A 144179-nucleotide genomic window follows, 5' to 3' on the forward strand; every position below is an offset into this window, starting at 1 on the left:
TCGAAGACTTTAAAAATGGAACAATACATTCGTCAATTCGCTAAAAGAAGAAACGGTAAAAAAGTTCCAACACCAATGCATAGACCCAATGCCGTTGTAAAAGTTTTACAGGAACGTCAGATTAACAAAAACAATAGAAGTCTTAACGACACCCGAAAGAGGAAATACCCAGAAACTCTAGCTAATAACAAATCACTACCTGACTCTACCCGAAAAAATGTATCGCCGCCAAAAGATGCCGGCGAAACCATAAATATTAATAAGATCGAAATATTTAAGATAAAGGCAAGTTTCGAAGAATTATTTCAAATGCTCAATGATATGAAACCGCAGTCGAAAGAACAAAACTACACTGGTAATCATAATAGGGATGAAGTGGTGCACGTTAGTAAAAGAAAAATTATAGACGAAACCGAAGTAGTGGGTAATGTGAGTTACGTTGAACATAGCGATAGGAGCCAAAGCGAAGAATCGAATCGTTCAGATGATAACGTCCTAATTACCAATAAATATCACAAAGCACGAATGACACCAGAGAAACAACAACAGAAAACCGATTCTAACAAAGAAAGTGAATGGGTAAGTTATTAATTATAATCTATACTAATATTCTAAATTCTAAAGTTGTTAATAGTAATTGCTCTTAAATTTATTGAAATTTGGTATGAAGCAATTTTGAACTCCAAGGATGTGTAAAAATAGGTTACTTGGACTTTCTGTAACTTTAAGTTCTATTTATATTAGAATATAATTTCAGGTACCAATTGGAAGTGGGAAAACATTAATACATAAAGATAAATACAGAAAAGTAAATTGGAAATCATACACGATCGCAACGCGTTCACTGTTACTGGCCACATTTCCGAGAAGGTAAATATGCTATGATTTTAATTAGACATTAAATGAGAATAATTTATATGTAATACTATACGATACCCGTGATTTTTTAAAATATATATATTACAACTTTTTTTTTCATTGAATGGTGCAATACATTTCACTAAAGTAAAATACTTCTCTATATGTTAATCATATTGGTAAAAACTAATAATTTTGTCTGTCGAAATCCCATGGTCTTTGATAAGATACGAGAGTCTTAGTATATTGTTTGACAGTAGGTACGCCTGAAGACTATGTCAGCGTAGGCTCTATGCCAGGAAACTTTTTTAGTAATAGTTAGTATAATCATACAATACTTTTGTAATAAATTTTATTTTATTCAGCAGTTAAATAAATAAAATAACAACATAAAATTACGACTTCGATTATTTTAAACTTTCATTTGTTAATAATATAATTGCCCTTTAAGTGGACCCTTTGGTAGGGATTTCCCGTTTGAAGTCCAGGTAGAGATTTGTTGTTAGTTGCGAGTTCCTTGGTATTTAGTTTTATGGGTGTCATTAAGTTCTATAGTTTTTGATAATCTTGGTTTCTAAAAACGCGTTGGGTCTATTCATTGATAAAATGAAAGCTGTACGTCGTCTTCATTGAAATAATTTTCTTATGATACATTTTTATAGTTCATCGTTCATCTTTCATTTGTTTGACACAAATCATATTTTGTTTGTATCCAGATTATTCATAACTGCAAAGAATGACACTCAATTTTATTGCTTTTCCTTCTTTTTGGTTTATTCGGTCAAATTTAAATTACCCAATAATATTTATTTGGAACGCACGCACTAATAACAGTTTCATAATCTGTATATGTTTCTTTCTTGGTGTTGTTTTCTTGGTGGTAGGGCTTTGTGCAAGCCCGTCTGGGTAGGTACCACCCACTCATCAGTTATTCTACCGCCAAACAACAGTACTCAGTATTGTTGTGTTCCGGTCTGAAGGGTGAGTGAGCCAGTGTAACTACAGGCACAAGGGACATAGCATCTTAGTTCCCAAGGTTGGTGGCACATTGACGATGTAAGGAATAGTTAATAATTCTTACAGCGTTAATGTCTATGGGCGATGGTGACCACTTACCATCAGGTGGCCCATATGCTCGTCCGCCAACCTATACCATAAAAAAAAAAAAATGTTTCCATCATTCTTCAAATTAAATATCGAATGTTTTACTTTTAGGATATTAGCAACCCACTCATTAACAGGCAAGCGATCACCGGCTTTCCTTAACAAACCACCAAAAATGTGTCTCGATCCGAAGATAGTTTCGGACATCATCATTGAAATCACATCCAAATTCAAAGTTAAGGAAAATTTAGTCAGGTGTGTAGTATACTTTTGTTTGTCTATGTATAAAAAAAATGTAAAGATTGTCTATGAAATAATAAATTCAAAACTAATATTTTCTAAACTACTAAAAATAGCTCTGAAATTGAATCGTATTATTATTAATTTAACATACAAACATGCAATTGATAAATTTATACTTACTTGATCATAAATAAATGTTTCAGGGGAATAATAACGACGAAATGCGCTGATGAGTGTAAAATGTACAAAATGAGATTAAGAAATAAAAATGTTCAATTAAAGGGACTCAAGGAACAGTCCCAGAGAAAACTCAAGGCGGAATCTAAGAAGGGATAATACCTTGTTAATATGTTTTTATGAATGACCAAAGGATATTTTAATAAGTAGCGTCCGCAGTAACATTAATACGACTAAACTGTAATATTTTTAACGTTTTTTTGCCAATTTTTGGTATTATATTAATATATAAGTTAAGTTAATTTTATTGACTACCATTGTACCATCAATACTCATTATTATTATAGTTTAAATTCAACAATGAATTGTATATTTTTACTAATTTTTAATTTCTAATGTGAAAAAATATCAAATAAAATATTTGTAAATTCTTTGACTTGTTTTTAAATAAAGAACTTAATAAAAAAATTGAACAAATATATTAAGTTACATAATTGTAATAATACAGTATAAATAATTATTTAATTTAAGTATCAGTGAGGTGCTCATCAAATTCCTTGTTGGAAAATGCCAAGTGGTAAGAGAATCAAATCCGTGTTGGTGCTGGCGATGATGGCTCTCATCAGCATCATGTCATCTGGAGTGTATCTCCAGCCACTGAGTTGACCAAGACTTCTTAAATTTGGACAAGTTTCCATCAATAGTTCGACTGTGTCTTGGGTCAAACGAGGCGCGTTGGGAAACCAAATTGTTTCCAAGTTATCGAACCTATACCGTCGAAGCATCCTGAAATTAATATTAAAAAAGCTTACATTATAAAGTATTATCACACTCTTTGACATAGTGCTATTTTTATCGAGATTTATACAAATTAAAAAAAACGGTTGACTACAATAGATAATTCTATATATAAATCATATAAATTTTTAATATTTTATAATTTTTAATAAATTGAAATTATTTCATTATTTATAATAACATAGTTGTCTAGCTGAAGCCATAGACTTTTGTGTAGGCTTTTATCACACCACAATGTTTTCGCATCACTTTAACAACTGGCGAACTGATACAATGAGCGCCGAGATGGTTGAATGGTTATGATGGTATGTGCCCATCTTAACCGACCATTTAAACGCAGGCAAGCACCACAGAATTTTCATGTGCTTAATGTTTATATTTATAATTCATCTCGTGCACAGCGGTGAAGGAAAAAAAATCGTGAGAAAACCTGCATTTGTGTAATTTTTAAATTTTTTTTTAACGAAAATGTGTATCCACAGACCCCATTGAAGCTGGTGGAAATTGCTACGAAACCTTAACCCAGCAGTGGGTTAATTGACGAGCTGTGATATATATATAATAAATGGACCATATATTACATTAAATTAAATATATGGTCTTATTATATTAAGTATATGGTCCATATCGACAAAATTGCATAAACCTTATAATAAGTACTAACTACGAGCTATAAATATATTAATAAACGACGTAGAACTCACCGCGCCATATCTTGGTCGTCTAATTTAATCTCATCTCCAATGATTAACTTTTTAAGTTTCGGACTTCCTGTCATGAGATATTTCAAACACGACGCCGACAAATTGCCCTGTATGATCTCGATATGCTCTAGTTTATTAAAGGGTACTTCTTCCTCGTGCGTCGCAGTCTGAATCGAGTAGAATTCAAGACTTTGTAGATTTTGACATGTTTCCGCTATTCTCGTAAAATTAAACGAACCGAGGGAGCCGGACAGCATAAGTGTCACAATTTTATAACCTATCTTATCGAGTAATTGGTGCAGTTCATGACATTGAAATTTATTTAATTTTATTTTATTTAACGAACTTAAATCTTTAACCATTTGTAGTACCCCTTGATCGGGTTCTTCTAAATAAATTGTTTCTACAATCGGACACAATGCAATTATAGCTTTCATTGTTCTCGTATTGGTTTGATAGTCGTGTATGTATTGTAATTTTGTCTTGAATCCCGGCGGACACTCATTGTTGTGCAAGTAATATAACGCCTTTCCCACGAACGAGTAGCTTCCGAGATTCGTTAGATTTGGTAGTTTACGTATTAAAAGAGCAACGTCCGTGTGATCTATGTTTTCCTCACCGTACATGCCTATATTTACAACCGTTAAACTCTGAGTCAGCTGTGGATTCCCAGTCAGCATAGCGTCGATACCGATCTCTGTGATATCAGTTTCGCCCGATACATCGAGTAACTTTAAAACTTTATTGTTTTCACCTATAAACTTGAGCACTTCGTCATTCGCTATGTAAGGTATATTCAGCGCAGTTAAATTGACCAGGTTTCTTATTATGTCGTACAAAAGCGAGAGCTGTTCGTCTTTTACCCAGACACCTTTTAAATTGAGAGTTGTCAGGTGTCGACCTTGTTCTGCGATCAGTTCAAGAACTTTTCTGTAATAGTTACAGGGAAACATACCCGTGGCTAAGCTCTTTACATTCTCTTTAAGGAGCAGTTTCATCGTATAATATCTGATAGAGGGATCTAAATATTCGGAGCCTAGAATTAAATTGAGAAGATCTTGAAATATATCACTCGTCGCCCCCATACTTTCGAAGTAAGACGACACCATCGCAAACGGTAGGGCTACATCTTCATCGGCGGTCACTTGCGTCAAAGTGTGTATCAATTGTCTAGCTACTAATGATAAAGTTATTTCTTGCAACGGCGCAACGGGACACTTGGGCGACATTATCACTTCACTCTGTTTATTTATCACCTACAATATCACTTTCACTTTTAAATAAAATATCACTACTATTTTAATTATATTATAAGCATTACAGTATAGTGTTTCGACTTTCGATTTTCAGAACAGAAAGAAATGAAAAATTCGTGAAGCTATTTAGCGCACGCGCATCCCGCAGCTGGCAGCGCGCCAACACTATATAATTCAAACTCACACAAACCCTACCTTTATTTATAGAACTTTTATATGCAAAACGTGTTTACAGCTTACACTGTACATAATAGACAATCTAATTTAGTAATATCGAAATACAAATTATACAAGTTATTTATTGAACTCCGCGCAAGTATACTAATATAGATAGCTTTAATTTATGCGAATGTACAATATGTACGGTTGACATAAAAATCTTACTAGAATATTTTTATACCTAAAATTTTTGGATTTTGTTTACTCTTCTTAATCAAAAAAGAAAAACACAAATTCAGATTTTAGTTTATATTGTATTGTGGAATTCATTAATTTACAATTTATGTTTAAAAGACTTTTTTTTATGTCATTTGTTTATTTCACTCAACACAATTCTATTTTAAAGTATAACACTTATCATACTTTATAAATACTAGTAAAATTCACTTCTCTAGAAAATATTTTTATTTTATCATCAGTTAATTTTAGGGGCCTCTGTAAAAATCTTAATTAATGCTCATAGAACTTAAAAAAATAATGATACGTATAAAAAATTACAAGTTACAAACATTCTAACTCTGCTATTTCAAGTTACAGACAACAGAAGTCGAAGTGAAGGCAAGCAAATGAGTAGTAGGTTAAATAAAATAGTTTTATAGTTATATTAGTATAAAAACGATTAAGCTACAACTTTTCGACTATACGGAACCCACAAAGTTTGACCATCAATCATATCTTATTAGGTAGGAATGCCTGAGGAGGGGAGAGGGGATTGCTAGATCTTAGGTATCTTATGTTATTTTTTACATCCATGTCATGTTAGCAAAATTTCATGACTAAGATATTTTTGACATGAACATGAAGAGAAATACTTAAATATTTTGTAATAAAAACATAATAAGAAAGGTAAAATGTTTTGCACTGTCAAACTATTCGCTAGTATAAATGTATAGTACGACACAACTTAGATGTCGCATCGGCAAAATTCGTAAAACTGATCACATCCGAATTGAGTACGCTATCCCAAATTATCAATATTTATTTCTCATGCGAATATGATCTTTGCACAAACGTAATAACTTGTAATATCATATGACCTAATATATTCGTCAATTTGACATCTCGATTTACATGCACTTGCTTTCTCTGACGTGAGAATCTATAGCGACGAATAGCGTCGAATGGCGCGATAGGGAACTATTTATATTGGTTGTGTAAATCGGCAGTAATCGGTTTTATTTTCATTCCATTGCACTTTCCGATGCTACATCTAATTTGTGTCGTACTATATACAGATATTACAAAACTAGACTGCACTTATAATCTATAAGTGAGTTATTAATATTTTTAAAGACATTACTTTAATAGATATTTACAGTCTTTTGATCTACAAATCTAAACTCACATTTAATGTATAATTACAATTTTCTCTTAAAGTGATAAGTGACCAATATTTTAAACTAAAAAAAACAAAGATAGGCTAGGGTGACAATCAATTTTATTTAAAAACGATAAAAACTATAAATGTCAAAACAAACATTTGTAACGTTTTCTGCAGAAATAACAACACCATCTAAATACTCTGTGGTGTATTTTACATGATATCTACAGATAAAAAAATCATCTTGTACCTTAGTTAGTCTATGTCGGAACTGGTAGATTTTTCGCGACGAGAAGTAGTATCTGTTCGGTGCTGAAGCACCAGTTTGCGATATCCTTGGAGACCTTGCACCAGTGCTCGCCGTGGTGCGGTTCCGCGGCCTTGCAGCGAGTCTTGACGTCCTCTTGCTGTTGCTCATTGCCGTGGAGCAGTTCGAATTTGTAGAAGTATGCCCAGGCGTCGCCTAGGTCTGGGTCGATTTTTACCTATTTATAGATTAAGAATAATATTAAAAACGGTAATCAAACTTCATTTAATGTATTATTCATACAATTATTAGCCTTCTTCTACTTGGTGGTAGGGCATTGTGTAAGCCCGTCTCGGGTTAGGTACCACCCACTCATCAGTTACTCTACCGCCAAATAAACTCGTTATTTGGAGGTAAATAACTTTAAGGTCCTTCAAGCCGGAACACAACAATACTGAGTCAGTACTCAGTATTGTAGGTTTGAAATTAATTGTAGGTTTGAAGAGTGAATGAGCCAGTGTAACTACAGGCACAAGGGACATAACATCTTAGTTCCCAAGGTTGGTGGCACATTGACGATGTAAGGAATAGTTAATATTTCCTACAGCTTCATGGTCTATGGGTGATAGTGACCACCTACCATCAGGTGGCCCATATGCTCGTCTGCCAACCTATACCATAAAAAAATAGTAGAAACTGATGATGTTATGGTTATAAATGAAGTGGAAAACTTTAATTCTGACTATACTTTGTAAATTGGACGTTTAAAATCCATACATGACCGAACCGCAGTAAACTAGTATTTGTGACGTCATATTAACGGGTTTATGATTATAATGCGAAGAAGAATATGATATTGTTGCGAAATTACTTCGAACTTAGGACCTTAGAATCTGGAGCCTTATAATAATAATACGACAGCAACTAAATCACCGCGAATGTTATGAATAAATTTTAAACGAGATTAAATCATAAATGAATCACTCGAGTCACGGAAACAAAAATACTATTACATAGCCTTGGGAACTATTCGCGCGTCTACGCATAGAATGTAAACACATACATATTTATAATTCAATATAGATATATTTTCAATTACTATGAAAAACAAAACGAAAGGTGACAAGGGACACCCGGTTGGAACGAAGTTATTTTCGTTATGTATTGTGTATTAAATAACAGATACTGGAAACAAAAATTAACAAAGTTTGAAAATAAATAAATTACAGTAAAAAAATTGTTTTTAAGAACCCTTTCTAAATAAAAAACATAATAAACATAGAAAGAGACAGAGAGAGAGTTAGAAAGAGAGGTAAGAACGACTGGGGAGGCATAACAGTTCAGCAGCAAGTTCCGTTTTAATGGGCTTAAATAAATATATTGCAATACCAAAAATATTTTTAAAAACCCTGTCTAAATAAAAAACACAATAAATATAGAAAGAGACAGAGAGAGATAGAAAGAGAGGCAAGAACGACTGGGGAGGCATAACAGTTCAGCAACTCCATGGACGAGTGGTGTATACGCCGGTTTTTATGGGTCCACCCGCCACTCTGAGGTCCCGGGTTCGATTCCCGGCCGAGTCGATGTAGATTACCATTAGTTTTCTATGTTGTCTTGGGTCTGGGTGTATGTGGTACCAGCGTTACTTCTGATTTCCATAACACAAGTGTTTCAGCTACTTACATTGGGATCAGAGTAATGTATGTGATGTTGTCTCATATTAATAAAAAAAAAAAAAAGTTCCGTTTTAAGAGGCTTATAATAGTTAAGTGACAATACACTCACAGTGCGGTTGAACCACTCGCGGCACTTGTTCAGCTTCCGCTCCGTCCAGAACAGCTGCGACACGGCCAGCAGCACGTGAGCGTCGTGCTCGCACTTCTTCAGCGCGTCAACCTGCACACGCACACACGCACATCTCACTCTACACTCACGCCCACAGCAACGCACTTATCACTTACAGGATGACGTTGCTCGATATGTTTTATACTCTGTTACCGATCTCAACGATCCATTCGTAACTAAATGTTTATTTGTTTTCAACTGGTTAACCGGAGATTAAGCTGTCCAAATAAACAGTAGACTTAAACTTTTGAAATTTATAAATCAGTTTGGATTTACTATGGAGTACATTACACCAGTATAACTCGATTAATAAGCTAATCAGCATGATAAGAATCTATATTACAAAGATTTTGCGTTAGAAGGCAACCTCGATGAACGGTCGACCTAATCGGTTTCTTATTAAAGCTTTTACAAGATGGGAGATAAAATAAGCAATTTATAAAAATAATATATTTGTATGCATGTTTTGTCTCTGTTAATGACGTGACTAGATATATATTAAATACATACAAACAAAACAACATCTGCCGGGTTGTGCAAATAATTGCCAAAAGGTATAGTACGACACAACTTAGATGTCGCATCGGCAAAATTCGTAATACCGATCACATCCGAATTAAGTACGCTATCCCAAATTATCAATATTTATTTCTCACGCGAATATGATCTTTGCACAAACGTAATAACTTGTAATATCATATGACCTAATATATTCGTCAATTTGACACGTCGATTTACATGGACTTGCTTTCTCTGACGCGAGAATCTATAGCGACGAATAGCGTCGAATGGCGCGATAGGGAGCTATTTCTATTGGTTGTGTAAATCGGCAGTAATCGGTTTTATTTTCATTCCATTGCATTTTCCGATGCTACATCTAATTTGTGTCTTACTATACAAAGATAAAAAATAAATAATTGCTTTAGATTGTGACATTATTCCCCATTACGATATAAGACTTCAGTAGTAAAAGTTGTCTATGGTACGTTGGGCACTCACGCTCTTGGTCTTGCGCTGCGGGCGCGCCTCCATGAAGATGGCGTCGGCCCAGAGGCGGCCGGCGGCGGGGCAGTCCTGCAGCGCCTTGGCCAGCAGCGAGCCCGCCACCTCCGCGCACCCCGCGCGCCGCTCCAGACGCACGCTCTCCAGCCTGCGAGCACCATTACCGACACTCTTAAGCTGGCTTCCCACGGCCTGATTTCTCACAGGTCAGACCGCGCCAGGACAGACCGATAGGCCATGGGAACCGTCGCATCTGATGTGGCCTGCGGTGGCCTGATGTAACCCGTTCGACCCATCGGAAGTCGGTAAGTTCAAAGGCGCGGCGCGGCGTGGCACAACGGTGCCTGTCGTGGCCTGTACGGGAGCGTGTGCGTCGGTTGTAATCGTTCATTTCACCTGCGGCCGTGCCTGAGAGTACACGCACATGATGGAATGGACAAACGAGCTGATATTTGAGTTTTTAACTCTTTATGAAAAAGAACCGCCGCTTTGGAATAGTTCGTCGCCTCAACATAAAAATAAAAATGATGTCCATGATGAATGTCAGTCAACAGGCCGACAACTGCCGTTGGAACGCTCAGTACAGGCCGTGACAGGCCTACACAGGTGGGGCAGCGCCTGGTGAGGCCTATCGCCTAGCGGGTCGTGGGAATCCACCTTTAGTAGCTAACCGTACACCATTGCAATAGTCTTGCAATATTTTGCACTACAAACTGTTACCTTCACTTTAATTTTATTACCAAAGTACAGAAAAAAAAAACATAATTTCTGTATAAATATACAGGTTTTTAATAATACTAATATTTCTGTATGTAAAATTTAATTTAATTTCAGAATCGTTTATTTATTTTCAGTCCTCACATACAATTAAATGATAACTTTTAAGACTACTTACTTGATGTACAATTTAATCACATTTACGTAGAATAAAATTATATAAGTAGAATACATACCATAAGTCTGGATTCTTAGGATTTCTAAGTCTCGCTTTCTCTAAAACAGATCTGGCTTTTGTGACGTGTTTTAATTTCTCTTCTAATCTTGACAACAAGATCCACATCGGCACACACGTTGCGCATTTCTTCAACTAAAAATATGGAAAACATATTAAAAAAAGAACCGTGCCTTCCGAACGCCCGTCGGAAGTTAACGTTTGAAATAAGGCAAGCACTTGAGTGAAGTGAGCACGCGAATTAGAGTGAGACAGAAGATGCCTACCGTCTGACAAACCAACTGGCCCGTAACGCGTTACGTAACGAAGCGTTTTATATGAGAAGTTATCACTTCAGAAAGTAAAAATATATTTCAATAATGTTCTTAAGGCATGAACAGGTGAATTCCTCATAAATTCCTACGACCCGCCCCGGCTTCGCACGGATGCAATTCGTCTAATACTAAATATTCTACAGATTTTTTCTTGTTTCTTTACTATATTTGTCCATGTATTATATACAAAAACATCACTCTCGAATAACTCTATCTATTAAAAAAAATCGCATCAAAATCCGTTGCGTAATTTGAACGGTCTGAGCATACATAGGAACAGACGGACGGACATGACAGCGGTAAGCGAATTAGTTTTATACTATGTAATAACATAGCATTGTAGGAATAAATGATATGAAACGCAGGAGATACATTTGCCTGTCCATATTATTTTTTAAACATCATACAAGTCTGTTGTCTATGGCTATTATTGTTTTAAATCATAGATAATATAAACCACTATACTTACGCCCTGGGAATATGTGTTATGCGCGTCTTCGTCTTTCGCCATTTGTTCTTCTATTTGGCCTTTCATCATGTACAGTTTAGCGTAATCACTGAATACTTTTATTGCTTCTTCCAATAGATTCAGAGCAACATCGAGGTTGTTTAATGCCCATTCTAATTTAGCTGATTTTATCATTACCTGTAAATTGTTATTTTTTATTAATATGTTAATATTTACTAACTTCCAGTCGCGGTTTCGCCTATGGGCGAGGGAATGGAACGTAGTCACCTCCAGAAACGTGTTTGCAAAATCTCATGATCGGTTGAGTAGTTGAATCGTAAAAGCGTAACAAATAAATAAACAAATAAACTCATTTTTGCGTTTATAACATTAGTTACAACAACAACAACAACAGCCTGTAAATTCCTACTATTGGGCTAAAGGCTTCCTCTACCTTTGAGGAGAAGGTTTGGAACATATTCCACCACGCTGTTCCAATGCGGGTTGGTGGAATACTCATGTGGCCGAATTTTTATGAAATTTGTCACATGCAGGTTTCCTCATGATGTTTTCCTTCACCGAGCACGAGATGAATTATAAATAAACACAAATTAAGTACATGAATCAGCGGTGCTTGCCTGGGTTAGAACTCGAAATTGTCGGTTAAAATGCACGTGTTCTAACCACTGGGCCATCTCGACTCACATTAGTTAGTTTAATAAATATTTAGAATATAAGTAAAGATACTTTTCAATAGAAGTTTTTGAGGTTATTCCACCATTCTATTTCAATGTGGTTTGATGGATACATTTGGCAGATTTTCTTGGAAATAAGAGTTTTATCAGGATGTTTTCTTTACCGCCGACCACGAGATGAATCATAAATATAAATTAAGAACATAGAAATTCAATGGAGCCAACATGGGGTTTGAACGGGTATCATGTATACATACATACATGGAAATCGTGTATCTTACACGAGTTCTAACCACTAAACTAGCTCTCTTCAATAAAAGTCCAGCAAATGACATTCGAAACTCCACAAATCCATTGACCAAGAATATCTTTATGAAACGTATAATATTTTACCCGTGGAGTAGGAGCAGAGGCCCTAGCCTTGGCCAAGAGACGCCTAGCTCTATCGTATTCCTTGTTCTCACTCTCCAATTTGACAGCAGCGAGCCAAATTTCCTCCGAGTTGGGATTTGCTTGGAAAGCCAGTGAAAGAATACCTCGCGCAGCCGGTACGTCACCTGAAAACATTTCTCATTGTATATCTTTATTCCAATAGAAGTTTCCAATTTCGCTTATGTACAAATTGTATAAACATATAAATACATCTTTTACTATAAACTTGACGATTCAAAAACACTTCATTGTGAAGTTTACTTGAATAAAATTGATTTGTTTTGAGCTTCACAATAGGCTATTTGACTGGTTATTAAAATTCATTTAACATTATTTAGTGGAGGTTAAGGAACCCAGTAAAAGTTGTTTTTTTTATTTCTAGAACATATTTGCCGAAAAATATCATATTAAAAATTCCATATTTAAATAGCGCGCAAAAACGCTACTTGGATAATATGGCGCTGCAATGGGGTCGGTGACGTCACTTTCATGTATTTTAATCTGTGGTACATATAGTAGAAAAGCAAGGTTTACGAGAAAGTGATTCATCATAAGCCGGGCCAATCAGGAGCATTTTGTGTCACGTGACAAACGTTTGAAAAAATGCATTTTTATTTATTGATGAATAAATTTAGTATTATTTTCAAGTTTCGTTAGTAAATAACTATTTTTATACTCATAATATAGACTGATTACACTATAATTCACAATTTATTTTTCGCATTGTCAAATAGCCTATTATTATTAATTACATGGTATTATTCATAACATTTTGATAAAAATTTTTAAAAATCGAATCGTGAATTTAATATTGATAGACTTCTCCATAGAAAATTCCATATATATTATATTCTTTCATCAAGTGTTCATTGCCGGTAAAATGACAAAACTACTTAGAGTAAACACTAGAAGCTGTGATCTCTTAGTAGTTACCCAGATTTTTATTAAATAAAAAAAACTACTCAGTTTCGTACCTGCTAACCATTTGGACTTGGCTCCCATTAACCAAAGTACCTCGCTCTTTGGACAATGAGCCACCGCTCGTTGTAGCAACGCTTCAAGACTAGCCCGAGTCCCGTGCTGCTTTTCCAGATATGCAGCTCTCAGCCATATCGACTTTTTCGACGGGAATACAGAGAGCGCATAGCCGTACACTGCGCGTGCGCATTCATATGCGCCGTCGTTCGCACACTGTAACAAAATAAAACCTTTATTAGTTTATACAACTAAATCCGCAAATCGAGTCGGGTATGGAAAAACAGGAATTAATAAATATAAAATGGAGACAGTTAGAGATTATTTAGTTTAAAAAAAAAAAAAAACACTTTTCAACTTACCGCCTCAGCGTCTTCCATCCAAGTATGCTTTTGATCTTCTGTTTCGATCCCAGTGCCTATTACCGCGCGAATGATTGCCTTAAAAGATGAATTAAAACATAAGTAAATACTTTTTTTCTATAAAAATGGTAAATAGCATAAACTGTTTATTTCTATTTTTACCTGACACGTGTGAACTGCCCCTGATTTCTCAGCTTCCATTGCCTCTTTAAACCAATGCTCGCGGTTAATTTCAACACCATTCGCGCTAAGAGAAGTTATAGCGCGGTCTATGATCTTCTCTACCATGTGAGTGTTGCCTGTACAAAAAAAATTGTAATATTTTTTGTCAACGGTATTTTTCAATAACACACAATAGCCGACCTATAGTAAAGTGGTTGTTCAAAGAGTATTTACTGAAAAATAAAACGATCTAACAAGAAAATACTATTAGATTCTTTATTCTTGTACAGAAAATCTTAGGAGTATTAAAGCTTTTTTAATCTATTCATATCATTTAAAAAAAATTAACCTCAGAAGCTTTATTTTTTTTCCTAAGCATAGATATGCTATTTATGTTTCATACATAAAGAAAAGAAAAAGAAGAAAAAATACTTACCATGAGCTTCTTCCAGCTTGGCAGCTGTAACCCAAATCTGTCTATCCGTGGGTATATTTTCACGAGCCTTATTCAACACCTTCCTTGCATTTTCGTAAGTCTCCAACCTGGCCAATGCTAGCCAGAGCTCTACACTGGTGGGACAACACTCGACAGCTCTCGACAGCAATATTCGTGCATCTTCCGGATTCTCCAATTCGACCGCTGCTTTCCAAAGACGCACAGAGTTGGGTATGTGTTCTAAAGCCTTGCGATATACTCGCCGTTTTGCCTGATAACAAAATTTTATGTGAATGTAACGAACATAATATCAGAGTACAAATCGCTAGCCATAGTTAAGAATTAAAATCTTAATAATCTAAATATGTTATATATGCTACATACACTATATCACACAAATGAAATATTAATTACAATTTGACGTTATTAAGAAATGAATAAACGGAAATTGTACTCAATAAAAAATAATGTACTAATGTCATGTGAAACAGTCATTATGGACGTAGCTGTGCATTGATGTATTTTTTTCAAACTATAAAGATTATTTTTTAAATTGAATTCATCCTCATCCTCCTGCCCATATCCCAATATTATTTGAGATCGGCGCAGCATCTCTTCTCCGTCCATACTTCTCTGTCAGACGTCATCTCACAAGTAACATTCTTTCTAACCATGTCGTCTTTCACACAATCCATCCATCGTTTCCTTGGTCGTCCTCTACCTCTATATCCGTCCACATCCATGCTCAAGGCTTTACTCACAGTATGTTCCTCATTCCTCCGCATTACATGCCCATACCATGATAGCCGCCTTCCACATAACTTCTCAATATTATTTAAATTGAAGTTTTTAATTTTAATAATTTTATCATTGAGGTACAGTTTTACAACAAATGATCAAAGGCCAGCAGTGGCGTAGTTAGGTGAGCAAGGGCCCGGTGCAGAGAAAAATAATTGGGCCCCCACCCCCTCTTTTCCATCCCTCTTTAACAAATAATTACCCTTTAAAAGTATAGATACCAAATAAGAAATTTAAATAAAACTAGTTATACCGGATTTGAATCGCGTATATTAATTATTTTTGGCATCCCGACGTTTCGAGCACTTTACAGCGTTCGTGGTCACGGGTAGACTCAATAAGAAATTTTGTGCACAGGGTCGTGATTTTCTAGCTTCAGAAGCTTAAGGTTTCGTTTAGAGGCCCCCCTGAACTCCGGGGCCCTGGTGCACTGCACCTGGCCTACGATAGCTACGCCACTGACCGCTGCGCTGATTCATGTCCTTAATTTGTCTTTATAATTCACCTCGCGCTCAGCGGTGAAGGAAAACATCTTGAGAAAACCTGCATGTGACAAATTTCATAGAAATTCTGCCACATGTGTATTAGACCAACCCGCATTGGAACGGCGTGGTGGAATATGTTCCGAACCTTCTCCTCAAAGGGAGAGGAGGCCTTTAGCTCAGCTGTGGGAATTTACAGGCTGTTGTTGTTGTAATAAAGGTTAGCAGTACCTTAGTCTCCTGCTCCAAGTCGGCCGCCTTGACCCAGACGCGCACGCTGTGCGGCAGGTTGCGCGCGGCGTGCGCGATGACGGCGCGCGCGGTGTCGGGCGGCTGCAGGCGCGCCGCCTCCAGCCACAGCTCCTCGCTGCCCGGGTTTACTTCGCAGCCCTTCATGATGAGATTACGTGCCGATTGAATTTTACCTGAAATTTTATTTATTTTTATTTAATACATAATTTAAATAAAACTAATTATAACGGATGAATCGCGTATATTAATTATTTTTAAAACATCCCGACGTTTCGAGCACTTTGCAGTCTACGGGTCTACCCGTGACCACGAACACTGCAAAGTGCTCGAAACGTCGGGATGTTTAAAAATAATTAATATACGCGATTCATCCGTTATAATTAGTTTTATTTAAATGTGTAATAATCGCGAAAATTTAAGACAACATTATTTAATACATAATTTTGACGTGACAACGTCTTATAAATTGGTTTGCCGGGTGACACTTCAAGAAACTGCGTTACGCTCCGCTCACGTTATGCGCTCACAATGAGAGCGAGCGAGAGGCACGCGTCCCTTCCAATCGGGCATGGTTAGCCCGCCTAAGAGCGAGAGAGACAGACAATTAGAATTATTTTACCACTCAAAGTCGTTGTCACGTAAGACTTTCGCCCGTATACCGACTTTACAGGCAACCAATTTTTTATTCAACTTTTTATATATGTGCCAGTGTAACTACAGGCACAAGGGACATAACATCTTCCCAAGGTTGGTGGCACATTGACGATGTAATTAATAGTTAATATTTCTTACAGCTTCATTGTCTATGGGTGATGGTGACCACTTACCATCAGGTGACCCATTTGCACGTCCGCCAACCTATAACATAAAAAAAATAAAAAAAAAAGATATATACATATATATATTTGCTTTTGCATTTTTTATAAATCTATTGGATGATGTCTTCCTGCTTGATTTAGGTCATGGCGGTCACTCCTAAAGAACGATAGTCAACTATGCAGAGCATACAATAGTGCATAACTGTGTGTACAAACATTAGTGCACCAGGGACGGCACATCTGTCACGACCGAAAATAATTAAGGCGCAGGACTAACGGCTATACACACAAAAACACAGACATAGAAAATTCTACTAACACAATATTAATAAAAATTTTTGCCCAACCCGGTATTAAATCCAGGATCTGCTACCTTATACGCTAGCCACTTGACCAACAATTTTCTTTATGTAAGTCATCATAATATAAGAACATTCAAACAAAATACCAGTATGATAACTAAATATTTTCTTTTAAAGTCTAATGTTTTATTTGATTTACCTGTGACTTCTTCTAATCTTGCACTAGCTATCCATGCCGGAGGGTGGTTAGGATTAGTCTCTCGCACAGACTTTAAAAGCAGTCTAGCTTTTTTTATATCATTTATATCACCACCATATGTCGGGATCATTGATTGTAAATCTGTGAGATAACCTTTTGGGTCCACGACAGTTTGGCCCGTCACTGAATCAGAAACTTGGGATAGCTTTACTGTCATAAGTGTGTTCCTAGCTTGACCTATTTTCCTGAGATCTAAATCACCTGTGAAATAAAGAACAAGATTAGTGTTTCTGTCACTCATAAATTAATAAAGTATTTTATATAAATAGTTACTATAAATATGAGGCTCATTAGCCAAAAGTGAGGTGAATGATTCCAATAAATTGTAAATAATCTACTTTATACTTTTCTTCAAGAATATCTTGACTACTATATATACTATCATTGATTTTAACTCCAGACACACTATTTTTGGACTCATTGTACAAATCATAAATCTTTACAAAAATTAATTATGAGTTATTCTATCCATTGCTCTGTAAAAAAAGTACTACTGTTTTAAAGTAATATCATATTTATACTGTTTATCTGACTTATTTTTAAATTACATACATATTGATTATATGTATAAATAGGTAAAAATTTAATTGTTACTACCTGAAGGAGTCAACATTCCTGGTGTCATGACACCTGGCATCATAGATGCTAAGCCAGAGCTAGGATCAATTGTAGACGAGGATTCACCACCAAGATTGCGAGACAGTACACTGTCAGGTAGAGGTGTGAATCTCTCAGCTCGGGGATTACGTTGCTTTCTATTTCTTGCATCACCTACTTCTGGTATAGCGGCCCATTCATCTTCGGATACCATTTTCAATTCACGTTTCAGATCTGAGAATTGCTGCTGAATCTTTGGCCTAAAAATTTACCAAACTGATTAAGGCTACAGTAATATGTATATAGCATAATTTTGACATATTATTTTTTGACTGACAAAATAATAACAACATTGCCTATCAAAAAGCATTTATATTAGTTTAATTTCCAATAATTAGTTATAATTATTGGAACTGAAAAATCGACCTGATAGTAAATTCATAGATATAACCCATCTAGATGGGCTTGCAGAAATTCCTACCATTGAGTCCTACTATAGATTTTCAAGTTCATTTGAACTTATCATTTTTATTTATTCTACATGACCTTAATTCCAATGAAATAACATAACTTGAACATACAAGAAAAATAGTAGCAAAAATTATTAGCTAGTAAAATCTTCTTTATACATCATTTAATATGCTGATATATTAGAAGCTTTAATCATACTTTCAATATTTTCTTTTATAGTTACAGTAATAACAACCCAATGTTTCAGTCAAGTAGAGTGGTTGATTGTCATGATAAAATTATAATTAATATAGTTAAGGTTGAATAAATTTATTAAAACTCATTGAGATCAAGGGCCCATTAATGAACAACTATTTATATATTTTCAATAAATAACAAATTCAATAACTTACCTCTCTTGACGATATCTCTCTAAATCTTCTTTAAGACGTTTTTCTCTATATTCCTTTCTTTTCTCATCCATCCTTTTGTCAATCGATTCATAAATAGCATCAGCCTCTGCATCATCTTTGTCATAAGGATCCTACAATAAAAAATAACTATTAACAAAACTACTATCTATTAATGAAGAAAAAAATTGTACTAAAAAATTGGGTTATTTGAAGTACCTTCGAGAATAATGAGCCACTGTATCCTGAAAACTCGTCATAATTGGAGTCATTTAAGTCTTCGTCGTCATCTTCCTCTTCAGTTTTTTTGCGTTTAGCAGCTGGTGGTGCATGGCGATCATCGCTATAATAATAATTTTTTTTAATGTAATTGTTAAAATTAAAAAAACATATTCAAAGATACATAAAAACTACTTACGATATGTCGTTAGCATCTCTCGCTGGACCAATATCAGACCGAGTTGTGAAGCCAGTAGCACTGTAATATAAAATTAACAATTAATTATTGGTCTCTTATACTGTAAGCATTTATAAAATCTATTTTATAAATAGAGAAAGAACATACCCTCTACCGACACCAGCAACATAACCTAAGGGCGCCGGAATCCCTAGGAAATGTTTTTTATTTTTGTTGACAAAAGCTTGAGGCGGCACAGACATATTTCGTACTTTTTGCAAACGTTAACTAAACTAAAATTATTAATTGTGTTTTATACTAAAAAGTCACCAAAGGCACATACACTTATTGTTGATAAATATTATGCTAATCTAATAAATCCATTGAATAAATCTTGCTACATTGATATTGACATTAGGATTAGACACAGACAGTTCTCATTTGACAATTGAAATCTTCACAGAACATTTCAAAATATTTCTCTAATTCCTTTTCAGATTATATATTATATCAATGTTGTAAGTTCCGTTGAATTTATCGATTTTCCTTTTGGATACAATAATGTTATATAAATATTTTTACAATTGAATACATATTTTAAAGGTAAAGACTGAAATATGAATTCTGTAATTTCCTTCTTTAATTTAATTGGTTTCAAATAAATATTGATTACATTATTTCGGAGAGCTTTCTTCTAAAAAACAGAAAAAAGAAAAATAAATCACTAAAAGGTAAAACCATAAAACTAACTAATTATTTAGCGATCTTCCGTAGTTTATTTAGCGTTCTACGTACTATTTAATTGCATTGTCAGTTATTTCATTGCTCTCATTTTTAATTTCTAGTTAATTGTGAGAAATATATGTATCATTGATTTTTCATGAAACTGAGAAACAGTAACTTGAGAACAAAAAGGTTTTTTTTGTAGGGTAGGGTCCGATAGGGTTGATTATACTGACTTTTTTTTGTTGACTTAAGGGAAAAGCAACTGAAAATGCATGTGTATCAATGTACATTCATTTATTGATATTTCATTTAATAAGTACATATAGTATTTTGTTCCATTTGTAAATAGACATTTATAATGCAATAAAAATATAATATACATTTTAGGTAAATAGTTAAATATGCATAAAATATATATTATCTATGTGTATGACAGAAGAAACAGATTGAAGCTAAAGTTTGAATAATGGAATGGTTGCTTAGCAACGGATCATTTAGATTGAATAATAACAACTAAAATTAATTCGAAATAATATAAGACCTTATTATTGATATATTAAAATTAAAAGTCTGCAAGTAATTATCTTTAATAAGATAGTATTATGGCAGAATCAGAGATGCTTTCTCATGAGTTAATTTGTAACGATAACAGTACAAAAGAGTTTTTGTTACACGAGAAAACTTGCGAAGCATATAAGGATAGTGACGAAGAGATTAAAATGATATTTAAGGAAATTAAGAAGCTCTCGGTCTCTAAAAATAAGGATACAGAAATAGGCGAGGATGTTGATGATGTGGACTTAATTTTAAAAAGGGCAGAGGATATTGCCAATGAGACTGAAAATATTTTAAAAAGTAGCCCCGTAGCGACGGCTGTGAATGGTATTCGTCCATATATCGATTCCGGTAACATACCACAAATAAAAGTTACTAAGCCCAGTGATAAAGAAATTCGTATAGGAGAATATAAATCACTTTTTAATGAAAAGGTAAGATTATCAAAATATCTGTATTAAATATACTTAAGTACATTTATTTTAATAAATTAATGTTTTACAATACGTTATTAATAACGATATCACAACTTATGTTAAAATAAATACATCAATAGGATTAATTGTAATATTTAGAGCTTGTGAACTTGACTGGCAAGTACTCTGATTCCAGCCAGTGATTCTCTGGCAACAGGCTCTATGAAGGATGTAGGCAAGATGAAACCGTATCGTCCCGTGTCACTCAGTTCAATTGTGTAAGCGTATTTTATTCCTTGTGCCTTGGCCCAATCATCGGAGCCCCCAGAAGCAGGGTAAAGTAGACCACTTGATGAACCTACTGAGTACTTTGAACCACCTGTCCTCTCAATAGCCTGAAAAAAATAATCACATTTAATGATATTAAAATGTTTATAACTTTTAAAGAAGAAAAAGAAAAGAATAGATTTTATTGACATGTAATGACATATAATAATACTTTGTGGTATTGTTTTACTTACTGCGGCTATGCTTTTTCCTACAACGTCTAAATCTTTGTGATCTGGGGGGACAGCAGTGTCATAGCCCCATGGATAGAGTAGATATTGACCATAACTGTGGTATGTCAAATAAGCCGAGAAATTAGCAGCACTGTTTTTGATGAATTCCTAAAAAAAAAATGTGTTATTTGTTATTGTTAGTTCTAAGAATAATATTCATAATCATATGAGGTATTTCTTTCAATATTGACGCTTCTCAAAATAATAAATACAAACCCTTGCAATGTGATTCATATATGTAAAACATATTTGTTTATTTACTTTTCATAAAATGTTCTTGATGGTGAGAAGACTTTTTTTACACGATTAAATGTATTATACTCACTGAGACAGCTTTGGATTCTGGTTCGGAGAAAGCTCTGGCACCCCGATAGATGTCACTGCAAGGATTACTAGATGCTCCTTTTCCACCCCAGCGATATCTAGAAATTGACAATAAATCATAAAAACATCCGCACATTCCATTATACTCATTGTCATTTGCAACTCAGAATAGGAATGAAATAAAAAAAAAACTGATTCAATAAGTGCTGGCCATTGTTAATATCATTCCAATTTTAATTAAAAAAAATATAACTATCTCCCTCAATATTGAATAAGGTTTTGAGTTGTTAATAGAATTCTAATTTTGAAAATTTCAATAAATAATATTTTTACCCGAAATTTCTGTTGAGGTCAGCGCCGACACATGCTCTTGTTCCAATACTTGGTTTTCTATTTTTCCGCCACAAGCGATCTTTAACATGTGTGTATTCATATCCATCTGGGTTGACGACCGGAAGAATATACCTGAATATCAATTATTGTTAGAAATATAGGTATTTGTGTTTTTTTCCATATGTATTTGCAAGTTAATAGTTTACCAATCAATGTTCCTAATGTCATCGGATTCTTCATCAAAATTCTCAGCAATTTGATTAATTAAATACGTAACGGTCGCTGGACTAATCCATTCACGCGCGTGTATTCCTCCATCAATAAACACTGCCTTGTTTGTCGGTTTACCATCAGATATACGCAACACCTGAAAATTAAAATACTTTTAAATTTATTCATTATCTTTAAAAATGCATCTGCATATATTGTTATAACTTATAAGCGCAACGCTTGCTACTTGAATTATTTATTTATTCTGTGTGCGTTTCAGGATATGTTACACAAACCTTAAGATCTCTTCCTTCATATGACTTCCCGATAGTATTAACGCTGATAATTTTTGGGTATGTTTTGGCTAGGTAGTCCATAAAACCATGAATATCTTCGAGCCTATGATATTGTTTCCACGTCATACGATGACCTGATAAAAAGTATTTGTTATAAAATATATACTTAGAAGTTAGAATGACAATCATTTTATTAGAAAAACATTTTATTAAGACATTTTTGAAACTTGTTTAGTAACTATTTATAGAATCGACATAATTTAGTATTAAATCACTTTCATGATTACATTACGTCTTAAGCATTGAGGTTTAGTTTCGTATTATTCACAATCCGGTCAATGTACTGTTTTATGAATCACGGACTTTTGGTACCATAACATAAACAATATGCATAAAAACGTTAGTCACACAAAAAAGTCGCAGTTCAATTTGAAAAGAACGTGCGACGTTTCCTTTACCCTAAGAAGACGACAAATTTCGAAACTCCCAACACAAGTTAAAACATAAACGTGCAATTTAGCTAATGCCTAAACAACAACGAACCCCAATTCGCATACGGCCAATACTCCATGGGCATTTTTACGGAATTGTAACCCATGTAGGCACCTATCAAACCTAACCGTAGCTGGCTGGCCCTGTAACGCCAAAAATTGTAAGCTCTTGCTGTAACAAAATTACACCAACCCTTGGAATATTGTTGTGGGTTCTGTGCGAAAGGATATTTAATTAAAACTTAATTTAATAACAAACCTCGCCTGTCCTGAAGCTCGATTTCATTCTCATCGAGTGGTGGATTTTCTTCGTTTATTCTCTTTTGCAAGTCGTCAATTAGTACATGAAATGTAATGTTTTCTCTCTTCATGATTCTTGTTACATTTTGTACGGCATTTGATTTTACGAGTACGTCCAAGTACGTCTGGTTTCCGGCCCAAGTAGATATAACTGGCAAATAGGCATTATTTATTATTGTGTTGATGATGTTTAGTATAAAAAAAAGTAATAATGATATATTTTAAGTTTAAGAATGATTAAGAAAATACCAAAATCATATGTTTTTATTTGCATTCATAATTGACCCTATATGTGTATTCCCTGCATTTCAGCGATAAATTTAAAAGTAAATATATGTTTTATAGTTTTTAATACAAGAAGAGTTTTTTCGTGTCAAGACTCTATGATTAAGAAAAACATAAATTTTTCTCACGGTTTCTACGACGCAGTCTTCCTAGAGTTGCTCGAACACCAGTTTTCTCCGTAGAAACTTTCCACACCTGTGCGCCCGAATAGTCTACTTTAGTATCGGCGACCTCAGCCGCTTTCGCAAGTATCGCAATTTCTTCTTCAATTTCATCTCCTAATTCAACCGGAGCTCCTTCTTTCAAATCGGTATTTGACGGTACTTCTGTTGAGATCTCTGTAACTTCCGGTTCATCTTGTGGCTGTTTCACTGAACCACGCTTCGGCCATTCTAAAATTATTTAGGATTATATTTTTTTTTTATTACAAAAGTTATGTTATACATGCTACCATAATATTCGATTATGTGTTAGCTCTCTTATGTTTAGCCTTGTAATAAACGTGAGTAATTATCGTCATAACTGTTATTTACCATAATACGATCCTACTGGTGCGTTGTCCTTTGTTTATTTGTATAAGAGGACGTGCGCACTGAATTCTGAATACATACATTTTACGATAGAAATCTAACTATTGTTTTACATAAATAATTACAATTGTGTGTAAAGTTAAACAAAATCTGCAACAAAATTTAATATTTTTTAATTTATGTCCGTTATGGTCTCATGGTAATAAAGTAGTATTATATTAAATTGATCTTATCGGAATAATGCATGGAATTATAAGAAATGCTGGGTCGTCATGTCTTGATTGATTTATAGCCTACGGTAAGTTCGCTCACTGTTATAGTTCCGTCCATACATCACACGACGCATTTTTAAAAGGACTACGTTGATTAGAATGCGGTCCCTGTTCATAAGTGACACGTTAAAAATACTTTCTCTGCTCGAGCCTTGTTTTCATTGCTACATATTTGTTGCTGGTTCTTCCAGCTCACATTAAATAATTTCTAAAAATTTGATTTGTTTTACATATAAAAATATAATACTTAAAGTAATATGATGTTATAGAATCAATTAGGTTCTTAGAGAAAAAAATAAGGTTTGTAATCCAGATGCAAATACCATACAATAAATAACATTTTTAAATTTATAATTTGCTAATTAAGAATGTCGTAGAGTATAGATGCGTACACATAATTGATTTGTATTGTCTTGTGTTTCTCGATTTGTTTAGCGCTTTTCCGCAAGTCTAAATCTGCGATTTTGCTCACGTCAGTGTCGAAGGTGACTATATGTCCTGTATCCAAATTTTCTTTGTTTCCGGTAATGTTTACTATGCGATCTATGAATGCGGATAAAGAGTAATATTCTAACGTCATACTGCTCTCTACAATTTGTTTTCGAAACCAACAAATAATAATTAATTACGTTTATTAACACTCTAATTTTAACACCATTCTTTAAGAAGAATTGAATTCAAAAAATTACAAAAACGCGATATAAATTAAATAATATATTAATAATATAATAATAATTATAGATAATTTAAATATTACGATATGTAGAGACGTATTCAACACAATAATATTAGATACGATTGGATAAAAGTATTAATAAATAAATATATTACCTTTTCCCGGTTCAAGTTCATTAATAAGCGGTGTACAGAACGTCGATGTGGTGACCGCCAGAAACACGACCGTCCACAACAACATCTTCATGGTTACTGATGTCGACCGTTACTGACCCACGCATAAAACAAACCGCATCTATGCACTTCACGATCTGCTCGCAACTACAGGCCACTTTTAAAAGCTCCTACTCATGCACACGATGTAAATAAATCAATGAATTAACGAAAAATATCGCAAATATTTAAAATACAAAAACAAACAAGACTAAATCAATAGGGATTTGAGAAATATTATCAATAATAACAATACCTAAAGCTTATTCATTGCCCATATATACTTGCTAAACCTTATATAATAAAAAATAACTACTCACCATCCCTTTTAATTTTTTAAGTATTTTATATGAGTCCTATAAGTCAATGTTAGGTAAAACCAATAGTATTGATGTGCATACGAGTTGTTATCCGAAAGATTTTGTGTTGAGTCAGCGATTCGCTGTATTTAACTTCTATTTCAGTGTATATTTTGCATTGTAAACAGAGCGAATTACTATTTATAAGTGAATATATGAATAAATGAATTGCGATTTGAAAAATAATAACGTATTAAGTAACAGATTAGGGTCAGAGAATGTTGTCCAGTGTTTGAATAGTTAATATCACCAAGGCAGTTATATTTATTTTGGAACCAGTATGACAACCTGCTTATAGCAGAGGCGCCATGCCCGGTCATTGCCTCTAAGTTGCAGTTATTTAATAATAAAGACAAACTGTGTTTACTGTAAACATGTTTTCTTCGCTTAGTACCTTTTATAGCGATTAGTTACGATTGGATTCAAGATAGCTTCATTTACAGTTACTCTAATTGTGAAGTCTTTAATGCCCGATCATTCCGATTTGTTTCCTGAAGTCATTGACATTTATAAAAATGAAAATCGATCGATCAACTAGAATTTATTATCTCGTATTATGAATAAATACATGCTTATCTTACTTAATGTTTCTAGAATAACCAAAGTACAAAACAGGGTAATAAGGAGGTAAACGAAATTCGACGTAAGCCAAAGTTGAGGCCTTTCTCTGCTGGCGTCATCGATTCAAAGAAAAAAGAGGCCGCGAAAGTAGCGAAATTTACAACAAATACACCGAAGAAAAATACGAGTTGTAAACACGAATCCTTATTAGAAGAATTAAAGGACACAAATGAAAGAATTAAAAGTTTAGAGTTACTTAATGTACAGCTAACAGATGACAATAAAATATTACGTAAAAAGTTAGACCAGGTAAATGAGGAAAAATACGTAGCTTCATTAAAAGTTACTGAATGTGAAAAATTTGTTCATCGCTTATCAAAAGAATATGAAAATAAAAATTCAGAACTTCAAACTTCTAAGCGAAATGAGACAAATTTAATGACTGAACTAAATAAGGAAAGAAATGAACGAAAAAATATAGCAATACAGCGCGATAAAGATGCTCTCACTATTCAAGATCTTCAAAGACAAGTAAAGGAGATGGAAATGATATTGAAAAGAAAACATCCCGATTCAGTCTCCGCTTTAATAGGTAGACTTTTCATTTTGTGAATTTCCATTTCATTGGTTGTCAATTGAGAGTAAAAGAAATTTTTGGTGCTAATTGATAAACGAGTATACGAGTAAACAAGTTGTCACTTCTCAGTTTCTTTAAAAAAATCTTTAAAGATAATATGCATATGTTCATAATTACTATGAATTGTTATTGATTGATTTGATTTGTGTGTCCGCCATTTTGTATAGATTAAAATTTGATTTACGAGTGTGATTTTTAAAAGACTTTCCTGTTAATAAATTTTGATTGATTTATTTAGTTGCATCAAAAACATCATCAATTGAAGATAATAAGAAGAAATTATTAGAAGAACGTATTTCAAGGTTAGAGCAGGAACTTAAAGACAAGGAGAATCATTTTCAGAGCATACTATTAACTTTACAAGAGAAATTTGGCGACATGAAGCAAAAATATGAAAATCATATCATCGATGTGGAACGGCAGCTGATGGAAGATCGCAAAGTGAATAATGACTTAAAGATTAAAATAAACAAAAGTAATCTAACTGATGCCGCTGTTCAAACAACACCTCGATTTCAACACACGGTCGCTACGCAAACATTCAATAAATCAGATCGAGCTACTTCAGCAGTGAGTCGTTTAACACAAAATTCTGCACTAATATTTAATAAATTAAAAGAGGATAGTTATTTGGTTGCTACGATAAAAGGCCTTCAAGCTGAACTAACTGTCAAACAACGAACTATTTCTAAGATTAATCGAGAAACAGAAGAGCTTAAGAAGAATTTACGAAATTCACAAAAGGAAAAAGAAGGTGATATATTTATTTTTACTTTAAATGCTGTTTTTCTTTATTGAATTTGTCTTATATTATGGTTGTATTTGTTACAGTTTTAATGAACTTGAACCCACAGAAGAAAACATTTTGTAAGCCAGCGAAGTCAGCAGAAAATATATTGGCAAGAGTGAATAGTGAAATGGAATCAGAATTAGGTGAGATTAGGAAGCAGAAAGAAAACTTAATGCAAGAAAGAGCGGGATTATTTGCATCGCTTAAACGCACCAACGAAGATCTGATATTGCTGAAAAAGAAGAGGATTCAAGATGTAAGTTTTCCTCATGTGTTTAATCTATATAAAACAAATGATCGTTTTTGGTTGGATTATATCGTTAGATTTTAATTTCAATTAAAACTCTGTATTGAAATATGTATTTACAAAAAAACATTAATGAACTAACATTATAATGTTGGGTATAAACTAGCTGCAAACAAAATACTGTAGATAGTTTTCGTTGGTTCATAGCAAACAATAAATCGATAATTAATACAGGGATAATTAAAAAAAAGAAACTTGAGAATACTAAAAATATATTTTTTTAATTACTAGTGACACTATATAATAATTAGAATAACAATGAAAGTACGTTTAAAAAACTAAGATTTATGATAATATTTGATAAGATGTTAGTATTAATCTTACTAAAATTGTATACGACCTGATATTATTGGATGAGTGAAATTCGAAGTATCTCATAAATAACTAATCATCTCGTTAATCATCTCGTGAATTGTCCCATTCATAAAACCTGCACGTTTCTAGACGATTCCAGTGACAAGATTGAGACAATACAGTAAAGCAGCATTATATTCGTTGTTAAAGACATTTGCATATTTTGTGATGTTTAGGGATGAATACAACGATTCACGAGTATATTTGTTTTTTATGCTATGTATATATATACTTGCACTTGCATTCTCGCGCTGAACTAATGCGAGAATCTATAGCGACGAATAGCGTCTAATGTCGCGATAGTTAGCTATTTCTATTGGTTGTATAAATTGGCAGTAATCATCAATTAGCAGGTTTTATCAAATTAGCCGATGCGACATCTAAGTTGTGTCGTACTATGTATGGTTACGTAAATTTTATTCTTATTTTTACTCAGTATTCTAAGTAATAAGTAGTTAATCGAGAAAAGATGGTACGACCGTGCCCGTTTTGCTCGAGACTTGGCTGGGGCACTGCCGTGCCCCCAGATTAGCGTTTTGCGTCGAGGTTCATTAATATTATTTTGTCGTTTTTCGCTATTATGATAGCTAATGGCGTTTATCGAAGTGTAAGAATATAAATTTACTGCTTTATTTTTAATTCCCAGCTGCATACTCTCCAATTGGCACATGAAAAGGAACTGATGCAGATGAATATGCAATTGTATCCGCTGCAAGAAGAAATCAAGCTACTCAATCGAACTGTTGAAATACTCCAGGAACGAGTGAGGGCCGCTGAAGATAAATTATTAAGGTATCAAAGTGACAGAAGCGACCCTCAGGCCAGAGGAGATAACCCGCTGAGTAAGAATAATAATCGTTGATTGTCTTGTCGTTTCTATTTGTGTTTGAAAATTGACGGTATGAATTTGGTTTGCGCTTTTTTTACAAACATGAAACAGATGCAGGCTGATAGTTTTTAATATCTGTATAATAAGAAGATTTACGAACGTATATTCACGTCAGCTCTTTATTAAGCACGACATGCGACCTAGTGTAAGCAGTTATTTAGCCAAAAAAATATTTTAAGAGAAATTTTGGGTGCCTTACCAGTTGGTATGCGATTATCGGCGAGGTGCATCTTAATGCACGGTGAATTTACAACCACATGGGGTTTTTTACGCTTTTTTATCTCGCTGGAAAAACGCGTTACTCGTTTCCTCCACGTGGAATTGGGGTGAGGGAAATGGTATCGCCGATGCCCTAGACAATAAAACAGCGGCAGTTTCTCCGTATTTCGGTGGGTAACCCGAGATCGCTTTCGCATGCTACCGTGATGCCCACCATCTGTACCCTGGATTAAGTCGGACGCACGTTTTTATTTAGATGGAATGTTACCCGTTTGCAGATATTGTATATTAAGGTACGCGGCATAGCAAAAATTTCAGTGCATATTTAATAACTATTGGGGTAATACCATTTGGTATCCCTCTTAAGTTCATCACGCCGACACAGTGTAATACCTCGTGTACAGCAAACACGAGCGTCACTCACTGAGAATAATGTACGCCGATAATAATAATTGAATGTAGAGGCGCGCCTTCGTGATTGTGATCTATATAACAATGACGAAAATTTCATACTATACATTAGCTATAAAAATATCGCCAGAATAATTCGATTCGTTTTGTAATTTTTTTAGGCATGGTTTGTTTAGATAATTATTGTAAATTGGTATATTATGCAATATTTGGTATTGTTTTCATCATTAATTTGAACCACATCTTGTATGCATAATGCAGTTGACAAAATTTAGACAGTCTTATGTTTTTGACTTTATTTTAATCTTTTTAAATTTTAAACATCTAAATTAATAATAATAGTGTTTCCTTAAATAAAAAATATATTTTTATAGTAATTCATATTTTTAAAATTATTATGTATATATGGTATACCCGCCACGAGAGGAGGCATGTTGACATAAGAGAGCGTCGTGCTGTTCGTAGCCACAGCATACGAGTATGTACAATCTATGTTCTACATCAGTTCACAAAAGTAGTTACCTTGGGTACCTATTTCTTTAACACAAACGTACCTAATCAATATTTCAGAATATTTGACGCACACATTCAAATAATGTTAAACCTAAATCGACGTCTTATTTTGCAATTTTTAACTACTAGTTTCATGAGCTACGCTATAAATATTTAGATTTATTTTTGTATGGCAAATAAATTATTTATATAAATGGGTCGATGTTAATCCAAAAAAATTAAAAAAAGCAAGTTATAATGTAATATTGGGGCTATTTTGAATGTTACAAAGGCAAAAATAAATTTGGATGTTAGCGTGAAGATATTTCTTCTAGTGATATACTTATAAATGCAATTGATCGGTTTCTTAAAATCCTTGATTGTTTTATGCATGTTCTTTTTGAGAATACCTACTTACCTACTGCTAGTTTTTATGTCTGTAAAGTGCCTCGACGATTGAATGGCTAACTCATAAGGTTGCTAATCACGGGCCTGGGTCCAATTTGGCTAAACTCCCATGATAATGAATATCGTGACTATAATAAACTAATTATATTTAATGATTCATAGGAATATCAGGTATTTGATGTGACCTTGGGAATTTATATTGTTATAAGTAATCTAATTCCCAATCGTGCCTATGTAAATTGGGATGGGGGCGTTGGATTAGTTCGGCTTTATCCAGTGGCGGATTTACCAATAGGCTAAGTAGACTGGAGCCTAGGGTGGCAGATTTAGGGGGGGCGGTAAATTTAGCCCAAAATTGTTATTATCGTACAGAAATTAAAAAATCTATACTTATATGTTTACACATTACGTCTATAATCCGTATACTCGTCACTACATAATTCATAATTCATTTATTTATTTGCAAGAATATGGTACCACAATACAGGTGTTCATTAATATAAATTCTCATATTCTACCGATTTATCGGTGTGCAAAATATTAAACATGCCATAAATAATAATTTATATAACATTAACAAAAGCAAGACTACCATAAATTCAATCACATTAAAATAAAATAATAAAATAAAATTAAGGAATAAATAATTTAGATTAAAAAAAATAAGGATTACATAATAATACAAATAGTTTCAATATTTTCATCAATTTTTGTCACATAAATATTCATTAACGTTATAGTACAATTTATTCAAAAGCAAATCAAATACCTTTTTTTTAAACATAGTAAATGGTAAATCCTTTAAGTGGTCGGGAATATTGTTATATATGCGTATCGCCATACATACATAGCGGGTTGGAAAACTAATCTAGTAACTGACTGAAATATCACCTAGTTTATAATCATACTAATAACTGGAAAAAAACGATGTAATGAGGACGATAGAACACATCATAAATGTTGCAAAAAAAAGTAGGGGCAGCCAAAATTGTAAAGCCTACTAGCCTACTAGATTTGTAAATCCGCTACTGGCTTTATCATAGATCCTGTCATTTTCTGTACCTATGACATCGTGTAAGTAAAATTTCGTGATGATCGTTTAGGACGTGGAAAGAAAAGTAAACCTAAGGGTTAACGGATTTTGTCATCATTATAAGTACTAAAACCTAAACGTTGTAAGTGCCTTATTACTAAACGTGTTTGTAAAATGGAATTGATTATTGTTAAACGCACATTTATGTTGGTAACGATTTGATATATAGCCTTTGCAATAGTTATTATAAACCGCCGTAATTTCCATTACTCGACATCAATTAACCATATACATACATATATATAAATATAGTGTGTAGTATGATATGCCAGGTTATCCTTATTCAGATAGTACCGTTATTGGTATTTACTGAATAAGGTTAAAATTAAAGCTTGTTGGAATCATATTATATGTTTTATTGGTTTTGTTTGATATAAAGAAATAGCTAGTTTAAAAGCATTAAAAAGCTGTATTAAACATGTTACTTGGTGGTAGGACTTTGTGCAAGCTTGTCTGGTACCCACACATCGTTTATTCTATAGTTTAACCTGTAGAATAAGCGATGTGTACTGTACATATTGGCATCGTTGTTTCGGTTTAAAGGTTAGTGAGCCAGTGTAATGGCAGGCACAAAAGGAATATTTATGGTAAGCTAAATATGGTTGGTGTCGCATTGGCGATGTATTGATTAGGGAATATTTAATATATTTTTACAGCGGTCACGTGGATTATGGTGACTACTTACCACCAGGTGGCTAATTTCTTTAAGTAATAATATCGCGTATAAATTATTCGAATGTCGTGAAGAAGATATAAATCCTCTTTTTCTTTCTATTTATATACTCGTAAAGTAATTTGTCGGTATAGATTTCGTAGGATAATTTTATTGTTTAAAAAAATGTAAATTTAATTCACAATAATGATGAATGTTTATTGTATTAATTAGCATGTAATATTTTTTTATTTATAAGATACACTTTGTATTAAGAGGTGTGAGGTGTACACTCTAGGTGTGTAAGATTTCAAAAAATTTTTGTTTAGTAATAATTATTAAGCACGTAATTATTTAAGAGTATATTAATTGATTGTTTAGTCATAATTATGTCGCGTATTGATTTGTATTACATTAAGTTGTTACGTTAATGTTTAAATTGATAAGATGTAGAAAATTGTGTGACATTATCTGTGTAACTATTAGTACCTTTCTTCTAAGCTGGAAATTAGTCATCCTAAAATATTATGGACTAAACTCTCTTGCACAAACTTGTTTTTCATAACAATTGCAGAAATTGTATCACTTAAATATAATATATTAAGTATGCAAGTAGCAGCACGGAACACTTGTGTTGCTTGCGCGTGACGTCTGTTCAGCCCAGTCTTAGCAAAACAAGCGGGTGCAAGCGGTATTCTTGCGATTTTTGGGTTCATCAGTGGTTCAAGACTATATATATCTACTAAGATAGACAAGACGCCGTCAAACTCGCGGCGACGGTTTTGCTAGTCCCAGTCTTAAGACGGGCCTAAGTTTTTGTGTGACATAATATAATGATGGTTGATGCCGGGTCTCAGAAGTTTACAGGTAATTAAATGCTTAATAATTACCTAAAACTATGAAACCGATATACAGATCCTTAATATCAATAGTAATCTAGTTAATTTTCTAGAGATCGAGTCTTAAATATTGGTTGCGTAATTCAATTGCTTTTAAAGGTAATTAGACAAATATTTTTGTGTATTGTGTCGTAAAATTGACAAGTGTTGTTCGATATAAACTGTGATTATTATATAATAATACTTGAAATAATATATACTTATTCTTAACACTCTACTCTTGTAGAGTTTAGGAATAATGTCTATTAGAAATTTATTGTGTCTAGTCATATATTTTTAGTGAATATTAAATATGTATTAGATAAGTCAAATCGATCCACCGATTTCAAACTAAACTGGGTGCCTTCAAAGCCTTAATAAAATATTTTTTGTGCAATTAAGATGTTTTATTTGTTAGTAATAAATGCTAATTATTGTCATTCCGACTAAAGGGAGGTCATTGCTCGAAGGGTTATACTGTCGAGTGAGTTCACCATAAAATGTGTCAATATTGTATACACTGACAAACATATACCAGTTGTGCGGGTTAGATTTGAAGGGTCATCATCCGCAGTGGGCATGTGGCGACCGGTCTGTTGCTTAATGGATTAAACCCGTTAGTACGATAAATATAATATTGATAATACTATTATATAGGCATACTAACATGTATTTTATTAATTTAAATATTTCCTCATTTCATGAGTCCGTTAGATATAAATATAGATATATATAATATACGTTTTTTGTGATTTATTAAAGTTGATCATAAATTCGTAAAGTTACTAAAATAGCGAAATTCACAATATTATGTCTCAATTTGCATGTTTCGTTAGTCTTCCTGAATAATTTTGTTGTATTTGTGGTGAATACGTCTTAAGGCTTATTTGACTTTTTCCTCTTGAGTCATCACCTGAAAACTACTGTAGGTACGTATCGGTATGAAACTGACGTATCGTCTGCAGTTGGATATCAATTTATCCATCATATGATATATATTACTATCAAATACTTGCTATTGCTTCTTGCTACGCGATAAATGATATTAACAGACTTAAGTGTCCCGTTGTTGTAATAGCTAGCAATGCAATGTGGTAGAAGTGAATCAATTAATATAAGTGCCCAGCATTTTGTGTCAAAAAACTTTCATTGGAAAGCACACAGGTTCTGTATCGGAACTCTTTTAGATAACGTCGGCATTGCCATCGAGCTCAGTTGCATTATCGAAATCACTTTAGCACATTCACATCTTCTATCTAGACGATATGTGCCCCTTGAGAATGTTCACATTGTGCGAAACAATTTGTTAAATCTTTTGGCAAAATTGCGTATATTTTTTTTACATTTAATTTCTAGATTAAGCACAGAAACAAGTTGTTATAATGAATCTGGGAAAATTCAATTATTACTGTCTATTGATAATTTAAACGCTACTTACCAAATTTGGATAAATGATTTGGATGAATATTTTTAAAAAAATAAATATATAATTTAATATAATAAAAGAAAGATTTAGACTAAAATTGTTAATTTCCCAAAAAGGAATTTGAAATTTCCAACCACTAAACAAAAATGAAACTCATGCATGTTTTTTTTATTTGAAGTTGCAATTAAATAAAATTATTTATTTTGTTAGTAGGTAATATTTTAAATATTCTCTTGAGCAAATATTTTTTAAGTAATAGTAGGTTAATAATCGCTTAATTTTCAAAAGTAAATAGAAAAATATCAATTAATGGCATCTTGAGATAATTAATTTATACATATATTTTCAAAGATAATATTTACTTTTTCGTAACTCATCAATACTATCTTTTATTTTAAATATGTACAAGATTAATTTATTAAATAAAATGAATTACCTAACTAAAATACATACACCTATAACAAAATACATATGATGTTAATATTGCCCCATACATATATATGGGGCAATATTTTTAACAGTGGTTATCGATTAGTTCTCATTATGAAGTTTAATTTTCTTCAAATATTCGTAGAAACTCACCTGGCAGTTATTTAGTGTATATATGTATGCCTAGAAACAGGTATATAAACATTTCTGAGATAATAATTTTATTACAAACACAATTGATCCAAATACTAAATATGGGTATGTAGCAGGAGTGTTGGTTTATATTTTTCGGGATAGTTTCCTTTCTTTTTACAACAAGAATTCACAAATGATACAAATAAATAGATGCCTGTAATATGTTTATTAACATAGCTCTATATATACATTAATTGTAATTTGAAAATAGAAACATTTTATGTAGAAAATCACAAATTCAATAAAAATGTGGCATTTAATAATATATTAGGCTGGTGTTGACGTTACTTCTTACACATCATGGACTCGACTTCATTGTCATTTCATCAACTGTGGCACATAAAAAAAACAAATGCCATAAAACAATGAAACTTGGCAACAAAACACAATATTATTCCTCATATATATATCATTGGATTTCTCTAATATATCACAATTAAGTAATGCACTTTACATAAATAAATTATAAAATTGTCAACTGAGTGTTTGTCTTAATATTCATCATAAGTATAAAACAATGTCAAAAACGATTCACTATTAAATCTGATCACATGGTCCACTCTTGTGCATAAAACGCAAACTATAGTTTTAAACCCAAATGTTTTTATCTCATTTTCACCTTTGACACAATCATCACCAATTCATTGTCAATGGGAATGACACAGATTCGTCTATATAATTTTTTTCTTCTAACAAAGTACATAGGTTTTATAGAATACACTTCAATATGTCCTAATACAGAAGCATTCTGTATGTTCGTGATGAGTGACACCGAAATAGCGTTTTTTATATTATTGACATTGCCGATAATCACTCACATAAGGATTCATTAAAAAAGAATTTCGAGTCAACGAAATACGGGCCGAAGTGGCTAAACAGATAACGATAATGGTTCACAAAATTTCACTAGTTCATATTCAAGAAGCGTGCTCTGTAGAACACTCGCGTCCTGGGCTATTCAGCCTCGCCGTTGGTCACTGTGAGCGGTTCCTCGTCCTCGTTGTAGTCGAGGGACAGGACCGAGGCCCGTCTCCGCTTGCCCACCGGCGTGTCGCTACACTCACTGCCCGAATAAGTCCGTTTGTCAGCGGGCGTTGACGGCCTATTGCCATTCACAGTGGCGTGGGTCGCACGTAACTCCTGTTGCAAGAATAGCACTGTACTCTGCATGCCCTCTACGTCTTCATCTAATTCCTGTAGGAACTCGTCCAACTCTGAAATGATAAAGACAAATTTCGTAATATTGTATGAAATATATAAGACATGCTTGTGCAACCAAAATAAAAATGATGGTTATTTTAATATTGAATATAAAAAGATAGACAAGCACATGGGGAATATGGTACCACCATGTGCCCACCTCCACTGTAGACATTGGCAGTGCTAGAGGTATAAATCATCTCATTCACTGTCCAAAATAGCAAGATCTGAAATTTTTAAAAATCGTGACCTTCATGTATTTTATTATATGTATAATATCGTAAACAGTAAAATCTATATAATAAAATAAATGGAAAATGATGGTTTCTAAAAAATTTAAAAGACATTTCAAATCAGGCAGGTAGGCCTACAGCATATAGTAGTAGGTACTTACACGCAGTAGATAGGAGACAATTGTATTATATATATTATTGTGTGAGTGGACATTAAAGAAAAATAATGTATTTTATTAAAAATAGAATACCGACAATAAAGTTGTTATAACTCATGAAACGAATTCCTTATTAGTACTTTAGCAAATGTCAATATTAAGTAACAAACCTGATTGTGATTTCTTAACTTCCTCACTAAAACTCTTTTGTAATGCTAGATCACCCTCTAACTTTGCTATCCGACCACTTGATGTCATTCGTCCTAAGTCCTCATTCTCTTGATGCAGTAACCTGCATTTTGCCATAAGTTTTTTTCCTGTATTGGAGTCGGGTGTGAACTTCCAGGCTGACAGTTCGTTTTGTGTTTCCTCGAGTCTTGCTTTTGTTGATGTTAACTCTTGCTTTAATCTCAAGATGAGCATATTTACAGCTGGATCTAAGAGTGATGGTCTTCCATTGAGACTTGCATGTGATGATTTTAATTCAGTAATTTGACTCTGAAATGTGAATAAAAAATATGTAAAATCTTTTTACTTATCAATCAAGCAAGTTATATTACTAATAATATAGCATAAAGTTTAATTTAATTTGCATATCAAAATAAATTTATAGAACAGTATTGTAAGCATTTATCTCAATAGTTGTGAGTACTTAAAACAGTTGTTATCATGCAATCTATTTTAAAACAAACACACTCTTGATAACCAATATCTCTACTTATATAACAAAACATCAAACTTACTACATAATCTTGTATTTCTTGTTCTTTAGCTGCAAGCCTTCTGACAAGAATCTTTTCTCTATGTTGTGACTCAGCATACTGTTGTTTTATCCTATCTTCTACCTCTTTCGCCTTTTCCAAGCTTCCTATACAGATAAATTGACAATTATTATTTCTATGTGTTGTTTAGAACCTCGTATAATAGAAAAATGGAATATCCTGGTCATGGTTTTTCATTATGATCTATGATGATATAATAGTGACAGATGTCTATAAATCGACAGTATTTACTTATGTATCTTACTTTCTAATATACAATAATTGATTTAATCGACAATACCTTAACTAAGAATTAATAACAATAAAATATACATTATTTGAAATTTTCATTCAGTTATTTCCCTTATTTTATAAATAGTATACTTGTTAATGAATATTTAATTAATTTAACTTTCCATTTAGTTTGAAACATATTTTTATTAATTAGGTGATAATGTTGTTACATCATATACATATGTTGTGCATGATTTCTAAAATACTCTGTATTGTGTTCAAATATTATTCAAAGTATAGTTCAGATGCACACTTATTGTTAGAATGAGAAGTTGCACTGTAGTGCCTTAATGTCACTAGAAATTTTGATTTTCTTATTACACTGCATAACTTCTATTTTTCCAGTATTTTTTATCAAACAATCATATTACACTATGGGTATTTAGAATAGTTTGCACATTTCAGAATGCAGGTTTACTTCAGACTGTAAATCTTTAACATCAGTGGTATAATAAAATAAATCTTTAAATAAGATAAAAAAAGTTACTTTCAAGTCAATACAATAGCTAGTCAATATTTTGAACGGTAATGGCTATAGTATTATTAAAAATACATACAACTAGTTATCACACTTTTTGGAACACATGTGTTTGGAGTTTGAGTTTTTGGGGTAACAGGAATAAAGTTGGTCGTGGACACACAGAAACTGTTAGTTCACTAATTAAGCAACATAGAGTGCTGCATTAATCATAAATAAGTGCTGAATGTAGTACATTATTCTCTAAGCTAATTTTATTAAATTTCATGTATTGCTATCTTCTTACACCAACATACAAGAAATAGTCACATAATAAAAAATATATATTTAGGAGAGATCAAAATTGCCTAGATATAGGCTATATTTTGATTAATAAATATTTTGTATACAATCATTTTCTCCTTGTTTAAAACGTCGAATGCATTAACACATATTTAAGGAAAATATTTATCTCATATTTAGTACAATAAAGATTCTGTTACCATTGGTTTTATTGTTGCAAAGAAAAATTAATAAATGATTTATAAAAAATTATAACAAATAACAAAATCTGCTAGCAATGGTAATAAAAAGTTAATGTTTTAAATAATAAAAGCTATAATATTTGCAATGTATTCAGTTAGCAGGCGAACATATTGTAGCTAGATACATGAAGTTTATACAATTCATGAAATGCCAACGCTTCATTTGATAAAAAATTATAAGAAAATGTGGATACTTGCTACTTTTTAACTATCTAGACAGGAAAATTGGTAGTATTTATAAATAATATAAACTCATGTGTGAAGCTAAATGATTAGTCGTAAATATATCATGCAATATGATTTTAAAAGCATAAAATTAAATAAAATTATTTTACAACATTACTCATACACCACTGTTAATGCCTATACCCTATTCCATCTGATGAAGGAATCACGATAAACAAACCTTAAACATGTTTCACACTACAGTTAAATTTTTCTTTCATAGTTATATTAGTACCTTTACTAATGTAAATAAAATGTCATATTCTTGCATAAAGAATATTCAGAATATTCATTCTTCAAGGTATTGCCTCGATTCAATGTCAAATTGTCGAAGTTGTTTATCTGTCTTTACTTCTATAGTTGGAATAGGCTAGTGTAATCGGCAGATCTTAATAAAAAATATAATAACTATCATACAGCGGAGTTCGTTCATAATGACTTTTTTTGTAATATATTATAGTAATGAGGAAATATTGATTTCAAACTCCTTCCAAATGTAAATATTATTCCTTACAGTATAAAGAAACTATGTTTATAAATACATCTTGAAACGAATGCCATTTACTGGGCGACACCAAGGACTTTTGTTTTTAATATAAAATATGTAAGTAAGTGATCATATTGAAAGTATAAAATAGTAATTATTATGGTGATTGCATTTTATTGTTTTTCAATGATCTAAGCGAAGAATTCAGTAAACAATAATACATGGTAATTACTTTGAAAAATGTAAAAAATTACATTTTCAACAAGTAATTCTTTAATATTTGTTATAATAAAATAATTTAAATTAAGATTAGTGTAAAATACATGTATTTTATACCAAATGCATTTAAAATTAAGGTTCGGTAGAAACATTATTAGTTACAGTCCCATTAAAATAAGTTTATTAGATATATATATTATTCTAAAACCATAGTTTATTCGTTATTGTTACAGAATGTGATAACAAAATTGGTTGGTGATTACAGTTGTTATAATAATGAGTCATTATAAAAGGATTCCACTGTAATAATATTAATACATTCTTTCACATGACTTTATCACATATGCCATTCAACTACACAGTGAAGCATTAACATAGGAAAGCATGTATAAAGAATTTTATTATGTTTATAACAGCATAAGTAAGAAATAGGCATATTTACTTTTTTATGTAGAGAAAAAGACGATGTACTGGCATCACCTCGTGACTCTGTCATTATTAGTTATATTTTTTTACACTGAACTTTATCACAGCTCCAAGACAAGTTGGAGAATCACTTTACTTGCTGCCTTGACATGATGTAAGCACTTCCACAGATCACTTCCACTGGCACCGCTCTTACACAGCATTACACCATTCTTCTTTATTCATCATAATTAAACACCTAAATACACCCCGTACCACAAATTTTATTACTAACATTTCAATTTCACAGCATCATTTTATTGAACATTTTATCATAACAGTATCACTAATTTTAGTTAAAGCATTGTCGATATAGAGTAACTAAAGAGTGTTTGCACGTAATCAGCACGCGGGTCGGAGATCGCCGACCGTGACCACTACCAAGCCGATGTAACGTTTTCGTAAATACCTTCCAACTGTTTGTTCAATGTTTCGAGGTGATCAATGTACAAGTCCTGGGTTCTCCACGAGGCACGCAGGGACTCCGCGGTTGCGGTGTCGAGCTGGAGCGAGGTCAACAACACGCGCGCCACGTTTGTGACGCCGCTGCCGGAGACGCCGTCACTCGCCGACTCCCCGTGACGTTCCGACTCTTCGGACATTGCCTTCTCACTAATATGTTAAGAGGCTCTTTCAACTGAAAATAAATAGGCACAATTAAATCGAGGTATACCGTTTGTTTGCTGTCACCCGCCGTTTTCAGAAACCTGCAACAATGACGCAGCTAGCACATAAATAACAAAAAATACGCGATACTTACATGTTTAACGTGTTGTTATACAATAAAACAATATAAAACTATACTTATTAGGTAAATAAATACACTTTAACGATCACTATAGATATATTTTTTAGAATGTAAGCTATTCCTATTTAACAGACGCCATCTTATCACGTAGTCAGATTGCACTGGTGTTGTCACTTTCAAACAAATAACAGCTAGCAGGTCAACAATTCAATTCAGCAGGCAACACCATTTAATATTATCTATGTAATTAAAAAATTGATTTCTCTCAACTAATTTATGAATTGTTGTTTTGGTGCATATATTAATTTTTTTTCTGTATTTACATTCATTAATTCGTTTTTAAGTGTATTATTTTCATGACAAATAAATACCACATATATACGGGAACTACAACTAACTTCATATAATATATTTTTTTCATTAAACAGATATAATATTTTTCCTGTAAAAATTTAAATTTATCATCTAAAAACCTTAGAGGTGTCTAATACGATGCGATCAGCAGCGTTTAATTTTCTGGTTTTGGCGATTCAAAATCGTAATGATGGCTAAGTAAATTTTTTGAAATCGGTGTTTCCATTTAATCGGAACTATTTGTGTGTGAAATCGGATTTTACATTATTTATGATATATCGGTCTCATGTTTAATTAATTTAGAATATTATTAATAATAAATATTGATGCCTAATCTTCTTAAGCTTGCTAGTCCGCCGTCCCCGTCAGCAATTGGCAGTTATCGTCTGTAAAGGATGTTCTATTTTTCGTAATAGATCAAATATATTACATTATTCGTTAATATTTGGGCACAATATTTACCTTATATATTTTATCGTATCATATCGTGTTAGACAGAACGACCTGCATCTAATGGACCGAGTTTTTACTTTATTTTAAATTATTATTTTTCCTATTAAGAAATATTTTACGACTAACATTTTATTTAATATTTAAGGTTATTAATTTTTTATAAACTTCCTGTGATCTCAGCAGGAATGTGAGTGTGTGATAATTAAAGTGGGTATTGTATTTAAAATGTATAAAAAAAATATTTATTTTGAGTACATGCTTTTTCAAGATAAGCATTTTGTATTTTATTTTAAATACCTACTCCTATTCTTAATGTATTTTCCATTTATTAAATGTAAATTACTTTTTGAAACATTTATCAAGTATCGATTAATTTCAATTTAATTAATCAATCAAAAAAATTAACCGTTTGTTTAAACAAATAAGGCATATTATTCAACACAAGATTGTAAGTATAGACTTAGGTACTTGTTAGCTTTTGGTATATATGGCATACATAATTTATCTAATTGCAATGATTTTGTAACTAACTAATGGTAAATAAAGACTATTGAGATTTTCGTTCATTCGACGAATCGACATTCTATCAAATGACGGTTAAAAAGAGATTTAACCCTACTTAAATACAGTATGATTATACGATAATTATATTATATCATAGAGTTGTATGTTTGTTTACATCGGACACTAGAAGTTTTGCAATTCGAAACATAAAAGTTTAGTTGTATGTATAATAGCCATAATAATGAGCATTGGTAGGGCTTGGTGTTAAAGTTTCAATTCTACTATTTCTATTATAGTTTAAATGTATCAAGTTAATAATGTTTTATCTTTTCTTAGCCCATAAAGACCAAAAATAAAAATCTATTTATTAATTACTTTTAAATTTCGTCTCATCATCGGCCAGTACCTAATTCTGCTTATAAATACTAAGTATTATCGATAAGGGACCCTTCAATGTCTCAATAAATAAAATATATAATATACAAAAATAAAAAGGAAAACAGGAATTATAATTTTAAAACATAATAATGACTGTCCAGTACAAGTAAAGTAATAAAGAAAAAAATTAAAAAACTATCGAAATTTGCAGTCATAAAACTACTTAAATTCTAGCTATCAGAATTAGATCGAAGAGGTAGTTCTTCTGATTAATTTTTCTTTCTTTTAATTCTGCTACAAATATAAGTGCAGTCTACATTCCTCTCATTTTTATAATATTCAACAGAACCAGAAAGAATAACAGAGCAGGACCAGCGTCCTCATGTATTTTAAAAACGCTGACAACTTCCGACATCTGTATCTACAGTCTTTAGTTTCCACCAAGTAATTTTTCGTAACGAAAATAATGATAATAATTTTACATGTTTATATATATACCAATCGTTTCTATACTTATGATATTATTTATAAAAAATATATACATATGTACCTATCTATTCTAAAATTATAAATGCAAATGTAACTCTCGATCTGTCAGTTATTTCACGGATAAACTGAATCTGATGGTATAATATTAGGTTGGGGAAAAAGTCTTTTCGCATATAGTATGTATGAACTTGTAATAAAATCTCTTTGGCTATACCATTTGTATCTGGCTGGTTTTGGTATCATTAAAAAGTTTTAAAATTGGATCACATACGACAAGAACGTGCGAAAAAGATCGTGGTCAAAGGCCGGTCAAGCTTCACAGACTGTGGCAAAACCCGGATTAACTCGCAACAAGGTAATGCTGTGTGTATGGTGGGATTGGAAGGGCATCATTCATTATGAGCTATTACCGCCCGGCAGGACCATCGATTCAGAACTGTATTGCGAACAATTGATGAGATTGAAGCAAGAAATTGAGAGAAAGCGGCCAGAATTGATCAACAGAAGGTGTGTGGTTTTTCACCATGATCGCTAGACCTCACACATCTTTAGCCACTCAACAAAAATTACGAGAATTTGGCTGGGAGGTATTAATGCATCCGCTGTATAGGCCTGACCTTGCACCTTCAGATTTTCATCTGTTTCGGTCTCTGCAGAATTCCTTAGGCAGTGTCAGGTTAACATCACGAGAGGACTGCCAAAACCACTTGTCGCAGTTTTTCAATCAGAAGCCCCAAAATTTTTACAGCAGTGGGATCATGTCACTACCAACAAGATGGCAAAAAGTAATGGCACCTACATACTTTAGTCAAATGTAAATAAACTATAAAAAAAACTTTTTGAATTTTCATATAAAATACGAAGAAACTTTTTCCCCAACCTATTATACAAAGGAAGCTTGAACTGTAAGGACATAGGCTACTTTTTATGTCAAGCACCTGATGACCATAAACTAAAACGAGCGAAGCTGCGTGCGACAAATATTTTTTACATAACGCAAAAATTTTTAATCGCAAGTATAAAATTAATTTAAAAATCTAAAATTTATAACTAGGTAGTAAAATTGAAATTTACATTACTGAAAAGGTACTGCACAGTTCCTCTCCTCCTCGCTCCTCATATACCTAATAATATGTTTTAATATAAAATAAGAGCAGATGTTTTGTACTAAACCTTTATTATAAAAAATAAATCAGCTATTCAAACAAAAGTTTGTTCTGTAGACAGTTTTCTCTTATTATTTAAACGTATTTTGAATTTTGTTGAAATATACGAAGGAAAAGGGTGTAGATTCGATAAAAAAAAATATACACATAATTATTTGGTCTCAAGAAGTAGTTGGTATTTTATTATTTTTTAATTTAAAAATCATCAAATTAAATTACAATAAAAAACGAAGTAGCTTGGAATGTTAATTTATCTTATTTGAATACATTTATTAACACTTATTATCTAATTAATGTTTTACATTAATCGATTTCTAAATTATTTCTATACAATTATTAACTACAACGAGTTTATTTCACATAACTATATCACAATATGTACAATGGAATGTTGATTACTATCGTAGAGAGGTGTAGCGAACTGTCAATAGGGTCGCCAAACTTCTTGACTTCCCGATCCATAAAGTCCATTTTTCACATCGTCGGCGGATTCACAAGTTTGCACTAGACCGCTCGGTTCCCCCACACCAGGTAAATCGGTTGTAATAGAAATGCCGCCATCTATATCGTTGATTTTAATTTCACTTGGCATGTATTGTTCGAGGTTGTATTTATCTGACGAACTGTGCAAGTGGACGTGTATTTGGTTCTGATTAACAGTTGAGTATGTTAGGTTCGGTAGGATCATTTGCGGATTTGGATTTATGTAAGGAGTATGAGATTGTAGGCAAGCGGGGTTATTATTGATGTTGTTGTATTGGTAATTGTAGCTGTTCGCCGGCCAGGAATTGTAATAGTTGGGATCGTATCTCTGCGTAGTCATTGCAGGAGTGTTAAGGTCGGTGAGGGTGCCACTAGCGCCGCTAGGGCTCCCTTTCACGAAGCCCGTTGATCCAGACTGGAAGCCGCTGTAGTCGCTCGTATGACCAAGGGGTATTTCAGGAAGTACTGTAATTGAAACAATAATATAATTTAAATAAAATTAATTCTGATAATAATAGGTACAGTTAGAGTAAGAAAACCTTCGTCAGTTTTTAAATTCATTCCTTTTTCAAGTCTTAAACTCTTAGTACCTTTTGATTTTTTCTTGCCGGTTCTTCTCGGTAGAATCTACTTTCCGAACCGGTGGTAGCTTCACTTAATTTTTAATTGACGATTCAAAAGTGCTTGTATAAGCCCACTTGAATAAAGTTTATTTTGATTTTGATTTTTGATTTTGAATCTAAATATCAAAACATTGCGACGCAATGTGTCATTCCCGATCGGTAAAGCAGATTTAATCGTTCATACTGAGCACACGAAAATAGGTGACGAACCTTTTCTTACCCGACTGTACATAAAATTAATTGGTCTTTCAATACATCTTAAGATATATTTACGTTATTATTTAATTTACTCGGAATATTAATAACGAAGTTTCTCATTGTGTTCTTTTATAAATGTAAATTTTATTGAAGTATAATTCATTAATGCAGTGAATTAATACGTAAAGTATGACTACGTTAAAAAAACCAATACAGTAATTGACGTCTAATGATTTCAATCACTTGACGACGCGACGTGATCAAATTAAAAACATAAGTGCCATGTTTTTTATCTCACGAGGCCTTTATTACGAGGCATTTATGACGTTCGCAAAAATATACTACTATGTATTTAGGTAGATACTAATTCTTTGGAATAATAAAAAATGTTTTGATATAAAAAGGAATGAATATGTTATGCTTGATACTTTTTATTCGCTTGACGACACAAGTGGGGAACTAATAGACAAACTGTGACTTTTTCATAGAATATTTTTCTCAGAAAAGTTAAATTTAGCAATATGGTCAATGTTTCTGAGAAGAAATTATTTGATAATGTTTCAATTGCGTTACTGTGCGTCTCGGTTTTTCTATCGCTACCTGCAGGTATGTGTATCGTCGGGTCTGGTTTGTAGTAGGCGGGCTGCAGGGGTCCATAGGACGGGTATACAGACGCTGATGAAGGGTATCCCGTGTTCCACTCGCTCGCTCCGAGGATGTTTCCAGTGTTCTCTGGAAAGTAAGAAAATTATATATGAGTACAAATCATTCAATGTTAATAGAACTTTACAACAGATGTTACCTACTCTGATTTGTTTTTAGAGATATCGTATGAGTTACAAATATTATTTTTGTCAATAACAATGTTAGCGATACCAACAGCTATGGAATCTTCCGTACTGATAATTTACAAACTGTTGCAAAATAAATTGGTTTCGCAGCAAAAACCTCCACGACTATATAAGCTGTAATTATAGAAGTAGACCTATATAAGTAGCAGAACTAATAAATACGAGAAATTTTACTAGTCCTTCCATTTATCTTGTTTTCAAGATAGGTAAGTAATATTTTTATGTTAAGTAGTATGTTTGCACCTACGTGCTAATTACATATTTATGTAATATAATTAGTAGTTTACATAACGGGAATACAATTAGGTATTTTATAAGCGTGTTAATGACAAGTGACCAAGTTGATAATGTCGGTCGATTATTAAATCAATCGCCCATTGTCAATGACAGGTGTTAATCATGGAGGTCACGCGCGCGGAACTTGTGATCGTTCGTGTTGGGATTGCCGGCTGATTCATACGGTGCAATGTATCAACGAAACTTAAAGACTGCTCAGGGTGACTGCAAATTAAGTGAAAGCACTTTTAGTTTGTATATTTTATATAAGTAGGCCAGGACTGTGTTCACTCATTCCGACCTTAGGCCCTTTTTTGCAAAGCCCTTTACTTATAAAACAATACTTAATAAACGTGTAGATAAATAAAGGTGTATCGCCGTTATTTAAATTTTCTTCTTTTTTCCTTTCGGGCCCCCGTGAGAAAGGGGCCCTAAGCCAGGACTACATGTACCGTGTTATTTTTAACAGTATTTCTGTTTACAAAAATCGAACTTAAGACCATCATAATTAAATAATTTAAAGTTTTATTATGTCTTGTTTAGTCATACTACCTAATTGTATTATATATTCAAGTATCGTACGAGAATTTCCCCCGGAGTTTCCAATTAAGCATATTTTTTTTGTTTTTGTTTACAGCCTGTAAATTTCCCACTCCTAGGCTAAGGTTTTCTCTTCATTTGAGGAGAAGGTTTGGAACATATTTCACCACGCTGTTCTAATGCGGGTTTTTGAAATACACACGTGGCAGAATTTCGATGACATTAGACACATGCGGGTTTCCTCACGATGTTTGCCTTCACCGCTGAGCACGAGGTGAATTATAAACACAGATTAAGAAAATGAATATTCAGTAGTGCTTGCCTGTGTATGAACCCGCAATCATCGATTAAGATGCAACTCCTGGGCCATCTCGCCTCTCATTTTAATTGATAAAAAAAATGTAATGTATGCATAAATGATACAATACTATTAAAATATTGAAGTCTTTCGATATGATCTCTAGGTATAACTAGAGATCATATCGAAAAAAATCTAAATGTAATTTATGGGTAAACTTAAGCTGTCAATATTTCAGTATTTGCATTTGATTGATACATGTCCACGAAACGGCCTACGTGAACGGTTTACGTTATTAACGCTGTACAACGAACGATTGACTCATTGCTGATAAAACAAATCATTATGTTAATTCTTATAGTTTTGTTCGTCAGCTTTGTATGTATATTCGAGGGCCACGCGAGGTGTGACACGTATACACGCCCTTCGATTAAGTATCTTTTAAACAAATATTTATTTAAAAAAAAAAACAAAAAGAATAATAATTGAGTGATATTATGTTTATTTTAAGTTTGTGTGTACTACTATTATAAATGCGAAAGTAACTATGTTTTGCTACCTCTCCATGCTTAAACGATTTCGATTAAATTTGGTATGGGGATAGTTTAAGACCCGAGAGAGTGTATTACTTTTTGGGTTGACGGTTTGTTTGCTAATGTTAAAGATTTATAAATGAAGTGCGGGTAAAGCCGCAGGTTCAGCTTGTAAACAATACAACGAACCTTCATTGGCTATAGTAGGCAAATAAGACAAACAGCAATATACTAATATATGTAATAATTAATTTATGTTATCAAGATTATTTGAAGCATATATTTGTAATAATATTATAAATGCGAAAGCTCATCACTCATGTCATGAAATTTATGAAATTTCATATAAAGTAAGTTTGAACTCCAAGAACATTTATTTTACCTCATGACTTGACCCTAAAACGTCACTGAAGCCGCGGGTGTTTTTATACATTGAAATCATATTTATAGTTATGTTAATAGTTTGTCCGTGTGTTGTTCCCCATCATCTGTCTTAAGATTTGAAGTAAATAATTGTTTGTATTTCTCCAGTTTCAAACGAAAATGTGATAAAATATATTACATAGCATGTGCAAATTAAAGTACAATTAGGATATTTAGCCTCGCATATCTTGTACATAAAAACATGTTTTATATTTGTTTAACATTAATAGCATTAGATTTGGCACATAGGCTTAAATTTATTTTTATTTTTTTATCAAGAAGGTTTTTATACGATAGGAGTTGCCATATCAATGATTATTGTGGCTGCATAAAATAATGTTATACGGCTGTTTTTATAAACTATTTATGAATAACTACTGAGGTCTAATATAGGGATCAGAATACGACATTTAATTTAATGTTAAAACTTTGTTTTGATATAAATTAACAAAATGAAGCTACTTTTTTTGTACAAACTCTAAAAAAGTAAGATGTCTGTCCTAATTTTAAATGTTTCACGCAATCAATGTAAACAGATATATCTTTGAAGAAAAGGCATTAAGCAAGTTTTACAAGTGAGCTATTTATAATTAGTATAACAAATATTTTTTATCATTACCGCCTGTCTATCATAACGAGGAAGTAACTTAGAAGTAAATTAAATTTAACTATGTACATACACTGGTAGCATATACATTCAATATTTACACGTTATTATCGTAAATACACGAAATGTTAAAGTACTAAACTAATTCATGCTCGAATTCTACGTAAACGAAACTCTTCGTAAACAGAATCTCAGAACTATTCGTGGATTCATATATAAATACAATGTCAATATTGGCATATGTATAAGTCCAACAATTTCTTAGAAAAACACCTGTTCTCTAAAGATATTCTTATAGCAAGGTTTAATACAAACATACTTCGTTTTTTTTTTTAATTCGCGGTATACTACTTCATAGTTTTTCGGTTAATTTTTCGATATTGAACGTAAATAAAGCAGTATTGAATTCAAACGATTTTTTTAGTTCGTGTAATCATATAATAGTTCCTATGTAAGATCGTTTGAATGTTATCGATTCACGTGATATGTAAGGAGTAATTCAATTTAAAGTATTAATTTAAATAATTACAATAAACTTGTCTTTACCTTACCGAATGACGTAAACGAAAGGTTCTGGTATTTCCCGTGTTTTAATGAATCCTCCGTTCTAGTAAAACTGAATGTTTGATAGTAGTTAGTTGTAAGACATGCGTTTCTTTTAATATAAAAAAGGAAATTTCCAGTACTCATTTACGCATTAACGAAGAATATTAATGTACTCTGAGAAAATTAAGATGGTATTGAAGTCATTCAATACTAGGATTTGTGTTAATGTAAACTGTATTTGGTATCAGCTAATTTTTTTCTATGTTGCAACATAAATATTATGTAAAATACTGTTGCAAATAGTATTTAAAGGTCGTAAAAATATTCTGTAATTATAAAATGGATTTATTATGCGTTATTTTACTTGCGATATTTCGAACTCTTGTATAATTGCTCTTCATAGTATTAAGTCTTAAAAAAGGGTTCTAATTCTCCAAAAATAATATTATTAATACGGTCATAGGAATCAATAATTTGTATTTATTTATGAAATATAAAATGTATATATGTCGAACATATAGATAGGTTATTAAATTCGAGAGATAGAAAATTTACTTTAATGGGATAAATAATATTTCTACATATTATGTAATATTGCTTTTACGCTTAACTATGTAGCAGATAGTATTGTCTATCTATGGCATAAAATAAAACATTTAATTATACACGTTTATACATGGTGTCCGAATTCATTGAGGAGTCTGAAGTACGTAAGCGTCGTTTGTAAAAATCTGTTCCCATTTTATGTCATTGACGCTTTAACTACCATGTGACTAATAATATTATAATACGTCGTCACAACATTATCTCTTCATATTATTATGAGTCACAGGTTACGAGACGGTTTACTATAATTTATTGGGTTTATTATAAATACTTGTATCTGTATGGTAAGTTTATTTACGTAATGTCTTTATTGTGTTGTTATTACACAGAAGAAACATATGTGAAATTGTATTATGTCTCTAATGTATATGGTAGGTCTACCTGATCATTGCTACCCATGGACATGTGAGGAGTCGCTAACGCGTTGCTGGCTTCAAAGAGATATGTATTATATTCGATGATGAAAACCTCCGAAGGCATATGATTTCGCAAACTGAAAGGGTAAAAAGAGCTCACTAAACACCGCCTCCAATGAAGCGAATATCCCGCATAGTGTATTCGCAGCGTGGGAAGGGGTGTTTGTCGTAAATAAAATAAATTTGACGCGAAAAGAGTTCACATGAATCACATTCGTTTAGTCTGCGAATCGTCTGGATCCGGCCAAATCCACAGTGAGAGCTTACAAAAGTATCCTTAGTTAAATTTAGCACGACACCACGACTTTCAGATGGAAAAATTAATGACTCCTACAAAGACTGTAAATGCTCGTAAGATTTGCTCTGGTCCTTTAAGCAGCTTCGTATTTATTCTTCAAATTGTTCGTTTGTGGGTCGCAATAAATGGCAAAACTCAGGCACGATATTGTTTCTGCTTAGACATTGAAAGTATTGCACAGAATAAATCGTATCAGGGCTAATTAAGACAAAATCGGAAAACATCGCTAAAATTATTGCAGTCTCTGCCAATCTTCTGCCTTATAGTGCCATATGCTGGGTCTTAGATGGACGACATCGACTGGGAAGCACGATGAGAGACTGGGAATGTACCAGAAAATAGTCACATCCAGAGATGGATATCTGGTATGAAAATTTTATTGTAACAATAATCCTGTTAAATTTCATATTGATTTACTATAACGTTATGCATATTATAATAAAGATTTTTTGTAACAGATTTTTTCAATTTCTACAAAATTTAAGGACACATGTTTGCTTGTATCTCTTAGGGTGGTCAGTGGTACGGAATCATAACGATTGTTGAGTTGGCATTAAAATCGCCTAGGATCAAAACCTTCGGCCGGCAAACTTACACTTGCCATAACCTCTGTCAGATTTGTGTAGGCATGTGAAGATAAACGTGGTACCACCATTATCCACAAAATTGACAAGTACCTTTCTCCAGTGCTGTCGAGTTGTTGATATCATAAATTGTCGTTCACTTTTATTTACAGCGTAAGTTTTAGACTGTATCCTGAGTAGGAACAATATTTGTCATTGTTATGAATAATAAGGCCGCCTTTGCCGTCTTATGGTTATGGTTGACAGCGTTAAAGTGTTTATGGGGCACAAGTCTACTCTCATTATGGAAAGGGATGTCGCTCTACAAAACCTTATTTATATCTCACACGCAGACAGTCATAGATAACATTTCAAGAGATGATGGGATGGATGTCAAGAAAATATGATGTGGTATGAGAAAAATCTTATACTGGGGAAATAATGCACGGCGGATGACTCGTCTTGCCAATTCAGCTTCAACCTTCAAGGCAGACTCGCATCAAAGATACTTTGCGGATATATAAGCATGGTAGCAATGACTAAGACTCAATTCTTGGGTTACTCGTCTCTTAAAAGGCTATCTTAACGCCAGAGCAGAGCAGTGCTACTTAACCCGTCTTACAAGTATTTCAGCCCTTTTCCCCACGGGTATAAAACACTAAAAAACTTTTATATTCTGATATATTATTAACACAAGATCCAAGTAGAATCTCTGATATTTAATAATTAATAAATAAATCGTGAAATATCAAACTTAAAGCGATACGATGTGTTCCTAAAATATTATGACTGTTATTATAGTCAATGTCTGACATTTCACCACTGTGTTCAGTTCAGTTCAGTAAGTTTCGAGTTTGTTTTATGAACAAAAAGCTGTACTGGTTCCTTAACATTCCAGTGAGAACGAACACAGACAGGGTACTGTATCTGTGTAACTAGAGGCACAAGGGACATAACATCTTAGTTCCCAAGGTTGGTTGCACATTGACGATGTAAGTGAATATTTCTTACAGCGTCATTGTCTATGAGTGATGGTAACCACTTTCCATCAGGTGGCCCATATGCTCGTCCGCCAACCCATACCACAAAAATCAAATCAATCATTGTATACCCTAAGGATAAAAAATCAAAATAAAAGAAGTGTAAACATATAAAATAATAAAGTGTACAAGTGTGCATATACGTGTAGACGTACGTACATGTAGTGTGTCAACAATCTTATATTATAATGTAAATATGTACCGATATAAGATGTTTATTTTTGACAAACATTTTATAAGTCGTGTAGTTTAGTATTTATATAAAGTTTAATCGAACCGGCCAACTTAAATACAGTTCAGCTTGAGCCGTAATTGAAAATGTATTAGCGCTTATGAAAAGTATTCGATAATGATTTTCACGAGCGTCGAATGCAGTTGTGTTCGCAGCTCGCTCCGAAGCCGAACAACCCACTTCATTTTGCGGTTCAACTATCCACTGTTCCTAATTTTGTGCGCTCGGACATGAAATTAAAATCGGGTTAATGTATAAATGAGATATGCACTTAATAAATATTTAATTAGGTGTCTAAATAAAAGCGCTCGGCGCATTCGGGTTGCGGTTCCCGATAAAACGTCATGTAAAATAATGTAGTTCGTGATAGAGAAAAACCGCGGCTCTTTGTGTACCTACATTATGTAATGTGCATCTACCCGCAATATTGGCAAATTATGTTTTATATATATGTCACTAATTAATTTGTGCTGCCGATTGAATTATTTTTTCCTTTTACAATAACATCCTGTATTCGTTTAAACGGATAATTCGAATTTCGTGGTATTTTTATAGATTATGAAATCCCGCCGTGGGGATAATTACTTCAGTTGGTACTTGGTAGTTATGAAAGCAGCTAGCTGTTAACATACAGTCATAGGCACGGACAGGGAGCCTAGGCCTGCCGCTGACGTGGGATAATTACCGCCTCCCCTCGGACCCCACCCTGTAGGTAATGTCACATTAACACCCTCAACGCGTGGAACTGTCAAAACATCCAACGGAGCTGTTTAACGAAATTGCACCGAATGGAAACGATTAAATGAAATTCATTTACAATAAATACGATATTTTCGAAAATACTCCATTATGAAAAATTAATATTCGTAACTTCGCTGATCACACTGTAGCTATAGAATAAAATTACTGTCACATTCGTTTTGAGATAGTAATACGGCTTTTTTATTATTATATATTTTTTTTGTTATTCCTTTTAAGAATTCGATGTTTATGTAATGAAGCGCATTGTTTATTTATATCGAAATTTAAGGGTATTTATTATATAAGATAACTTATCGTAAGTATTTATTAGTAATTAGTAATCTAAGTTTTAAAGATATTTTACCTACGTGATGTTATAGAACCTTAATGTCATTAAAGCGGGTACATAAAAGTTATGTCGGTCTTAATTTCTGATATTTATTGTATTATTATTGTATCTGATAATTATTATATGTTCGTTTATTTGATTTATATTTTACTGTCATCATGGAAATGGTTTGCTTAATAAAAAATGAAAACCTATGAGAGCTCATGAAAACTTCTTTGGTTTTGAAACATCTTAGATAAATAAAATTAATTCTATTAAATGCTATCTATAAAGGCGAAAAACACTTTTATGACGAAAGACGACAACTACTGGTTAAAAGTCAATAATAACTAACTAACTAACTAGCTAGTCATAAACAAAGTTTGTTTGTAGATCCATTTTTCTCTTGTTATCATATTGTGTCAACATTTTTTGTAGTATATGAAGACCTCTGTTTGAAATGCCGGCTCTCTTACAGGATTTAATGATGATCACTTTGTACTTGGTATTGTAAGGCTTACTTTTTTATATTAGGTATATATCCTAACATACATTTTTGACGACTTCCGTGGTCGAGCAGTGTGTACACCGGTTTTCATTGGTACGCCACTCCAAGGCCCCGGTTTTGATTCCCGGCCGAGTCGATGTAGAAAAAGTGCCTTAGTTATCTATGTTGTCTTGAGTCTGGGTGTTTGTGGTACTGTTACTTCTGAATTTTCATAACACAAATGTTTTAACAATTGACATTGGGATCAGAGCATGTGATGTTGTCCAGTATAAAAAAATATCTCAGGACGTATGGTGACGTTTACTACACATGTTCCGAAATCCAGGCCATACGTATAATGTACGATCGAATTATCAAACTGGTGTTCCGCTGAAGCATTGTTGTTTAGTCAAATAGTTATTTATGAGCAAAATTACAATAGGTCGTCAGGCGCGTCGCGTCGAACGCAAACACATGAAGCAATCAAGGGCGTTGATTAGGGCGGCGGTAATTAGCTTCCTTTGATCAGTTCTTGTTACACACATTTCATGCAAACTTTGTGGTAAATTACTAATATTGACCTAAATTACCTTTGATATATGACTGATAAAATTATATGCAACTTTAATGCAACTAACAAAATAAAACAATGTGGACCTATTGGTACCCCTTGGGGGTAAGGCTGACACGTATGCCGTGACGGTAAACAGCATCGTTTTCTAACCCTGCTGGGTAGTGTATAATAAAAGAAATATCAAATTTTAATTAGCGTAATTTGCCAGGTATCACGTATTCACATTTTTTTTGAGTTTAAGACAATAAAGCAAACATCGTTAATCTCCTTAAGTGCTAACATACTATTTATAGAGTTAATCAAGTTGTTTATGCATAAACACAATCGTGAGCAATATTTCTTGTAAAGAAATCAACAGAACGCTTACAAACTTGAAAATTCTATCCATAAACAAACATTCTTCGATAATATGTATTACGGAATCTAAAAGTATTTAAATACAAATAAATATTAACAGTTTTTCTACATTTAAATGATAAGTAAAAGTGTATACACAAATGTTTCTAGTATTAAAAAAAATAAACATACAATAATCTTGTTATTGGTTCTTCGGTAAACGTAGAATTGAGTTAAATTACTCATTGACTCAGATTATCAAGGTACGAATAAATTATATGAATTACATATTAGATAAATTAGTTCACGGAAAAATTACTTGGTCATTGCGAAGCACGAGAGCGCCATTTTAGGCTGTATCGTCCTTGCGCTCAACCTACGCTACGATTTTATAATCAAGTCGATCCAAGAACTGATTTTCTTCTTCTATTTGATGTTAAATTATGTCAGTAACATATTTACGATGTATTAAATTTAAGTATACAGATAATGAGTCGAGATGGCCCAGTGGTTAGAACGCGTGCCTCTTAACCGATGATTGCGGGTTCAAACCCAGGCAGGCACCGCTGATTCATGTGCTTAATTTGTCTTTATAATTCATCTCGTGCTCAGCGGTGAAGGAAAACATCGTTCATCAAATTCTGCCACATGTGTATTCCACCAACCCGCACTGGAACAGCGTGGTGGAATATGTTCCAAACCTTCTCCTCAAACGAAGAGGAGGCCTTTAGCCCAGCAGTGGGAATTTACAGGATGTTGTTGTATACAGATAATACATATTAAATTTTCATAATATTTTTGAACGTCAGCGATATGATACGTTATGAGTAAAAACAAAAGAGTAACGCTAAGAGCCGCGCATACTTCCCTGAAGCTTTATAAATCACATGAAACTCCCATAAGAATATTTCTCACCCCTCGCCCGCCGAGATTAACTCGTTGTTTTGTTAAGTTTTTGTTACTGATCATTTACATCGTAACGCGGCGTAATTCGATACATCCTGTGCTTGACGGCCCTCGATGAAGGCTCGATTTTTATTTTAAATTCCCAATCACAATAATCCTTACGTTTTTTTCGATATTTCATGATAAAAATAATTTAAAGAATATATTCGATATAGTTATTTTGCTAATACCTAGTCATGCTTACCGCAAAAGTGCCTTTTAGTCAAATCTGAACCAACATGAAATATTTCAGTTCCATAAGATAAGAGTAAGTTCTTCAAATTAATTCAAAACTAACAAATTAATATTTTAAGTTATTAATAACTTGTAATAAAAGGCAAGATATGCTAGCAATATTTTTATTCGTAACAACTATTTATTATGTATGTCTTGTATATAAATATTTTCTATTTTAATAGGGGACTCTCTTCTTTGCCTCCATAATTCGATTTTCAAATAGTTACTGACTACATGATAGTTGAAGTAAATTTATATTCCATTAAAATGATAAATACTTTACTCTACAAGTAAAAACTGAACTTGTTAAATCAGTGATGTTTGTTTAGATTAAACATCGTCATTTTCATAAACATAGATATACACTAGTACTGGCACAGTGGTCGAAATTCAACCATCATAATTATTGAAAATAAGAGGAATATTTATGAACCTACATGTTCATAATTTTCTTATATCCATTTTTTTATACATTGTTATAAATCTCGTCAATGTTCACAAAAAAGGTCGGTTAACTAACACGATTGATTCTGAACTATTTTAATTTGCCTATTTATATTCATATTATTTGAATATCGAATTGAAATATTTCACAAATTTTATTAAGTCTAAATGTTATGTTTGCATCCAAAATTGTAGAAAAATAAACCTATCTTATGACATTTGATTCTATTCAACCAGTACTATGTTTCGATAGAGATCGGTGTGAGTTTTGTATAATTCAGCTGCACCGATCAAATATTAATTAGCGTATAATGACAGATGTCATGGCTAATGATCGAGTAAATACATAAGTAAGGCTTTACAAAGCACAAACGGTAATATTGCGCGGTTCAGTGCGTCCTGTTCTAAGACACGTTCACTGCGGGTAATGTAAGTTGTAGAGAATGAGTGGCCAAGAAACATGTTCGTAGAGGAATATATTTTTATTTTTTATTTTTTTTATTTTATGGTATAGGTTATGGACGAGCATATGGGCCACCTGATGGTAAGTGGTCACCATCACCCATAGACAATGACGTTGTAAGAAATATTAACTAGTCCTTACATCGTTAATGCGCCACCAACCTTGGGAACTAAGATGTTATGACCCTTGTGCCTGTAGTTACACTGGCTCACTCACCCTTCAAACCGGAACACAACAATACTAAGTACTGTTATTTGGCGGTAGAATAACTGATGAGTGGGTGGTACCTACCCAGACGGGCTTGCACAAAGCCCTACCACCAAGTATATTTGATATATGTATACTTGACAATTTTTTTTAATAAACCTTCAAAGTCGGGGTATCTGTGTGCATCTTTATATTATTATGATTGAGTTGACAAGTATGACGTGTCTCTGCTTTCAGATCTTCTATTTCTTTTTCTTATTGTTATGCCATTAATTAAATTGAAAATCATATTTAGTATATTTATTATTATAGTGCAAAAGTTAGAATAACTCGTTATTGTAATTTGATCATATATAATACATGCTAATGTCGGTTATAGTGAGTTTCTAAATATAGAAATATTAACGCCAGAATAAAAATTGCGTGGTTCAAATAAACATAATTGTAGGTAAATCCCCTACCTATAACTTGACACACAAAAAAAAACAAGTTATTGATTTAAACTTCATCAACAAAAAAAAAAAAAATAGCAAATCATATATTGAATAATCGATAATTTATTCCGTGAATAAATATTGTTTTAATCGCTTCCGCTATCTGGCTCTTGTATTCTCGCTCGTGTTGTGACCACACCGAAGGTATTGTTACAGGGAATGGATCTGGCCGATTGACGACCGTTGATACAGCCGGTCGCTCGCGTAACACTATACCCTGAACACGAGACCCGCGGGCTAGCGTTACCTATCACATCTCGGCAGTCGGCATACCTACCAGTAATGATGCTGTTCTTTAGCAAACTATAGCATTTATAATAACATTGATTTGCAACTAGTTTTTAATTTATTGCATAGATATATAAAAACAAACGCTTCTTAATATGAATAATTTTAAAGAACATATTTAAAAAATATATTTTAAAAATATATGTAAATCTTACCGGCCGTACCTAACTTATATACATTATTTAGCAGTTAAATTAAACAGTGATATATAGCTTATACTCGTACTCTAAAGAAGAAAACACAGAATACATAAACCAATAAACGTTAGAAAAAATCATAAGTAAAGTTGTTTGTATTTAAAACATATTACTTAAAAAGTAATTAAATAAGATTGCGGTGAAATACCAGTAGAAAATGTACAGTGACTCTATGGCCACGAACGAGCTTCTCATCAACATTTCTGTGCAGACCAGCGCTCATGCTCTTTCACAAGGATAATCAAATTAGTGTCGCATCACCAAACACCAGTGCACCTATTTAGGACTAAATTTTCAATGTCTTTTTACGACCTCTTCATGAGTCAACTGCTCCGTAGACATGCAGTTACTAAGTGATTAGTAACGAAATTGCGTTTGGGGTTGTAAGACAAATTGTGGCGAATAATTTTAACGATTCTTTTTTCATAAACACACTACCGACAGAAGGCAGCCGAGCAACACGTAGAACAATAATTGATTGTATTGAGTACGATGAACACCTCAAAATTGTATCAGACAATGTCGGGGGCGATTATTAAATTTGCATCTCGCTCACTCGTTTACGGTTGAAAGAGAAAAGAGTTTACACGGTGCTATCCGATACGCTTTTTCCTTTGAAGGATAGGTGTACGTGATTCGGTGTGTTTTTTTCGTGGGTTGAATTATTTGTAAGGTTTCGTTATGTGTTGCTCATTACGCTACACGCTCGTATCCTGCCGGCAGCAACCGCAAATGCGAGACATTACGCTGAGCTTCAACCTCGACCCTCGAAGATGGAGCAGGCTACTTTAATATTACCATTTGAGAGACGTGAAGGCAATCGTAAAAATAAATACATGGTAAAGATTAGTAAAAACTTTATGTTATAGAAATAGGAGTAACAAATGGAAGCCTTTCAAGTGGATATTTTTCTTAAGTTGGTTTTATAAGTCATTTTTTTTTTATATTCAACTGGTTATTTCTTGTGGCTTCCTCGTTAATGTAGAATGGCTCTGATCTCAAAAGCGTTATGATAATATTACGTACCTGAACACATTCAAGAGACATTTTTCAGATGCATTAAAATCGACGCATTCATTTTAAAATTGTTTGTGTCAAAGAACATTTTCTTAAATTTCCCCTAAAACAATATGTTATGTTTGTAATATGAATAAAAAGTTACCCACTACACAGCAAGAAAAGGTAAGGCTGTAGAAATAGTGAGAATTCTAGGCTTTAATTGGCTGAGCTAGTTGGAATAACGAAAGCTATGATATGTGGACTTAAATAGTTCGGTCTGCGGTTTCAGACTTCTATAAACTATCAAGACACGAGCTGCCTGTGGACTTTTAGTAAATATAACCTTTATATGGTTAATACTTTTTGTCAGTACTTTTTTATTATATTATAATTTAGTGTAAAAGAATAATCTGTAAATGTTTATTAAAAATATTATTTTTTATAATAAATAATGATTTCAATTGAAAGCCTAAATTATATGTATATTTCAAAAAACTAAATTATATGTATATTTTTTTTGACAATGATATTTGTTTTTACACAAAATTATTTTTTATTTTGTCGATTATCGACATATTCACAATTTACGTTTTGATTTTTATTATTTAAATCTTCTAAATAATTACAATTCATGCCATAATACAGAATTGACACAACTATGAAATAAATTTTAATATAGTTTGCATTATCAAATACTCTTTGATCTTGGAGTACACAAACTTTATTAATTATCTGTAAATATAATGTAGTTTTTTTAAATATATAAAAAAAGATATTCTAGAAGGTTTGATGGTTGCAAATAAACTCTCTGTCAATTACCCGTGACATGGTCGATCCCATGGCCGTAGGCAGGCGGGGGTTTTGGGGGTTCAAACCCCCCCCGAAATTTTTTCGCTAACCGCTATCGTATTATCAAAAAAATATTTTGCGCTAATTAAATAAACAAAACGTAAGTATTTATTGATTTCTTCAGAAAATTAAGCCATTTTGTCTAGATACGACAATAAATCTAAACAAAATGAATCATTTTAGGCAAAGACTAGAGGCAATAATAATCATACCCTTATTCACATTTTATTAAGATACTAATTTTTGATGTCATAATGTCACGTTAGTAATTTTAGATACTAAAGAAGATAAACCTTTTACAGAGTGCCGTTACATTTTGAAATGTGTAAGACAGATTGTAAAATTTCTGATACATTCTATGTACAGGGTTATTGGTAATTCGACGTAGATATATCCGTTAGGAGGTGATAGAGGTGACTATTTGAAATGATTTTAACCCCCATATGCATAATCCAAAAGTGAACCATTTTTGAGTTATCATGTCTTTTAGCTTTTTTCAATTTATTTAAAAAAAGTATCAATTTTTTTTCTTTTGTTTTATAAAAACGATTAAACACTGGATATTTGTCAATATTTAAACAATAATTATTGGTCCAAATTTAAAAATGCGAGACGGTAAACGAAATTATTTCAATATTTTTTTGATTTTTTTTCCTCAAAAATGCCTTAAAAACGAAAAAAAATCATTATAATAAATCTTGGCCTGCAGATTATTTTAAAAACATACCCGTTTTCTTAGCTTTCCAAAAATTTATAAAAATGAGGAAATTATTTCAAATCAATCGAAATAAAATGATCAGAAAGGACGTTGGTGGAAATTCGTAGTCGAACAGGAACGAATTCGTACTAAAGGTCGCTCTTTAAAAATTGCCTCAAAATTAACTAAAAATAACAATCAATGAAAAAAAACTGACTTACTTAATACAAATTAAAATAAAATAACAGAAACAGTTCAATAGCTAAATTATAAATAAGACATTTTGGAATATAGCTTAAATAAAGTATTAAAAATCGAATCCGAGAAACTCTCTAGAAAAGAGCACAGCACACACAGCATGTTCTACCGTGTATTAAGCAGAATTCTATCCTCACCTCCTAACGGATATACGTCAAATTATCAATAACCATGTATATTATTAAAAAACAGATAGTCAGCGCTCTTTACCGAATAGTCGCCGACTACGAAAGCAGCCGAACTCCTCGAAGACTACTTTGGTGCATCCTATCCCTAAATAGAGCAACCGCCCAGACCCGTCCAATTATAAGCCAATAGCATCACCTCCTTGTTTGTTTCCATCGGGGTCGTTCAGCCAGTGATCTTCTAGATTACCTTAGTCATAGATGAGCGGAAGTAGTTGAGAGCAAGTGGGAGGCGTTGGCGGCCAGTCTGGACATAGCGAAGGCCCTTGATAGCGTATGGCACAAAGCGCTTCTTTCGGAGCTCCCTTCCTACGGGCTTACCGGGAAATTATGCAATTGGATCACCAGCTTTTTGGCATGCTCTGATTTAAAATTCGTTGATGCCTGTGTTGCACAAGGCTGCGTTCTATCACCCACTCTGTTTCTTCAGCATATCAGTGAATTGTTGCAAATCTGTAACATTCACTGCCATGCAGATGACAGTACTGTAGACACCTCATACACCGGCCGGGCTAATATTTCTCGGGAAAACGTTAAACAAAGTCTCCAACTGGGGCCGGCTAAACTTAGTCGATATATGATTACTATTATGCTATTAAAATATCTGATGGCGGGGAAGTACTCTCCCTTAACCTCCTGGTTAAAATTAGTCCACTTCAACTCCAAAAAAAGGCAAGTTTGCGCGTTGCATTTCTCGTATCTCCACGATTTCAGAAGATTCCACTAGCCGCCACAGCTAGTATCGGAATACTTGAAGTGGATATTTCGAGCCTCATTCATTTCCGCGGTCAATTGGAACGCAAATCCAAATTGGCATCAAAAAAGCTCGGTGTGCTCAGCAAGCCATGGCAGCATTTCACGCCGGCCCATCTACTAAAACTATACAAGGCGCAAATTGAACCCCTCATGGAATATTGCTCACAACTCTGGGCGGGTGCTCCTTAATACCAGCTTCTTCCATTTGTCCGTATCCAACGCAGAGCGGCTCGAATTATCGACGATCAAGCCCTTTTCGACCTGCTTGCGTAGCTATCCTTTAGCTTTGCGTAGAGACGTTTGATCACTCTGCAGCTTCTACTTTCGAATATTTCACGGAAAATGTTCGAACGCATTGTTTGGATTAATCCCGGCTGCGGAATTTCACCTTCGAACAACTCGTTCGTTTCACCCGCACCGCCGTAATGTTCAAAAAACCACAACATCACGATTTTTAAGACATTTTCTACCTTGCACAACCACTCTGTTGCACCAGCATTCGCGGACGCTTTTTCCTAACCGATACGACTTGGAAACCTTAAATAAAGAGCGTAGAGAGAGTCCTTTAAGGAAGGAGTCCTTAAAGGCCGGTAACGCACCTGCAAGCCCCACAGATGTCCATGGGCGATGGACTTTGCATTAGGTGACCCTCGTGCTCGTTTGCCCCCTTTTATAACATAAAATAAGCCATCAGTTGTCTTTTAAATAAATGTGTATAAATTATGTCTAATTTTAATATGCCTAGTTATGCTTATTTTAAAAAAAACCTGCTGCTTTTTTTTCCTGGAGCACGAACCCCCCCCGAAATGAAATCCTGGCTACGGCCCTGGTCGATCCTATGCTAAACTAAGAAGATAGTTTTCCTTTCGAAGTGTTGCGGTTGATACATTTGACCGCGTATTTACAAATTTATTGCAAGCGCGGGAAGATGGCGACGGAAAATAGTGGCTGATTGTAACGAGTTGGGGGAAAGGCTTAATAAACTGAATAATATACTAAGGACTGTTAACACGGCGAGACAGTTTTCCTGTCGTAATGAGTACGAAAATAGAAACCGGTAAAATTAAATTTGTAAAATATTTAAAACTAGCGACACTTTTATTTTTATTTTGATCGATCTCGTGGGTTCAGTCACTTTGCAATGCAACACATTAGAAACCTCTAAAATCATCGGTTATTTTCTACAATATTATGCATGTATTATATTATATACCTCTATTCTCTATTAAAATAAACTGTATCAAAATCTGTGTCATAGCTTACCCTATGACAGACAGACAGCGAGAACCAACTATACTTTGTGTGTACTACGTAGTGAATTTGTTAGTAGTGTGTCGTTTGTTTTACTTCCTTTTTAATATATATATGATTTGTTCTTGTTTACCATAAAAAAGTTAATTGGAGTTCAAACTTGATTCATAGCAAATTCCATCGATTTCGGTTTAGTGGTTTGGCCGTGGAAGAATAACACACAGATAGACATACACAGCTACTTTTGTTTTATAATATTAGTAAAGTTGTTATATACATGTGGTATACATGAAGTAATTGATAAGTATTATTTTAAAAATATAACCAATATAGTTCAGCGATTACACATCGATATTATAAGAAATATACGAGTAAATAAGTCAATATAAAACCTTCACCGAGAGCCGAGATGGCCCAGTGGTCAGAACGCGTGCATCTTAACCGATGATTGCGGGTTCAAACCCAGGCAGGCACCACTATGTATGTGTTTAATTTGCGTTTATAATTCATCTCGTGCTCGTGAAAACATCGTGAGGAAACCTATGTGTCTAATTTCATCGAAACTCTGCCACATGTGCATTCCACCAACCCGCAACAGAGTGGTGGAATATGTTCCAAGCCTTCTCACTAATGGGCTGTTCCTTTACTTTTTTTACATAGACAGTCAAAGGTTTGATGTTAAAAGCTTATGAAGGGGTTAAGTCTGTTCTATATGTTAAGCTGGGTCACTCATCGTACTAACAAAATACAGTTAAAAGAAAGTATTTGCTGAGTATTTTCAGAGAAAAGAATAACTATTGTGTAGAATACCTGGTGAGCGAGTGGTAAATGTGTTAATAACAAAAGAGTATAAATAAAATTAATAAAGCATAAACGCTCAGTAAAGTTATCCAACTGCTCATATAGGTCTCTATATCGCTTGACATATAACTTGTCTCTATAACTAATCTTTGTTGGTGATGCTAATTATATGGTTAATTTATTTTCTTTCAGCTCAATGTCAAATTATAAAAGTGATGTACGCAAAAGATAATGTATGTCCGTCTGTCCAGTTTGTCCAGGAGCTGTGGTTTGTGGCTAGAGAAGTTAATGTTGCCCGCAGCGCCCCGCCCAGTTTCCATTTTAATAGTTTTAATGCTCCCAAGATGCATCTTCAAGCGTCTCTCTTTTACTTTCATATTTTTCAATTTTAAACTAAGTCAGATAAAAATTTATACGCAAATTTATATAATATGCAGATCAGACTAATGCTTTGACTAAAATCAGTATTTCCTTCATACAATTATCGATAAAAGTGTATTGTTAGTAAGGTATCGGCGCGTGCTGATAGACTTAATGTTACGAATGTGATGTAGCCGGGCGCGTGCTACAGCGCCGTGCGAAGGCTAATTCGTGCCCACGCCCGCCATTACATCCCACAGTAGCACACGGATTGAAACCGCAGCTATTGCCCCTCGATTTCTGCAGCCCCATCGATCTATAGTTTCGTTATCAAATTTTCACACGGACCCTCGCTCGCACCAAGATTGACTTTATTTGAGTAAGTGTAACCGCAGAAATACGCGCAAGCGACGCTGCCATCGGTAACCGATTGTTCAACGTTCTGTTATACAAAGCTCGGTAGGTTCGGTTTTTTTCAACAAAATCGTCTAACCGTCTGCACTTAGCGAGTGTTGTAGTATGAAATAGAGAAAACAGACGCATTGTTACGATCTTTGTTACGAAGCCGCTCGGTAGTCAATCATAGCACCCGAGATATTGATCATCGAAATTGATCAATCAAATCGAAAATATTGTACCGGAAATGAGGTGCGATGTAATTTTACTTTGTTCACTGAATTGAATGTTTCCAAAATAGACTTTCTTTTAATATTTTATTTATTGATATTATGCGTGAAATTAGTATCGGAATAAATGCTTAAATTATTTTCGAAATTGACCACTGGTAAATATTCGTAGATATTAAGTTGTTATGATTTTATGGGAACTTCGCTTTAGTGGTTTTTATAAAATTGCAATTACGTTATAGTTTACACGAGTTACCGTTTTAAAGGTCGAAAAAGGTTGAAATTTTTAAGATTATAATACTAAAATGAGAAAAAAGATCTACCAGTAAGGATTTGTTACTTATATGACATTAAATAAAATTTTATTTTACACTTTTAAAATAATAAAATAATTCAAAATGTATGCACGTCTAATGGTTTCCTAGTTCTGTGAGCGACGTTACGCCGCCGTAATGACATTGTGCCGGCGTCTGTTTTTTCTCTGGATCGCATTTGAAGTTATTGTTATTATTTTCTCCGGTTGGCCATCCCGAGGCCATTGACTTAATATACACAACGTCAGACGATTTATGAAACGAAAAAGATTTCCGTGAGAAAAAACTGTCGAGTTGAAAACTTTTATTATATTTTGAAAAAATCGACTCATTAATAAATTCATTATTATTATAACAACAAATAGTCTCCGAATAAGAACTGGTTCGAATCTAAGTTTAAATAAATACGTGATATCTTTACAAACGTTGCACCAGTATACATAATATAGTAAAATAATCGAACCCAGCAAACAGAACATTCTAGTTTCGTAGTTATTATGATTGGTACGATATTACGATTGTTTATCTGGTCGTATATCGGCGCCGATTGCCCTGGACACGGCAAGGTGTTCCATCAGATTGTAATTGGCCGGTTCCGATTGCAGACCCCGACTTGATCATTGGAATATAATACGCACGTATCGATTCTTCTGACTACTGTATTAGTGGCAGATGATATTAAGCAGTAGGACGCTGGAATATTTCTATGCATTCACGTACACCACGTTCACGTTCTCTTTTACTTTAAAAGAACTCATTTAAACTTTTTATTTTTAAATCTATTTTATTATCATGCAATTCAATGAATTTATCATTATTATTTTTGTCATAACATTACAATATTTATATTAAAATCTATATGAAAAATTAACGTGAGAAATTATCAATCATTTCGACTTAACGTATAATGAAACAAATCATGTATTATTAATGTGTAATGCTATATAAGTATCCGTGGTTTGAAATTCTTGTAATTACTTTATTTGGTCGAGTTTTAAAATGATACGATATGCTATAAAAATCACATATTACTTTTTCGAATTGAATTATTAAGGTTTAAATGTAATAATAATTTATTTCGTATATTGGTAGGAAATAGATCATTATGAATGCGTGTTATTGCCAAGAAACTGAACTAGCTACTGGACTAACCTTGAATTATAGATAATAACTTTTTAAATTATAGTAGGCTTTGTTGAATCACTTTGCCGTATGGACAATGTGATCGTATTTGATCAAAATTATATAACAAAATTAAAGCAAGTATTTAAAATTATTGAATCGAATTTGCATCATTTTATAAGTATGTATATATTCGTATTATAAATAAGTAATAATATTCTACTAGTAATAATACAATAAACGTAAACAATAGCTACGTTTGTATCTATGATTATTGTATTTTAACATACATTGTTGATTGTATAAAATAAATGTAACATATTAAAATAGATTAAAAAATGTCAAAATAAAAATAAAATCTTTTACTAATACAAATTGCCTAATCAAAAAACACCAGTTGACATGAACCGGAGAGGCTAATAATGTGCGTAATGGCCGTCATTAGGTGCGCGCGCGCAGATTGCCGCGTGCTGATGAAAGCTGCTGCTGGGATTGCCTTGTAAACGCCCCAGAGAATATAAACGAGACTTAAAAATGAATAGACACGACAAGAAAAATTAAGTGTGTAAAATAACATTTAACTTGATTTTATTGATGTCATAGAATTATTAGGTATCTAATGGTTTAATTTATAGTAGACATTTTAAAGTTCTTCATAAAAATCTAAAGGTCTGTTTCAAGATTTAAGATAGGACATCGAAAATAAAGACCGAATACACATCTGGGTTAATTAAAAAATATTATTTATCTCATTCAGAAAACAATTGCAATTTTAATAACTTAAAGACATAATAAAAAAAGACATATAAAAGTAATTGCTAAGGAGCTGGGAAAAGAGGAGGGGTGGGGTTATGAGAAAATTTGGAGATTTCTTCACCACGTATCTCCTTCTTCTCGACGTTTAGGAGATGCATTACATTTTACATAGATGTAGTACAGTTTTGTTAGAAGTCACTACCTTATTTTAAAGCTGAAGCATGAAAACAGCGAATACATGAAATTTTCAAATCAAATCCATTTAATTTTAAAGTGTCAAGCTTTGTAATTCAATATATATGAAAGAATAAAGACAAACTTAGAAAATTGTTCATTAAACGGGGTGAAACATTGTAACTATTCATTTGTATAGGTAGGCTACTCTTACGTGAAAACGATACACTGTATCATGTTTCGTTATTGAGATTGTAGTTCGATACAGCCTGTCGTATATTATCATATTAATATTATAAACAGCTGAGTTTTGTTGCTTTGTTCTTCCTGATAATACTAATTCGATTTACGTGGAACTTAGTACGGACATGGGACAGAAGTTACTTATGAAGTTCGTATGAAAAGAAAATTGTCGGTTTAAAGGCATCCAACGGAACAATGAATGTGTTTCTGTGTAAAATTTAGAAATATTCGAAAGTTCGAGAAAATGTATGTAACATAGATTAGTCAAATACAGATCTTTTAATTAAAAGAAGATAAGAAATTGTAGTGATTGATTTGTATTATTATAAGAGTCTAAATATTTTACACGAAAGAAGTCTGATTTTTTTCTTATTCAGAATAGGTATTAAATGCAACATAATTTATCAAACGCGAAAATCTATACATTTTAAGTTAATTTTTCGCTGTCAGTTCTAGAAGATTCTAGTTTCTCCGCGGCTCGTCGCTCGGTAAATAAGGCGGCAGTCAGTTAGGGTTGTGATTGTGAATGCAATAAGCGCTGATGTTAATACATTTAGCGGCTCGGGACACTTGCATAGTTATTTAGAACATAATTACGTTGAAATTAGTTTTAGTACAACGATATGTTTTACAAAGAAAATATTGTAGTCGCGTTTATATGTATGAAGTTAGAATATATGTCATCATTGTTATGGAACGACTTTGACAATGTATTTATCTTGGGTTCATTTCTCAATATCAATATTTTGAGTTCGTTAAATAAATCATTAACTTATTACATAATTTATGTTACTTTGTCTTAATAAATATTCGAATGCTCGTAAGATATTTTGCAATTAGTAACACAGAGTTAGCTAGTTTAGTTAGCCTACTAGTAAGAGTTTTTTGTTTGGGGGTAATCAATACAATCTACGTTGCAATGTTCGATGGCGTGTCGATTCAAAATTATTATCCCATATTAAAAGAGTATGTTTAGAATTTATTTGGGTAATTGATACTATTCATATCGCTTATTATCTTAATCAAATAATGTGTCGAAATTAAATAACCAACGCAACGTATAATAAGAACGAATAAAAGACGTGTAAAAGTCCTGTGAAGACTTTTAATATTCATAAAAAAACCTACCTTCAGTTGGCAAGTTGGCATTAGTTTTGTACTCTCGTTCCTCGTGTGATAGTGACCGCAGCGATCTCGCTGATGATTTGTATTCCATCTCGCGGAGAGCCATGGATGATCCGGAGATGAAGGGTCGTTGGAAACCGATCGTCCGGATTTGATGAGTCGATGCATTTGTACCTAGAATAACTGACATATTTAATGAAACAGGAAATTGTAGGTGTTAATAAGAATACTTATTTAATAAACAAGTATGTACATAGTCAATTTTTATTGTTAGGGATAATATATATATTTTTTATTTAGAACAAACAATTGTAAATACATCGCATATAAAGTATGCGATGTATAATTATCAAAATGATATAAAAGTGTTCAGAATATTCATAGAGTAACTTCGTATAGATTTCTATTATCTCCTTATTTTTTTGTTCTGTAAATTTAATCGCAAAATTTTGGCTTTACGTACAACAAAAGTCAACTTCCGAACGAAAAAAAAAACGTTAAAATTACATTTCCTGGGTTCGAAATAAATAGCCATGTGTCAGTCACCTTATTAGGAACAAAAGTTGTTTTTTCTAAACCAAAAAATGACAGGTTGAACGCCGAAATCCCTAGCGCCGCTGTTTGAAAGGCACCGACGCAATTATATCGATCCCCGTAGATTGAAAAAAATGTGCACATAATTAGTTTATGAGTTTACACAATGTAACGAAATATGCCGCAATTATGCTGTGAAATCGACTCAAACAAATGTGGGGTTAATTACAACACAAAAAGTTTGTGTTTCTTGTGTGCCCATAATATTAATTCTTAGTCGATATTTTTGTAACAGTTTCAACTTTCTGAATTTTAATCTCCGATATAATTGTGGCAAAACTTTCAAATTGTTCTATTGTTTGACAAAGCAGTCGAATACAAATGGGTACGATATATTATAAATACCTATTTATTATTTGAGGACAAAGTAAAGATTTCACTTAAAGTCCTAAAATGTATAAAAAATATATTATAATTATTTATTTTATAGCAGTAATATTTAGCACAGCTATATCGACTGTCGATAATAAACTAGACAAAAGGACATCACAATTAAAGAGGGTCAGTCCGAAGCCGCTTACATCGGGGCATCTACAAATTAAGTCTATTAACGCAAACTTTTAAGTCCCTTGTGCGAGATCTTCCTTTCTTGTCCAGCGGAGTTTGAGGCTTACACGCTAAGTACCTCTTTTGTCCTCAACTCTTTGTTTCGGATATCAGTTCTGTAAGCAGGATTTTCCTTTCCCTGTTTAATCACGCGCGACGTTTAGTATTTAATGCAAGCGAGGGTGACTTTGACTGCCATAGTTGTCTTTGGCAGAAAAATATTAATTTACTTACTTATATGAGTGAAATTGGTTAAAACAATAATCAGTTTTAAATAGTAAAAGGAGTAAATCAAATTTAAATGGTCTTATTAAGCAAAAATACTATGAAGATATTTTTTTAAATACATAAAAACACGAAATCTCAAGTACAAACATTATATATACTCTCAGAAAAACCTTAAATAGTTTGGAATGGGCCTAAGTTTTTACATATTGCTAGCTTTTAGTTCGTTTATAATAATATTGCCTCATATCGTCTATGCTTCACTTAGGAAGTAAGATGTTGCCATATAATTTATATTAGTTCAATCAACCCTAAAGCCAGAGCATATAAATATTTTATTTCTATATTTTTTCTTGTTTAACGGCTTAATATTGGATAGTACGGTGTGGTAAGTACTTACCCAAATGGGTATACAAAAAGTCTTTTTTACTCTTTCTGGCGCATACACGTCATTGGCCAGGGTGCCTAAAGCGCCCTAGTAGGTACATCGTAATAACCACTAAAAACCAGTGGTAGGTACCTTTGCCATCTCTTCGGCGGCCGTTACGGAATCGCTTTCGCATGCTACCGTGATTAATACACAAAAACCCTGTCACCTTACCTTTAATCTCATATTTATCACCATTATTTCGAAAAAGAAAAGAGATTTCTAGATCAGGAAATAATCACAAAACTCAACGATACCCAGTTCAAATCAACAAAATGACGCATATGTTCTACCGATAAATAATAGTTATAACGTTAAATCAACATATTATTTTAGAGACAAAAAATGATAAATCCCAAACACTTTACGATCATCATATAAGTCAAGGCCGGTAATGTGCGGACGGCAATTCGACGTGTCAGTACAAGTATGTAACCCAAAATGAATGTATGATTAGCGAAGGTTTTGGTATTTCCAACACATACATAGTTCCGCTATTAAGTACTTGGTTTTTTCTTGCTCCTAGATATTTTCTCATATTTCCCCAGACCGTTAACTATTTGTTAGTTTAATAGTTACTAAACGGAATTGGCGTCCGGTCACTGCATTTTTTTTGTGTTAATCATTGAAAAGGAACATTCCTACGGCAATTTAACGATTATGAAGAATTCGTTGACAATGATTTCATAATTCATGTACCGCAAAATCTTAAACATTTATTCATAGCTACATTTATGTAGGCTAACAGTAATTTTATTATGATTCAAGTAATTAGGGATACAATTCAATTTAAACTAGCAACTACTTAAGTAAGCGGCTGCTATTGACTGTCAGTTATTATTACCGAATTTGTATACAGAGGGAAGTACCGTATCGATTGATATTATGTTCGAGTAATATGTATAAAATTCTCCATTTGTCTGTTGATCTTTAATTGCTAAAATGTTCCTGTCGGTATAAAATTAGAGCGGATGAAATCGTTTTAAAAGAGAAAGAAAAGTGGGTTTTTGGGACATCTCTTTTTTTAATTTTAAAAATGTGTATAAGTTAATATGCCTTTATACTAGTGAGAACACTATGTGATTTTATTGACATACTTTATATGACGTCACTTGAAATCGAATATGGCCAATTATAGCATCCATATTGCCTCGCTTGTTTTTGTGTTTTTGAAGAAAACCTTCGGTTTTTTTTATTAAGAATACAGATTACAAACATTACTGATATTTAATTAATTCTATTAAAGGTCAAATATCTCATGTCGATTACCGAGCCTTTAGCAAATATAACTTGTTCAATAACCTGTGTTATTGAATACTAGCTGTGTCCGCGAACATGTGCGCGTTTGAATTTAACAAATAAAGAATATTATTGTGGCCTAAGTTACTCCTTATTATATCAGTTATCTGCCAGTGAAAGTCAGGTCAAAATCGGTCCAGCTATTCCAGAGATTAGCCGGAACAAACAGACAGACAGACAGACAAAAATTGTTAAAAATGTTATTTTGGTATATGTAAAAAAGGGCTATTTTAATATTACAAACAGACACTCCAATTTTATTATATGTATAGATGTAAGATGTTATTGAATTTTGTCTCGAGCAGTCGTTTTTCGTGAGTACAAAGGTGATCCGTAGCAGTTGCGTTGCGTGCGTGGAACTTATTACTGGTATAATTTCACTATTGTTTGCCGCCGGCTCTGCTACTCCATATGGCGTAACGTGCTTTTTTTCGCCCGACAGCCAATTTCGATAGTTCGAGCCTTTTAAACAAGTCCTTAGTTTCGCGTGACTGCGTGGATTGCGATAGCGGAAGGCATGTATTATAATTTTCATTAACATCTTATTATTATTTTATTTCATAATACTTAATTGAAAATGAGTTATAATAATGTAAGTATGTTATGGTCTATATTTGGATTACTTGAGATTACTATACCAACATTATTTGAGATTATTTTAGGTAGGTAAGTATTTTGGTAAGTCTCTGGAAAATTTAACATAAAAAACTCTTCCTCCATACTAAGTCGTAAATAGTTTATAGTTATTTCGTTGATAGTATAATACATCATGTATTATAAATAAAGTCGTATAAAACTAATATGAGTGTTATCACTACGTAATAAATAAAAAAAAAACAATGTCAATACTATTATTAATTCCTGAGTGTCCTTCGCCGAATGACCCAACGATATATCACCATACCAGGTCCCGTGGGAAGAAAACTGTTATCAACTCGTAGATAGCAACGCCGCAACCACTGTATCGCGTATGAAAATTATGTACGATAATAATAGAACTGTCCATAAAATATTTTAATTGTTTACGTCTCTCGTGCGGTTTTTGTAACAGGGCATCGAATAATAACAAATTTTGCTCCGGGCAATGACATGTCCATCGATTTATATTTAATTTAGTTTTATGTTAAATACGCATGATGATCGTTTAATAATTTATGCGATTAAATGATTAGTTAATTACTATATACGCCATTTATTATTATAATACGAATGAGTGAAACTGGGCGCGTTACATACGTAAGTAGTAGTTAAACTGAATATACTTTTTTGTTGATTTTTCGATTAATATAGATAAAATTATTGAAGAATGTTAGATTCTAGTAAATAGTGATATTCATGCTGTACAAGAGCAAGTTGAGGGGTCGTTTTCATGCTTGGATACATTTAACAGGCTTTAGGTTCAAAACTTTCTAAGTCTTCCGAAACTGCAACGAATCTATTCTATAATTCGCTTACACTATAATAATTATATTTTTAATCCTTCTTAATAATGAAAGGAATATCATAGTGCAATGACTTGTTTAAATATCTTGAAAATAATATAAAGAGGTAGAGAAAATACTATTAAATAACAATATTTTGAAAAGTAAAATGAAAAAATCTTAATTGTACTAAGTCAAAAGAAATTCATTTCCTCTTCTTCTAACTAGTTTAAATTAAAGTATCAATGATTATAATACAGCCATATGATGTATTCATTCATTCAAGACTTTAATATGATACAAAAGTGCTTTATTGATTTTGATTGATAACAATACAGTTTTAGTACATTGCCTTTGTAAATATAGTTTGAAACTCACTTGTTTTAGATCGAGGCTCCCTCGGGCCGTCAACCGTCACTTTGATTGCTTTTTGGTATGTTGCTACTTGAGGTGGCGTCGTCGATACTGTTATTGTTAACGAAAAACTTTTTCCTGCAACAAAGAAAAATATAACACTTAGTAAAGTTTACATACGTCCCAATATGATCTTACAGTCAAATTTATAAATAATTGATAGTAAAAACAAGTACTGACAACCTAAGCGTTAAATAGAATAAGGAAATGGGTGGAAAACTATGGGTGGAAAACTATAGAATAAGGAAATGGTGGTTATAATTAATAAGGACAATTATTTTTTTAGCTAAATAATAATAAGGTGACAATTAAGACACTTAACTATTCATTTAATTATTATTAAATGTAGAAAAATATAAAACAAACTCAGATATAAAGTCATCTGTGTATTTGCATAAATATGTCATCCCTATACACATATATGTTAAACTAGCAAACATATACACTTGTAATTTATATACGAGGTAAGTAGTAATAAAATAAACTAGAACGCAAAAATTCCGGTAAAAATAATTTTGAGATTTTTGGAATTCGAATTTTATTTACGCGAGAAATTAGCGAGACATTGAAATTATCTAATTTAAATGTACATTAAATTAACAATGTCACTATTTAGGCAAGCCAGTAACAAATTCAAAATAGGTTGATGTATGTTAAATATTGTTGAATGACACCCTCACGTGTGTTGCACATCCCGAACTATTGCAAAACGGATAGGGTTGCCATCGATTTGAATTCAAATTCATTTTTAGAAATAATATTAAAAAAATATCACACTCAAAATGTTATTATATAGTTTCTACTGATAATGCACATTGATCAGCAAAATAAAACAGTAATAATCACTGTTGTGTCATTATAATTATATTAATAATTAATATTTACTTAATTAAAGTTTAAGATGAAATTAAAATCTACCCAAAAGAGCGTTTTGTTTCTGAAACTGTTTAGCACATAAAATTGTATTAGTTTTGAATTCTATTGTTTTTTTTTAGTAAATTTAAATGGTGGGCAAAAAAATTTACGGTTTTTTTCTGATTGTAAGTGGTCATCTTTGCCCATTTGCATCATAAGTAAAGTTGCGGTTGGGTCGCTGGCCTCAACAGAAACGTGTACGTACCCCATTTCAAGCACATTCTAATGCAACATAAACGCGATGCTAGACAATTTTTTGCATAAAGTTTGTTTAAATATTTAGTAAAGAAGTTTTATTCGTTTGCACGACATGCACACGACCATCAGACCAAAATCAAACATCTACGTGAAGTATAATATAATATTACAGGGAAGAGCTCGATGGTAGGCATAAATATATAACTTACATATATCTTATGTAGGTATAAATAAAGATGATATTTACACGGTCCAGTCGAGGGGTGGGTATATCTTGGAGGTGTCAGCCCTACGATCAGCCGATGGAAAATAGCGAGCTTTTTGGGCGCCCGATTTGCGGTCGCCAGTAATGAATGCACCGATAAATACGGAATAAAATTACAGTTAAAATGAGTGGATTAACATGTCTAATGCAGATAATTCGCGTGTAGCGCACTCGATTTAGTATAAATGATTGATCGGCCATAGCCACTCGCGCTATTTATGTATTCCTTTTCAGATTAGAAACGTGTTTAATAAGGAATATCAATATGAATTTTGTCAATCTCTATATTTTTGTTCTTTTTTTGAAATAATAGTGTCATATTTTACATCATAGAATTGTAAAGGCATGAAAGCGAGTAATAACTTTTTTTGGACTTTTTTTTATTTTTTTTAACATTCGATTTGTTCTTCGTTTGTACACGTTAGTGTTTAAAATGTTTTTTTTTTTATGTACATGAATTTTATAAATAATTAGGTAATCTGAGATAAAATATCACAATCTCAATCATACTGCAATTCTCTGTCATAGAACATACATTAATATTGAAGAAATTTATTTTAATTAACTGAATACTCCACCTTTACGTGTACAAAATCACAATATCAAAATCTTCTAAAGTATCCTTCTTAAAGCTGATCTTACTATTTTTTATTAGATAAGTTACACGGATCGATGAATGTACATAAGAAGTGTGTCTATAGTACATTCTAGAACTTATTTAATAAGGGTCTGCTAGATTTAATTCGTTACTGTAACCGAATCTTCAGATCTTGATATTGTCAGTTTATAAAGTTATTAGCCTTATTGAAAATAATTACCATCAAATCAGATTACAATCATACACGATATTGTGCACTAAGGACAAACAATTAAAGTGAAAACAAAATAATGAATGGCAAAAAAGGTAAATGTAAAAGAAAACTATCTTTTCCAGATAACTTTTGGGTATAGGAAGTAGTCTATAGAGGCTATCAGTGTAAACTTTATATGTGAATTTATAAGATGCTTCGCCTTAATGGTGCAAGGAGATATTATTATAAAGACATATAAAAGCCAGCCCAGAGTTAGCTTAATATTTTAGACGTCAATTTCATGCAGAAAATAATTTATCCTGAATCTCTTATTGTCAGAGTAAAATCAACACAATATATCTAAAATATAATTGTGTAAGGACAGGTTAAAACATTCAATAATATTAATTATGTTCAATATTGTTGTTGAATATAAATAATTTTGATGTTACATTGCTATCGTATTTTGTAAAATAGTATTTTTAAAACAGAATATCATACCTACAGACAAACAATAGATAGCTGATAACTACATCGATTTGTTAAATTTCATTGCGGTTTCCACCGATAACGATACATGTGCAAACCATTTCCTGATATACGACGCGAGTTAAGACTTGTAATTATAATATTGCTATTCGTGACATATATTATAATTAATTTATATATAATTACGTATGTAAATGATGATTAAAATTTTACACAATCTGTAAGCTGATGAAATCTGCATAAATATTTTATTTGATTAGACTCTTACTTCGGTATCCTCATCGTCATGCCATACTGCTGTTTCGAAATATCTATTCTATCGAGAATATGAATATGTATATCTATTTAATACAAGATCCAGTATGGGCAACATTTTGAACAAAATTATTGGGTATCGTTGAAAAGGCCCAATCAGCTCAAAAACAAAAGACAATCACAGGTAGAAAAATAATTCAGATTTAAAAAAAGTCATGCAACATTCTTTTCTGTGACAGAGTACCTTAGATTCTGATGCAATCCTTTCTGAATAGCGATGGTAAGATTTAGTAATATACAATTCATTCTTGAATCACCAACAAAAAGTGAACCAAAGATTGATTGCACCTTGATTAATATAAATTTTCGTAACTTTTGCAAACAAGTGACTTTGTATTAGATTATCTGTGCTTGAGTCTGGAATGTTTTACGTAACAAGTTTATAATAATGGAAGATTAAACTCAATCTCATGACCTGGATAAAGCTCCGAGTTTGACATTTTATATTTTCCGCCTGCGTGAGATCTCAATATCGATGTCGCTTTCTCGTAACAAAGCAACATTAGAGTCGAAGGCGACGGCACATTTCAATACGAAAACAAATCACCATAAAACATTGGACGCTAAACTCCAAAGGCGTGTCGTGAACGATGTGAAATATTGCATTTAAAATCGCTATTAAACTTAATGCATTTCGCGTGATCACTCATCAACAGTTTAGGACCTAACACAATACGCGCGAAGCTATAAAATATAACATTGTATTTGAACGGTCGTCTCCTGGAGGTGTTGAGAGTGTTGCGTGAAATATTCAATTATTGTGCGCGGGCGCAGGTGGGCCGTAGAGTGAGGGTAGGGAGGGAATGGCAGCCATCTTGATTTACGATCGAGCGTAAATCCTGAATGACATTTGTGAGAGAAGATGAGTCGCTTACCAATGCTTATGTAGTCGAGTATGACACGATTCCAGTAAAAAAACCTCTTCAAATTCATCGAATAATACCAAGATTATGTACTTACATACTCATGAAATATCACCTAGATATAACATAAGAATCATAAAGAAAATGAAAATCTAGTATGACAGTAACATAAGAATTAAAGCATTGCTGACAAGTACAATAGATAGTCTAGGAAAGGTTCATTAATCCCTGTTCGTCATCAAATTGACTATGAGTGCACGAATAAAAAGAAAAGATAAAGCTGTATGATGATGACCGCTATACAAAATGATTTGGTCACACTCTGGTCACGACGTTTACGTGCCGACCGCTCGTTCCTAATTATGTGTTCAGGTTGATGACGAGATTGAGGAACGATTTTTTTGACAGAATTTGCGTAATCGTTTTTGATTTGCTTTCAAATGTCTCGATGATTATTAAATTTGACGGTCGATCTAAGTTACGTCGGTGGAGATTACATGTCGACCTCAATAAAATATAAAGAATAGTAAAATATTTTGAAGTTTTTAATAAAACCTTTTTGATGTCTACTCTGCAAAAGTAGAGATTGCAAAGTAATAAAATTAGAATTTATAATAGATCTTTGGATTTAAGATTCTAAGGTCTGTAATATAATTCTAAGATCGTATGATTTTTAACCAAATTATATGAAAATGAATTAACATATTCGAAATACTGATAAAATATTAATTAAATTATTCTGATATTAGTGTAGGAAAAAAAAAATTATACAACGAATGAGATGAATTATAGATATCGAAACTGACGAATTTAAAAGACCGTTCACATATCGATATTTTTTTGTTCTAGATCAAAATTAATAACAACAATATCGATATCCAAAATTAGTGCACACCAGTGCCCGCCTGTCTGATCGCATCACGTCGCATTAGTGCTGTTGTGATGTTATGTCACAACCGTGCCACTTCACTACTGGTGTCGACTTACGTTCCTACCCAACCAGATAAAGTATACAAAAAATGCATCTTGTAATGCACTAAAACCAACAAAAAAAGTACTTAGATATCCAACTCAATACAGTTTTTTCACTATCTACTACAGCGTCATCCAATTGAGTGTATGTTCTTACTTTTCAGAATAACATATTTATGAAATAACTTTATATCGTATTATTACGTGAATTTAACAGTAAGACAAAAGACAAATGACAAATGTAATATCTTCTGAATCAGAATTTGCAACAGCTGATCTGTCCTTGAAACAGTATGGAGGACGTACGAAAACTATCATCAGCCTCTTTGGTCAGATGTGTATGAGAGTGGGCCACTAAGATAACGCTTAAAAATCAATGAGATGGGATATGTATTACGAAATTAGAACAATTTAAAACTTAATCAACAATCAATTAAGAAACAAACTGAAAAGGTTTATAGACGACATATTATTGCGGAAAGACGTACATTATAATAAGAAACATTAGGTATAAATGTTATTAATAATGAATAATTTTGAGGCAAGGGGATAATGGAAAAAATACGTGACGGGGGATAACTGAGAATATGATTAGTTAGAGAAATTAATTAAAGATGCTAATAAAACCTAAACCAATACAAATAAACATATTATTATATTACAGAAATTGTTTTGTTTAGATTTGAAGTTTTAGTGAGCCAGTGTAACTACAAGCACAATAAACATATCTTAGTTTTGGTGACGCATTGACGATGATGAAATAGGTCTCATTTTTTGAGATGATGATGATGGCATTTCCTTTATTTTTTTCACTTGACATACTTTTCAATGATTGAACTAAAAAATAACTAAACTAACTTAATACCTGTAAGTGTGAAAGATAATATCGTAATGAAATACATTTATTTAAAGATTACAAATACAAGATTTCCTTATACTCAAAATATTTTTTAAATAAAGTAAAGAATGAATTTATAATTTATTTAATGTCGTATATCTTAGACTACAAAAGGTTGTAATTATAACAAAACATTACGACGAATGAGCCCGTTTTTGACTTTTCGTAGTATGACTATAAATTCATCGACGAAACTAAAGTAGCAATATAGAGGCGGGAATAATGAGCCAACTATATTAATAATTATGCAAATCAAATTAATTGCGTAATCGTTTCATTAAAACAAATTTATATAGTCGTTAGTAACAGTATGAAATGTATTTCTAACCGATTTCAAAAGTATTTCAAAACATTGCTGTTGGTTGACGAATAATACGTTTTTTTTTTGTTTTAGATTAAATCGAGAATGTCTGTTAAACAAATATCTATGCTTTCGCAATTTGTTGACGGGAAAATAGTCGTTTCAGACATAGAAAGCGAACGAAACATTAAAACAAATAAAGTTTCAAATGTCACACATTAATAATTGTATGCGACATTTCTGAAATACGATATATACGAAGTCTTATGTATCCAAGTATGCAAGGACAGACATGTAATACAACCTTATGTATAGTACTGACCAGTCAGAGACGTTAAGAAAATCTGAGATTTTACAACTCACAAGCCCATGTGGGTAATGGCGGCGATGCGCGCGCGCAATACAATGGAACAGTAAAGCGCGAACGTCGTTTACAGCCTGCGGTTTGGAAATTAAAATTCGAAGTCCTGATCTGTGATGGAGAAAGTTCTGGGATGTGTCAGAGGTACGTAATATTGAATATCTTTCTTTATGTGTCAAATTAAAGTCAATTTCTACTTTCAATTTCCTATAGCTAATTGGTATTGTAAGCAGGACGTGATCTAACGTCAGCCCTCGGTATTCCATAATTTATCAGACGGATTTCTAGCTGTTTTGCATGTACGTGTAACTTACCTGCCTTCTTAATAAGAACAACAACAACAGCCTGTAAATTCCCACTGCTGGGCTAAAGGCCTCCTCTCCCTTTGAGGAGAAGGTTTGGAACATATTCCACCACGCTGTTCCAATGCGGGTTGGTGGAATACACATGTGGCAACATTTCTATGAAATTTGTCACATGCAGGTTTCCTCACGATGTTTTCCTTCACCGCTGAACACGAGATGAATTATAAAGACAAATTAAGCACATGAATCAGCGTTGCTCGCCTGGGTTTGAACCCGTAATCATCGGTTAAGATGCACGCGTTCTAACCACTGGGCCATCTCGACTCGAAGTATTTATTTTGTTTCTTAATAAGAAACAAAATAAATACTTTTAAAACAATAAGGTTTGATTAGAAGGTCAGATATATGTAACATGATAGGGCTCTAATTTTGATTCTTCTTTTTCGAATCTCGAACTCCATATCAAAATATATTGAAGTTTCCTTTCCAATGTAACGTTCAGTAAGAGTGATCGTTATCGATCTCACGTCGAACGATATTAATAAACCTTTAGAATATGAATATGAATATGATTATGATGAATATTTTTATCCCTGAAATGTCTTTATATTGTGTACTTTTTCATTTTCTTTTTTTATTGAATAGGTTGGCGGACGAGCATATGGGCCGCCTGATGGTAAGTGGTCACCATCACCCATAGACAATGACGCTGTAAGAAATATTAACTATTCCGTACATCGACAATGCGCCACCAACCTTGGGAACTAAGATGCTATGTCCTTTGTGCATGTAATTACACTGGCTCACTCACCCTTCAAACCGGAACACAACAATACTGCGTACTGATGTTCTAAACGGTTAGCTGAATAAACACTATAATAATCACTTGTAGAAGCAATTTTTAATTTGAAAATAAATATTGGTAGTTGTTAAAAAATCTATACCATATCGAAAAATACCCGTGATAGTTTATTATGTTTTTTCATTTTTTATTGAAATTCTTTTCGTCGGTTAGATATTCTAAATTTGTTGAAAAAACTTACTAAAACGTATTTATCTTTTGTTTATTTTCTTTTTAATATTATATTTTTATCGGTATGATTTTGATGCTAATGAAATATATATTTAATAACTTGCTATTTTTCGCGAATCTGCAGTATTGTATACGTATTTATGCTAAATTGTTTAAGTTATTTGATATTTATACTACAGTGATACCAGAAAAGTCAAAAATAGAAGTTTGCGTATTCAAAATTTAATATATAACGCTTAGTACCTCACCACACAACAGCTATTATGTTTATCGCATTTAGACTCTAATGATAAACTTTAAACGCAACATCGTTTAGCCGTGTATTTAAACTCTTTCTTTTGACTAAATGTTATTGAACGTATTCAATGTAATGTAACACACATTCCCAAATTTAGTGTGGAAACGTTATTACGGACAAGCTTAACTAATACAGTAGAGGATAATAATTGGTTAATCTAGCGATGGCCGCTGTTAGGGTTGCCAGAAGTCTGTCACGTGTCACTTTACAATAGATTATAAGATTATTTTAATGAAGTTTTCAAGCTTAGATGCAAATCAATTTAATTTAATAAGTTTTTTTTTTTTTTTGTTCTATTAAAAGTGACATAGATTATCTTTTGTTTTTTTTTCAGAAAGGAAAAACAATACAAAAAATAATTGCCACAATTGTTGACTATTTTGATTGTTTTGACGTTGAAACGACGCAACAATTTAGGAATTGTTGTTTTATATCTAGAAATATATGTAAGAAATATTTTGTTGATTATCTGTTTATTGGTATTTTTAATAAGGTTATGTAGAAATATAAATGTTTGTCTGCCCTGCCTCTGCTGTCAACCTTTGGTCAGCGGCTAGATCGCCATGATTTGCTACTAGTGCCTAATAACAGGCTTATGGATTTTATTGTCCGGTTCTACTTGTACAATTCTAATGTTCATCGGATGGAACTTCGATTTTCATTGCCTAATTGACATATATCCTAACTCTAATATTATAAATGCGTAAGTGAATTTGGTGGTTTGTAACGCTTTCACATCTTAACTACACAACCGATTATCATGAAATTTTTAGGGTTTCGGAAAACTGTTAAGATCATTTTTTAATACTTAGGTAAAGCCGACGAAAAGCTTGGCGACTGTTGACGAAAATTAGTTACTTCTTTGTAGTTGTACCCTTGTATTTATGTTTAGGTAAAAATAGAGCAATTTGGTAACTAAATATATTACTTTTAAAAAATTGTTACTTTTTCATAAAACAAAGATACAAAAAATTTAAATAAAATAAAATAGTACAGACCTCTGCCGCTCCTCCCGACAAATCGAAGGTCATTAAACTTGGCAACCCTGTTCTTCATCACAGCTGTGTTGTTTCTTAGTTCCGCGGAGCAGTTCTCGTCGTTTCCCGCCCGCACCGTGACCTGCGTGCCGTCTAGCACGTCGCCCAGGGCCACTACCTTGAAGCCTCCTGGTAACGTCTTGTTCGACCGCCAGTGCTGCGGCAGCATGGAACACATGTAGTCTGGACTGCCGGTCCGTACTGAGAACAATATAATATACTACTATTAATATAATTTACTATACTATTATTAATATTGAAATCTCTAACGAATATATATATGTTGTATTCTTTCAGGTGTAGGCATGGGTAATATGAGATACACGTAGATATAAAATCTGATGGGTGAAATTTAGAGGAAAATGAAAAACAATTTAAATTTAAGCAAGGTATCATTCACACGGAAGCAGGGGGAGGCCTACGCCAAAGAGGCGACTTCGACAAAAGATTAGCTGCATGTTTTAAGAATAATATATTTTGATATGCAATTAAATTAATGAAATTATATAATGAAAATGATGATGATACATAAGTAATATAATTGCAATATTGTGTGTGTGTCTTGTGGTGGAATAAAGGGTATTTTATTTTTATATATTTATATCATTCACACGATGCATGTAACATTGGCAAACTAATGATTTTGTTTAAATAAAAAATATGAGTGAACTAAATGTAATTATCATTTTACATCATGCGTCTGAAATTATAACTATGATTTTCTGTGATTACATATATCTACAAGCAATATATTTATTTGATTTATTAATGACAACATAGTCTGTCTATATTGAAAAAAACATTGAAAGCTAATTGAACCTAAATATTTTTTTTCATGGCCATGTGCACAAAAGAATTCCCGTTTGATCGTTGTTTGGGTGAAGTTACCAAACCGATTTTTGTTTTATACGAATATATCGCATCGAAAAACCGGTGGAAATGTGGAAAGTTTCATACAAGATTTTGGTATAATTGTTGCATCGCCACTGATATCATAAATGCGAAAGTAACTCTGACTGTTTGTGGCTTTTTTTAATTCAAAGCCGCTCAACCGAATTTGATGAAATTTCGTATGAAGCACTTTTGAACACCAAGGAATGTTGTGGGTTATTTTTTGTGCACCAAACCTTGAAACGCGAACGAAGCCGCGGGCGCAAACTAATAACTAAATGATACTCTATACACTTATTATTTTTATATAATTTCAAAGCCGAGATGGCCCAGTGGTTAGAACAGGTATTTGGTTTCATACCAAGGAAGCACCACTAAATTTTCACGTACTTAATTTGTTTATAATTCATCTCATGCTTAGCGAAGTAAAACATCGCAAGAAACCTGCATTATTCTAATTTCAAATAAATTCTATCACATTTGATATTTGATACCGCCAATCCCTATTCGAGCAGCGTGGTAGAATATGCTACTCTCTTTCTCGTCAAAATGAGAAGAATCTTAGACCAGCGGGATATTTATTGTTATTACTATTAACTGAATATATTCTGGAACGATCCGAAATCTAAACTTTAGCTGAAAAATTGTAAGAGACAAACAACCATGGTTGCGGTAGCTGGGTTTTGTGCAGTCAAATGGAGAAATTAGATCAAAAACGGTCGGAAACTTCACGAAGGAGGTTTTATTGCAGTTACATTGCAGAAACGTTGTGGTAGCACAATACAGATCTCCAGAGAGAGCCAACTACGATTCTTTAGCATGAGGTATATGAAAAGGTAGATTCCATGAATATTGGTCATTGTTAATTTATGATTAAAAAACTTTAGATATCGTTACATAGTATTAAACAAAGTCGCTTTTCGCTGTCTGTCCCTATGTAAGCTTAGATCTTTAAAATTACATAAAGGATTTTGATGTTTTTTTTTAAATAGACATATAAGTTTAGGAGGATTTATGTATGATATATATGCACAATATAGTAGATATGTTTCTCAACGCTGATTATTTGAGAGGTTTTAAGGTAGTATCGTAAACAAAAACATTTTAATAACATCATTAAACCTGTGCGAAGCCCTGTCGGATAGCTCTCAATGTAATAAATTCAGGCATTTTTGGGAAATTATATTGATATCTCATAAAATGTACTCTTTGAATACTTCGTAACGTCATTCGTTAACATGACTGTACTGAGACTGTTTTTAATTCGACGCAATGACATACATTTAATTGAATCGTCATTAGGAGGAAAGAGAATGATGATTTAAAACCAATTTATTAATTGATAAACATAATTATTGTACTTCTAGTGTACTTATTAAAAGGTTCCTGGTAAAAACGTTTTGCGATCAATATTTGGATGTTTGTAATTTATCAGAAATACCCGACAATACAGTATAGGTTTATAGTATATATTTTATAGTATATATTTTCATTTTACAAAAGAGAGCAGTTCGGCCTATTAATAATCTTGGAACTAGAGACTGTATTTAATGTGTTTTTAACAAAGTAGGAATATTAAGTATTGTGTCCTAATATATTTACAATAATATTATGTATATTTACAGTAACATCGATAACTTGGATAGAATCAGTTATAATAATCATTGTATGTACCCGAGACGTAAGGATAGGCGTTAAAAAACGCCAAGTTTCAATCTCTGCAAAGTCAATAAATCCTTCTTGGGCAAGTTGTCTGTTTCTATAATAAAATTCCACAGATATTTTTAACTTTTCCGTTTCATAAATTTGAGTCATTTACTCGCATATTACTCAATACTAGATTATATTAAGATAATAAATAAGTGGAGCTAATACTTGTTGACTTCCATGTTTTTAAATGTTGAAAAAGAATTTAACTACTGTGTTTCTTGCCGGATTTTCTCGGTAGAATCTGCATTCCGAACGGTGGTAGCTCCACTTAATATAGTTTGTTAAATGACGATTCAAAAATGCTTGTAATAGTTTATATGTACCTATAAAGAATATTTTCTTTTTTTTTTAAACTAAATATTGGAAAGTGTCACTGTGCAGTGATAACATTGACAATCGGCTGTTTGTGTTATGCATTGTTTGGTATAAAGAAAGCCGAAAATGCAGTGGTACACGTAAATCTTAATCGATGTTTCGTTCAAACTCCAATTCTGTAAACTGAATTTTCATGTCTATTTATCTTTAAAAAGGTTTCTTGTTTAGTAGGTGAGGTGCACTTTTTTCATGAAATACCTCTTTACTCCTGAAAGTTGGTTGCATTTTGAAAGATTCTCTATCTATTGCTATGAAATAGTTTCTAATGAGGTGATCCCGGTCCATTCTCGAACATATTGCTCAAAAATTTGCTAACAATAATTACAAGAAGTTACATTTGCAAGCTATCGACACTCATAGCATTTTAAAAAATAGTAATGAGTTGATTCAGTTGTTTATATGTTTCACGAATAGAGTCACGTATGGGGTAATAAACCGAGTAATCTAAATTATTATGGAGTAGCTATCTATACACATGGAATATATTTAATTGGAAATACCATAAAAATGAGATTAAACGAGGAAAATCATGTGTATTTAATTTATATAGCTCATTGCACCTCGTATCGTCAGGTCACATTCGTAATAAATTGACAGCTATGGACCACTAATGATAAACAAAGGACTCGTTTCCTCCCCGACTTTGCCTGCGCAGCTATGCGTATGAAGATCTCTTGCTGAATATAAAATGTTTCGTTTGACATCTATCCAAAAAGTTTGCATATTTATTTAAATGATATAGTCACCAAAAAGTGACGTCCGTAATATAATTCGATCGCTGGGTATGTCTGTTCTCCAGTAGCTGTGGTAGCTGTATATGTATTTGAAGTTACATTTCGTTAATGATTCTCTATATCTAAGATTCTGGAAAAGCTGTACTTATACGTGTACTTATTACGCCCGCATCTTTAATATTTTGTCACGTTTGACGAATTAAAAATTTCATTAAAATGTTTGAAGGTTTTTTCTCGTGATATACTCATAGACCGGTCTTTATCTTAATTATTATTTTTGCCACAACTTTGTTTGTTTAGTAGTTTATACGGCTACGATTCATGAAATCCAGAATTCACGCAAGCAATTATATGTTATTAGGTTTTTCCCTTAAAATAATTAATTAATAGCAATCCGTATTCGAAGTTGCCTCAAAAGTACGTAAAACTGTAGGTAATGCGGATAATCCCAATCATTTCGGCTTGCTGTGTGGTCAATATTTAGTCAAAATTTATTGAGGCCGCTAATCAACACAAAAACCCATCCTTAAAAAAACCTCATTCTTAAACGATCTCGTTATAAAGTATTAAATCCTGATGCCCGAATGAGCAATTAAAATTTTACGTAACAACTGAAGCCGTTTTGGTATGCGGTTTAACACTAGGTACCATCGAATTTCTTAAAAACCAAAGTAGCGGTATCGGGCATGAAAAAACATTAATAGTTTAACTGTGGTTTCTCTATTTACGGAAGCCCAGGCTATGTACAAATTATAGGCCGCAAGCGTTACTGCGGTTGACGCTTGATAAAGGGCTACAGTTGCTTCTTCACTACTGAATCTTCAATTTTGTAGGGAAAGCGGCAAATTGATCTACGTTGATTTGATTACTATCTGTGTATTAAAATTAGCGCTCAGAATATATAACTGTATTTTAACATAATTTTATTCACGATGTAAATACTTCAAGGAGAAAATATATGTACATTTTCCATGATTAAGGTTTTGCGTCAACGGAAGACCATTTTTTGTTCTACCTACCTGTGGTAAAAATATATAATAAAAAATCCTATATATCTCGAAGGAATTCAAAAAAATGTATTGTATATATGTTTATTCACAAGCCTACCACAGGGCAAGCAATACAATGTTACTAGCTGCTCCGCAACTTGGAAGGCTTAAGCCATAGTCAGCTTGCATTAAACATACATAGAGCTCCACCTCGTGAGTTGCAGTGTGATGTCATATTGTTTGATAAGATTACTAGATCCTGGTAAAAAACAAACGGACAAATTTCAGCTCCAGCTATACAGCAATATCAATATATCATGGTTGCATTAATTGATAGTGTGAGGAGCAATTATAAGGTTGTTATTTAACATTAACCTGCCAAAATGCCCCAAGAATTTGGCATTCTTCAAAATAATTCTATAAATTTGTTATATATTCTCGATAGTAAAATTACCGAATGTTTTTTCGTGATTGTGGATTCCCGGTTTGGCAACTGAATTATAATTCTAAAACGGAACGCTTTAAGCTGGTTTTCGTTGTGGTTATTTTATTTCAAGCGTGGAATAGTGAAATAATAAACTGTAATTGGCACTACAGAATTCTCTTAGCATAATGTAAGTGAAGTTGAAAAAATCTATACAAATTATACATGCGAAAGTAACTTCGTCTGACTGATTGTCTGTATGTCTGTTACGCTTTCATGATTTAACCGCTGAGCCAAATAAATATAAATAAATAAATATGAGACAACATCACATACATTACTCTGATCCCAATGTAAGTAGCTAAAGCACTTGTGTTATGGAAGATCAGAAGTAACGACGGTACTACAAACACCCAGACCCAAGACAATATAGAAAACGAATGATAATCTACATTGACTTGGCTGGGTATCGAACCCAGGACCTCAGAGTGGCGTACCCATGAAAACCGGTGCACACACCACTCGAACACGGAGGTCGTCGAAATGGGATGGAGTTTTGTATGGCGTAATTTTGGATCCAAAGAAAGGACACGCGCTACTTTTTTTACATTTTTTATTTTATTTCATATCATAAACTAGCGACACGCCCGGGCTTCGCCACCCCGCATGAGTGCAATGCTGTTACTAAATATACAACAGATTGTCTTACAACGTTCACAACTTTTTTATCATTAGACAAAACATATCGCTAAATCCCTGTGTTTTAAGCATGGGATATCTTCGAAAATATTAATTTAAATTTCATGTTACAAAGGGTGAGGGTCCATATAGTACTAATTTATTAACATAAGAATTAATAACCTTAAATTCTTAAATATATACAAAATATATACTATTAATAATTAATAATATGGGTCCATATTGATCTATATTAAATGCATAGTGTGAGTTATTTGTGAGAGATACACGATATTTTTAGGTATTACAATATTATTTATAATATAATTTTAATGTACATTTTAGAGTACACAGCGTTTGCAATGTAAACACAAAATATAATTATTTACGACATCACTTTAGAAACATCTAAAAGTATCACAGTTTCTCTACTATTTTGCTCATGTATTATACACGTAAACTTTCCTCTTAAATCAATCTATCTAAAAAAAACCGCACAAATTGCTGTTGTGTAATTTTAAAGATCAAAGCATACACAGGGACAGACAGCGGTAGGCCACTCTGTTTTATACTATGTAATGATATGAACTTAAATATTTGCGTGACGGTTGAGTAATCGGTCGTAATACGCGTAAGTCAATAGATTACGATAATGAAATTCGAGTTTAAGTAAAGTTCACTGTTTATTTTTTCTCGTATTAACATATAATATATTCATGTCAACACGTTGTTTATTATTTTAACCTGGAATTGAAAATTTTCCTAACGTCGCCTGTTTGTTTATCAAATGTTATGATTTAACAGCGTATTTCTTCACGCTTTCTTGAATTACAGGGAAAATAGTATCACATATCAAGCATGTACTTATTATAAATAAGTCTAAATATACATTAATAAAGTAGTGCTTTATATAGATCCCAATGTAAGTAGCTAAAGCACTTGTGTTAAGGAAAATCAGAAGTTACGACGGTACCACAAACACTCAGACCTAAGACAACATAGAAAAGTAATTAGCTTTTTCTACATCAACTTGACCGGGAATCGAACCAAGGACCTCGGCGTGGCATACCCATGAAAACTGGTGTACTACTCGACCACGGAGGTCGTCATATATAACTTGATATTAAAATAGATGTGAATCTATCATCAGTTCTAAAAATAGATTCTACCGTGAATAAACGGCATAATTACCTACCTACCTACTCGAGACGTAAACAATTAAAAAACGTGTATAGATATTTTTAGATAACAACATAAATTTGACTATGTATAACTTGTTATTAAATTTAAACTGACTTTTGAACTTCGGGATTTTTATTCTAATTTAAGATTTTTTTGGTTGTCCACATGAACGCAAACAAATACGAATAATCTTAAAAAAATGCGTTATTTGCTCTGATTGCTTAGAATATTTTCTTTAAAACTTTAAATAACCATTGTTTAATGAATGTGACTTAAAAATAGGAACTTAACATGGTTGTTTATTGATTTGAAAATTATTCAGGTGGATGTTTTGTCCCACTCAGTACATAATTATGTTTCTCTCGCTTTCCAAACTGAATTCTTCTGAACATCATTTAACCATCCTTAAATGAATGTCTTATGGAGGTCGCTTGTGTGTTTGTATGTATGATACAAGTACTGGATTTTTTACATTTATATTTTGTACACGTTCTATTTAAGGGATCCTCATGTCAACTTATTAAAAGAAAAGAAAAAAGTATGACCTTTCTACTGATTTTAAATGTTGACATATAATAAGAAGACTTTATACAGTAGAGGAGGACTTAGGAAAATTCTTCACAGCTGATCAATGTCTTCTCCACCATAAGCTTATTTTAAATAGATAAGGCAGAATTATATCCAGCATATATAGAATTCGTGACTTTTGATTACATTTTTTAAGTTTGCTGATACTAGCTACTTTCTGTGTATAAGACCAACTATAGCGCAGGCTGTTTCAAATATTTAGCGTCAATAAAAAGAATGATACCTCAAAATTGTCGAAAATAAGTAAAATCCCGCTAAGTTTCTTTTGCTGTTACTTTTCAGATCTTGATTGTATCTTTTCGAAACTTTAGTAGAATTCTTATTCATTAAGTCAAATTTTGAAGTCAGTATACAATATAAATGTTGAATAATTTTGTCTATGACTGTCCGAATAATCTATTTTGTTGTAAATTTATAAAACATACAAACATGTAAAACACTAGTAGCCGCCCGCGGTTTCGCTCGCTATTTTGTTTGTTGGTGACAACCAACACCCAAAATATTTTTACTCGACACATGACCATGTGTCGAGTAAAAATAGAAGTAGCCTATCCTTCTTTGGAGTTCAAGTTTGCTTCATACCAAATTTCATCAAATTCGGTTGAGCGGTTTGATCGTGAAAGAGCGACAAACATAGTTACTTTCACATTTATAATATTATAATATAGATTGTAACTGTGCATATAGTACTTACTTTACAGAAAAGACCCGGATCGGAATTTTGAGTTCCAAGATTATAGAGAATCCTGTTCTAATGGAACAAAGTTTTCTATGTTGTAGATTGAAATAGTTTTAATATATAGAGAGTTTCTTCAACTTAATACGCTCAAAAATTATGGACGTATAATATTAGAAAACATAAATACATTTTTACTAATAGCAGTATCAATACCAGTTAGTGGTCCACCTTTTCTAACCGCGTAACTTGCGGATCTGAAACTTCCTCTAAGGGACGTTACATGAAATTTCCTCAGAAGTTTTGTGTCGAAGTGACCCCTAAAATAGTGTAGACATTACGTATTATCATCTAATATTAGTTTAACAAAACAATATCGTTAATCTTTTCTATATAAAAAGGAAGACCATTAATATATGTATTGTATATACCGAAAATAGAAAGAAAAATGTTTTAGCACGGTTTTATTCTTGGTACAAATAAGGAAAAAGAGTTTTTTTTTTAACTATAAAGAAATTAAATTAAATATGATTTAGTTCATATACACTAGTTTCTGTTTTGCAATTTGACACTTGTTTTTGGGGTCGAGCGTTTGAAGTATAAAATAGTATTCTAATTATGTATTTTGTAGTGATAAATCACTACTTTATCAAATTCGTTTAGGCGTGAAAGCGTACCAGACAGACAGTCAGAGTTAGTTTCGTATATACAAATAATATAACTAAAGATTACACAACCACCTTCCTGTATTATAATATCAGCCTTAATATAATTAATAATCATAATACATCTAGCAGAACAACACCACAGTATCGGCAGTTTAACCGAAATCAATATATTTTAAAATTAATACTTATATCAGATATGGCTTTAATTTAAAATATTTTACTCAAGGATTGTAGGATAGAATTACGCTTGAAATTAAGCTCGTATTTTTTAAAGCAGAGATGGCCCAGTAGTTAAAAAGCACGGGTAGTTGATGATTGTGGGTTCAATCACATGTTAATAGACTAAGTACTGCTGTTTGGCGGTAGGATATATAATGGGGGTGTTACCAGAACGCACTGCCCGGAGTACCCATTCCATTAGTTTTTATCAAGACGCCCGGCACAAAGCCCTTCCAATATGATAAAAGCTGTTTATGACAAATCAAACGTAAATATATGATAGATGTTTCTATATTGAAATTGTTCATAAGACAATTTTAAACAAAAGAATCCTTACGGGCTTTGCATAATGATTTGTAAAGTTACACAAATTAGTTACTGGTGTTGTAAGTTTTTTAGAGCCAATGTGGAGGCACTAGTTCGAACAGCCTGACCTCATTAGCCCTCACCGAACGGCCTCATTATCATGAGTGCCTTTCGTCCTTTCCTCGACAAATTGTCGCTAATTGTAATGTGCTTTGTTAATGTGATTACATGAGATTTGAAGATTGGAGCAGTTCATTTATAACAAGAGACAATAGAGTATAAACTAATAATATAATTATCTAGGAATGTTAATATTTCAAGGAAAATGTCGCAAAATAAAGTTTGTAGACAAATAAAGGCACCTTCAGGACTATTCCGTGTTTAGCCTTGATAACATTTAGGAAATTTACTAAAAATAACTCAGGAATTCAGGGCTTTGGGATTTGTAGTTTTAAAAGTGTACAGTCACTCGACAAAATAGGTAGTAATAATTATGGAACAAACAAATTAATATAGAAAATTGTAAAACTGTATTTTAAAATCAATCGTCCACCTCGATCGAAAACGACGCCTCTACGAATTTACGTGCTAAGATCGTTTCATGTAAAGATATGCGTTGATGTCTTTTGTAAGAAGCAATATTATCTAAAACATCAATTTAAATTTTAATTCACTTACTAAATATAACGTTAGAAATAATTACTGTTAATTACTAAGTATGATTGATTGGTTTATGAATCAACGAGTAGTACCGGATCAAACACGGACCTAAAATTTATAATAAGACAAGATTACATTTTTACAATTATTTATTTCGTATTTATTTGACTATTAATAGAATATAATTAATTGAAAAAGAATGTTATTATTACTTAAATAAAAAATGTAAAATCCCCTTACTGTGGGTTTTTTCCAAATTCGATACGACACTACTTGAAAATTACCCTGGAAAATTTGTCTAGTAATACACAATGATGTGCTTACAATTAAATTTTGAAGCTAATAAAAAAAAATGATTTGCAAAAAAACGTCTACAACAGATGATTTTGTTCATTTTTTTACCAGTTTCGTGTATAGTTTTTATATTTTAGTATTCAACGTTAAATTATCACGAACTGTTAGTTAAACAGTAAGGAGGTTTAAACTAATTATGTATAGAAATTTTCGATCTGGGATACGTCATTAGTTTTAACGAAGTTATATATATTCAGGTCAAACACGCGTGGAAGGCGTCATCAAACAAACGATTCGGTCAAACTAATAAGTAAAAGTGTTACATTACATAGAAACTTTTCCGCTGTACACATTATATAGAAAAAGTACGAGATGAGAAAGAAAAGGCGGCTATCCAATCCAATTGGTGTCTGTGGTCTTAAAGTAGCTTAATGACAGCGGAGAATAACAATACGAAACAAATGATTAGTGATATAAAAAACCCCTAAATTATTTCAGATATATTGGGTCAATAAGGTTCTTAATAGAAAAAAGTATATAGGAACTAATGTGTTAGACTTAGTTGTAAATAAAGAGTACAGAAGTTTCAATTGTACACAAAAAACTAAGCTTCGTATTAAAAGCGTAGTAATATTTCGAGCACAATGATTTCCTCATTCAATCAAACACCGAATTACAACAACGAAACAGCAAAAACGAATGATACTCGATTAAAAATATAAATAAAAAATAACGCCATGTGTTGCCAATTATAATTTAAACGTTCTGTGCTTTTATACATATGTATTCGTGATTATTAAGAAATAAAAATGACTTATGACATTATAAAATGTTTATTTTATTAAGCAATATAAGATGTGAAATTGTTTTTACCGAGGTCAGGATGTTCGCCGAGCGTTTCGTCGATGATGGACTGGAGCCACCAGGGCTCGAGCTCGGCCATCTCGCGGCGCCGACGGCCCCTGGACTCGTACGGCAAGTGCATCCTTCAATGCAGCATCACACCCTCGCCGTCTCCTTGACTCTTTTTATTCCCAAAGTTCTACAGGAATCGAACCGCTTCTTTGTTTTTTAAACCACCGTATTTGGGAAATATCGCTTATTTAAATTTATTCAGATGATGATATTGTGATTGTAATATTTTATTCTATTCTTACACTTTCACTGCGCCTGCGCATGACCTTTACGCCGATGAGTAATTTATTGTCACATTCAAAACCTTCAAAGAATTTTTGGCGACGATCCAAAATTTTTTCCTTTTTATTATTTATTGAACTGTCACTTATGTACACTGACGGTTTGTTGTTGCTTAAAATAATGAGTATTGTTATTGTTCCTATATTGTATTATAAAGAGATCTTTGATTTTCGTTAAATTAGTTGCCTATTTATCAGTATTGTAGAGTTAATTAAGCAAATTTAACAAACAAGTTCACTCACGTTCGATAGAGTATTCAACGAAACGATGTAAACAATCACGGACATTAACATAATTTTTCCTTAACTATTTACGCACACTAGCGGGAATCAGGGCAGACCTTGAAGTTTGTTTCAACTTAACTTTCGTCATTTTATGTGAGTCACGAATCAAGAAGCTCAGCACGGATCTATCCTAAATATTTTCTATCACTGAACCCGATCTACCTACTATGTTCTAAGAAGCGCGCGTAATATCTTGTCGTACGGATACGCACGCTCTGTCAATATCAGCTGAGTGGATTTAATTATTCAAGATATTTCCCCGCGCTTTGCGTCAGCGCCGGTTTCCTAATCGAGCGTTATATTTTTTGCAAACAGAGTCAAGCGTAAGTCCCGCGCCGGTCACAGGTATTTACCGCGTACGACGTACGTACCGCGAGGCGATGAGTCACGCGCCGTGTGTCGGAGGCTGCACGCGTGTTCACCGCTCGCGCGACTCTCTACTACTGAGCCGCCGCCATTCTGTCACTCGCTGCCTCCATTCTCTGCGGTCAATCTGCGGTCTGGCCACGCTTCATTTGCCGGGAAAATATGCGCCGCTCACCTCTCGCTCGTACTTCTGCTGTTGTCCATTAGTGCGAGCGAGAAGCGCTTAAGTTTTATGCTATCAAATATTTTTTTTTAGTTCCATTGTTGAAAGGGAAATATAATGATGTTTTTCATTCTGAAGCAGTGCTTCGTATCTCGCTCTCGTTGTACATTAACTGCGGTCAATGCCGAGAGAGACGTCTATATAGATTAGCTCTAGTCTTCTAATTGAGTAAAGTTTCAGCGAGATGAATATAAGTTCAGTTTATTGAAGAGTCGAGGTGAAGAGGCAGTCGACTGAATTGCGTAAGTCATGCATTTTGAATCATTAATTGCTTCATCAAGCATTAACCGCATTAGCGCAAAATGCATCATTAAATTAACGTTAACAAAGTCCCGTTTAATGAAACTTCATTACTGACAACAAAGTAAGTAATACCTAATGATTATGTTACAGGAACTCAGCTGTCTGTAGGAATGTTGTATTTGTTATTCGGTCATTATAAGTATTTTGTAATTGTAGTTGGATGCAGAAGGAGTAAATTTAGTTCGACATCGTTAAGATGAGCTGTAGTCGATATGAGATATATATTTTCCGTGGGGAGTACTCAAGACGGGTGGGCGTTCGGCTGGGCGTGGCGGCCCGCCCCACCCGCGCCCGCAAGACGCGTCGCGGGAAAAATTGCACAAGCACTTGTTGCACGGGAGCATGAGTATCTTGAACGTGAGCCATACACTCACATCTCAGGATTGCTGAAAATGATCATTGGATCATGATTGATGATGATACATGATTATCAGCAATCTTATCACTATAAAAATACTAAAAAAATTATGTTGGAGTTTTTTATCATTTGAGATTTATTTATTTTTAACAACATATATTTTGTATGTAAATATGAAGATATCAATTGCTTAAAGTTTAACATTCTAAAATAAAAAATATATATATTGTTTTTAGAAGTACCATTGAATAAGTTAAGACTAGCATATACATAAGTAAAAAATCTTAACTTCTTAGTATCACTAGTACCTAAAACAAGAACTTCCAAAGGAGCTCCATATAAATAACTTGATGTTTTTTAGTTGAAAACTTTATTAGTTTCAGAATTCCGATTCAGAGTCTATTGTATAATATCTTGATTCGACGAGATAATTGTAATTCTATACATTATTTAACAATGATAGAAAAAATATTCATATGTTTTATACACGAGTCACCTCTATTTTCTTAAACTTTACTGTTAATTTTAAGATTATTTATCGTAGTAATTGATCGGTAGTCGTAACAATCTCATTTCATGCCAATCATTCAATCAACTATTTCATTTAGCATACACATTAAATAAAATGTCATTTAATTATGTGTAGGTCTATAATATTGTAAGTCATTTAATTTACAATTCAAATGTGTTTTTGAAAATTTTAAGAAAAATACAGACACGAAAGCTGTACAAGAGGCGAACTAGATATTTTCCAAGTAGTCTTAAGACGAATATAAGTGCTAATAAATATCATATATCGATAAAATAAAATCAAATAATAGAAATAATTAATGATAAAACTTAAATTGTAATGCTGTCTGGTACTAAAAATATGCAGGCATAAAAAAAACACAAATTAAAAATAGATAGATAGATAGATAGATATATAATCTATAAGTTAATAGAGTTATATATGATGTATAATATAAATGAATACAAGTAAGGCATTACAATATTCCAGTATTTTTGTAAATAAATTTTATTGAACTGTATAAAAAATATTTAAAATCAAATCAATTTTTTTTATTCAATATATAGCATGATAAGACAAATACTAAAACCGGTTCGGAAAAAAATACTGATCTGACCTGAGAAGATGCGAAAGAAATTCAGCAAATATGTTGGTTACGTTAACCCTAACTGGAATTGAATACTTAATTACGTTAACCCTAACTGGAATTGAATACTTAATATTCGGTTGAAGTTCTTGGGTCTCGGAAAATAGTATGGTCGAAAAGAAAAAATAATAGTTACCCTTATCCTTTTTAAATAACCACAGTCGTCTGGAAACCAATTGATTGAGGGTACTAAAACAAAAAAAATACCTGAAATCACATCACTTTGATCTTTTATCATTTAAAAGTTACTCCAGAAGTACGTGTGCTATATAGAAAATCCAACACGAACGGTAATAGTTAAGGAAATATTCATGGCTTTATACTTTTCTTACACGGTACTTTCAAACTTTGAGCTATTACTTTGAACTTGTTTTCATAAATTTATTATATAAAATACATTTATTTTCGAGCTAAATTATGAGTCACAGCTTACAAAAACCAGTATCACAACAGTCCAGAAAATTGCGAGTAGCGCTGTAGGTGCAATGTAGCGACCACAGTAGAGTATTTGTGATTTAGAACCACATTTCGTACATCATTAATCATTATTGTGCTTTCAATGTTTTTGGCGTTAAAAATTAAAAAAAAAAACGCTGTATTCATTGGTGTTGCAAAACTACTATCGTAAAAAACCTTTGATTGGTCTTAATAAAGTAGCTTGTGGCTAATTATTGAGTCAGTTTTCAGTACATTTTCTTTTCTTTTTAACAAGCCTATCTTGTTGTAGTTTAATGGTTTTCGATCAGTCAAGATTTTTAACTGTGCCTTTTATTTGTACACAGATGACAGAGATTATTTCGCTAATAAGACGTAAAGCTGCAGATGCACAAAAATGTTGTGAGATTTTGAAATTGTGTGTGCGTGTGTGCATTTAATCTGTGGAACTATTTGGTTATTACCACTGGTACGTCATACGATATAACTTACATAGTTGATTTGTATAATTTTAAATTATTAGATCAGTGCTTAAATAAGTTAATAAAAAATAATAACTTATTACTTACTATTATTGACAATTTCTTAACTAACATCGCATAATAAAGCAAACATAAGCGAGGAGGAGGCCTGTTAAAAAATATAATAACTTATAGGCAGTCAATAGTAACATTTGCTAATATATCTTACGTTATAAATAGATCGGACCACGTGGTATAATTACCGACTAGGCCGGTAGTTGAGTGTTTGCGTGTAAAGACCGCAGCGCAGACAATTTTTGTGGGCTGGTTGCACCGCAGACGCGTGGTGGTGTTTCAATTAGACTTTCTTGCTTAAATATGGGTTAAGTAATTGATTTAAAGTTTTTTTTCAATGGCAGGGTGGTTTTAGTAATTAGTTGAATAGTTTCAAGCACGCAGAAACCGTTACTAATAATACCTATTAATCGTAATAAGGGTAGTTTAACATTATGTTTGAATTTAATTTGATTTCTGGTTATGGTCTAATGTAAGGAGTAATTTTAGCCAATTGTAGCAAAAGTCTATTGTATTTTTATTACATAGTTTACATTACATCATCCAAGTATAGGTTATATAATCATTATCGCGCTTGCCTCTACAATTGGCAATATTTAGTAGTCTGTTTTTGTAAGTAAGCAGTTTATTTAAAACTTACTTGGTGGTAGGGCTTTGTGCAAGCCCGTCTGGGTCGGTACCACCCACTCATCAGTTATTCTACCGCCAAATAACAGTACTTAGTATTGTTGTGTTCCGGTCTGAAGGGTGAGTGAGCCAGTGTAACTACAGGCACAATGGACATAACATCTTAGTTCCCAAGGTTGGTGGCACATTGACGATGTAAGGAATAGTTAATATTTCTTCCAGCGTCATTGTCTATGGGCGATGGTGACCACTTACCATTAGGTGGCCCATATGCTCGTCCGCCAACATATACCATAAAAAAAATTGCACTAAAGTATAGTACGACACAGCATATATGTAGCATCGGTAAAATTCGTAAAACCGATCACATCCGAATTAAGCACGCCATCCCAAATTAGCCATATTTATTTTTTATGTTAATATGATCTTTACACAAACGCAACAATGTGTAATATCATATGACCTAATATATTCGTAAATTTTACATGTCAATTTGCTTTATCGAGTTGAAATGACGCGAGAATCTATAGCGACGAATAGCGTCGAAAGGCGCGATAGGGAGCTATTTCTATTGGTAGTGTAAATCGCCGTAAGTAATTGGTTTTACGAATTTTGCCGATGCTACATCTAATTTGTGTCGTACTATAATTTATATACCTCGATTTTTATGTTATATGTGGTAAACGAGCTGGAGGCTCACCTGATGGAGAGTCATCACCGCCGCCCATTATCTGCAACACTGAGAGACTTGAAGGTGCGTTGCTGGCCTTTAAGGAATGAATACGCTCTTTTCTTGAAGGTTCGAAAAAACCGCCGATAAAAGCTGGTTCCACAGAGAATCAATTCCATATCTCAAATTTGCACTGAAAGGAATGAGTAGGACAAATAGCAAAAGACCTCTAATCCTGAGGAGTACTTTTTGCAATATATAATACTTTTCACTAAATATTTATGGCCTTAATAAATAAAATCCAAAACAAGTTCAATTCTACCGCCCAAGGGTAAATAAAAAAGTACTGCTGGTAAATGAAACGCTTAATATTAATCCTTAAACAAATAAATCATTTGAAAAATAAGTGTTAAAATTTAGACACGCTGCACTATGGATGATGCTGCATTTAGATGGTATGGATTACAGAATTCGCATTTGTCGTAATAACAATTAATACATTGTTATATTATGTACAAATAAAGTAAATTTGACCATAATCATGATTGAATCAAAATCTTTCCAATCATTTTGCTTTATTCAATTACCCATCCATCCATATCTTAAAACATATTTAACTGTTTAATTTTATTTAGTAACACGTTATTTGTGGTTAATACACAAGATTCAAATGTTTGTTTAACATCAATCCTTTAGGAACTCTTTATGATAAACGAGTATTGTTCTACACATTTACATATGAATACCTACTACTGAATGCAACAATAGTTATGTACACATCTATTACCTCTGACGACGCGAGCTATGGAAATTGTAAGGGAAATTGCGAAGGTGAACGTTGGCCATCTATGAATTCCTGTGGCGCCTAACAAGCTTGATTGTTTACAAACAAACGATGCCGCTTCACACAATTACACATATATATTAAGGATTTACTGATGCCTTAAGAAATATATTTTCTGTGTATTCTCTTTTATCTATCTATCTATGTATACTTGCAAAATGTTCTTCTTCGAAATTTAATTCGGACGTTTCGCACACCAAAATTATCGAAAATTCTTAGTGAGACATTTATCAACTGAAGCGTACATTATATTTGTTAATTTCTTTATACGTTGATTTTAAAGCTTTATTTGGTACTTAATTATTTTGAGGCAAGTTACACTTTATGTTCGTCATCAATAATAAACCGATTTTTTTTTTTATGGAATAGGTTGCTTTTGGTTTTTTTTTATGGTTAGATGCTATGTCCCTTGTGTCTGTAGTTACACTGGCTCACTCACCCTTCAAACCGGAACACAGCAATACTGCGTACTGTTGTTTAGCAGTAGAATATCTGATGAGTGGGTGGTACCTACTCAAGCGGGCTTGCACAAAGCCCTACCACCAAGAAACAATAGTAATAATAATAATTATATTTTACTCGATCGCGATTATATCTCGAGGCTTCGATTATTTATACGTCTTTTTAAATCTGAGAACGGGTTGCAAAAAAATAGTGACCAACTGTAAGCCGCTAAGTACACGCATACTAATAAAGTAATATGACGTTCGGCGTTTGTCAAGCGTAGATGTCACGCACACCAAGCTAATAGGGATGGCTTGTTCTTTTTAGTTTTTTTGTAGTGCGATACTAAATCTAGATACACAAATAACCTAAGTACGTTTCACTCTCTACTAATTAAAGAATTCAACCCTTAGTGTTTACTAGGTGTAGAAAACTAGTGAATCTCTTGCTTGTTTAGTTTATTCTTTATTGTACACCACACAGTGAAATAAAAAAAATACAAATGACATACATATGGCCTAGATATAACAGGCGTACAATTGGCGACCTTATCGCTACATATCGATCTCTTCCAGGTAACAGGTAGGATAGGTCATAGAATATAAGGTGGGAGGTGCTCTACTAATAAATAAAATAATATAAATGTATTAATAAAACTATGAAATAAATATAAATATAAATATAGAATACACAAATTATATATCCATTAATAAATTATATTGTCAATACATATAAAATAAATAAATATATATATATATAAACATATATATATATATTTATTTAATATAAACGATGTCTTCAAACATAACGAAAAAATAAATAAATTAACAAAATAAAAAACAAAAAAAAAGAAATCATTATCGTAAAGGAACTTGAGTCGGAAAGTGATTTTTTAAATTTTTTTTAAAAATAAATAAGGTTTTGGCCTCCCGAATATTTAAAGGAAGGTTGTTCCAGAGCGTAATAGCTTGAATTGTAAATGATTTTTTATAAAAAATAGACTTATGTTCGGGCACCCTTAAAATCAGTCTCTTCGTAGAACGAGGGTGTTCTCCGGGTTTTCCTAAAAATATAAATTTTTCCTTCAGGTAAGGGGGAGTAACAGGGTGAAACAACACACAGTAAAGTATAGACAGGACATGCATATTCCGGCGAAGTCTGATGGGTAGCCAATTGAGACGGGAACGAAATTGTGATACGTGGTCGAATTTTCGTAATCCAAATATAAACCGAATAAAGGTATTTTGAAGTCTCTCAAGTTTATTTAACTGGTCTTCGGTTAAGTCCACAAAGCTTGTATCAGCATAATCCAAAATAGGAAAGTGTAGAGTTTGTGCAAGGATAATTTTGGTAGGAATGGGAAGAAAATTTCGAAGACGACGCAAAGAACTCAGCGCGACGAACACCTTCCTGCTGATTTCATTCACATGGCGAGTCCAGCTAAGAGAATTATCAACGAAAACTCCAAGGTTTTTGACAGAATCGCAATAAGGAATGACAGTATTGTCAAACATTATCAGAGGCAAGGAGGACCAGTAGACTGTGTTCTATGTATTTTACTCAACGCCTGTTTTGAATCGATTTTATTAATTTTAATTTTAACGAATAAATCAAAGGATTTGTTAAAAGTGGACAGTTAAGGTATTGATAACTATTTTGATTTTAATGAATTGGTGTAGTTTTACACGTGATTACTAAGATGTTGGTACCTATTCTGGAATGCGGTTTCTAATTAGCAATAAAAGTATTACTGAAGAAAAGAAACCAATAAGCATAATATGACTTTGATCATCTTTGACAAAATAGGGTTGCATATTATAGTATGTACTTACCGGAGGAATCCAGTCTGCTTGCAACGCAACAGTACTAAATACCGGTAGTAATTAATCTGCTCTATCCCATTACTAACCCATTGAATAACACGAATACTTAACCTTTTCATAAATTCGATATTCCCGGTTAACATTTTACAAAAGGAAAAGGGTGTTTTAAAAAGCAGATGGTTTTTATTTCAAATAAACAAACAAACCCCTGTTGTATTCGCAGCAGTTTTAATTAACGATTCGGTCCTTTAATTAGAAGAACAGGACACAAGAAGTCTCTAAGCGGATTATTTTTGAACGTTGAATGCAGAAAAGCAAGTGACGTGCGTCAAACAATAAACTTTACATTGTAAGCAGGGGCTTGCATTAATTTTTTGAGAGGATTTTCATCATTTTCATATTTAAGTTTAGTGTAGTTTATTCATCTTGTCATTTATGTAGTTAATTAAGTACGGCAATTTTTTTTATAGATTGATTTTAGTGGTTTTTACTTTGTAAAAGCATCTCTATTGTACTCTTGTTGTAAAAAAAAAGTAAAGTAAAGTAACAGCCTGTACATTTCCCACTGCTGAGATAAGGCCTCCTCTTCCATTAAGGAGAGGGTTTGGAACATATTCCACCACGCTGTTCCAATGCGGGTTGGTGGAATGTACATGTGGCAGAATTTCGATGAAATTAGACAAAGTCAAAGTCAAAAACCTTTATTCAAAATAGAAGTGTTTACACTTTATAATTGATTGTCGATAATCTACCACATAGACACATGCAGGTTTCCTCACGATGTTTTCCTTCACCGCCGAGCACGAGATGAATTATAAACACAAATTAAGCACATGAATCAGCGGTGCTTGCCTGGGTTTGAACCCGCAACCATCGGTTAAGATGCACGCGTTCTAACCACTGGGCCATCTCGACTCTACTCTTGTTGTAGCCTTTTCTTATTTGAATCTTGTAACTATACTGTTACTACGTTTTTATTAGATACCCCTTTTCTTATAGATTGCTGTAATGTATTTAGCAGCATGCTACGATTTATAGGAGAGGGTGAAACCACGTTAGTAAATTAAATTAATTCTATCCAACATATAGATAAATCGATTCTTAAGGAATGATTATGTGTATGTCAGTTGTATGGATAAATGAATCTCTAAAATAAATGTACCTATTTATATTGTGCAAGTTATGTGAAAATATTCCAAAGCTACATTTTTTTTTCAAAATGAACTAAAAGATTAGTAACTAATATGTTTATCCGCTCTTGTCAGCTTGTACGAAGTTAGGGTGGGTTGGTATAATAAATCCATGCTTTTTGTATTATAAACATAGTTGTTGTACACATTCAAAGCTAAAATTCCAGCTGTAATCAGTTATCAGTAATTTTGAAAAAAACATAGAATTTTACAAAATAAAAATATTATATAATAATAATATACATTGACTCTCATCGTTAGCAATAATTAATTTGTTGCTAACGATGACTGCTAATGCTTATAAATTGATTGATTAAAACGTCTTCTTCCAAACTAATTAAGCATATGGGAATCCATTATGATTTTTTTAATCGATTTATAATAAATATAGTTAATTTAAGTTTATATTGAAATAAGTTTCCAATAAGTAAAATTATTGTATTATTCTTTTCGGAATTACTTCATACTGGAATTATTATATTATTCCAATAACAACAATATTAAGAAACTGGCTTAAGTATTGTATCGCAATGCATATTTTTTTTAGAACAATAACTCGTCAATTTTCTCTTTCTTATATACCAAAATGGATGAAGTAATCAATAAATAACAGTAAAACTATTATTTTTCGTCGCAAGGACCAAGAAATTTCTTGATATACACAAGATTTCCTATCTTTGTTAAGGATGAAAGGACAACTACAATCCGTACTATGGAATCCTACAAGACCTTTTGCGTTCGTATTGTTAATAGAACTACCAATAAATGGTCTCTATAGCTTGCGATCTTGGCCTCTGGAAGGTGTCTGATAAAATCGATGAACTGTAGGCTTAAATTCTACCAAGGAACAAGGAATACAAGTTGACAGGTTCATGAAGTATGGAAGTCTCTCTGATTGAAAAGATAGTGGTTGCCCCGTGCATACTAATGTCTAATCACAAGAACCCAGGAAATTCCTGTTTCTGTACTAGTGTCGCACCATGACACTCCGTAGAGTGTACGTTTGCTTCCTCAGAATCGAGAGTCCGTTCCTGATGAATGAACATAATATGATTAATAATCCTCCTGAAATGGTGAAATTCAGTTCATTTCGCATTTCGAAAGTGTCCTAAACTGTGTAGCTTAAGATAATCCTTGTGACTTCGTTCCTTCTAATTCCTATGAACTTGATATCCTTTCAAATTCGTTTGATACGTAAACTTTAGGGGATTTTGTGAATATAAAAAAATAATAGTTAAAAATAAAAGTAAAAATGTCTATGCCTCGATCTGGCTGTTATTTTAGTTCTTCTGGATACTACCTATTTGACAGTACTCCAAAAGATTTTGTTTGTGTATTCCAAAGGATTCTGAAATAATAATAATTAGTATAGAGTGCAATAAGTAGGTTTTCAAGCAAAACAATAACAAAGAAGCAATTTTAAACAGAAAAATGATACACTGATAAGGTACCTATTCTATTTATTAATTATTAATTCGCAGCTTTAAAAAATAGTATACAGTGTCTATGTGTAAGTTTATGAGTGAGTGTCCTTACCTTATTATTTAGTCATTTTCAGGATTCATTTCTAAATAATAAAAAAATATGTTTTGTTAATCAAAAGTCAGACAATATTTGCAGATTGGTTAAATGTATCTGTGATAATAATGAAAAACTACACACTTTCTGTTTAATAATTCAGGGCGTATTTACCTACTCTAATTCTTGCTCGAGTCTTATTAGCTGTTAGCAGTGGTGATTTGAAGCTGCAGCTTATAAGAAACGATGCCCTTTCAATCGCACAATACACAAAGCAAAATCTTGTTGTAAGTGAGTCTGGGTATCGTTACAGCCTGTTGATCTTTTGACCGTAATCTTTTTCGCACGTTATTTTCAAAGGTAATCCACTTTTCATTAACAGTGATGATTTTAAAGGATTCAGTTTAATTACGTTATAATAAATAATCTCAAACGAGTACACTATTTAATAAGTTTCTTTAAGTTCTCATGGCAACCAAGAACATACATAGGTATACAGACTTTTTCAAGTGGTTCAAAATTGTATTATGATCAAACTCTTTACCAATGTCCTTACTATTAATATGCTAAATTAGCTTTCAACAACTGCATCGAATTATAACTACAATAAGTAAGTATATAATTGCAACTACGACTAGAGCGCGCGTCATATTTGACATCAAATTTCCGGACTAAAACGCTTGATTAAATTTTTCCACCACTCTACTAATTCAAATAATACTTACAACCAAAAAGATTTTACTGTAACTTTTTATTATAAAAGAAGAAGAGACGTTATTATATTATATATTCAAATATATTTGATTAATACCTGTACGTATCTAATCATCTTAGCCAGTTTTAAAAAACGCTTCTGGCTTTGAATTAAATTTTCGTTAAAATGTTATATTGTATTTGTTATGTATTTAACAATGTTTGTTAATATGATCTTCCATTGTTTTCCTTGTTCGCTATAATACGAGGTATATAAATATCTACTTTTTATTGCATATGTGTGTGCTATGCTTTGTGACATTGTGTGTAAAATATGTCTATTATAGGAACATTTAGATTTATTTAGATAGAATAAGTCGGTATCAAATAAATTATTATATAAAGTAAGACCTGAAAAAATAATGTAATATTTGTATAGCTATGCCAACTGGTGGATCAATTATAAACTAAGTTACAATGTCAAAGAAGCGCCATCTATTTGCAGACAGAGCAACTACGTTGTTCCGAATGCATGAAAAGTTTGAACAAAATTTGTTCTCTTTGAAAAGTTACCTATGCAAGCCGATAGATGGCAGAACTGAAAGTCTGCTTGTAAAATGGAGTAACATGTTATTATTATGAACATATATTTTTAATCTATAATTTTATTTAATTGAAGATAAAAATTATTTTAATGGTAGTGTTGAGAATTAAAGTAATATAACGTTTTATCAAAACTCATTATAAAAGTTCGGTAGATCTAAAAGTAGGTAAGGTAATATTATAAGGTAATGTTAGTTAATATATAAGGTAATATACATAGTATATGTGTATGACGTTTACAATAAGAGATGTAAAAAAGGTGAGAATACGATTTAAAATTTTTATATCTAGAATATAAAAGAAATAAAAAAAAAACTTCGCAACAGCTTTTCTCTTAAAACTAAAATCTTTTTTACACATCTCTATCTTTTGAAGAAAACGATATTCCATACAAACTTCCATCCTAATTTTCACATTAGGCGATGATTAATTAATAAATTTTCCAAGGGATATTATCGTTTATCGCTTTAAGAGAAAAAAAAATTCTAATACAATAAGTAAATGAGAATAGATATGATTATTTATTTCGCCATTGCAATATATTTATGTTATAATTAATTTTATTTATATTTATGTTATAATTATCAGTTAATTGAATCTTGATTAGTTTTATAAACATACTTGCTAGCAATAGGTAATTATTTTCTATGTAATTATTATTCGTACTTATCTCTTCACTAAGCTTGCGTTAAGAGGGGGTTGCCAAGAGCCCTAAAATTGATTCATATATTTTTATTTCATTAATATATAATATTGAAAATATATTATTTTTATGTAATTATACTTTCTAAATTAATTATATAAATGAATGCTCTACATTTTGTCTAGCTAGTTCAAATCATTCTGATATTAAGATATTTATAATATATTTTCTTGGAATATTGTATATATCATCATACGCTATTTTATAAAAAGATTTATTGTATAAGCACTGTCTTGCTGAGTTACATCAATGAGGAGGCGTTGCTTTGAAAACACGTGCGAAACAATATCACTTTCCGCGATCAACTATAAATCAAGCATTATTATAAGAAGGCATGTTCGAGTGGCCTTATTGTCGCTTTATGGATGTTATGCCATTCATTACAGGCCATTAAACGTTTTATAATACGAGCACCAGATTACTTCGACCCTTCGCATCGACTCGTCCTGTGATATTTTTCGTTCTTGAGTTTAGAGCAATACGCGCTCATGTGTCAAGTTAAGACGGTTGGTATATACCTCAGATACCTTTGTTATGGTGCGATGCGACAAGCCATTGATAGTAGATAATAAATGGCGAATTTAATAAAAAAAATCTTCATGAACAATGATTTCGTAAATGTATACAAATATTTTGCGTTTAACTTTAAAACTCTTTGACGGTCGTGAAAATATATTTATAACTCATACTGTAAATTGAGTTAAATATAACATTACAATAAGTTGCTCGTTTTCGATTAAATTTCTTGTATTTTTTTATTATCTAGAAAGAAGTACGTTCTCTAATATAAGTAGAGTTAATCAAAATTTAAATCATACTAAGGTATATCACAGGAGATAAAATTCATGTTTGTTGGTTTTATCCAAAAGAATTAATAGTACAATTTATATGAAACATTCATATATACCTATAAATGAAAAAGCTACATAGTATGTACTTATGGTGTATAGTTGGAAAGAAAATTGTAGGCATTGTAGCGCTTTCTAAGGAAGACAGTTAACTGAAAATATTGTTTGTGAGGTCGGTCGGTCCCCAACATGGTTAGGAAAGTTCAAAGTAGATCGTAGTTACAGCATTTTATAGGTATAAAATGCTGTAACTACGATCTACTACGATCCATACAAATATTATATATTTGTTTGTTATATCTAATCTCTACAACTACTGATACAATTCTAAAATTTTGACTGCCATTAAGTTACATTATTCCCGAATGTTATAGAGAATAGGTAATATTTTTATAGTGTTTTATTTTTTTTAAAATTGCACTGGCACCCGGTCATTAGTTTATGTTTAAAAAATTAGAAAAAGTTTACCTAACCTAAAGTTTTATTCTTTTTAAAAACAATATATAACTTAATTTTAGGGCCATCGTAAAAAAATCTATCGTAAAATACTTTTAGTTATTAAATATATATTTGAACTGTTGTATAAATAAATGGCAGAATCACTTGGATCATTATTGATTATATGCCAACATATAATTTAAAACATAATTAATAACACATTAATTAACTGACAAGCTACCTTTAAAGTAAAGTAAAGTAACAGTCTGTACATTTCCCACTGCAGGGCTTGGAACATATTCCAACGCTGTTCCAATGCGGGTTGGCAGAATTTCAATGAAATTAGTCACATGCAGGTTTCCTCACGATGTTTTCCTTCACCGCCGAGCACGAGATGAATTATAAACACAAATTAAGCACATATATACAGTGGTGCTTGCCTTGGTTTGAACCCGAAATCATCGGTTAAGATGCACGCGTTCTAACCACTGGGCCATTTCGGCCCTTACTACCTTGTGTTTTGTTTTATTAGCACAGGCCCGGATAAATCATATTGGTGATTTTAAAGAATGTGTTAAAGTGAATATTGTATTAAGAAGACGTATTTGATTTGGGTCAGACGGTAATCTTGTCGATGTGTGTGTGTGTGTGTGTCAACGATTTGTAATGACAAAGATATAAAAATCATAAAAATTGATATAGACTTCATTTTTTTTTGTCGCTGTTACCAACAGCTGCTTAGTTTCATTCACGTTATGAGATTAATGGTCACAGAACATACCATTCTTTGTGACTTTTAGAAAACTTTATGGCGTGGAAATAACAATTTGCAGTTCGGTAACGCTCAGCCTTCGTATTGTGTCATCCAGAGGGCGTGACCGCGTTCATCCCTTGAAAAATGCCCATAAAAATATTGTGAGACTCACTACCCAAATATTGACTTGTCCGAAAACTTTTATTTACTTTAAGTTGTTACGAACAACAAAATACAATGTTGTAATTCTTACGTTTTATAAAAAAAAAATGTCTCAGATATATTAATACAAAGAATTGGCATTACAAAAAGTGCTGTATCTTTTTTGATCCGATTAAGGTTTTGTAAAAGAGGGTGTATATATGATGATGTTAGTACAACTAGCGTTTTTATTTTGCCATTATATAATAGAATAAATAAGTTCTATTTTCAAATATGAGTAAAACTAAAACTTCCTGGCATATTCTTAACTTGAGTATCCTATTAAAATATTTATTAATATATATGTGCACATATATAACATTATAATAAATATGGTATTAAAAAGAAAATAAACTTCTTTTTTGTTCCAGTGCAAGGTATGCTATTGAGTTTTCCTTTTTTAATTTTGTATAAAGTTAATATTAGAGTGAAATATTAAAGTTAGTAAATGTTTGCACCAAATTTTGTTTACTTTAAAAAGTCAGACTAGTCAACTATTTAAGTTACAATCTTGAAAAATTACATTACTTATATTTTTTAATTTTCTTGTCTCGATATAATTTTGCATTCGTTTATTAATTAATTTTTGTGTTAAATATTCATGCGGTCAATTAACTCACAAAAATGCGCGAATTTATTTGATAGAATTTTGTTTCTTGCAATGAAATATCAAGGATCGTTCTTTCAAAAGATACTGTATAGCTGCTTAAATAACGCCTGCTTTCAGTAAAATTTCCAATACTGTATCAAACGTGCAGATAAAAAGTTTGCTCTTTTTACCTTACCTCTACGTTAGGATTCCACAAAGAGACAGATGTCCGAATTATCTTCTTTATCGTATAAAAAGTTTAAAACGTATTCATTGCAACAACACCTACATAACAAGCCGTATTGTGTCATTCGAGACAATAGCGGATAAATGTGACGTAAAATCTCTTAAAGGAATAATCCACTTAGAGGCATGTAGTAGCTTTTTGTCAAAATACAGGAGCACGGTTCATTGAATTTAAAAAAATAGCCCCGCGGGGTACCCTGTGTGTGCAAACAGAATTTAAAGGGACCCCGCTCGTTATAAACTTCATTGCCGCTGGTACGCGCTAGCACCGACAGATGGCACCACGGATTGTTTTGTCTCACTTCTTATAAATTCATTTTGAGTTTGTTTTAGAACGCGGTGTTAATTATACGGGGTTTTATTACAAATCGTTGCGTATAAAGAGGGTTGGAAGAAAGTTTGTAGTACTTAACCTCTGGTTTAGATATCAGTAATTAAAATAAAATCTCTTAGACTAAGTAAATACTAATAGAAATATCTTGAAAATTGATTAAGTAAATTTGGTGTGATTGAATTTATGTCATCTACTTATTTTGATTTTCAATACTAACAATATATTTATAGAGCATGTTTAAAATGTTAAAAATCCCAAATATAATAGACAGCGATTGTTCATGTACCTAGAATGAAAGTAATCAAGAAACAGTTACAACACTTTTTGCTTTAGGTAATAATATGTAAATGATTATTAATTTAAGCTTTTAGGTGGATTGACTAGTCGAAGTTAGGTAAACTTTTCTATAACTTGTTACTGTACCTTTCCAAGTGTTACAAGTAGAAGTTCATAACCTATTTATCACGATGTTGGTCTATGTAGCTGTGTACTATCTGTTACTTATAGGAGACTCACAGTATGATCGTCATTCGCAGTTAAAGACGGCTCATTTACAAGGTGAAGTATCGTTACCGAGGTGTTAAAATAGAGGCCATTAAAATGTAACAGCTATGACATACATAACTCACTATTCTTATTTCAATTCAATCGTTACAATGCCCGAATTATTTTCTATATAAAATGATGGTTTGTTCGTGAATTTTAGTTTTAAAAATATAAATATGTGAGTAAAAAATTCGTTACATACTAGAAATATTCTGAGTCCCCGCAATCTGAAGTGGTAGATACTGGTTTGATGTGTGTTCCTAAAACAATTATAACAAAGTTGAAAATAGCTTGCATCAGTTTAACTTAACGAAGTATTTTTTTACTTCTGTTGGTCGTTTCTTAATACAATTCACACACACTGTTAAATAATGTTTTTTGCTTGGCAAATATATATCTAAATTAATGAGATAAAAATATTTGCCAAGCGATTTATTCGCCCGTGCTATGCTCATGCACATGCAAATAATTTGTTTCACGTTTTTATGTACTTCGACGATATAATTGGGACCGAAACAACTTAAGCTGAAATACATTTAAATGACTCAGTATAAACACTTAGTAAGTGTCACTTACCGAAATAAACAACTCAATGTCGGTGTTCAAGAAAAATCCACCTAATTGATAATATATTTGGCCGGGAAATAGTTCAACAAATATATCGTTTGCATAATTCTATTAGTATCATAATTCAAGTAGGCCACTAATCCCCAGGGCTTATGATTTGGTTGAATAGAAGGTCAGCGTGCGATAGTCTACACTAAAGGCCATTTGACCACATCTCGGGACCATTCACACCACCTACAATACCGTTTTTGTCATCGCTTACGAGCTTCAACGTTAATATCTTGTTCAACATTGATTTATGCGACAACTATATATAAATTTATTCAATAACTAGACAAAATTGACTTTTATTTGTGTGTTGCTAAAGGCGATTTTTGTATACATCTGTGACAGTTGCATTCTATTCTCCATAGAGCGGTCAAGTGAATGGATCGTATCAAAAACTGTGTGAACAAAAATATTTCTAAACGTTTCGACTAACAATTTCATGGGTTATTTCAATGAATTTAAGCGAACAGTTTGTGGCTATTTATCTTCTATTTCGATGAAAATGATGATTAATTATGTTTGTCGATAGTGCGAACTTCATTCATGACACTAAAATATAAAAAAAGACGTTTAGCAAAGAGTTTTTATATGTACACATTTATATCATCTATAGTCATGTTTATGTATAGAAATTGAATTGTTTTGATTTATAGATTATAATAATTCAATTCCAAGATAAATGTTTTATTAATTTAAGTAGTTATCGTTTTCTCGATAAACGTCTATCAAGCGAAGAAATCGAAATGCACTATTCACAAACAAATCGGTAACAAATCCGGCACAAGCAATCCGCGGAACTTTATGCCGCGGGATATCAGTTTTCCGACTTTACCCAATAAAGGGTAACCCGTGATCCGTTAAGTAAACAAAAAAAGGAATGCTTGCGCGGCCCGCGAGGCGACGTAACGAGTAAATCACGGTAAGCCCCAATACGCCGGCAGCACTCGCTTAAGCCCCATAACCCCTTTAAGTTCACCTTCGAAATCCTGGGATGTGCCGAATAAACGGATATTTGGTTCGTTTTTCCCTTGTTCCTTTTTATAAAACAATAAACTAACGAAATTAAGATTTTATCTAGGATACCTATACTTTTATGTGAATCTTATACATATACTTATATTGACGACCTCCGTGGTCGAGTGGTGTGTACACCGGTTTTCATGGGTACGCCACTCCGAGGTCCCGGGTTCGATTCGAGGCCGAGTCAATGTAGATTGCCATTAGTTTTTTATGTTGTCTTGGGTCTGGGTGTTTGTGGTACCGTCGTTACTTCTGATTTCCATAACACAAGTGCTTTAGCTACTTACATTGGGATCAAAGTAATGTATGTGATGTTGTCTCATATTTATTATTATTTATATACATACATTACATGTAACGTTTTATAATGAAAGAAATCTGACGCAGGACGAGAACTCCAGAAAGAGAGAGATGCCTTGTGCTTTTACGGCTGCTTATATGGTCATTCCTACGACTTATGACGTAACAATTCACCAATCGGTATGAATATAGCATTAATTTAATTCTGCTTTTTCCTACTACTTAAGAAATGTAATTACTAGCAATAGTGATTAAACTTTTATACCTTTTTTAAGCAATGAAATATAATTTTTCCACTGAAATATTAAAGTTATATATTACTCTCTAGTATATTATATAAGAACAATGTTACAAGTTAAAACATATGTAATCAGCTTAGATATTCGGCTTAAGTCCACCGGACACTATATGCTCAGAGTGTAACACACGATGACAATGATTACTTAAAAAAACATGTTATACAAAATGTATTTCTGGAAATAAAAACTGCTCACGATTTTATTATATAAATATATTGACAGTTCCGCTTAATAGATTTTATTGAACGTATTAAGAAGACGGTAAACAAATACGAGAATCGAGTAATAAATATTGTATTCATTTAAAATTTTACCAAGTATTGATAAAGTTCGTATTTCAAATATAATTGGAAGCGGATTAAAAAAAAATGTAGACGAATAACTTAATTTTCTTCGAAAAATCGTGTGGACCTCTAGATTGGCTACCTTTAATCTCCGTCAATACAAAGTCCGTACGTGTTCCCATTTCGTAGGTTAGTGTTATAGCGGAGATATAAGCGGATTGGTTGGGGACTTCGGACATTGGGGCTCGTTTGACCCGACGTCACCGAACTTCTTTCAAACACCCTTTACACAAATTGATTTTAAACGGCGATTTATTTCCGCCTCATATCGCCGATCCGATCTTCCTATGAGTTTTATGGGTGGCTTTATACGGGGTTAAGGAAGCCCAAGTTATAAAACAGTTTATTTCTTTCAGTACGGCAGTTAACCACCTCCAATTATATTCGAACGATAATACGCCACTAGGAAATTTTATTACGTTCAACAGTGAATTTTACAGATTCGCAACAGGCCATACCCCGTTACTTCGTATATTGTATGAAACACTACACCGTTAAACAATAGTTGTAAATAATAAGTTGCGTAAAAGGTTAAATAAAGAGTTATTAAACTAAAGGCTAACGGTGTGCAATTTCACTCGTAATTCTGTAGGTAACGGGTTTTTTAAATAAAAAGTTGTGTTCCGACAGAATTTTACCCTTTTGCGAATTTGTGCAAATTACTTTATGAGCGCGCTTTCAATGGGAAGTTCGCAGTTTTTTTTAATGTCGTTTACAACAGCAGCGAGATGGAACTGTTGAAAAGGCAGCCTTAACCGGCCACGTTCAGATGGGTCTGTGATTTTATGAGGCCTGAAGCGGAAAGTGTCGAACCAGAAACTGTCGGCTAATAGAAATAAATAGTAACCCTTCGGTGGCGGCACGTTGGCCGCCGAAAGGTTTACTTTTATTACCGACGGCTTTCTCCCAACTAACCCTTCATAATTGCGAGGGTTTTGCAAAAAACTTTATTTTTGCGCAAAAATACTATTGTTTTTTTTTAGCGAATAACAGTTTTGACAAATGGATACCATATAAGATAGCAATTTATTTTTTACCTTAAGCATAAAAGATTATGTTTCGCAATGTATATTGTTTTATCTTTAACGGGGTAGTAAATATTGTCTAACGATACGAGCAGCTTTCTCGTTAGACACCAATTTTCTAATTGACGTCTCAATTGGGTGACAATAAGTAGTGTAAATAAATTTATCGTCTCAGCGGGGCTCGTACCTGCTCGGTGTGAATTTTTTTCGCTCTATTTCGAGATTGATACATTTGTGACCGCAAAGGATTTTCAGCGGGGGGGCGAAACCGACAGTCGGTGTTTTTTTCGTTTTCCAGTAACCTGTCGATTGAAACGTCGAGATGTATCGTAAGTGCGCACAGTCGAAGCAATAAAGATAATGTAAGTGTCACTTCGATGAGAAACTTTGGGACGGTGTCATCGAAGTTTAAATTTTGCGGTAGCAATACTAGAGTGGACGAGATGACGTCTGTAATGGTTATTTATATTATTTTGTTTAGAATTTGACAATTTTATGTTCTATAAGTATGTAGTATCATATTCTAAAATAACAAGAACAATGCCAAAAGCCCAAATAAGAGTTAATCATAATAAGATCTCACCATAAAATAAAGGCTTGATTTATTAAGCGTTATTTTTTAATTAAAACCTAGGTAGGCTTTGTGAAAGCCTGAATAGGTATCACCGTTCATCATCTTAATAACATGATCAATTTTAAATTTACCAAGAACTAGCGTGATATTTAGTCAATAGTAAATAAACATAATATAATATATTTTTGTAAAGAATTTAGTGTTTTTTTGAAGTAAATTTTTTTATAAGTATATATAGACATAAATATAAAAAAAACATATCGCTATCGAGTTTAGAACGAAATTGATCTATTCTGTATTTGTTTCTGTCTGTCCGTGCATCCGTGCGTTCATGTGAGGATTTGTACAAAATCTTCCATCGTGTACAAAATCAAACCGAATTGTAATCCATGTTAAACGACATCGTTAGCGTTACTCCATAATATTCGAGTGAATTACAAAAACACATTTTATCAAAATATAAAAATACGAACATTAATATGAATACGCAATCAATATCAAACAATTGATTAAATATAAATGAATCGCAAATACAACACAACAACAAGAGCCTGTAAATTCCCACTGCTGGGCTAAAGGCCTCCTCTCCCTTTGAGGAGTCTCCCTTGGAACATATTCCACCACGCTGTTCCAATGCAGATTGGTGGAATACACATATGGCACAATTTCTATGAAATTTGTCACATGCAGGTTTCCTCACGATGTTTTCCTTCACCGCTGAGCACGAGATGAATTGTAAAGACAAATTAAGCACATGAATCAGCGGTGCTTGCCTGGGTTTGAACCCGCAATCATCGGTTAAGATGCACGCGTTCTAACCACTGGGTCATCTCGAATCGCTAATGCGTGATAGTAATTATAACCTTGCATTAGCCAATTATAATTGGATCAAATATATCACTATTCAGTATGTATGTCTGTCTTATAAATGGATTTTTTTTATCTTTGGAATCTCATTTAAATACATGCATTAATTATTTTGATTTTCAATGGATATTGTAATTAATAAAACATTTACATTTTTTTCATTTATGATAAAAACTATCTCATGTCTTTTATCTAAATGTGGATTAACTTGGCGATTAGATCTCTTGTACATGGTGACAGTCAACATGTATCCCACTGCTGGGCTAAAGCCTCCTTTCTTTTTGGAGAAAAGATTTGGAACTTTTTCCACTACGCTGCCCATTTCATCATCAGCCCACTGAAAAATCAATTTTGGTTTATAATGAAACATTTTCTATTTTACTGTAACTATTTCTAAAAGGTATATACAACCTCCATGCTTTTTAAAATTAAATAATATAAATCAACTCATTATTCAGTCGATTGCCATAAATGTTCGAAAATTACTATATTTTCAATATTATATTAATAACCATATTAAATACAAAACAAAACAGGCCACACGCATGCGCAATAACAATCAATATTAATAGCATATTTAATGACATTAGTCAAAGGAGAATATCTTTGATAAAGATCAAATAATGACCGGTACTGATCGTTTGTTTTTACGACCAACGGAAGACATACATCTAGCCCCGCCTCCAGGCCACCTCCGAAATATCAACGCATTATAGTGCATTTGGATGGTAACTATTTAGATGAATGGCGTAAACAAGGGTAATTAAGTGTATCTACATCGTTTTCGAAAATAATCGTCGCCTAATGCACTCTAAAATTAGTGTGACGAAATAGCTACGTTATGCAACGTTTATATGCAGCTACGAAATATTTTTGTTTAAAGTGTGTCACTGTTTTTATAATTATAGAAAATAACATTTTTGAAAAATGTTCGTATTTAATATATATGTGTAAATAAATTATTTAAACACATGTAATGGCTGTTATAATACATTCATAGTTGCTTACATTTAATAATAAGTTGGTGCAATGACAACTGCAACTGGCTGTTAAACTATTGATCATACTTATTACAAATGTTTTTATGTGGTTGGTTTGTTTTGCATGCATTTCTTATATTATTTACATATATTTATTTTCCCAACAAAATTGTTATTGTTAAAAAAGTTAGTTTATTTACTTGCAATATATGTATGTATACATTTTTAACGAGCTTTTACTCAAATGAGTAAGCTAATAAATAAGCAAAAAATCTCGTGATTTTTGTAGAAGTCATTTAGATTTGATTACTTGATCTGTTTCGAAATAATCAAGCAACATGTAGCCCGAGCACCGCGTGACGGATAACACACACATGCACACGTGCAGCGGCAGCGCGCACAAGGTAGCGCAGTCGTAAACTTTTATCACCTCTAATAGGCACCCGCGCTGATTTGTGTGACACCAGCATCGGTACCAAACATCATCTGAACAACGACTTTACGAGATAAATAACTTTATCTAAACCAATTTTGAATTTCACGCTTGCTTGCATTTCCTATTGTTTTATAAAAAAATCTCATAAGATATCGATTAGGTCTGCGCCACACTGTATTATTCTGATGTTTTTTTCATTCGTATCGATCATGTAATGCAGCGTGGACCACAAAAGCGACGTCACTCGACGAAATAACATCGCTGCGAGAATATTCCCAGGAGTAAGGTGGAAGTCATCGTATTTCCGAGCGTTTTTGTCACGCGAATAAATTACACATAATATTTATAGTTAAAATATTATTCGTTGAAATTGAGCCAAATTTCCGGCGCTGGCTTTCAACGGAATTTACAAAAAGCGCCATAAATTGGCAAATAATCCCCCGCATAACGCAACCTTTGTTTGGCCACACGTGCTTTTAATATCTGGCTCGCTCATCGCGATTACAAAAGCCGGATTTAGTCTTTGTGCGATCTACCTAAAGTAAACACTCGTAAAAACTTCCTTCGGATGCGTTCGAGATATGGAATGTGAAAAATATATGTGTTAATAAATTTTATTGAACGTATCGCGCACAAAGCGTTCTGTTATGCAGTTGTCATCGTTACAATCGCGCGCGTCGAATTTGTCATGAAAGTGTGAGCTTTGTTTGGTGCATCAATACCGTGTGAGAAGGAAGAGCTTCCGGCCCGGTCCGGAGTAACCGGGATCGATGCCCCCGGCAATATCTTGCATCGATATTCAATACTATTTTTTACACTATTCAGAAATTCATCCGCTATTCATTCAGCTCTATAGCTCTCGTATCACAAAGTAAATTCTGACGGTGTTGATTTCACGTCTTTTATCTATATGTGTATTTTTATTTAATTGTAATAATATTTATAAGGAAAATATTAAATTGGATTTAGTTATAAATTATAATCGATAAAAGTGTTGAATTTGACCGTCTTTCTGAATTCCATGGAGCGATTGCCGCGCCTATAAGCCGTCGCTGTTTCAAGCTATCACTTCACAAGCACTTACTAACAAACAATCCGGGCAGGGATTTTGAAAACAAGAAAAAAATTTCAGCCATGTGTCGATGGACATCGACGAGGGCGGCTTGATACGCGTACAAAAAAACCAAAACCGCTCTGGAACAATCGAAGCTAACTTATAAAATATGTATTCCGCTGCTGGCTTTTCAAACTTGCACTCGTATCTACTATTTTGACCGCGATCGGGATTTTTCATGGCGAAAAAAAAAATTATATACGTACATTGTTAGCCATCTATTTGGCAACGGCTCTATCGGACGGGCTTCCTGCGATGTTTTGCTTCGAAACAATAGCTTTTTTTTCTCCTATATCAAGGCTTTTAGTAGTCACATATTTCTATATTATTTAAATAACTCTATATATTTCATGTGCTGCTGTCATTCATACTATTGTTAAAATATTTCTAGAGCTACACTATGAATAAACAAATTATAAACACAGTGGTACACATTTTAATTATTTTAGATCTTCGTTTAAATTTTCATCGTCGAACTACTCTCGGCTACAATTAAAATATGAATAATTAAACTCATTAGAAAATATTTTCTAAAGCCTTTTTTAATACAATTCGATTATTCATAATCAATAATAAAAGTGTCATTAGCTCCAATTTATTTCTGTCTTATACATGATAATGATGTCCATCACTACTGTCTTCAGTTTCCCTTCGTAAAAATACAAATTCGACCCTCACTTATTGGATTTACAATAACAAAATAAGGTAATGATAATAACAATAGCCATTGCCATTGATCCAAATATATTCACAGATTATAATAAATTTAAACTTAAAAACCAATGCACTTAACTAAATATAAACTATTTAATCCAAATCTGTCATTGGTCATTTCTGCTTTTATTTGCCAATCGACAAAGGCTTCCTTTAACAAAATTAGGTATACGTTATAAATAGTCCGACGACCATTTCTACATAACACGATTATTTAAAATTGCAAAGTAAGTTGATAGAAAAAAAGCATTCCATGTTAGGCGTGATATTTTTTTAAGTATCATTGTTATTGTTTATCTTTCTGTAAAATCTAATTCACATATTTTTATATCTTCGAATAATGCATACATTTTAAAATTCAAGTTATATCCACTTACACGGGAGCTGATAGCGGACATTCATAAGATGGCAAGATCTTGATGTCTGCATTTCCTAATCTGTTACTGTGAAAGTAAAAAAAACTGTAAAAAACTCACCATTATGTCATGGTCATTAATTAGGCAGCAGCCTGACGTTTTACATTAAAGGATGTCAATATTGTTACCAAAAAATTGCAGGTAGCAATTTTTAAGTAGGCATTATAATACTTTATAAAAAATAATATTAAATTAGTTTCAGTTTTGCGAAAATTTTGCAAGGATATGAGAAAATTTAAATGACGGTTAATTATGTAAAGGAACGATAACTTTCTAAAATATAATATATTTTTATTGTTCTATTGTCATCGTGAATGTTCAATTCAGATGCTTAGGTTAACAAAATGTGTGTCTTTAAAGCAGTTTTTCATTGAAAATTGTAAAAACGTATATAAAATAAAAAATCATCGAAGTGTCAGTGCATATTTTAAAGGTTGTATTAATAACGCGGCCGCCGCCGGCGCGTCGCCGGGTTTCGACTGCCGCATTTATTACCAAGCCGACCAATCCGAACGTCATTTTTAACCGTCATCGCTAATTTGCCATTGTTTTGCCCGCTGACGCCAACTTTTTTGCTGAAAACCATAAAATAGATAAGAGTTTTTGTAACGCGGACACCCTTAATTGATTATAAAGTTTAAGGTGATATGCCATCCGAGAATTTGGTTGAAAACAGACGTTGAAAAATTAATGCGGCAATTAATCATTTGTGTGTTAGTTGGAATCGATTTATAGCTTTAAAAACAAAACAGTCAGTTTGATTCGTGAGCCAGCCGGGAGGATGGTACGCTGCGCTGTGATTCTCCCCGAGGTCGTATCGGGTAACGCAGCCAATATGTTAGGCGCTACGGCGTCGTAGGCATCAAGGCAGAGAGCCTGGGTTGCTATAAAGCACGGTGCAATAAAGAGAATGGATGCCGCCCATCGGCAGGCACCGGCCGCCGGTAGGATTACCCGAATCGCCACTATTTATCGCTCGAGCCTTGCGCCCAGGTGCCATCAATCTATTTAATGATCGGGTCAGCACATAGTCTCGGTCTTTTTGCCACTAGCGCCCGCCGGCGCACAAAACGAAGAAGCAAAGGCGTAGACCGGGAGATGGACGTTTGATGAGGCGCTTTTGTGTCGATCGTTGGCGTTAAAAGGGTTTTCGGACGCACTATCACAGTTATGTACATATAGGTTTTGCATATTTTTTTACATGACGCGAGGCGGCTATAAAATTGACAGTCTGTTGAAATATTTAACGTGTAAATTTTGCCGAGAAGAGTATTCTCATGTATTTTACTAGTCATTTTTTAAATAAATGGATGCTTTCTAATTAACTCTCCTCTAGTATAAATAAATTATGAAATTAAACTACAATAATATAATAAATGAATCAATCTTAACCATCACAAAATAGCTGTTATTACTATGTACGTATATAGTATACCACTTAATCATGTGTAAACAATTATTAAATGAATTATAATATAAACTGTGTAAAAATATAACCGTAAAACGTAAATGTAAAATGCCGTTATTGCGCAAGATTTTATATTTCTATATAGATTAATATTACTTTTTAGATATACATAGGTCTTTATATTTTTTTCTTTTCGTGAGGGCTGAAATTCAAATATCGAATATAATACACATTCAATCTTAAGCGATCGGTCAATGGCACTACAGATATGGTTAGCACACAAAAGCGTCTATGGACCGTGGTCATACATCTGCCAGGATCGTGCGCAGAGCAATGGGCACAAGGATTTGACAGCTCTTAACTCAATGTACGCCTCGGCTTTGTCTAAACGATCTTTGTGCTCTCGATTTAGAACGACACTTATTGCTGTAAAGCTGATTGTGATCCGTTACGGTTACACTCGACTTTGATGGCTTTATTGCGTTCGTGAAAATATCATTCTAATTGAACGGATGAAGTATTAAATATATTTTTATTGGACAAATTAAATTTACGACGACAAACACGTGACTGGTACATTTAATACTTTTCACAAACTTTGCATTATATAAATAAAAATTTATATCGATACCACTTGTATAGTTGTTTCACTTATAGTCCGGTATGCGAAAATATATTATTTAATAATCGTTCCGAATCCGTTCATTTTTGTGTGCAAGAAAAAACATAAAGAATTAGCTTATCTGCTTACGATGCTTTAGTACAGAACTGTAAAATTTAATGAATTAAATATAATTATCTGAACAGAAAATTATATATATTCTACACTAAAATCAACGACGATTTATTCATTAAAATCTTATAAACTATGACTTATTGATCGATTATTTCGACACATAATTTACATCTATCACTTGGGTAATGTGTCTTTTTCGTATCTATGTGATTTTTTTTATTACATAGCAGAAGAAATTGATCCAAGAAGGATGTATATATTTTACCAACTATATTAAAATTTAAATTAAAAAATTGTGATCACGCTCTACCTCAATGAAGATGGGTTTGAGTCGAATGTGAACGTAACCTTTAGCACTGTAGGAGGCATCTTTGCAGACACTAAGCTTGTGACCATTGTCGATTACGATACGGATTTCAAGTAATATTTTGCTATATCGTTTGAAATGATGAATATGTAATAAAATCTAGAAAATACTATGATTATAATTATTTTAACTTTATACCGTTTATTATAATTTACTAGCATTTGGTCAGTGGTCGGAATTCGTTCAAAACGCTTATGAGATTTTGAGGAAAACGGACTACATACATATAGTCTATTCCAATGGGAAGAGGAGAAAAGGTAAATAAACAACTTTGACCTTGAATTGATATGTCATATGCGTTCGACTAGTGAGGTGAAAATAATTGAATGAATGGGTAATTAATGCTAAAGAACGATATATATTTTTTGATTTTAAAAGTAATTTTCCGTTTAAACAAAGTCAGGTCGTAATAAAAAACTTCAGAGAATTCCGAATATGCATCCGTGCACATGATACGAAAGATGAGAGACGAATGTCTTTCTTAACATTGTAAATTATAATTATTATGTTATAAATACGTTTATTTTTATTTCTAAAGATACTTAAGCTAGGCAATAGCCACAAAAGAAAAAAAACATCAATTAGCAAAGAAAAAAAAAATTACTTGTTTTGTTATTCTTGGTCATTTATCACCTAATATAGATCACATTAATGGTGACGATTTTATTAATGCTTCTTCCGGTGTCAGTGTTTATGGAAAAAGGCGATAACTTCAATATTTTTTCAAGACATTTTCTACTTCATTTAAGAACTTTAATAAATATTGAGTATAATTGACGTTATTTGTATGCAGTATGGGTTGTATAAGCAATGAAACGATTTATATAATGGAGCCTCGCAATAAGGCGGGTAGGCGGGCGCAGTTCCGGTCAAGTCGCGGGCGGCGCTGGCTTCCGTTCCTCCAATTTGGCCACATTCACCGCGCAAGACGTCCTGCACCCTTCCCACTCCTACACTCCTTTATTGCCCTACAAATGGACAGAATTCCAATAGAAATCTAACTATAAAGTTTATTAACCTGACGTCAGTGTCTAATGTGGTATAGGACGGGAAAAAATATTTCGTTTCCATAGTCCAAATATGGAGAAAATTTGTTCAGTCTTTTTGGTGGGTACCGTATTTTTTCAAGTCTTTGATACCCCGAACCGATGTTAGATTTAAAATTCAATTCGCAAATGTGACGTTTCTGTATTTTGCTGTTTAATTATATGGGCGGCATTCATATAATCATAATTCTAGATGTGATTCTAGAAGTGTTATTTGAAAGTAGTATCAAAACTTGCTGTGAAGAATTGAGGAAAGATTATTGATTGCAATTTAAAGATTGTTACGATGCAAGAAAAAATTAAATTTAGAGAGTGGAAAAAGTTACTGGCCGGGTAGAAAGCGGCGCTAAAGCTGCAAATAAAAAGTAAGACGTCTAAAAATAAAATTTAATTTTAATTTGACTTAATTTAATTATAAAGTATCGCGGGCACTCCATTAGTATTCTTATAATAATGTCAACTTCATAGTATATATAGTTTTGGTTTTCTACTATTAAATTCAACTTAATTTTTTTTAATAGGCTGCATTTTCCCCAGCAAAACATTTGATTTAAAGGTTCGATATTAGACGGTCTTAAAAATAATGCTATTTAATCATCCTGGATGTCAGATTATGACTAATTATAAGCAGGTACCGGTTTAATCCGGTTGCTGCGAAGTTTTTGTTCCCTGTACTCCGATAATTTAGAACAAAATGAGAATTACGTAGCCATACGAGAAACGCCTTTCATTGCTGGTACAATTTAAACGTCATGAAGAAAAACAGTAATGTATTCAAATAAACGTTGTTTATCTTACTGCTGTATAGCTACTCGTAAAGCAATAAAAGGGGTTTTTGGGGTCCAATGAGGAATTAAAGGGATCTTGAGCTACACACATGGGTCAAGCTCATTAGAAGCAACGACTAAAACAGATTTGACCGTTGCCGTTGAGAAAGCGGGTTACAGACGTTAATTAAATCCAGTGTTCTAAGTAAGTCCACTGATTTACTGTAAGTTATAAAAATAATTAAGGTTACGTAACAGACATACATATACACGGATGTCTTTTTGATTGATTAGACTTAGTATCGTATCATAATTAATTCCGTTTCTATTTATTATTAAGGCATTTTTCTATATTGTATTCCAAACAACGGACATATATAAATTGATGAGATATATATTAATATGCCATGTTATTTAAGAACTATTGAATAAAACTAAAATGTTTATTATACTTTGCGTTGAAATATTGATATTCTTCAAACATTGATATCTAATTCATAGTAATGATAATAAATGCGAAAGTAACTCTGTCTGCCTGTGTCACTTTAACGCCAAAACTACTGGCCAGATTTAAATTAACACACAAATAGTCAAGAGCCTGAGATATAACATAAGCTACTTTTTTGGAAACAAAGAGGTAAGACCTCTTAGTATACCAATAATCAACGTAATATTTTAAGTTAAATTGTAAGTATATTCATATTCTACGCAAGCAAATTCTAAGCTGCGGGTAACAGCTAGTATTGAATAATAGACATTTTATTTATTTACTGAGATGAGATTACTGAGATTATTTAATGTTTTCTCATATTTTATCATACAGATATAATCTAAGAAAGTAGTGGAATATTGTGCGACATAGTGGATTTACAAAATACGATTTTAGTCGACCAAATGTTATATTACAATAAAAACATACTTTATATTTCGATACAAATAAAAATAGCATCATTAAACTTATATTGAATAATTTAAATTTAAATTTTCATTCGTTTATTTTTACTATAATGGTTTATGTATATTCGCTTTATTTTCTGTAGTGGTACAAAGGCAAACCATGTGAGCTAATATTATAACGTTAACACCTCGTTAACGTCTTAAATAAGATCAAGAATATTTACCCAAAATTTAACCTGACATAGTATCTAATTAAGTGTGTATATTTATGTACGATGAATGCATGACAAGTGGTATCATCCTAATTCCGAATGATTTTTACAAATTTCATGACAGATCTACTATTATTGGATTTGAATCCGTATAAAAATACATTATTGTATAGATATATACTTATTACTTGTACTTTAATGCGTTTAGCTAAAAAGATGGTATTTAAAATATATTGCCGTTATTATTCTAAGTATCTTGCAAAATTTTACTGAAATTTACTCCAATATAACTATTTGCGAAGATGCCCTGATTCTCTACGTGGTCTCATATATTTTTGTAAAAAGTCAGTATACATTCACATCATCATGCGATACTGTTTTGATTTTTTATGTAGATAACAATCCTACATTGTAACATATTCATACCTTGCACATTTCGTCTAATATTTTTTTATCATCCAAAAATTTGCATAAAACAATAAAACAAAGACGCCTCTTGTAATCCACACTATAGGTGGGCAACAACAGCTCATTAAGGAGTCGGAAGGGTAAAAAGTCCCTTCGCTTCGGCCTTTTTGTAAAAAAGGCTTAATTAGGGCTCATGCGGCTTCCCTACAACCCCTGTAACTTTTAATAAATGTTCGAAGAGTGTCGGTTACATGATATAAAACATATATATGTATGTTTCGACGTGGATTTTTTCACGGTTCAGAATTATAACGAAGACCAAAAATGGGGCTAAACGAGAATCTGGAACGTTACATCTAGTAGTTGTTTTCTATTACAGCGTTATCTGGAAGAGTAATCATGTGCTTTCTCTTTGTGTATGGGTGACAATATATTTATTTTATTTGGTTCTTCAACAAAGCGTACACTGATTAAAATAATATAATAGAACAATTCTTTTCTGAGTACCACCCTCACTTAAAGAAGAATACAGTGTTCACAAAAAGAAAAAAATCAACGTCGTAACTTAATATAGCTTCTTAATTTTAAAACTAGATAAAAATAAATGTTAATCAAAAACTATATAACATATCATAAATTACCTGTAGTTTTATTTTATAAAGGTAGTTCAAAATTTGGTACTTTCTACTGAAATTCTTTCCTTTCTCTCCAATAATGTAAAAAGATATGTCAATTTTAATAAGTATATGTGAAATAATGGTCAGTGTTCTCATTAGAGATTTCCCACGTCCGGCGTGTGTGCCAAAGCAGTAAGTACTCGTGGGAAGGTATTAAATATCTCGAATGAGTGAGCACCACTACATTTCTGAATGGACTTCTAGATTGCTACATCAGATAGTGTTACGAGTGATCAAACCATTATATTTTGATCTCACCTGCCCTTCTTTGCGTCCTTGAGTGGGACAACGCATATTAACAACTGGAGTTCAACGTAGTCCGGTCATATTATTTTAATAAAGCGATGAGCGCACTTATCAGCGCCATCTGTGTGCCTGCGGCACAATGACGGATCATCCCGTAATGCGGACGGGAAAAAAACACACAGCATTGTCGATTTTTTCGGCGTACTATTCCGGGTTATTGTTGTTTGTAATTCATGGGGCTTTTTAAGCTAATGATACGGTTTTATCTTTTTGCATCGCTCGTACATCGATCGGACCGGTACCTGGCCGATAAGCATCTATTTACGAGGGTAATGCAGCGATTTTTCGTCGTAGATTGCTAATTGATACACTGTATGATATTGTTTGGGATTGTATATTATGTAATTTGTGTAAATGGCATCCGTTTATGTTCATCTGTGCCGAGGCGGACAATAATAAGATGGCTATAAAGTCGCTGCCACAGTGGCGGCGTATCGGGCCGATCTGAGCGGCTCAATGGAGGTTATTTACATAGCAATAAGGCGGAGATAGCGTCGCGTCTCGCGCCGGTGCCTTATCTCTGTTATTGCCTGTGTGCACGCGGCTTATGGTCGGAAAGAAAATGAACTGGGGTGTCACGAAAATAAAGACTCCTTAAACAACCTCGCCTGATTTATCCGTGAATGGCAAAGAGATTCAGTTGGGGATAGAAGTCGTTATTGAAATCACAAACCAAAATATTTCCCTTGGCATTTTATATGGACTAGAAATTCGTTCTAAAGTATCGATTCGATCGACCTTTACATATTAAATACATTGAACATGTTTAATTAAAATTATGTAAGTTAGAAGTAAATTAGCTGAGTTAATATAAAATATTTATGGTTTGCTTATTAATAAATTATGACGTCACAATATAAACGGGCCACTGTTGATATTACACGGCAGTCAACTCGGGGGTATAAATATTAAAATCAAAATTTATGAAGTGTAACTCCCGACACCGGGTCGGAGTGCGACCGTGGCGAAACGATTTGTATGGAAATTTAGTAAACGTCGAGTAAACGTCTCACTCGGGTGTCAATGTTACCGGAGGTGTCATTTGATGGCATAATTCGGGACGCACGTAAAACCAGATTTATGTTTGTTTGCTCGGCGCTTTATTGAATGTGGAGAGGGACGTTTTATGACCTCTTTGTGTTTTGTGCGCTGATATATGCTACTGAATAAATACTGCACATTACTTTTACGGTTAATTTAATTTTATATTATTTATTCAACTTAGAGACTTTAGTATATTTTATGAGCCCGTTTTATGTGTTTCGATATTGATAATATCTTCGTAATTCACTTTTGCTTACAAGTATATATTAAAGACTTCGCCAAATCTTCAGAATTCATTATCATTAAATGTACAAATAAATTTGTTAAAATACTTTTAACCAATGATCGCGAGTCGGCTTTCATTTGTTTCATTTGAAATTATAATGCATTTCGTTTCTGCGGAAACTACATTTATCTGAAATGCAGTGTATACCCATTCTTGGGAAAAATGCTTAATATCTCTGTAAAGGTTACTCAGCAGGACATAAGCTGTTATTTTTTTTTATTTCAACATTTTTTTCCAATTTGCGACAGATATGTATTATTCATTATGCTCAACAAATAATTTTATTTGTAGAGAATAATTAATACATAATAATAAAAATATTATTCAATAATAACTTAAATTTACATATGTTCATCATCCGTTCGTTTTTATCTACAATTTCCCCTATACAATGACACGACGATCAGTCGAATACTTGAGCAGTGTGGGAAATAAGGCAAGAACAATCCTAGAAATACCTCTCAAAATGTTAACATTATTTATTGTGATTGCCTATATAAATATAATAGATATTGTATCGTTGTCGTGCACACTGTTTGGTTCAACAGGAACGCGGCCATATGTCGGCTGATCTCCGTTATCGCCGCCGTCCGAGCGATCGGACGAGTACCGTTTTTACGCAACCATAACTGCTACCTGTCAACTTCTGATAGATACGTTTTAAAGCTTTTTTGACGCATCGGCGTCATAAAAATATATGATGTGTGTTGCAATTATATTTTACACCGTATAGGTTTTTCACTTTACATATATATTTTATGGTATAGGTTGGCGGACGAGCCTATGGTCCACCTGATAGTAAGTGGTCACCATCACCCATAGACAATGACGCTGTAAGAAATATTAACTATTTCTTACATCGTCAGTGTGCCACCAACCTTGGGAATTAAGATGTCCCTTGTGACTGTAGTTACACTGGCTCACTCACCCTTCAGACCGGAACACAACAATACTGAGTACTGTTATTTGGCGGTAGAATAACTGATGAGGGGGTGGTACCCAGACGGGTTTGCATAAAGCCCTACCACCAATATTTGTTGTATTATAGTGAGACCGCGTTTTAAATATCAAATGGTATTAAGTGATAAAACGTGCAATGTTGATGGCGACGGCGCTACTAGTAGTTTTTTAAAATGCAAACGTTCGATTCGTATGTTTTTTTTGTACGACCACAACTGATCCCCTTCTGGTAGCTAAAAAATAAATGACACTTATTGGCAAAAGCTTTACTCTGCTGTCTATGGGTAAAACCTCGTTTAGTGCATACATTTATATTATTAAAATATACTTTCACGCGCAGAAGTATATATTGATTAATAATTATTTATCGAATCATAGATTCATACGTAATTTATTCACACAATATCTTTCATTTCATAACTTTACCGAGAAGGGTTGGGTACAGGTCTAAGATACAATGTTGAAAGAAATGATTCTTTATCAAAATGTATGCATGTTCCTTCAAATACTGTCATTTAACACTATTGAGCTGATCCGAAGCAACATATTTGATTTAACTAAAGTCTGAAAGTGTTCGAGTTTTAGTTTGAAAAGTTTGGAATGCTCAAAAAACGGGAAAAAAATTACATTTCGATGCGCATCGGTAGCTTAATTTAAATAGTTTTATTGCAAAAAGTTGGAAATAGTATGCTTTACTTAATAACGGCTAACAAGCTACCAGGTTGACAGCGGCAGCGTCACTATCGGACTTTGTCAATTAATACTCTACTCTAGCCTTTTTATTTATTAACATTGATACAAATTGTCGGCTATTATTAGCACTTTCATTGCATTTCGAAACGAATTTCCTTGAATACGTTTTGTTATTGAATTTATCGACTTATATATTAATAATTAATTCCATATATTTTTCCAGTAATTACTGAGAATATGTAGTTTTGATTGTTGAGTATTCATTACTTTAAAAATAGGTTATTTTTTTTTAATAATTCTACAATCACAATTAACAACTATGGATAGAAAATTTTGATATTATAATGTATTAATAGATATATTTAGTTATTAATTATTATCTTTAATTTCGTCCAGATGATTTGCTTATTTAATTTTAATTCACCTTTGTTGTAGTTTGCTTTGACAAAAACAATTCATATAGGAGTCATTTAGAAGATTTAATATAATTTAAATACAATTAATAATTATAAATACAGGTTCATCAGTAGTCGAAATCAGAGGCGGTAGGTTCGCAGCTGCGCATGCAAATGTGGGGGCTGTGAACGCGCAGTTGGCTGCATTGTGTGCCCCCCGCATCCCGCGAGAGTTTGTTTTTCGGGGCAAATAGCTATAGGCTTGATAATGGCCTCGCGGGCCGTGCGTCCGTGTGGAGATTGCTCTATACTACGTAAGTTAAACCGACTTAACTTTACGCATAAAAATTTATTCATTTTAATTTATTAAATCAAATTTATCAAACAATTATTTAAATAATATGTAGTATTATTATCATATCATCTGAGGAATAGTTCTAGCTCTATCCAGAGATCTATCAGCATTCATTTATTCTGCAAATCGAACATTATTCTACATTTAAATGTATACAATAAGAACAATTCTCTAATTAAATTGATAGTAGATGATTGTGTCATATATTAAAATTGTCAGAATACCGACTATAAGCCAGGGTTCATAGTCGGTTGTCATTTGTGCTTTTTTTAAAAAATAATAATTATAATGTGAATAAGGAAACTTTAATTACGAATAATATTGATATTGATAATCATGCCTAATTTGATAGCTATATTCCATTCACCCAATAAGTAGAGCATATTTCCTGTCGTTGCATTTGTTCCACAGTGGCGGATGGGTTTTGATTTTTGTAGTTTCGTATTATTTGCGTATTTATCCGCCCGCCGCCCGGCAGATACATTTATTTGCACGTCCCCCTCCCCCCACCACGTCTCCCTTTTCGATTGATCGCGATATCATTGCGATAATAGGGACAGCGCGATCGACGCGCGGTTCCGTCACGCGGGAAAAATGAAATATGGCGGATTTGCCAGCCGACCGTGTACACTACCGTGTACTTAACTTACCTGATAAAAGTCTACCATGTATTGCTATACACGGTAAAGCATACTCCAATACATTTCAAAAAGTATGGCGACATTAATTTATAGAAAAATTTACGGAAGGCTGTGGTTGTATCATCAATGCAGACAGGCATTCCTATAGTGTGAAAAACACTGCGTACATGATGTGCGCCCAGATAGACGGACCATATATGTCTCTGTATCGATCTTAATCTTACCTAAGGTTAATGTAAAAATTTTGTCCGTTCTTAAACATTTTCTCAAAATTAATTTATTTCCATTAAGAGTTATAGTATATTTGAAATTGTCCTGTAGTTTCAATATCAATTAAGATTAAACTGTTACCACGAAGATTTAAACAATAAGTCCAATAATGTCTAATTGTTGACTTGAGATAAACCAGAAAGAGAAATTTATAAGACTGATTTGTATAGGCCACAAAAGCTAGACTATTAAGAAAAAAAAAAACATAATATATGTAGATGACGTTTACAGTCAAAATAGTCACGAAGAAGTCCCCAATACATATCGAAAACAATTATTACGTGTGAAATATCACAGCAATCGATCATCGTAAAAGTTCGTGTAAGTCGGTGGCGAAAATATTTACGTCGTACAAACCAGGATCTTTGACAAAGCCGCCGCGGTACAGTCATGCAAATTAGCCATACGAGCTTAAACGTTACGGTTAAAATTAACCAAATAGCATTCGTGACAAAGATTCGTCATGTGAATCGTTCAAGTTATCAATTTAAAAGTCGATATTATCCACATAATGTTGGGGGGTTAAATAAAACATTTCAATTTGGAGATCCGGTTACGACCCCTGTTCGAATCTGCATTGTGGGTCTGCGGGACCACGTTTCTACGAATTTGGTATGCTTGTGCACATAATATTTATACAAATAATAAAACTAATGGTATCTCGTGTAATGCATATTCTCATCGCAATGAATATGTAAATCTACGGCTGATTATCTCTGCTCATTTTGCGTTCAGAATAGGCTATAATCATTTTGAAAATAGAATTGAAAAATGGATACAAATAAAGCTAATTTAAATTAATTACAAATAAATGTATTGTTTAGTTTATTTATTATATTATTTATCATTCCATAAAATAGAACTGTCATCGGAATGATCAAAGAAAATAATTAATCTATAATACTTTGAGTAGTGAATATGATAGAATAATAAATAACAATAAAACGAAACCTTAAAAAAGTATAAAGTTATAATAAAACTTATTATACATCGCTTAGTTCAAGCGTGTCACATCACGACTCCATCCCATAAAATAATGTACATTTGCACCCGAGTGTCCCCACAATGGGTGCCCAAAGCGCAGTGTATGCTTGGTTAAGCCCGCGCCTCCCCGCCCGGTTTACAAGAAAGGGGTAGTTAGCCGCTATTGTCTCAGCCCCAATACGGTTGCATTGAGGTACTTTACAATAATAACCAAGTAAATGACAAAATTTTAATATATACATATTTTTGTAGAATTTAGCTTAGCCAAAAAACTGCCTTGTGTCTTTGGTCCATTAACAAAATAAAAGGAAGTTTATTTTTAAATTATCTACATAGCATATTTTACGCTAAAAGGTAGTCTGTAAACCGACATAATTTACCTAACTTATTAAGAATATCTGTCAACTCTATATACAGACTTTTGTCATAATATTTACAAGAATATTTTTTTGATTATTATTATTTTGGTATCAGAAGTTGTATTTTTAATTGTTTAAAATGATTACCATGTTTTACCTATTACACACAAATATAAAAAAAAATGAAGTAAAAATCAATGTGAATCGTAGTAAATATAAATGGCAGTTGTCGATATTTCCGATACGCTGTTATCCTCCAGAGCCATGTGCCCCGCTCAGCTCGCTCCCCACAAAGACGTGGAACACGGGAAACACTTAGCTCTGTTGACACTACACTTTACCACTGATTCTACTTCAGGCTCGCTTCTAACGGGACAATCTGCATTAATTGTTTTAAAAGTGTTCCTGAAAAGCATTGCTCATTAGTTCTTTTATTAAGACAACCATTTTGTTAATACATTATTTTTTCACTAAAAATATAGTAGAATAATAATAATAAAAATTGTTTTTGAAATTAATTAAATCATTCCGCTTCCATCTGATGTGAAACGATTAAAGATTTTATTTTGGAATTAAATATATTCAAAGATTGTCGTATCTTTGACAAATTTATAGAACTTAAGATTAGTCTTTTAAAAACTTCATACAAATAATAAGTAAGTTGCACAAATAATGTAACATAATATAGCTCATACAGCCTTAAATTTGTATCATATAAAATTAGATTTATAAATAAAGAAAACAAATACTTGAAGTGTATGACATTATTGAAAACTGTTTTTAAAGATTAGGCATAACATTACATTCATCAAATGTGTTTGTCATTTTATGTCAAATATTACTCTAAATAAAAAGTATATTTTATTATAATTAAGCTTTGCATCAGTTGTATCTAAACCTATGTATGAAACAGTAGCGCGAACGTAATGAATGACCGCCACCGTATTATAACCGGTCTGCAAATCTAGTTTGGAAGGGGAGTGTGGCAAGTTCGGTGAGCCTCGATGGCCAGACGCTCACCACACTCCGGCCTGTACTGTACCCATCACACCCAGCCACGTAACATTATAACAAGCGTTATCCATCCACGGCAATATATCCGCTAAACCAACCAGTATACAGTCCAAAATCGTACATTCTATTCCTGTGTGTCAGCTCTACGTAATAATAAATCTGACAGATCGCTATAACGTGTTCTTTGTCGCTTCGGCCGCGTCCCTCTCTCACAATGGCATACTTATTAGGGATTTAGTCCACATATTAGTTGGGGAAAGGGCATTGTTTGTGCTTTAATAGAATCCAGCGGCGCCCCCGGGGTGCACGGTATATGCGTAGTTGTTCTACGGCGTAGCGAACACGTGTATAGGAGCATGCGGTATCAATTGTTTTTGGGTCCAGAACAAACATTTGAGCTTTTTCATCTTAGTTTTGTAAAATAACTTAAAGAAAATCTATGACACGAACTGTTGTATACTTTTGTTTATATTTATTATGAATAATGTTAAATTATAAAATAGATTTAAGTATATACTAATTATTTAAACGTACGTAAACATATAATACACATTCAATAAGACTATTTGAATATCATATTTAAGTTCTCGATTTAAAAATGAAGCAAAAATTTACACTAATAATTTTTCTTTAATATTATTTTATGAAAACCAATATTTCAACGACTTTTTCTCCAAGGATTGAACTCATTATTATTTCAGATTATAAAATTATTGTTACGCCTTTACTTCGTAATTTAAAATATGATATTTTGTTGAAATTCTAGTTAAATTCGAATGAGTTTTTTATCTATAATTTATCTTCCATGTTATAATGAAAATTTGAACATTTAATAATTATTTTTATACAAGTATTTTTGACATTGTATATACATATTAGATATTATTATTAGCATTGGGAATAGTTTGCCTCGTTCATAGTTGACTGCACACGCACCGGGATGCTGCGATGTGCAGGAGATGTACGATCGATCGATGCCCCTCGATCGCGCCCCTTATTGAAAATTATAACAATGGCACACCGCTCTCCGCGCCCTTAACACTCACTGATTTCGGCGATGCAGTGTGGATACGGTCGGGGTAGAACGTTTATTTGTTTATTATTTTTGTTTTACAAGAATTTTTAGAAATTAATCTAAATTCATATTTACATCTCCTCACCACACTCGACAAAAGTTGTACATGACTGCCGTTATACACAATCTATTCTTTACACGTACATATATCTACATATACCAATGTTATAAAACTAACTCTGTCTGTCTGTCTGTAGCTCTTTCATGACCAAACCGCTGAACCGAAGTTGATGAAATTTAGTATGAAGTAAGCTTGAACTCCAAGAAAGGATGTAGACTACTTTTTCCCTCACACGTGACGACTAACACCCTGAATCGCGTGTCAAGTCGTGGGAGACAACTAGTAGTGTTATAAACTGTAGTAATATGTCATTTGTGTGACGTTAAGAAAAAAATTAAGCGAATATAAATAAAAAAACTCAACTTTGTCATCCCTTTAATAAAACCGACTAAAAGCAGTTCTTCATTTCACAAATCAATTCAGATTTTTATTGAAAATCATTTCAGAATAACTGTTTTCTATATTACTACCAATACATTTTAGTTGTCAATTACCTTTTTACATTTTGTAAGATAAATTTGTACTATAACTATTGTAAATAAGTCTATACTTATATTATAAATGTGAAAGTAAATCTGTCTATCTGTGTGTCTATCGCTGTTTCACTACCAAACCACTGAACCGAATTTGATGAAATGTTGTATAAAGCAAACTTGAGCTCCAAGAAAATTCAGGCTACAGGCTTTTTTGTTTGTGTTTTTCTAACATATGACATCAGAGTCCTAAAACGCGAATGAAGCCGCGGGCGGACAACTAGTTTAGAGATATTTACTTTCATATTTCTCTAAATAAAAAAATGCTTTATGAGACTCAGAGCTCGAAAAATATTTAATTTCTGGAAATTAAATATTTAACGTTTATAATATGAAAAGATTAAATGTATGAGTCGAGGATTATCCACAGAAAGCGCATAACAGCGACGTGTTAATATATCGGTCGCATCGGAGGGCTGCTGGATTATAATGAGCACAGCCCCACTAAGTATTTTCGACATGCGTCGCCGTCACCCGACAAACATTCGGGCGAGGGTTAACGAGGAACTCGCATTGTGATCGCTACCAAATTCACTGTCCATATGATAACTTGCACGTTTTGAATTGTCATTTATTAATTATGATTTCGATATTGCCTCACGAAATGTATATTTGTGTGAACAACGTGCTTACTTTGCTTAATGCTATTTTACACAGAAAGATACATTTCAATTGCATTTATCATATTTGTCGTCAAAATATCAAATTTATTAATTACCAATAGCTAAATGTTCCATTGTAAGAAATAACCTATCTAATATCTTTCATGAAGATTCAGAGTTAAATAATAATTTGGTTTTTATAGTTTAGAGGTATACGACTCGTTGATATTATAGAATGATTAAAGAAACATCACTTAAGAACAGATTTGTTTTTCAAAATTATAATCAGCAATATTCGGTTCTTAGTTAATCATTTCTATTCACAAAATCACAATAATATGATTTCGTTCCTCTCAGACGAAACTATAGACGCTACTAAAACTTAGTTACGAAACCTCGTAAAACTTACTAAAAAAGCGATTCGTATTTAATGGTATACACATAAGTAGTAAAGGTCTGAGGCACGCGTCCGTTTTTTACCAACTATATCTCGTCCCAATTTCTCCATGCTTCGTGGAATACAGTACTGTTGACAAAACAGTGTAACTAATTTCATTTTGGTGTCGCGTGGGTGCAATAAACGGGCCACAATGCGGCCAGCGCTATATGTCATTAGCCAAAGGAATCTGTCATTGTGATTCAGATACTGGGAACGTTTAAAGAATTCCCTCCTTTGTCACATCTCAATAACGCATTGTGACATTGTTTTTAACATTTTCTGCTCTTTCAACGATTGTTAGGAAGTTAAATGTAGTTAATTCTATTGTTGAAGTTTTTGTTGGCTTTGTTGAGGATTTCACGCGCCGATCTTGCTATGGGATGTTGTCGTTGCGTAGAATTAGTTCGTTTATTAGTGACGGCAGGAACCTGTCAGATGGGATTGAGGTATCCTGTGTCTACTGTTAATGGTTATATTAACATGGTGCCCATTGTGTTATATAAATTGCACATTCAAAACCTACGCTGTTACATTAGTTTCAGTATTTTTTTCTCATTTAAAACTTCCGAAGTCAACTTTGTACTTGACGTTAAAACATTTGAATAAAACTAAATATTTTGAGTCGTATTCGCATGACTCACGATAAGATTTTTCTACAGAAAAATAAGATAAACGCGATATATGAAACAAAAATGAAATAAACTGCTGAAGATATTGTCGAATGTCACTTCAGTGGAATATCGAGAAGGGTTTTTTGTTCCTTTGGAGTAGAATTTATTTAGGTAATGAGAATGCATATAATGTAAGCGAATTAGAGTTACCAGAATAAAAAATTATTTATTCGAAAGGCAATTATTCGATTCGTTAATTTTTACATGGAAATAGTTTTTTTACAAAATACCATAATTGTTATAAGGTTTAATTTATTTTTGTTATTTACATAATATAGAAAACATAACATTTTAAACAAGTGTACCTGTTTAATATAGGATTATATTTTTTGTCTTTTATTCAAATAGTGTTTAATATTTATTTAAAGTATAAAAATTGAAAATAATTTTATAAATTATTTACAAGAAATGTTACAATTTTACATCACAAGTTCATTGCAAATACTACAAAGGAAAACAAACAAAAGAGTAACACCAGTGGCTAAGACAATATTATTTATGACAACAGAAGCACAATTATGTTCGCAAAAAAAATAAGGGATTGTGTGACAAATTAACGTTAAAATTCTGTGACGTTCTGCATAATTCCGGCACGACAAAGCAGCCATTAGCAGAATTAGTTTTAATGGCATTTTATTAGTCATAATTATTTACATACTAAATATATTTCTAATTTTATTTATCTTAATAAACATGTTTAAAGGTAAAAAAATACAATATAATTAGACGAGTATCGTCTACAGATAAAAAATATTTTTTAAAAAGTAATTTTATTACACATATATATATATCATATTCACACTGATTCCACAATTAAATTTTGTTTTTTTTTTTTTCTTCATTATCATTAATATTGTTAAATAGGTTTTATATGTTTATCAAATATTTGACAATTTAATTTTAAATACACTTTGCTGTATGTGTACCGTTACATTATTGTTATTGTTTCAGCTTTTATTTAAGATAATCAAAGTTTGTTCTTTCAAAGTCACGAACAAAACTAACGGCACAATTACACAGACTATTCAATAGGCTTTCTTCTTTCTCTTATTGCTCAAAACTGTTTACAGTCCATAGTTAACTGTACAATATTAACGGCAACTACGTCACGATGTGATATCCCGCGGCATCCCGTTACCGCCATAAAGCTATATAACGGTCCAACTGAACTATATACAAGTAACCCTTTGAACAGTTATGAATAATTACACAAGGAACCGTAATATCGGTAACAGTTATACAAAGAGTGCAGTTATTTGTAAGGATGAAAGTAACAAAGAACTTTCTCCGAAAGGGTGAGTGGTCCAGTTGCCCACTTCCTATTTGACAATCGTGACGAATCTTGAATGCTTTTCATGGATTTTGTTTTATTCCTCAATAACTTCGAAACTTCGATTACTTGATATCGAAAATGAGTCATTTTATCATTTTGCTATCGAAATTGGTTTTATAATTTCTAAATTAACACCTATTGACATTCGGTCACATCCTAATATATCTAATTCAAAAGTAAAAAAAGAAACAGCCTGTAATAATTTACAGGCTGTTACTTTTTTCCTCCTCTCACTGTTGGGCTTAGGCCTCCTCTCCCATTAAGAAGAGGGTTTGGAGCATGTTCCACCACGCTGTTCCAATGCGAATTGGCGGAATGCACATGTGGCCGAATTTCGATGAAATTAGACACATGCAGGTTTCCTCACGATGTTTTCCTTCACCGCCGAGCACGAGATGAATTATAAACACAAATTAAGCACATATACATAGTGGTGCTATGAAATAATCGATTAAGATGCACGCGTTCTAACTATGGGCCATCTCGGCTCTCATCTACTTCAAATTAATAATAATTGATGTACAATAATATTCATATGTTTGATAATGTTTAAAATAAATAATGTTACATTTCATGCAATCCATTGTACGTTTGATTGATTGTTTTTCAATATACTTATTCTATTATATTAGACATACTTATATAATTATACATAGTGTATTATTAATGTTATTGTAAAATATTTTAATATATATATAATGGGGAAGCAAGTGGCGAAGTCGTTTTTTGTTTACCTATACTAAGGATATATTTGAAATTGGTATATTATAATAGTTATTTTATTATATCTGTAACAGGAAAAATTGTTTCCTGAATCCGAACTGCTACGCTATAAATTAACATGAATTAAGAAAAAATACACAACAACACTACTTCATACTACATTTTAAACTTACATACAATTATACTTGAATATTAATTAGACTATACATTTTTTAAAACAGTGATCTTTATATAATTTGGCCTGAGCATGACGGTAGAGCAAGCTGGGCGCAATACTAATTTCATTATTATCTTTGCTTAATTCTCTTTATTTCAATGCATATCTTGAGCTAAGCCTTAATTGAACTCGACCAAAATCGAGACGCATAAGTAATTAACTAGTGGGTATACCTTTTATCTGCTTTTCCGTATTGACAGGCTTATATGGTTGCAGATCGGGAGCCTAGTGTTGAGGGTTATTAGGGCTAGGCTACATGTGGATGTACTGTGAGTGACCATGTATAGTTTGGAGAGTAAATGGTCTGTTTGCGTTCGAATTATTATGTTATGATATTTTCTACAAAATTGGTTAAGCTTTGGGAATGGCAGCCATGAAAAACATTATGATATAACTATTTTAATAACACTTGTTCTGAGCAGTTTTACTTGTTATCAACGATACTGCTACGCCTCCTTACCTATAATCTACAATCTTTCACATTGAATTAGCAATCGAACGGAAAATGGTTATTTTATATATAAATATACTATTTTAGTAATTATAGTACCTATACTAAGTATATATTTGAGATTCAGAATAAACTGTTCAACTAAATATACCTATATGTTATTAGTATACACTATTATTTTATTAGGTAAACTAGATCGTTCTTTAAGCAATTAGACTCACTTTTATATGGTATGTTGAATTCTTATACATACCTACATGTACTACATATATTCCTTTTAGTTTTATATTATCTAAATGTTGTATTTGGTTTACATTAAAGCATAATCATATGTGTGTGTGTGATTAATAAATTACTGTACACCATATATAATGCAATCCGGAGACATATTCGTATGTAAACGTCCGATTATCAGAGATTAGGACTGTTTGCAGCCCGTCAGGCTCGTGACATTATGGCGGGGCTCTAGCCGATCAAACATTGACACAGGTAAACAAACTTAGCCACGTATTAGATGAAGTAAACACTGATAACGGTTGTACTGTAAATGTGAAGAAGTGTTGACAGCTAAAGGGTATGTGATTTATTTTTTACTAGTTGTTGCCCGCTCGCGTTTTAGTGGGTTGGTTGTTCTGTATTAGGCACAAAATTGTCTTTTCTTGTTTGCTTCACACCAAATTTCATTAAATTCGGTTCATTGGTTTCGTCGTGAAAGAGCGACAGACAGACAAAGTTAATTTCACATTTATAATATTAATATAGATATAGATTAATGAAAAATCTTTATATTTTTTAGTTGTATAACTTTGCATACAAAAATGTCTATCATAGATTTTATTTCCTGATTATACATTTATTATAATACTCTACATGTGTCACTGCTTTGCAAAATCCAGCGACGAACAGGAGATGAATTATAAACACAAATTAAAATCATGATAATTCATTGATGTTTTCCGGGATTGGACCCTCATTTCATTTAAGAGTAACTTGTTTAAGTTGTTGGGATATCTCGCTTCTTGGCTTAGTAATAAATTTACATTTATCACTGGAAAAATAACTTTATATGCTTATAAGATTGTTTGGTTCGGGGTTATCTTCGTAATACGTATTTACGAAATAATACAACAAATCGATGGATTATCGTATAATGATTTTTACAATATTTCATGAGCCGCAACACCATCTGTCATAACCTTCCTATTGATATTTCTTGTTTGTCTAACGTACCAAAATCTTAACCTCACTGATCATCACGAATCAAACCTCTAAACTAAGCAATTTAATATGAGATGACTCATATTAAATTGCTTAGTTTAGAGGAGATGACTCATATTAAATTGTTTATATAATAAATGAAATAATAAAAAAAAACCCGCTTAGTTTCTTTCGCCGGTTCTTCTCAGGTCAGGGTATTTTCTTTTCCGAACCGGTGGTAGTGTTTCAATTGACCATCAATAAGAAAGTGTAATGCTTCTATATTGAATAAAGTTATTTGAGTTTGAGTTGAGTTAAATTAACAAGAGTATCAACAAGAGACAGACATTCCCCTAATACGAGTAAAATCTCAAGACAAATCGGCTTTAATCTATAACGTTTACGTACTAAAGACCGGATTAGAGGTATCTTGGGGGAGTGATCTGACTGTCCAAATACTTCTCTCTGATTGTAGATTATTATCCATGTCTTCCAACTTATGTCGATTTCTATAAAAAAATTGTATTGATAACTACTATCAAATGTGGCATAAATTAAGGCATATTATGTTAAACAGTATTGTTGGCATATAATAATGGCACCTGTTATATTTTCTTTCTCTTGTTTTAATCGGTTATTTGGCATGTAAGCTTGTAACCTTTTATTTTTTTATTTATTTCCACCTAAATATCACTAAGTATTACACCTATACTATATTATTTATCAACCTAGATGCTCTTGTATAGGTTTGACTTTTGTTTTTATATTTATCTAAGGATGGTATGTGGTCTTCGACCAAAGACAATATTATATTTCTTGCGGCCTACCATCAGGTGGCGCACTTGTGGCAATCTTCTGGTAGTCGTTTTGGCAGCTAGACTTTATACAGGTTTATCAGCAAACTCAGTAATTGCTTATTTATAATAATGATTGCCAGTTTACTCTCGATTTAATTGTTTTATTATTAACGAACGCAAATAAACTAAAATAAGTATTTTACCAATGCTCGAACTTATTTCGAACGTTAAAACGAGTACGCGATAAAATTAAATAGTCACAACATCACCTTGTATTTAGTCTATCCATAAATACTGAAATAAAACGCCAATCAGCATTATTTATTTGAAAAAACTGTCGCGAAATCCTATCGATCGACGTCCGTCTCGCTCGCCGGACGGTACTCCGTGTTAATTCATATATGCCTCGTTAATTCTCCTTAACGCCCGCTGATGGCGCCGCTGCGCTAATGAATTTCAATTTGTTGCGGGCCGCGGACGTTTGAAAAACAGAAAAAAAAGATGAAAATTCACGCCGCATTCGGTATGGCTAGTTAGGTTAGATTGGGTTAGATTTAAACTGTATTGGATCCAAATATTTGTTAGTGTTTGTTTTGATTTTTGTATATTCGTATTTTTTAAAGTGATATTCCGTTTTAGTTTCATCGATAATTGAATCAATATAATGATCAGCACTGGATAACGTTTTGAAAATATTGTGGTATTTCCTGAAAAAAGGGATGTAAAAGTAGAGCGAGATTAACAACAATTGTTTTCGATAAACTCTATTCTAAATAATTTAATGTATAGGTACTATTTGATATTATAAATTTCATTTAAAGAATGTTTCGAAATTCCCAAGAAAATATTTTGAATAAACCCAAAGTTTCGCGGGAGATCTACTTGAATTTGTTTTTTTTACAAAAGTTAAAGGATAAAGATTTACATTAAAATACGTTATAATATGCAACGTTAACCATAAGTCACTTTTCAATATTTATGACACGGGAAGTGTGTTCTAATTGAGCAGCATTTTTGATCTACTTGAACGGTGGGTCAGTTTATAATATTAACAAATTATATTTATATATTTTTAATTTATAATCTATTACTCAGAATGTTAAGCTTCACAGTATATTTCTACAGATATGCACATGCAGATATATACTTTCAAATGTACCATCAAATGACTGTAAAAACAACAAACTTTAATTTAGAAGTACTACAACAAATTTCATTTAAAATAAGTACTTACGTATACTCTGACATGTTTAAGTACCTTGTATGCGCATAATTTCAGCTCAATTGGTTTCACTCTGGAACTTTAGAGAAACTCTCAAAATTTTACCCACACCGTACACACTCGTACTGACTGGTGATGCTAAATGAAGCACCTGAAAAGCTTGACACAACATTTGCTAGGAGTTTCTTCAAGGTCACATTTTTTTTGTAATTCACTTTTAAACTTAATCACCAAACCAAACCAAAGTAATTCATTCAATACATTTTGATTGTTAGTAGTTTACCATAATTTTTTTTTAAGTCAGGCATCTCGTTTGATGTCCAGGAAGTATTTTCTTCTATACTGTAAAACTAAACTGTATTATATATAATCTGTAACCGAAATAGACCTAAAGACCACATTTACCGTAACTGCTGATCTAAATAATCAAATCATAATATTTGCATGTAAACTGAAGTATAAGTATGTAGCGATAAAGTAAATATCAAAATATAAATAAATATATATT

General features: G+C 32.7%; 6 protein-coding genes across 7 annotated transcripts; 1 reads left to right on the forward strand and 5 right to left on the reverse strand.

Moving 5' to 3' along the window:
- Positions 1 to 2842: 2842 nt before the first annotated feature.
- Positions 2843 to 5276, reverse strand: LOC124537082. The gene is made up of 2 exons (XM_047113797.1): positions 3885 to 5276; positions 2843 to 3168 (listed from the first exon to the last, which is right to left on the reverse strand). The coding sequence occupies exons 1-2, from the start codon at positions 5111 to 5113 to the stop codon at positions 2931 to 2933; spliced, it is 1467 nt and encodes a 488-aa protein (XP_046969753.1). The 5' UTR covers positions 5114 to 5276; the 3' UTR covers positions 2843 to 2930.
- A 1258-nt stretch (positions 5277 to 6534) lies between these two features.
- Positions 6535 to 19753, reverse strand: LOC124536826 (pre-mRNA-processing factor 6). Its single transcript, XM_047113448.1, has 17 exons — positions 19487 to 19753; positions 19340 to 19399; positions 19141 to 19264; positions 18925 to 19055; positions 18062 to 18321; positions 17405 to 17665; positions 16065 to 16258; positions 14554 to 14824; positions 14118 to 14254; positions 13956 to 14033; positions 13593 to 13809; positions 12580 to 12743; positions 11513 to 11689; positions 10731 to 10864; positions 9775 to 9925; positions 8716 to 8826; positions 6535 to 7165 (listed from the first exon to the last, which is right to left on the reverse strand). The coding sequence occupies exons 1-17, from the start codon at positions 19579 to 19581 to the stop codon at positions 6941 to 6943; spliced, it is 2790 nt and encodes a 929-aa protein (XP_046969404.1). The 5' UTR covers positions 19582 to 19753; the 3' UTR covers positions 6535 to 6940.
- Positions 19754 to 20507: 754 nt separating this feature from the next.
- Positions 20508 to 29401, forward strand: LOC124537002 (centrosomal protein of 162 kDa). The gene is made up of 5 exons (XM_047113706.1): positions 20508 to 21033; positions 26458 to 27016; positions 27300 to 27815; positions 27893 to 28107; positions 29159 to 29401. Exons 1-5 carry the CDS (start codon positions 20647 to 20649, stop codon positions 29372 to 29374), a joined length of 1893 nt encoding a protein of 630 aa, XP_046969662.1. The 5' UTR covers positions 20508 to 20646; the 3' UTR covers positions 29375 to 29401.
- LOC124537003 (carboxypeptidase B-like) lies at positions 21057 to 25605 on the reverse strand. Its single transcript, XM_047113707.1, has 9 exons — positions 25448 to 25605; positions 23943 to 24206; positions 23489 to 23680; positions 22739 to 22872; positions 22439 to 22599; positions 22233 to 22364; positions 21901 to 21997; positions 21537 to 21683; positions 21057 to 21410 (listed from the first exon to the last, which is right to left on the reverse strand). Exons 1-9 carry the CDS (start codon positions 25536 to 25538, stop codon positions 21171 to 21173), a joined length of 1458 nt encoding a protein of 485 aa, XP_046969663.1. The 5' UTR covers positions 25539 to 25605; the 3' UTR covers positions 21057 to 21170.
- Positions 29402 to 35751: 6350 nt separating the features above from the next.
- Positions 35752 to 41569, reverse strand: LOC124536738 (pre-mRNA-splicing regulator female-lethal(2)D). The gene is made up of 5 exons (XM_047113320.1): positions 41409 to 41569; positions 41058 to 41285; positions 37939 to 38063; positions 37366 to 37693; positions 35752 to 36818 (listed from the first exon to the last, which is right to left on the reverse strand). The coding sequence occupies exons 2-5, from the start codon at positions 41248 to 41250 to the stop codon at positions 36559 to 36561; spliced, it is 906 nt and encodes a 301-aa protein (XP_046969276.1). The 5' UTR covers positions 41251 to 41285; positions 41409 to 41569; the 3' UTR covers positions 35752 to 36558.
- Positions 41570 to 44808: 3239 nt separating this feature from the next.
- On the reverse strand, positions 44809 to 95827 carry LOC124537014 (protein lozenge-like). 2 transcript variants are annotated; one of them, XM_047113722.1, is made up of 6 exons: positions 94765 to 95827; positions 83459 to 83698; positions 74421 to 74534; positions 69534 to 69713; positions 46645 to 46776; positions 44809 to 45688 (listed from the first exon to the last, which is right to left on the reverse strand). In XM_047113722.1, exons 1-6 carry the CDS (start codon positions 94874 to 94876, stop codon positions 45165 to 45167), a joined length of 1302 nt encoding a protein of 433 aa, XP_046969678.1. In that variant the 5' UTR covers positions 94877 to 95827; the 3' UTR covers positions 44809 to 45164. The 2 variants fall into 2 exon arrangements, with proteins under 2 accessions (XP_046969678.1, XP_046969679.1); XM_047113723.1 differs by having other exon boundaries at positions 44810 to 45688; positions 69534 to 69704.
- Positions 95828 to 144179: the final 48352 nt, after the last annotated feature.

Source organism: Vanessa cardui, chromosome 17 (assembly GCF_905220365.1).
Source record: "Vanessa cardui chromosome 17, ilVanCard2.1, whole genome shotgun sequence".
NCBI classification, from domain to species: Eukaryota; Metazoa; Arthropoda; class Insecta; order Lepidoptera; family Nymphalidae; genus Vanessa; species Vanessa cardui.

What these genes read in the sequence shown, in the direction of transcription:
- LOC124537082 (XM_047113797.1), bottom strand. Translation starts at nt 5,113, where the DNA reads ATGTCGCCCAAGTGTCCCGTTGCGCCGTTGCAAGAAATAACTTTATCA. An exon ending in GACGACCAAGATATGGCGCG is followed by an intron (nt 3,169 to 3,884) that starts GTGAGTTCTACG and finishes TATTAATTTCAG; the next exon opens with GATGCTTCGACGGTATAGGT.
- LOC124537002 (XM_047113706.1), top strand. Translation starts at nt 20,647, where the DNA reads ATGGCAGAATCAGAGATGCTTTCTCATGAGTTAATTTGTAACGATAAC. An exon ending in AATCACTTTTTAATGAAAAG is followed by an intron (nt 21,034 to 26,457) that starts GTAAGATTATCA and finishes TAATGTTTCTAG; the next exon opens with AATAACCAAAGTACAAAACA. An exon ending in TTCAGTCTCCGCTTTAATAG is followed by an intron (nt 27,017 to 27,299) that starts GTAGACTTTTCA and finishes TGATTTATTTAG; the next exon opens with TTGCATCAAAAACATCATCA.
- LOC124536738 (XM_047113320.1), bottom strand. Translation starts at nt 41,250, where the DNA reads ATGTCCGAAGAGTCGGAACGTCACGGGGAGTCGGCGAGTGACGGCGTC. An exon ending in AAGAAATACAAGATTATGTA is followed by an intron (nt 37,694 to 37,938) that starts GTAAGTTTGATG and finishes TTCACATTTCAG; the next exon opens with AGTCAAATTACTGAATTAAA. An exon ending in AGTTAAGAAATCACAATCAG is followed by an intron (nt 36,819 to 37,365) that starts GTTTGTTACTTA and finishes TTATCATTTCAG; the next exon opens with AGTTGGACGAGTTCCTACAG.
- LOC124536826 (XM_047113448.1), bottom strand. Translation starts at nt 19,581, where the DNA reads ATGTCTGTGCCGCCTCAAGCTTTTGTCAACAAAAATAAAAAACATTTC. An exon ending in CAAGTCCAAATGGTTAGCAG is followed by an intron (nt 12,744 to 13,592) that starts GTACGAAACTGA and finishes AAATGTTTTCAG; the next exon opens with GTGACGTACCGGCTGCGCGA. An exon ending in CCTCTGCTCCTACTCCACGG is followed by an intron (nt 11,690 to 12,579) that starts GTAAAATATTAT and finishes AACAATTTACAG; the next exon opens with GTAATGATAAAATCAGCTAA.
- LOC124537014 (XM_047113722.1), bottom strand. Translation starts at nt 94,876, where the DNA reads ATGCACTTGCCGTACGAGTCCAGGGGCCGTCGGCGCCGCGAGATGGCC. An exon ending in TGCCAACTTGCCAACTGAAG is followed by an intron (nt 46,777 to 69,533) that starts GTAGGTTTTTTT and finishes CTTACTTTCCAG; the next exon opens with AGAACACTGGAAACATCCTC. An exon ending in GACGATACACATACCTGCAG is followed by an intron (nt 45,689 to 46,644) that starts GTAGCGATAGAA and finishes TTTCAATTACAG; the next exon opens with TACTTCCTGAAATACCCCTT.
- LOC124537003 (XM_047113707.1), bottom strand. Translation starts at nt 25,538, where the DNA reads ATGAAGATGTTGTTGTGGACGGTCGTGTTTCTGGCGGTCACCACATCG. An exon ending in AAGACTGCGTCGTAGAAACC is followed by an intron (nt 23,681 to 23,942) that starts GTGAGAAAAATT and finishes CCTATTTGCCAG; the next exon opens with TTATATCTACTTGGGCCGGA. An exon ending in GACATTAGGAACATTGATTG is followed by an intron (nt 22,365 to 22,438) that starts GTAAACTATTAA and finishes ATTGATATTCAG; the next exon opens with GTATATTCTTCCGGTCGTCA.